Raw genomic sequence first — 117,982 nt, forward strand, 5'->3', positions numbered from 1 at the left:
TTTTTCAAGGCACCACAGAACCTAGCAGTAAAACATTATTCTGGTTTCGGAACGACTTTGATTAGTGATATTAAAAATAATACAACAGTGTGACTATGTCCTCATTACCCAAAATATAATTATCTAGAAACTGACGACAGATATTTTTTGTTTCGGTATTAGACATACTTTCAATCTTTTCGATTATTTCATCATCGTAACCTAGAAGCATTCTTAAGACCCGCCTTATCCTAACAAATATTGAAAAACTGTGAAATAGATTTTTGCCTAGAGTTATTTTGTTTTTAATCAACCGCTTGCTTTTTTTAAGACAGTTTTGCATGGAGAAACCCTTTGAAATTGGTGAAATTTTACATTATCCCTTCATGTTTTTTAGTGTTTGCTTAAGTACCTCATAGGCATGTAACTCTGATGCTAAATAGATTCTATGTTTTACTCTTTCTTCGTAAGTGCTTTCAATTTTTTTTGATGAAAAATTAGCCGCATGATACGTTTGACAACTTTGTCTATTTCCCTAATTGTTGTGATTGTTGTTGACCCGTATATCAAGTCTCCGTATTGTACTATTGGTTGTATGTATGTTCTAAATGCTTTTACCATCTGTGATTCTCTCAAAACATTTCTCAGTTTATAGAAAAAAGAACAATGCGACAAAATTTTTGTGACCACATGCTTTGAGTGCTTTGAGAAACGTAGTTCATTATCTATCGTGATGCCCAGGTATTTGAAACTTTGTTTTTCTTCAATTTTAGTGTTTTTTATGAATGTTCTGGACACAACATTTTTTTATTTTTCTTTACAAAACACACGCTTTTTGTTTTTTCCTTGTTAAGCGTTAGTTTGTTTTTTATGAGCCAATCATTGACGTTATCTAGTGCTTTGTCGTGATCATCGTCAATTTTTGAAGCGGAACTTCTGCTCTTCACATCACTATCATCGGCGTATAAAACAACATTCAATTTTTTTTGGGACAAACTCAAGTCAATCATTTAGATAATAAACAAAAGAGGGCCGAGAATTGAACCCTGTGGCACGCCTAGTTCTGTGAGCTTCAGTTTGAATTTTTTTTCTCCAATTAGTGTATATTGAATTGGATTGGACAAATATGATTTTAAAATGTTGTATATCGGACCACGTAGACCATATCTAACATTTTTGCAGTAGAATGTTGTGATCGACAGTATCAAAAGTTTTCTTCAAGTCTAGAAAGGTGCATTTAATTTTTTCGCTGTTGTCGTGGAGATTTGATCTTATTTCTCTATTGAGGTTGCAATGGAATCAACTGTGCTCTTCCTGTGCCTGAAGCCAAATTATGAATCTGAGAGAATTTCAAAAACGTGTAAGTAGTTTTGAATTCGATCAAGTATAATCCGCTCAAAGATTTTCCCTATAATTGGTAGCAACGAAATGGGCCTGAAATTTGATGGGTCATCTTTATTTTGATTTCTGAAGAACGGTATAACTTTTGCAATTTTCAAATTCTCTGGGTATTGTCCAAGTTCTATGCATCTGTTAAACATTACTTGTAAAGCGCTGTAAAGAGCTCTTAAACAGTCAGAAACTTTTTTAATGGAAAAATAGTTCAAATTACAGCAATTTAGGCTAAATTTGTTTTTACAGTTGTTGATAGCGTACTTTACGTCATTTTCAGAATCCATTTTAGAAACATATTTTGACTCTGGTTTTCTATTGTCAGGGCGCTTCTTTTTATACATATCGATTTTAGAAACATAAGGGTACGTATCGATTTTAGAAACATACTTTGACTCTGGTTTTCTATTGTAGGGGCACTTCTTGTTAAAAGTTCCGCATTTAATTTTTTCCCAATGTTTGAGAAGAACTCGTTAAAGTTTTCTACTTTATTTTGCGAGCAAAAAATTGCAGACGAATCTGAGTTGCCGGTTAAAGAACTATAAAGCTGAGAAAAGTTTTTCTGTTTTTTACCGAAACGGTTTTAAGTAGATTTTGATAAAAAATTTGTTTTTTATATTTGATTGAACGATTTAAGGTTTTTATAAGTTTTTTGAAAATTTTCGTTAATTTGTGGACTTCCAGTTGCATCTGCCAGTTTCTTAAGACTACGTTTTTTTGTCGCTAAGTTTTTAACCTCATTGTCAATCCATTTTTTGTTGTTTTTTCGTTTACGATGTTTTTCAGGGAGGTGACTGTTTAATGCTTCAGTGAGCATTTCGTGAAATTTTTTGAAGGCGTTGTCTATTGGTAAGAGTTCTATACCGCTTTTTTGGACCTCAAATTGATATCTGAGATCCTTTTCGAGTTTCTTTTTTATAATTGGATTATATAGATTATGCCAATTGCGGCTTTTTAGAGCCTTAAGATGCTTTTCTGGACTGCCCTCGAGGTCAAAGGAACCTTCTACCGTGTGATGATCTGTAATACAGGTTGATGTAACTTTTGTTTCTATCAAAAAGTTAGAAAATATTGCGTGAATGAGCGTCCCTCTGCCATTTGATACCCTCGTTGGCTCATTATTGTTTGATATTCTGAGACCGTTTCCGGCTAAAAGGTTTTTTAAACTTTCGGCTTTTTTGCTGTTTATTAAAAAATTAACAATAAAATCCCCACAAAGTACGTGTCTTGTTTCTGGGTCAATCATTAGGCTGTCGAGATATCTCTCAACCGTAAAGAAATTGGCTTCATTAGTGCAATTTGGTGGCATGTAAATACATGAGAACCAGATTTGTTCTTTTATGGTTCTGATGGCGACTGTTAGTAGTTGAACGGAATTCGTTTCTAAATTTTTGACTATCTGACGATTTAGGTTATTTTTTAAGAAGAGTGCTGGAATGTGCAAATTTTAGAATGCCAGATCTCTCCGGTGCCAGATTTTACAATGCCATATTTTGCCATAAACAGTGCCAGGTTCTAAACACGCAAATTTGTGTTTCAAGCAATGTTATGTGACATTTGTTTTTGTTACTTTAAAAGACTGTCTTACATCTCCAAACCCCTCTTAGTTCTCGAATAATGCCATGTTTTCTTATTGACTTCTTAAGAGTCACGCAACCCATACTTTCAACCTTTTGTGGAGAAAATTTATTTTTCCAGAGAAACGCGGAAACTATTCTGTGCCCAAGCTCCCGCTTGTTGGGCTTATAACTTTTACGCCCCCAAGTGAACTTGATAACTTCTTCTCCAAAAAAATCATCACACAGAAATCGAGAAACTGAATAAGACAAACAGACACTGCACTCCGAAATGTGAAAAAAGCATCAATGCACTTCAACGAAAAATAAAGTTCTTGGTATCTTGACAACCGTATCCCAGACCATTGACATTTATGGTGCCGTGTAAGATAATAAAACCAAAATTCGAAAACACAAAATGTACAGGAACATCTTGAGGGATCTTCAATGCCTAAAGTAAGCTTTCAAAAAAGCAAAATTAGTGAGTCCAAATCAAAAACTTCTTGGCAACCATGTCCAGAATCATAAATATCTAAGGTCTTGCACCATGATTGCCACGAAAATTATGGGCTCTATTATCTCTTTGAGGTTTAGAGATTGCATAAAAAATAATTTGTAACAAAACCCACAGTCCCGCCAGTTGGAAATTTGTTTCACTTCATAATTTTGTTTCGGCTTTTTGTCTTCGCAATACTTAATTAATTTTGTGTAGTTTAGCATAAGGCGAGAGTGCATGGATAGCAAGTTCTCCAATTTGTCAGTAAACTGCTCGCTGAAATTCAACTCAACAATCTCTTTCGTTTTTGCGAAAGAAGGATTGTTAAAATGATCCAATTACTCAAAAATGTCAAAATTAAATAACGAAGTAAATCCGTTCTGAAACACGCTCGCCAAAGTATTAAGACCATGAAATGGATTTTGCCAACTAAACGGGCTATATTTGACGCCTCATAATTGAACCAACTTGTATATAGCAAAGGCTCATAGGACTTACACGAAATGAAGTTCAATCAGAATTGAACGAAGTAAGCAATTGGCTGAATTCCATTAAATTGTGTTTAAATATTACGAAAACTGTGCAAATGATCATAGGAAACAGTGCTTCCGGAAATAACTGTGCTCCTAAAAACTGTTCGATTTCTTCTAAGTCTTTGTGCAAAAAATATCTTGTTATACGTTCGGATTGTAAACGGTCTTTTGTTTCACATGTCGATTATGTTAAAAAGAGACTCGGAAAACAGTGAGGGATTATGTCTAAGTTAAGACACTATGTTGATAGAATACAGTATTACAAAAGTAATATAAACCCTATCAACCAATATGTTATTTTGGTTTATGCATGTATATTCTTCTCTATCAAAAATGTATCTTCTTCAGAAAAAAAATAAAATTCATTTATTTTCGGAAGCGTGTGGATGACAGCGAAGATATTTTTGTTTCGAATAAAATTTTTACGGTCTATGAACTGCACGTCTATGAGTTTTTGAAATTTGGTCTAAGGTCTTTAAACCAATTGCATTCTGAAACGTTTTTGATTGACGTATTTTTGTCTTTGAAAAACCCAAAACAACTAGAAGTGATGCTTTCTGCCTTTTGAATGAACCGTTTTGTAAAAGTAAATTTGAATGGTGCTCAGTGAGATTTAGAACTGCTAAGCTGTGCAATGTGCTTGCCAAGCAAACCTTGTTTGAGAGCTTAACAGGAAATACAACAAATGAAATAAGCCTATTTTATCATAAATTAAAAGATTTCTATCTACTCAATAATCAAGAGTTAGTGAATCACTTTTTCAGCTTCTAAGCTGGTAAATTTCCTTACTTTTATCCTGCATGCTAAAAGAGCACCCAGATAGGAATGGTTTTTCTGTGGAAAACAATGACCCCTGTAGCATCAATAGAACACGATATATGGCCGTTTTGTAAAAATTTTGAGTGCAAAATAGCAAAAAAAATTTAGAAATTTTTTTTTTGAAAATTTAGTACACTGTAGTGTAAGAAAACTGTTGACTGGCGATTCTGGCATGATAAAATATTATGGCATCATACTTAACAGAAGAACTAGACTTAACCCATTATCCAAAAAAAAATTTTTTTGAAATTTTTGGATATTTAGATATAATAAGTGGTTCATTTGAAGGGCAGGAAATTGCGCACCGCTCGTCCCGTTGCCTATCCCCTCCGGGTCTCTTAAATTAATATGTTTATATATTGTTTTGTTTATTTTTAACACCGGAAATTAATTCTTTCTTTCTTTCTTAAAGGACTGTGATGAAGATTTTGCTAGGAACAAAAATGACAGTTAAAGAAACATTTATGTTGAGATCTACAACGATTATAAGTGACAAAATGTTTACTTGACCACAAATAGAGCTCCACCAACTTTAACTAACATCCACTTTTCAAACTGTGTCATAGATTTCAGATTATTTTTTCGTCCGGTTTGAATTGAAATGGCGAACACTCTCTTTTCTTCTGCTCTCAGCTAAAAACGACGTGCAACGGCATGAAGAGGCAGAGAAGGTTCTGTTTGGGCTGGTCTTTTGCAGCTGTGTCTCTCTTCCACATCTCGATTACCAGCTCAGCGTCCAAGGTCTTCTTCCCCCCTGTCTAAAATTAAGTTATTCTCTTAGTAGTCATATAACGTTTGACTCCGTGTTATGGTAAAGCAATAGCACATTGATTTACTATAATATGACAGATATTATTTAACCGATGCTGTATATCACACCGAGCAGAGAGAGTGAGGGGGTAGTGTTTGTGAAGGAAGGGGGAGGGAGGGCGAAGGCAGGAGACGGGGGGATCCTAGAAATTTAACAGCGAATTTGACATTATATGATTTAACATAAATTTTCTTTATCTTTATCTTGAAACACGAACGTGCAAATTTTAGAAGGCCAGACCTTTGCGGTGCCAGATTTTAAAATGCCAGATTTTGCTATATAGAGTGCCAGATTTCAAACTTTGTGTTTCAAGCAATGTTACGTGACACTTGCTAATGTCATTTCAAAGATCTGACTTACATCTCGAACCGATTCCCGATTCTCGATTAATGCCGGATTTTCTTAGTGATTTCATAACAGTCACGTAAACTATACTTTCAACCTTTTCTAAGAGTAAATTTATCTTTCTCAGATAAAAGCTTGGTGTGCATATAACTTTTACGCCCCCAAGCAAACGTGATAACTTTTTTGTTTTTCTACATAGTCTACATAGTAGCACGCTTTGGGACAGCACATGATTTTTAAATGGGGGAACAAAAACACTGTGCTGGCAATTAAAAAACACGGGGGCAGGATAGATCCGAAAAGCTGCCCAGAGTAGCAGTCAAATTAGTACATACGATATCCTTGAGGGCGGAGAGATCAAAGTTTGGCAAGGGGTAGCAGTCGTCCAGACTTTTGCTCTGGGCATTGAAGAAGTCGACAGAACATGCATTTTTTTGATCATTGGAGCTGTAGTTGGCAAATACCTCCCCTAGACCACCCAGTTCCTCCTCGGTCGAGTTGGTCATCATCTCGTCAACCTTACTGCGGAGTCCTTCTCCTGGTTTGAGAAGTCCGCAAAGGTCACTCACTATGCTGTGAATTACAAGCAAAAACATAAACAATATCCATAACGTGGCATTAACATTGTCGATTTGACACATTTCGGAGGCTAGAAAATTTACTCGGATTAGTAGGCGCATTCAATCCATTTTTGCAATCAAAAATGGGATCTATTGTGCTTTGCCCCCCACTACAATTTATATGTTATTATATAGCACGTTACTATGTAAAAAATAGCACGTGCGCCCGAGGACGTAAAAAATATAAGCCCACTAAGCTGGGGGGGGGGGCAAACAGAATAGATCCCAAAAATGCTAGAAGTTCACAAATACTTTTTGATGATGATTGAAAGCAAAAATAAAAAGGTTTTGTCATACATTATAATCCTAGGTTTAAGGATGAAGTGATTCGATACTCAACTGATGCTAGTTGCTTTCTTATTGTTTACTTCGTTCAATTTAAGACTTGAAGACGAGATTTGGAGATGTGTCTTTTTGAAATCAAATTTACTGGCACGAATTTGAGCAGGAAATGAAATACGTGAAAAATGAGTAGTTTAATTGTTGATCAAAATTGGAACGTGGGGCCAAAAAATTGTGCTTGTTTGTTCATAGAGCTGTTTTCAAGAGAGTGAGAAATCGAGTTGTGAAAAAACTTTCTGCAAGCGAGTTGAATTTTTTGTTCACGTGCGGCTTTTTCAAAAGATTTTTTTTGTTTTAACTCCTTTTTTCAGTTAGGAGAATTGTTTTGGCCTGTTCTAAAAACTTTACTCTTGGTTGTATGCTCCTTTGAGGTTTCTGTTTTTTTAATATTAGTTTTATGCTAGTTTGGATGGTTCTCTGTCGCTTGGAGGTTTTTTGCTGTTTCAGCTTTTTTGCGGATACTCTGTTTTATTCCAATAACTGGAAATGAAGATTAGCCTGTCAGTCGATGCAAATCTAAAATAACAAATGATTGCTTTTTCATTGGAATAAAATAGTACGCCTGCTGAGAAGGAAAACAGAAAATCGAGAAATGCAGTAATAACTGTCTACTAATTTCTTGCATTTTTTTCAGTTTTTTATCAAAAATAGAGAAATTTGTAAACTTATCGTGAATTGGCTAATGTTATGTGAGCATATCAACGTTTTCAAGTTCATAATAGACAGGCTTTTTTGATTAACAGGTTTTTGTTTTATGTGTGTTCTAGGTAGGCACTGGTCCACTTGAAGGGCGCCTTTGTTGGCATAGACAAATCTAGGCTCAAAAATTTTTGGTCTAAGCTATTTTCTCTTGATCATGTGCACATTTTTAAAGCAATATAAATTTTGATTTTTAAAGAACTATATATATATATATATATAGCTCTGTTGACCTTTCTGGGTGGTTTGTTCTTTGGTTTTTTTGTGGGTTGAGTTGGTATTCTTTGATAACTCACATATGCTGTTTCACAGTTTCATGACAATTTGGATTCTCATATTTTGGACTAATGTTTGCTATTAATTTTTTAAAAATTAGATTTCAAATTTGTTTGGACATTTTTTGCATTCATCATTTCTTGGTTTCACTTGTGTTTAGTTTATTTAGTTGTTTATGAGTCAAGCCAACTATTGAACTGCAATACAACAGAATCTGCAATACAAGAGGTAGGTTAGAAACGAGGGCTTTAGAGTCGACAGCTGTAAACAATTTTCTGGAAAACTTGATCAGAGTGAGTTTTTCTCCATATATTTGGACGATGGTTGAAACAAATTTTCTTATCGAATCCTTGATTGCGGAACTTTCCGATTACGTTATTCTTCTATTGACTTTGGTTTTAATATAAAAGTTAAGCTTGTTCAGATGATCTATTAAAAATTACTTCTTAAGGTACGTTGAGCTATTTCAGTCATCTAGCGAAAATTATAGCTAAATTAGCTGTTTTTCTGGCAATTGTTTGGTTTTATAGCATCCTATGGGAAAAGGAACAACTTGTTATTTTTATTTTGTCCTTTTTTAATTAATTTTTTTGTTCTACTAATAGTGGTAGTACATAATAGTTTGTTTTAAAAATTTGGTTTTCGGACGAAGACGACTCTTAGAGTTGTTTCCTCAATTCTTTCGGCTATGTTTTCTTCTTTCATTTTTTTAAAAATTTTCTTGGCAGAGACAACCCTAGGCGGAAAATTGATTGGTCTAAGCAAGCAGAATTTTTTGAGCATGTACACCTTTTTAAGAGCAGTTTAATATTTTCAACTCAATTTCGAGCAAAGTGGTTTTTCTCAATTGTATTAGTCTGTAATTGTGCGTTAGGAAGCATTTCTGACCACCGGAAGCAAAGGTTGCACTTCTGGATGCAATTTTGAGCTGTTTTTGTCATTTTTGTTATAGTAAGATCACCGCTTACTCTAGCATTGAACTTAAATAAATTAATCGCAATCAACGAATTTCACCGCAAAATTCTGTACAAATTTGCGCAAAATTCTGTACAAATTTGCTTCAGAATTGAGAAATATCTTCGTAAAAGTTTTGACAACGTGTAAGGGTCTCGTTTCTTAATCAGGCTTAGAAAAGAGAAATTTCATTGTTCAATCAATTGAACAACATTTTAGGAACAAATAAAAGAGTGAGTTTACAGTAGATCAACAAAAGTACTTTTAATTCAAAAGAAAGCACGGATGACAGTTTTTCGCTAAAACTGCCAACAAATGGTTCTGCAAAAATATCCAAACATTGTCAAAATTGCAAAACCGTTTACCTGGACACCTGCTCAGCAAATGTCCTGTCATTTTGATTCCCTCTTCTTTATCATTATCTGTTCAATTTTACTTACACTTGAATTTGTTTTTCATTGAAAATTTGTATTTGCTCCTCCTCTACATAAAAGGGGCAAAAAATTACTTCGAGAATTGTCGTCCAATTACTTTGGGAACCAAAATAGTTGCCTTTTGAGAGGCTACTATTCGAATTTTCATCAGAATGTGAGAAACCTTTATCGCAATGAGTTTGGTTTTGTATTCCAGCAATAGACCGATCACCCAAAGAACATGGATATCATTTGCCAAGTCTTCGCAATTAGTGAGAGTAATTGTTCTGGTGGTGCACAGAGTCAAAAACCGAACAGCATTTTCAAGTTTCAATTGAAATCGAAAAAGCAATTCGAAATTCACTGGCAATTGTACTGAGCCTACTGCTGTTCATTGTTTTACAATAATTCAATATTCTATAAATAAGTAAGAAAGATGCTGAGAAGCTGCTGAAGTTTTGCGAGTGATGCGTTGAAATTATGTAAGAAAGGCGCTGAGTCCGCTGAATTTGACATTTTCATTAGTGCTGAAAATATGTAAGAGAAGTGCTGAATCAAATGCTGATTTTATGTAAGAAATGTGCTGAAATGTGCTGAAATGTGCTGAAATATTTTTTTTCCGCAGATTCAGCACCTAGTTTTCAATTTTCAGCGCAATCAGCACAAATCCTACATAATTTCAGCATATTCAGCGGATTTCTTACAAAAGTATCTACTTACAGCTGCTGACCCCTCGACCCGGGAGCAAAAAATGAGATCACCATGGCTGGCTGACTATAAAATTGTAATCCACTATAAAGCTAATAAACACTACTAAATAGCGACAGCGGACGTACCACGTATTATAGTCAAAGTGACTGAATGCCTCGCTCATCCACTTTTTGTCGCCATTCGGGGCAGTTGTCGTTTGTCCAACTATCTTCTCCCCCTCTTCGTCAAATCTAACATAAAAATATCTGCTGTTAGCTCCTTATTTTGTATACCCCGTAGTCCTGCCACCCTGAAGTTCGTAGCCCAGTTATCATAAAATACTAAAGCAAGTTTCGAAGGGCATGAGCAAGGTTTAGAGGGAGGGTTGAGGGGAGAGGGAGCGGAGAGGCGGGAGGGGGTGTAGATGGGGGTGCACATGCTATGGGGGTGTAGAAAGGATGGGGGTGTAGATGCGAGGGGTTGAATATGAGATCTAGAAATATATTCCGGTCCGTTGCCTGATTTATAATTTGATTTGCTGAATCAATTCATTGTTAAAATACTCTCTGCCTTTTTTCAATATATATGGTTGCTAAGTTTTGCATTTTTAGAGTTAAATAATTTGATCCCCACAAACTGGGTTACAGTCGAGAGTATCAACCGTAGAGAACAAAGGACAATCTATAGCAGCTTGTCGTTTAGCCCCGTTTCTTTGGCTTCAGGGATAATTAGAGGTTAAAATCACAATAGAAGCTGAAATACATTTTTGTTCTGACCCTACGAGGGAAGATTTAGACGGCATTTTTTGCAAGATGGTTTTAGTTGATATTTTTCGGGTTTTATAATACTAAAAAAACGGGAAAAATTGAACAGACCGGTGAAGATCTATATTAAATTCTATTGATTTAGACTATGCTGCTGCAGAACACACCCTTCGGGATCTAACAAATCGAAGGATATAACAAATCGAAGGCAGAGATATATGCCTAAGACAAAAGATATAACAAATCGAAGGCAGAGATATATGCCTAAGACTTGTTTGTGCTATAAGTCTCAATTTAAATTTCAGTGGGTGCTGAAAAAAAACAATTCAAATATACAAAGAATAAATAAACACGCTTCCTAATTACCAATAGATAGGACTGAGCTATTTAATACAAATAGTATATCTGTGAGAAAATCTGGCGCGTATGTAATTGCCTTCTCTTTCAAACTACAAGAAAAATTTTTAAGTTTATTGTTTAAGGTACTGACTAGTAAACTTTCTTGTTTAAAATAGAAGTGTTTGTCTTAATAAATTTATGAGAAAAAGTGGGCTGTTGTTTGCAGCCGCAATCAGGAGAAATCAGTTGAGCCCGTAACACTCCGGTGAGAGAAATTACAAAACACACCCAGATCAGTTTGAGCCCTCAGTTTGTAACGAATCACACGTTGACGTTCATATTGGGGTGATTCCTAATTTTCCTATTGGCCGAGGAAGGCGAGATTTATATCGTTTTTTTTATATCTCACGGAATAATTATTGAAACTCAAAAAGAAATCTTAAAACAGCGTGTTTTAGTTATTTCAGAGGCAACCAAAGTCAGTTTTTGGACTCTTAAAAAGCCGCTGCAATTGGTGGGCTTTTAGTCTTTTTAATAGTTTTTTTGGTTCTTCTACCTGAAGCATTCTGTTTCTTCAAAATTGTACATGGGAAAAGTTTCCCCACTGCATCTGTCAGTTGCAAACACCAAGCACATCAAAAAATGATTAATATTGGGTCGCCAGCGGAAATAAACTCGTACTTGTCGTCCTCATACTAGTTAAGGTAATCCAGACCTGAGGTGGGTCAAGTTTGTTATTTGGAAGCGCAAAGTGTTGATACTAAAACATTGTTTGACTCAGTGCACGAAAATTGGGTTTGCTCGAACTGATGGAAGTGGTAATTAACTTATTTAAATGTTCACTCTGTAATCTGGTTTATTAATGCGTTCCTTTCAAGCCGCTCTAATACTACTGAAAAAAATCGTTTATAGTTGAGAATAAAAAAATGTATATAGTTGAACATAAACAATTTGGATCAGCAGGAAAACATTTTAAGCAGTTTAAGTGCAACTAGTTCAGTCAAACTTAATAGTAGTTTTTGTATCGAAATGGGTGAAGCCCAAACATTTTTGCAGCTTGGGTGGGAGAGTTGATGAAGAATTGTCACTAGTTGATGCTGATCGTAATGAGTGTCATGAGAAGAGAATACTTACTGCTGGGTTGATAAAATCATACAAAAGAAATCGCATATGCAGAAAAATTTTGGTTGGCTTGAAAATTGACTGCAAACGGCGATTAGGCTGATTGTGTAGAAAAGCAACAGCAAATGGCGATACGTGGATGCAGCTCATGGAAATGAGATCATGGATCTCAAACTAGTCAAGCATATAAAGGCAGTCTCAAAAGAAGAAGAATTTGCCAATCGTCCGGTGATCTTGAATGGATTTTAAAAAAATTAGTATTGACCGAGAGTCTGTCAACAACGTCAGTTCATGTAATTATCATAAAGGATTCATCAAGGATCTTCTGTCCAATTCAAAGGAGTATGAATCCTTGTCGGTCAAAATCACACGGTCGTTGCGTTTTGGTTGAGCTTGTTTGGTTGAAGTTGTTCTTTATGTCTGTTTTTTGTTCTCTTCAGACTCTTCTTATTTTGTGTACCTTTATTTTCAGCTTATTTACTTTGGAATGCAGCGCTTCGTTCTGTCTTTAGATACTTTTTCAAATTAAAGATAGTTCTTTTACAGAAATTTCAAGCTGTAGGTATTTGATTGAATAAGATTTGCATATGGCTTGAATGCTTTTTTCGCTTGCTTTGTACAAGCTATTTGATAAGACGTTCTGTCGCCTCCAGTGATTGCCCGCTGTTGCATTTTTTACCTTTTCGCTTGTACGTATTTTTTACATTTTCAATTCTTCAAACTTTGGTTGTAATTCTTGCATCTCTGTTTCCCCAACCAACGATTGTTGCTGATATTTCAGATTTTATTCAATTAATTGTTGTTCAGTTTTTGCTGTATTAAAGCCTGCTTTTGAGGGGAATGCCTTCAGGGAGTTTTATGGTGCTCTGAAAAAGACATCCAGATTGCGGTTCCTCCCCACATAAATTTTTGAAGCATCTTTGTCCTCTATTCCCCAACTATTGTTGTCGGAAGCTTGAAAAATGTCAGCATAACCAGCAGTTTATACCTTGGTAGGAGTATTGTAACGCCAGTTTAAAGAATTGCAAAAGAGCAATATTTCTGGGAACTCAAATTGATTGAATTGGGTTTTTGGGATATACATTAACTTGTTATGAATCAGGAGTTCTCTTCAATCAATTTCTGCTCTCTGATTTTTTTGAAGTTAGAACACTAATTTGGTATTGACTTTATCTATAGGGAATTAGATCACCTATATATTGAACTTTTATCATTGTAATTCCATAGGGGGCGAAATGGTTACCGATTTGCCGGTTTCTATTTGCGTGCTAATAGTCAACCGAATCATATTGATTGGTAAGTTTTAGTTGTTCTTCCGTTGCTGTGTGCAATGGTCTGAAGAATTTTGTTTGAACGAAATATTTTTCTTGGCTGTCTTGTGGACGTGAACTTAATTTTTGGTATACTGCTGAGTTTTGATTCTGCCATGTTCATGGTGCGTGGGTTGTTAGAACTCGTTGCAGGTGAAAGATTTCGGGATGATAACATTTTGGATGGTGTGTTTGTTGCTCATATTGCTGCTTTTGCTCGTTAGGCAGGGAACTATTTTCATCGATCAGCCTGTGTCTTAAGTTTTCTACATTAGGGCATTTTTTGATTGCAAACACAACAAGAAAATTGTTATTTAAGATAGAAATATTTTTGTGACATTTTCTTTGTTCACTTCATCCTCTTAATTAGGAAAATTTATAAAATTTCGCTAAAGGCTATTTTATTGGAAGAAGCATTTTAAGATAAAAAAGTTTCGTTTTGCGAAAATCAATATCTTGTCAGTTTTGTTAGAAATGATTTGTTTTTGCTAATTTCAATGTTTTTGATGGCTTAGCCCCAACCACTGTAAAAAAAAACAGTATATAGAAGTGAAGAGGTGTATAAAGTATAGGGATTAAAAAATGGAGTCATAGTTATTTATTTTATTGTGCCTATGAAACATGTGCTTTGGGTGAAAAATTTGATTACTTTGATCAAATTTTCAGGAACTTTTGAGAAAAAATTAAATAACTGCTTTTTCATACTCTTTGGGTTGAATGTAGGTCTACATAAACTGTAGACCACTTTGAAAAAAAAATTACAAGAATTGAGTATTTTGTTAGTTTATTAGTACATAATTTCCTAACGAATTGCTCATTGTTTGTTTCAAAATGCTTTTGCTTTGAAATTGCTAACTACGTTTTTATTTTTTGACATTATTCGCCCATGAATTATTATGTAATGGTAAGGTTATTGCAACAAATACATGAAGAAAGAAAAAAGGAGAGAGGTAATGAAAAATGTTTATTCTGATGCAAGGCGGCAGCCCTGAAAAAAATTTGTTTCTCTCCACTGTCCGGGTGTGTGAGTATTGGGGAGTGCGTCACAATAAGAATGCTGCGAGGACTTATGCACCTGGAGAGACAGATTGATAAGCTCAAGGAAGATTTTTGTGGTGCATTTTGACAGTAGGTTTAAACTAAACTTTTAAAAACTGAACTCTGCAAGAAAGATAGTCAAAAGAAATGCAGAAATGAGGAGACAAGCATTATTAGTTTAAGATTTAAAATAAAATTTGCAAAACTAGAATAGCAAGAAAGATAGTAAAAAAATGCGGAAATTGCAATGCCAAAATTTTAAGTTTCTAAGTGAATTGCGTATTGGGCAGGGACTCTGTTTTTTATCCAAAATTCGGCTGGCTCATAGCTGGTGCTGTTGACAGTTACTGCAAAATCCTTTTGAGTTTTGGTTTGTGTAACTAATTCACATTAAAAAGAACTGCAAGTAGAAAAAGAGTAAAATTATGTTGAATTTTGCAATTTTTTTCTCAAAAATCGTATCCCATATCTTTGAGATCAGATTGAAAACCAGGGAAGCACATAAGACGAGCTATTTCTCTCGGTGAATTTTCTTTACAATTTTTTTTGAAACTGCTGCTTTAATTTTGCCGCAAATACTAATCAGAGCTTGTCATACGAGCGTCGGCTTTTCCAATTAATGTTTTCAATTTGCTCTTATACTACATGAATTATTCGCTCAGTCAAGGTTAGTTGTTCCATAGTTTATGTTCACTTGCTCTTTGAAGGGCAAAAATAGTGATGAAGGCCATTAGTTTAAAAGGGATTGTCACAGCTCATAGAAAAAAGTATCAATGGAACAGAAAGATTACATTATAGATACCGATATCAAGAGTAAAAAATCAATTATTATAGAGGAGCCTATTTCTGGTTTCTTTGAGACGGAAATGGAGAGTTACTACCAGGGAATTTTGTGTGAACAATAGGTAGTTTACGCAAAAAATTTGAAATGTCAATGGGCGGAGTTGAGCAATTTTGTTTTCTTCACAACAATCACACTGGAAAATTGGCAGTTGCTTACAATGTATATGGGCGTGACACAAAAGGAACAATTTGGTTCTTTCCAGTAAAAAAAAACAGTTGTTTGCTGCAAACTGAGGACAATGGGGTGCTCGCGTGCAAAATGAGGTGTCTGGCTTCGGGAATCGTTGTGTAGTTTTACGTTCGGTAGGTCAATTTTTCAATGGGGCATACAGCATGTGGAGCGCTGTCAATGAGAGCGTTGGATAAGGACGAATAAAGGTTCCCCTATTGACAACGGTGTTACTGAAAACATCCATTGAGCGGTTAAGTTGTCTTGGAATAAAAGGCTTGATAACACTAAACTTGAAACAGAAGTCCAATTGATGGTGGTCCTGTTCAATACAATGCTTTCCAAATTTCTGGTTTTCGTATTCAAAAAACTCTTACTCTAATTGATGTATGTAAAACCATTCGACTCACTGATTGTGTACAACCGATCGATGTGTACTGTTTCCGCAAATCTGTTTTTCAAATCAAGCAGCATTTTGCAATTACCAATTTAATAAACACAAAAAAAACCTTGTACGATATTTCGTTTTTGTTTTATCTGTAGAATTTTTTTCGGATCAATCAGAAGAGAAATTGGTTTTATTGCGATCTTTAATTGATCTTTAAAAACTTATATATCCTATACAGCGCAAAATTGATATTATGTTAGTCAATTTCTGTTTAACTTTTTGTTCATGAAACAGTTTCATTTAGAAATTTTTCTCCGAGACTGGTACGTTAAGCGGAAAATAATTAATGTACAATTGACCTTTGAGGACTCACGTATTAATTATAATAAAAAAATTGACAGTAATTTGAATTAAAAGTTAATTCATTTTAAAGTAATTTCATTTGAATTCTCCTATAAGAAACAAATCCTCTTTAAAACAACTTAATTTGGGAAATGTACAATAAGAGGGTGAAATAGAGGTACTATTGACAATGCTTAGTAGATATTGCTGATAGACAGCGGTTTCTTCTCAAAAAACTTTTCAAAATAAGTATTGGTATTCAGGTCGAAATCCAGTTTAAATTCAGCGGTTCCGAATTTGTGTTTAATCGCTCGCTTTTCGTTTTTTCTCCTTGATAATTCCTATTCTTAAAATATTCAATCGTGATCAACGAAGATTTTAACTATGAGCAGTAAATGAGTTTTCAATATATGTTCCTATGCAGTCATACAACCATTCCAGGTTTTATTAATGTCCAATATTTGCTCCACGCCGAAACAATTTAACAGCAAATTAGGGTACAGTTCAGGCATGAAGACCTTCCAGTTTCGTTAAATTACTTGTCGCTTGAGTTTACAAAGGCTCCAGTTGCTCACCGATAAGAAGAATCTTGATACAATAGCAATTTCTGGCCAAAATTCATGTGATTCATTTTTTTGATCTTCAAGGCTGTTTATCTCACAGTATTTTCCTATTTCTGGGACAAAGATATATAGGGTATGTTGTCCCACATAGACATGACCACACAAAGGAGGTTTTTACGCCCGATATTAATGGTGGAATCTTAGCAGTACAAGTTTTTAATTCCTCAAAATATCTAAGCCTTCTTTGTGTTGGCTCTTTAGTCAAATGGTCGCCTTTTCTTTTTTGTGGTACGGGATGCCCTTTGATATCTAAAAGTGCTGTTAGAAATGAAATTTCAGGTTTCTTTGTTGTAGCTATTTTTCAAAGTAAAAATAACCTATTGGATAAAAGAATCAACGCATATCATGTTCTGCTCAATTGGCTCATTTCTATTAAATGACAGCAGTTTTGCACTAAAGTTGGCGAACATTTCGCGCAGAGCCAAAAAAGACGCCGCTAATAGAAAACCGCTCCTGGTGCCTCGACACGCAACATATAGGTGATTTATAATCAACAAACTTTCGCAAAAAGTTTTGCAAGATATGAGTTGCAAGATCTTGCAAGCTGATGCAGAGAAATCTCACGCTAAATGAAATGTTTTAGACAAACAAATTATTCGAATAATATAAATGCAATGAACCAAATAAACACATGTCGGAGATTATAATACTTTTGCCGGAATCTAATATACCTAGTAATATCTGCTACCCAAACAACGTCCAGCCTGTATTCTCTCAGTAAATAACAACAATCGGGAGTTCAAACAAAATATACAGCTAAATGGTTGAAAAATGGAGACTATTTGATAATGTTGTTACAACAATTAGGCTGTGTGGCTGCAATTTTTTTTGTGAACCCGTTCATCCATGTTTTTGACTTAATTATCTAATGAAAAAGTTGATTAGAAGAAATATAAACCAACAGATGTTTGAGTAAAAAAAAATTAACAAAATTGTAAAAATCTAAATGAAAAACGTGATGTCATGAAGCACTAAGAAATTCATAATGCTTGCCAGCTTGTCATTGGAAAGATTAAAAAGCAAAAAAAAAACAAAATAGAAATTTCAGCAAAAACTGGGTATCTAACTTTTAAAAGCACATCGTAGCAAAATCAAAATACCATAAGATAAAACTAAAACTGCACAAATCCACATTTGCCTGACAAAAAAGCACGTGGGAACAATCTAGAATGCGATTAGATAACCAACCGATGAAATAGGAAAAAAATGTGCCAAGTTCAAATATCCTTTTACATTTTGTTAACCAAGTAATTACAAAAGACATAAAAACCATTAGCGTTTAAATTCAATTTCTAGATAGAACAATTTATAGATTACCAAGGGACCTGTTTTTGGTGACACCAAACTATGAGACAGGGACAGGACCTCAAGATAATAATAGAAACATAAAAACAGATAAATTTACAACCAATATACAAAGAAACAAAATATTGAAGCTATTAAATTCATCAGCTATTATCTGAATGTTATTTTTTATTAAAAATTTCAATTCCTCTTTATGGTTTTCTAGTTATTTTATAAATTATAAGTAGTACACTTTCAATTAATTTTCATTTAAAAGTCAAAGTGACCTTTTTAACGCAAATATTTTAAAGGACAACAAAAAGAAACACAAAAAATGATTACTCAAAATGTTTTTAAGAAAATGCATAGTGTACACGATGTAAAATATTGACTAAGCATTAAAAAATATAAACAATGAAACTTAAATCTTCTTAAGCGAATGGGAGATCTCATTGATGGTTTTGAAATCGCTAAAAAATCTTCACGTTGAAAAAACAAAAACTAAAAAGCTTCTTGGAAATTTAGAGAACCAATTAAATCAAAAACATCGAAACCTTTAGCCATCAACCGACTACATTGAACAAAATTATTAACTTATCAATAGACAGTTATTGAGACCCGCACAAATCCGTCTGATTCTTACGATCACAAAAAGAACAACAAATAGAGGAGAAAGGAAAGATGAGAGATAAATGTGTCATTTAAAAAAGTATTCAGTGACAAATTTTGGATATGTTAAGGTTTTTTTGATGTCGGTACCTATGAGGTCTCGCAGTGTTATGACAACGAGACTTCAAGAAGATCAACATATATGAAGTTATATACGAAAATCACTGAATTTTAAAGGCAACCCGTGCTATCAAAGCCATTGATTTCCTTAGCATTCAACGGAAAGTATTAAACACGTTATACGTCAATTGCGAGCCATAAAAACTTTTTATTAATCAGAATTAGTCTTGCGACTGCAAAAAGACAACAAATGCAGGCAAAAACCAAAAATTCCGTAGAAAATTGCAAGAAGAAACTGTCAAAGCAATTAAAACAATAAACTATTAACTGATGATTTTCGTTATTTTAAGTTTGGAGTCTTTTCAATTCCAACATGGACCTTCAGTATTGTTGAAACCTGACAAACTTCAAAAAAGGATTACAAATATAAACAAACATCCAAAAATCAACAAAGTTTTCGAAAACTCGTATCATCAAAGTCATAAAAGCGATAGTTAGAGGATCAAAACCGTTAACCAGACCAATTTTGATGCAATGTTAAGCATATGGGACCTCTCATTAGTAGGACCGAACTACAAATTTACATAAACTAATTTGAAAGGCGGGTAACGTTCAATTTTTTTCGAAAAAAATCTTTAAAGTCTTAACAGCCATTCACGGTGGCATTAACTGCTTCAGCTATACCAACGACGAAACGAAATTTGGCGGTCCTATCGGTCAAATATTCCACACAACCTAGTTTTAGTCTAGATATGGGGTGTTACCTTTCAGGGAACAGCTTAGCCTCGGCATAATTGTGGATAATTCCACAAGGGATTTGTATGTTGATTGTTTTCAATAGCGTGGCAGTGACTCTCAATCTGAGATCCAAAGTATCGGTAGCTTTCATGAAGCCCATGGGGAACTTAGCTGTGCCTTTGATGCACACCTGACCAATGTTGCCATCGTGCACCTGGTTCTTGTCATTTCCCACTGTCAGTTTGGTCAAGTTCAGTTTGACTGAAAAACAATCGTTCTCCAATGAAAATAAACAGGAAAAAAACCGGAGCAGTCGTAAACGCTATGTATAAAATTTTTAATCTTGCGGCGAACGGGCGATTTTGGAAAGTTACAAAGCAAAGCGAGTTCAGTTAAACAATATTTTTTTGGACTTTTATGGTTCATTATGGATCGTTTTATGGTTGGTAGTTGTGTATCTCCAGGGAAAATCCCAATATTGATCCTGTTCCATATGATCCAGTTCCGCTGTAACACTTATATTGCGTGAATTGGAATTGTTTAAACACTTTGAAGAGTTAAATGAATAAGAAGAATTATTCTAACACACTTGTGCATTAATGAATGCCAAAATTCTGCGATTCGAGGAGTTAAGATGATAGAAGTTCTTATATGCATAGCCAGAAGTATAGGTTACGTGACTTTGCTTGAAGTAATTGAGATCTTCTGGCGTTTATCTAGAACTGCGAAAGGGTTCGGGATTTTCAGTTAGAATTTCGAAGTGACTTTGAGCAGAGTTAACCTAGCTTAAAACACAAAACGTGAATGTTTTAAAATGACAAAATTTTATGGAAATCAAACCTCTGGCTAAGTATACAGGAACTTCTGGCATTTTAATTTCAGGTACTGCAGACATTCGTCATTTTAAGACGTTCAAGTTGCGTGTTTTAAGTAATGGTTAAGTGACTCAAGTTGAAGTCACTGAGGATTTCTGGCGTTTATCGAGAACCGTGAAGCGGTTCGAGATATTACGTCAGAGTTTCGAAGTGACTTCTGCAGAGTCACTTAACCATGCTTAAAACACGAAATGCGCACGTTTTAAAATGTTGAAAGTCAACAGAATTCAACTTCTGGCTAAGTAGCGACTTCTGGCATTTTGACTTCTGGCACTGCAAACTTTCGGCATTTTAAAATGTGCACGTGAGTGTTTTAAGCAAGTTTACGTGACTCTACAGAAGTCACTTCGAAACATCTCGAAACGCTGAGCGGTTCTCCATAAACGGCAGAAGTTCTCAGTGACTTCAAGCAAATTCACGTGACCTATACCTCAAGCTGAAAAAGAAACAGGTGTCGGTAATGAAATCAGACGAAATTATGATTTCTTTGTTTAAATCACGAGGTATTGGGGGCCTTTCCCATTATCCCAATATACCCATTACAGCCCCCCCCCCTCGCCTACTGGTCATATAACGTAGAGATTACCCCATTACCGCAAATATACCATAATGGCGGCCGGGGCTATAATTTATGGGGGGACCTATAATCGATAGACCCGATTGATTGTGTTTTGTTGAAGTAATCTAGAACTGCTCCGGGTAATTGAAAGGTCAAAAGGTCGTTCACAGCAACAAAATGTTTACAAAACAAAAGAAAGGGTCACAAAGAGGAAACAAAAAAGGGCGTAAACAATATATTCTCTCACCATTATCTGGAGGCCCACAAGAGGAACAATGCTGTGTATAAGATTTGTTTTTAATGTCAGCAATGCAGTTATCTTTTTTAATACAGTTGCTCCCACAAATCATAACAGCCAGAAGAGCCGCTGCGAAAAATAACTTCATGCTTGGACCCAAATCAAAATTATAACTTATACAGATCTATTTATCTGGTGTGATGACACTAAAACACGTGTTTAAAATTTAGTTTCAACTGAACGAATCAGATGCGAATAATGAAACACCCCAGATTGGGTTTTGTGAGTCTGTCAAGGTCTATTGACCGTCGTATCAGAGGTAAAGATTAATGAGGCGAACAAATGGTTGGCTGTGTTGCTTGTTGTGTGAACAAGAGATAAGAAAATTTGATTAAACAGACATTTGAGAAACAAATTAGAGAACAGAAGGGATCAACAATCTGACTTTCAAAGTTGAATGATTTATCTTTCAACTAGGTTCAATCGTGTACCAAACTCAATGCGCTTGCGGCAATGCCCGCCGTCACTGCCCACGTTGAGGAGTCAGCGCTGGTCTAGAGATTGGTGCAATGTTTATAATAAATACGCAATCCAGTTTCCTATTAAGTGTGGCGAGCTAAAAACTTTTTACAGGTCTAGCTGGAATCTGTTCGTGGTATTGTTGAGCATGGGATTTAAATGGGTCGAGAGAAAGTTTTTTCATGAAGTAACTAGACTCAAGCATGGTCGAGTAAGGGTTTCTTCATAAAATTGCTAGAATTAAGCCTAATTTGCTCATGGGTGGATCAAGACTCTATTCATAATACACAAATGTAAGTCAAATATATTCTTTGGCAATCAAAAATCCATTATAGATAAAATCATAGATTTCGCAAACTTGCTACCTGTTAACTGAAAACTGATAGAATTTGCGTTGCCTCATTACACCTCTATTATTCATAGTTGGGTTTATAGGTTGCGTCGAGTATTTCTGTCAACCAAGTTTTTCAAGAATTTGTTTTGCTTATTGATCTCTTATCACTTGTTCTCATTAATGACAAGTCTCATCGGCTGCTAATGAAGATTTAGTTAATAAAAAAAAGTTTCAGTCCGTAGCTGTTACAGTAATTCTGTTTAAAAAGTATAGAGCAGTATTTTAAAATTTGGCAAGAATCAGCTGTAATTTTTTTAATTTATCATTTAGTCTTATCTCTAACAGTTTTCTTCGGTTACTGATCCGGAATAAATGCATCTAAGGAGTTGCTTGATTTCACAGGAGTCTCCTTTGTCATGATTTCGACACATAAATTCTTTTCAAAACAGTTGATTTTTAATCTGGTTTTTTGTCGTTTTTATTGTGGTCTTATCGTTTGGTCTCAAAAATAACAAATAAATGCGTCATAGTGCGGCATAAATTCGTCATATTCCGAGTTCAGCTTTTAACTATCATTTTCAATCATTGAGTTATCAATTGTTTTCGAAATGTTGAATATTTAAAGAATAGTTGTCCCTTTTTCAGACATAAGTTTTTAGCAAATATAACTGAGAAAAAATTGGTATGCTGTGATTAAGCATTTTAACATGTTATTATATAAATTTCATTACTTTGTTGGTACTGACGTTCAAATTATTCTGATTTAAGCCACTTTCTTTTGTTTTTCTCGCCCGTTTTGCTTTGTGTCATTAATTCCCTCACCTTTTGGTCTGTTGTGTGCTCGTTCTAAGCATTTTGAGAGTCAATGTGTTAAAAGAAAGTTTGATATTATTATTGGTTCTATAAACTCTAGATCTTATATTTTTTGGTATATTGCGTCTTTTTTTAAGATTTTAAGCATATTGCGTAATGAGAACAAGTTTACCTTTGTTTGATGTTAACATAAGTTTATTAATTACCAGAAATAAAGTAAATTAAGTTCTTTCAATTTTATCTCAGGACTTGTCTTCAGGTTTTCTATTGCGAGGACACTGATTCAGTGGGGCAAAACATGATACTAACAGAAATGAGACAATGATAATAACAAAAATGATAATAACAGAAATGAGACAATGAACGTATTTTTCACAAATTTACACATAAGTGCTAGAGTTGCTGTTTGTAGCACCGCCCTGCAGACCTCCAATATATTGATTGATGTTGACTGCCCCTTTTTAGCAAAATTCTACCTGACCAGGCTTTTTGGGACAAAAATTAGCAGCAAACAGCTCCAAGAATAAAAGTATCTGATTTCTCTCCCTCTCTTTCTTTCTTTCTCTCTCTCTCTCTCTCTCTCTCCCTCTCTCTCTCTCTCTCTCTCTCTTTCTCTCTCTCTCTCTCTCTCCCTCTCTCTCTCTCTCTCTCTCTCTCTCTCTCCTCTCCCTCTCTCCCTCCCTCCCTCTCTCTCTCTCTCTCTCTCTCTCTCTCTCTCTCGCTATCTCTCTCTCTCTCTCTCTCTCTCTCTCTCTCTCCTAAACAGAAAAAGTTAAGATCACTTATTTTGATTCTCCACCCTAGGTTGAAGTTATAAAGTTATTTAAAATATTGTTAATATAAGGAGCAATTTCTGTATAAGTTCTTCGTGACAATTTAAAAAACTTGTGCTCAATCTGATATTCATCTGTTAATACTAGTCAAATTGCCGATGGCGGCTTTGGAACAGTCTAAGGAAACAGCGCTGATTTCGATGCCACTGTTACATACTAATGAATGTGCTTCCGGCAGCGAGAATGTTGCTTTGCTATTAAAAAAAAGAAAAACAAGAATTCTTTGAAATTATGTCACAATAATCGGAAAGTGGTCTACTGCAGATAACATTTTATGAAGCTGCTAACTGAAATTTAATATGAGAAGCAGAATGAAATGATTTTTGGCATCAAAAAATTAAATATTCGGACACATTCAAATGATTTCGAAAATTTAATTAACCTGCTAATAGTGGCCAACATAAGCAAGAAAACAATATCAAACGGAGGTTTGGTAAAAAGTAAAAAAAACATTTGGCCAAAATCATTAATTTTTTGTCTATGGAAGGAAAACCTAGGCAATGATGCTGATGTATCTTTCGCAATAAAAGTGACCATGGTGAGGTCACTTTCACAATAAATAAACATTGACCATGATGAGGTCCAAGACAGATAGATATTGACCAGACACGCTTGGGTCGCGGACAGGTGTTACAAATGGACAATACTGAAATATGGATATTGACCAAATCGAGCAGACTTTGATCAACAATGGCCAGACTGACTTTCCCTTGACCATCGGCCAAAATACGGGAAATAGCCAGATCGAACAGTTCAATATCAGGGTGTTGGCCACCAAACAGACCGACGAGATCATAGCAGAGCATTGACCAGATAACCCGACAAAATTATTATCGGCAGATCGATAGATGGAACATTCTTTTGGGTAATTTGTAAATTGATTTTTAAATTAAGCGTATGGCCCTCGAATTCAGGGTCCACATTTTTAATCCTAGTGTCGGCCAGTGAGGCAAAGTGTGGGCAAAATATCGGCAATCTACTGTTTCTGTCTTTGTTTCAGTACATTAGCTGACGCATGGATAAAATTTAAATAATGTTGATTAAGACAGGAGATATAGTTCCAATGAAGCGAAAAGAATTATTAGTCCCTATGAAATGAAATAAGGTTTTTTTTCATAAAGTTTTTTTCAATTTTTTTTTCAAATAGGAGGCTCGGTAATGTGACACATAAAGTTCAGACCTCTGTAGTCCTAATTTTTGTCTTAATTTCTCATTACCAACTAATTGAAGCGTTAGGAATCTTTCAAACCATTAAAGAGTAGTTTTCCTTTTTAAATTTACGAGTGATGGATTTTAAAAGAATGGCAGACATGTAATATCAGTGACAATAGCAGCTGAGAAAATAGCATTATCAAAAATTGAACTGATCAAAACATTTTATTTGCAATTTCTCATTGAAAGGCATTTTATCAAGGGAACACCTTTTTTCCGCAAAAAATTAGTTGCTAAGCAAAATCAAGTCATCAAAAATTTTTATTCCTCTCTTTTCCTCAACTTGGAGTGTTATCAGATCATCGTAAAAAAAGTCGAGAAAGACAATGAATTTACCAAAAAAATAGCAGAACATTTCCTGAAACACAACTCACGTAATTAATTAAATTAAAGACCTGGTTCTCAGCCTCCTTAGAAGAATATTATTTGATATTTGAAGACTATTTGATAGAAAGATAACAACAAGGAGGCTTGGTAGTTTGCGTTCACACATAATGTTCCGACGCCATTATCCACAATGTTGGCTTAATTGTCGAGAAAATGAGGAAGAAAGGAGATAGATGAGGAGGAGATAGAAAACTTTCAAAAATTCAAACATTGTTCGAAAGTAATTGAAGTATGAATAAAAAGACTGCGTCCAAATCAAATCACTCAATAAAGTAAAAATTTCACTTTAGAGTTGGGATGAGAGCTGCCATTATTAGGACTAGGAGACAACACAAACGATAAAATAGTCAAAATAGAGTCAAAAGAGCGTTAAAAAACAAAACCAAACAAGTTAATCTGTACTTCACAGGTCAAAATATGGGACCAGTCCTTGATGAGACTCGGTAATAGGTAAACAAAAAATCAAAAACGGCAAAGGTAAAAATTACATTTTTATTGTCATAAACCAAAAAAATTCAAATAATGAAAAATATTACATATCAACTGAAATCTTTAAAAAAAGCTTAGCTTCATCCATACCTCCGTATGAAGACATTGAGATCCGTCATTATCCAGAATATATCGTATGTCTACAACAACAAACAACAATTACAGACGCAAAAGAAAAAATTCAATGAAAAATTGCAAGGAATATGTGTCAGAGACGTTGAAACTATTCCCATTTTGTGAAAACTCGTATTATCAAAAAACCGTTTTTTCAAACGTAAAACTGCAATGAATATGAAAATTTTAAGACAGTGGAAAACTCATGCTCCCTATCTTTGCTGACTTTACGCTAAAAATTGACAAAAAGAAGAAAGAGTGACAATGCTCAATAAAGCTTTAATTTTTTTGAAAAGTTAGAACGATCAAAAATTTTCGACTAAAAAACAAGCCAGGTCATCGAAACTCCTTAAGAAGCTAATAGAAATTTTCAGTTTTAAGCGTTGATTTGGATTGTTTTGTTGCTTAGTAAAAATAAAAATGCAAAAAATGCAAAAAATTTTTAGAAAGCACAGCAAATGATTACAATCCGAATTATTTTTGGACTGTAGAAAACAACGATCAGACCAAAACAGGGATTCCTATTGATGTTCCTTCATTCAGAATCGTAATATTACCAAATATTATGGACGAGGACACTTTGACAAAACATAATATATGAGAAATAAGTGATGGATTTTAGATAATTATCGATTCAAAATAGCAAAAAACGCTTGCAAAATTTTAAATCAAGAACACTCGCCAAAGGAGCGCAAATAAAACTAGCCTTCTCTGGAGTCAACAAAGATTCTTTCGAAACGAAAGAATTTTTCGTTTCTGACGGTCTGAAAATTTAGCAAATTCTTGCTAAAGAATTGGATGAAACAGTTCTATAACTTGCTTCTGTTGCTAGAGAAGCTGCAAAATCGACAACACTATTGCCAACAATTTTAATATAATTTTCCGACAAAATTGGCAACAAAAATTGCGTAAAATTGCTTAAAATGTGAACAAAAATTACGATAATCGGTCAAATGTTCACAAAACTTAAAACTTCGATAATACCGCGGAAAAACACGAAATTCAAAGTATTTATTATGGAAATAAAAAAGTATACAAAGTATATATTAGTATCATAGTAATTTGATTGTTCTCGAACGAACTTTGAAGAAATTTTTATAACCGTGTTGGTCTTTTCATACGCAAAATTTTGGCATGACCAATTTTGCGCTTTTGTTTCATATCATTTTGTGACTTTTCAATTGACTTTTTCAATCTTCACTTCTTCATTTTTAGTGATTCCATTTCAATTGCTCTTATTTCTGATTTGAGTATGCTATTATAAAAATAATTGGTAGCTGTTGCTTAACAAAATTGATGCAGCCAACTGGTTGAGATGACTGCTAACCTTGTGGTAACCCCTAAATTATGTTGACACCCATTGTTTTTGAAGAGCAGTTCGCCCGATGTTTGTCGGTTTTTGTTTACAGTCTTCGTTTGTCGGGTTTTCAAATGATTGCATTCACAGTACTCTACAATGAATACATCGATCGGCCGAAAATCACTGAACCAAAAACGACCATTTGAGTAGATATTTCCTGCTCACTAAAAAGATTCTGAAAAACAAACCAAAATGCTCGAAACTCCGCATTACACAACCGTCTCAAAACTATCTGTTTTAGCACTCTGTTCAGAAAATTAGTGATTCTTGAGCCACAATATGTTAAATGAGCATTCGAAGTACTGCATTTCAGAAGCTAAGTAGACTGAATATAACCCAAAAAAATGCAACTGAGACAAACAAAATTTTGTAACGACTCGTCGGTAAAAAGATTGATTGATAGAACAACAAAATTAAATTACAGAAAATGGCTGGGACAAATCAAAACGTCAAAAAACTTTAAGGAAAAGGAATAGTGTCAAAGTTGTTAAAGCGATAAGAAAAAATAAACAATTAAACAAAATCACTTATGTTTTATTAAAGAGCTAACGACGCTTTCCGTAAAAGTGACTATGTGAAAAAACAACAAGAACATCTTATGTGGGTGCATAGTGAGTGCATAGTGCATAATGATAGAAAAGGAAAACAATAAACAACTGTAAAAAAGTAAATTTGAGTATGTGTATTTATTCATCAGCAAAAATTATTTGTTTTTCATTGGTTTTTTGTCATTGGAAAATAAATTTTCTATTAGTCGGACGTCGGACCACCTTCATTAGATTATAAAAACAATAGACCAGATCTGCAATTACAATCCAGAAAAAAATAAACAATGCTATGGAATGCTGACAATTACAAGAAAAAAAAGAAAATCTGAAGATATAGGAAAAATATAGAAAAAAAAGGAATGGCATCTTTCTTCAAAAGCTATTGGCAATAATTCCATACAAAATAAAGTGGTGTTAACATCAAATTTTATAGCAGCAGATAAAGAACAAAAAAAAGCGGTTTTGTATTGCTGATTCCATTTGGAAGCAAACTTGATTACCTGGATAACATTTACCACCACCCGACACCAGCCAAAACAACCAAATTTTTTTCTGTTAGTGGGTTGATGAGCTTCTTATGAGGAAAACTTAATTACTGGAAACATGTCAAGAAAATGAATGCAAGAACAAAATAAAATTTAAAGTATCATAGAAAGTCAAAAGAACTATCAATTCAATGCTAAATCCTATAAACTTTTCTTTCAATAAAAAGTAAGAGATCCGTTAATAATATTGCTGAATTGCAAGCCAACAGGGAGGACAAAAATACTCATGAGCACAATCACTGTCTACAAAAAAATGAAGACAAGAAAAATGTCAGCTTTCAGCAAAAATTTTTGAAAGTTCTAATGTTTGTTTTGCAAAACTCAACGGTCCTGCATTTAAAGACGCCTACGGATATGAAAATAAAAAAAACAAAAACAAGCTCATAATTTTGTCAATTTTTACACATAAATAGTGTGCGATCAAAACCACAAGACTTAAAAAACTTATCATATTAGCTTGGGTCTAATTGGAATGTCAAGGTTGCAGGTCAATACTGAGACCCAGGAGCCCACAAAAGTAGAAAATGAGAGCCAGCTAAAATTTCAGAATTTTTTGATAAATGAAAGACCATAATGTTGACAAAAAATCATTAGCGGTCCATTTACTGATTCCTAAAATAGCATGTTTGCACGTTCAGAGGCGTCAAGGAAAAAGTGACGGAAAAACAGCTTATAATGAAGTCAAATTGCCGCATATAAAATGAATCGAAAAAGTTGCTCCAAAAACCAATTGAAATCTTTAGCGCTTTGAAGAACTTATCTTTGAATTGTTTATTATTGTAGCGTGACTAAAACTTACTGTATTCAGGTATCTCCTTTTTCAGCCTGAAAAGTTTCAACCTGAAAAGTCCCGAAACACAATCAATCCAACAATATAGTTAATCTTGACCAGCAGATACAATACCTGGTTCATTAAAAATAGAGCATTATATCAATTAAATGTTGATTTGCGCAATATTTAGAAAAAAGCTGGCACAAAAGTTCCAGGAACAAATTCCAGAACAAAAATTTTTTCGAAAAATAAATAAATATAGCCCTCATTTTTTGTTTTTTACAACTGTTTCGTCAAAACTGAATGGAGTTTTTAAGAAAAAGTACAAAAAATGTGGCCAAAATGTGAAAATTAGTCTAAAAGAAGCAATTAAATATCAACTTCAGCTGAGATATTCTGCACTTGAATGATTTTCTAATTTATTTACCTCGTTGCGCATATGGTTCCTCGGTCCCTCTAAGTGGTGTCAGAACACAATTGAAATTTTGTAAAGAACAAAATTGTCTGGCAATGGCAAACTAACTAGATGCATTGCTTTTTAGCCAAGGACATAAATCTTTAGATCTGAAGTTTTCACGCAACTCTCAAGGGTGAAATTGGCCGAATTTCAATATTTAGTCGGACATGCTGTGTTAAGGACTTGTTTTTTGTGTCACAAAAAGCCAGACTCAGTCAGCAACAGAAATCGTTGCTGCATTTTTTGTAAATATGTTAAAATTTTTGCTACACGATTTTAAGGGCGTTCCCCAAAAGTTCTTGGATGTCAGTAATCTACAAACAGTTCAATTTAATTAAGAAAAAATTGAAGATGCAAACAGATTGCCTTTATAATAGATAAGTGTTATCCTGCATACCCAATTTCTCAGGTAAGACCAACAGGTACAACATGAGTCTGCGTGCAACATTTGAAGAACTTGAAACAGAAAAATAAAAACAAGAGAGACGTTTTCCTTGGCAACAATCAGCATAAAAAGTTCAAAAAAGCTCCACAACTAACTCGTGAAAACAAATTTGTTTGTTGACGAGAAAAAAATTATCCCAATATCGTATGTTGGAGTTGACTAAAGGTAAATGTAGATAGAATCCCTCTAACCCATACGGCTACAGTAGCACCAATGGACTTGTGAAAAAGGCATAAGGGCCAGAGAAAACTCAGAAGTCATCGAAAACGATACGAACCCATAAAACTAGACACAGGGTAATTTTCCCATCTTTTGTTTAAAAAAAGGAAGCGTCAAGCTTAGTTAAAACCATGAGTACACTACTCCAAGAACTCAAGTTAGTCAAAAACTGAATTGAACAAAAAAGGAAAGAACAACAACAAACATTGGTCAAGGATTAAGCTGACTTTGAAAAAAAAAATTTGATGTCAACAAATTTAACACCCACAAAGATATTAGCTTATTGGTTCACGAAAACGGTGGATTTTCCGAAACAAAGTGAAACTAAAGCAAAAAAATCGAACAAGCATGCACCGAATAGTGTGTTTTTCAGCAGTTTTCCTAACAGCATCCTGCTAAAAAATATGTTGCCAGGTCAACCTCTTTGTCGATAGTTTCCAAGGCATCGGTTTTAGAAAATTTTTTTCTTTCGTATTTGAAAAAAAAAACGAAATTATTCCCATCTTTAAAGATCGAGATAGAATAGGTTTAAAACAGCAAAGATCTATAAACCTATTCTGCAATACTTTTGAAGCTTTTGAAATTTTATTTGTTGAGCTGCATAACATAGCAAAAACGACTCAGCATAAAATGCTACATGGTTTTTGAATACACACGTTATTGGTAACTTTGAAGTTGTTGTTACTGGATAATCTGTACAACAATTTTGTTGGTGGCGAAATTCAGATTAGAGTACTTATTATGTATTCAAAAAAGGGGGCCATCGATAGTACCTCACATGATCTTCTTTTGCAGAAATTTGAAGAACTAAGGGTTTGCAATCATTTCTTCAGCTTACAGCAACAAAAGGGAAGCGAAGACAAACTTTAGGTGAATGATTGCAAGCCAGAAATTGGTGAAGTAATAAGTGGGATATATCAAAGTTCTAGGTCGGCAGCAGTTTTTTTTTCGCTATTTTTGCTAAAGATTTGCCCACCCAAGTCTTTATATGTGTCCTTTGCGTTAAAGCGAATAACTTTAAATTTGTTGCAATGAACAGAGAGAAAATGCAGCACGTCAGACCTAATTGAGAACGGGTTCGGGGATGTCAACGAAAATCAACCGAAATGCTCTTGCAAACAAAAAAGGCACACAAATCAAAATTAAAGTTTCGAAGCCAAATTTTATAGAACTAATACTAGCCAAAGATCCAGGCATAAAAATTGGTCCAAGACGAGGAATGAATATAAAACATGGAACAACTGCGAACCAAAGTGTACGTTTTTCAGCAGGTTTTTGAAAATCAAATTGCTAAAAATTAATCATAAATAAAATGTGACAATTTGAGATCATCAAAAAACATGCTCACATCTGCAAAAAAACAGAAATGAATCGAAAGAACAAAAAAACATATGCTCGAAAAAGACAGGTACCCAATAATATCCCAGTTTTGTCAAAGTTGGTCGGTAGTTTTGAAAATTGCACTATCAAAAAGTTTTTTTCTCTCATATGGGAAAAGAATAGAGGTTGTGCCTATCTTGAAGATATACGAAGAACAGATGTAAGATAGCAAAGACGTTTAAGCCTACTCTGCAATGTATGAAACGTTTTTGAAACTGTTCTTGATGAACTGTATGGTATAGAAAAACGAAGCTGCTCCACGCTCAGCATGGTTTTTTAAGACACCGGTCAGTGGTGTTTGCAATAAATTTCTAATTTGCCATTAACAAAATGAAGCAAAGACAAGATATGAATCAATGATTGGAAGCAAAAAAACTATTCAATTGACAAGTGTTAAACTCAAAGTTCTATTTTATTCTCAATTTTTTCATGTTTATTAACGTTTTTGCCATGCAATTTTTTTAAAGTGAAATTTTTGATAGGCTCAAGACTTTTATTAGCAAAAACATCCCCTCAAAATGCTTACCCATGTCTCAGAACAAGCGTGTAACAGAAATCAAATTTCATGTCCAGGACAAGGCCAAACCCACGGAATATCTTCACAGACGCGGAAGCCAATAGTCAAACGCACGTCCTAACGTCATTCTTTGACACTCCGTTATTGCAATGCGCTCGACAATTGTATTCGCTACCAAACTGGGAGAGCGGACATAACATCCAGTAGCCGGTACATTACGAAACAGAGAACACCGCTTCTCTGACCGCATGCGCTCTTCTTGAAGATGAGCATCAAGCACATTCTCATCTCACCCAAGAACGCATAACGCACGATCAAAAAACCGCACGTCTGAATTAAATTTGACCATGTAAGAAGTATCTTCTTGAAAACCTTCGAACCGGGCAATGCCATGTAATTAAAATGAGTTCGGAAAAGGAGCCTCGAACTGGCTCAGAGATCTACGGCTTAAACGTTATGGTTTAACGAAGCTAACGAAGCCAAAACTTAGAGACGGGCTTTTTGCATTGGACATAACATCGAGTCCACAGACACGCCCTTTAATTTCATCACAGACATGTCCATTAATTGCGCCTCTAAGAGCATATGAAATCACCCTATCACATGCTCTCAACTGTGCAAAGGGTGGGCATACACGCATGAGACACAAAGAGATCCGAGACACCTTTGCTGAGATCATGCATGATGTTAGCTATGATGTCGAGTTTGAGCCGAATTTTTAGTTGCTTCAAGGCGAATCCTTTATACATAAAATTATTAGAACCAAGAAAAACGCGCGATTAGACATTAAAGCAGATGGTCTATGGGGTTTCAAGTTCAACCGTTATTTCTTCGACGTGAAAATCTTTAAGCAACTCGCAAAGTCATGCCCAAAAAACTTTTAGAAACGTACAAATTTTTTTTGAAGTGTCTCAAATACGAGCAGCGAACACTTGGCTTCGAGAAGAGTAACGTCGTTCCGCTCGTATTCCTGCATGGGCGCGCTCGACCATCCGCAACGCGCACTATAATTTAACTAGCTAGAAAAATTGCAAAAAAAAATAGACGAAATATACTCGGACGCAATAACTTACTTAAGCACGAGAATAATTTTTGCTCTCCTGTGCAGCGCTATCATATGCTTCAGAGTGTGCCGTGGTTCCAAATGGCCTACGAACAATGATAATTCATGCAGTGCCATAGTGCGGGAGGGGAGAGTAGATTCTTGGCGAATTAGCTTATATAGAAAATTATTTCTCATGATGCATCCCTTAGAAGTTATAGTGCCTTGTCTTTAAAATTATATGCGATGCAGTGATGTCTAACGAACAGTGAAATATGCAGCACGTCAAACAAATTTGAGAATTAGTGATTGAACAATAGCATAAATTTAAACCGAAATACCTCTTGTCCATCAAAAATGCAGGCAACCCCAACATAGTTTTGCTCGACAGTTTTACAGTATTGAAGCGTACGTAAGATCCTAAGCATAACAACGATGCCCAAGTTGAACTGAAAACCTTGTGATGGAAAATGTGCTTTAAATGCTTAAAAGTTTTTTATTTTTTAAAGATAATATCATCGGTGTCTACAAAACTGAATGCAGAAAAACGGATGTGAGAGGGTTCAATTCATCCTTAAAAAACCTGTGGTTAGTCTGGATGGCAACTATACATCTGGAGAAATCACGGAAAATACTGGAAAATGGACAAATTCAAGTTTAATTACTCCTTGAGGGCCAGAAAGTTTTGACTTTTCGTCCTCGAAAACGGAATAATCAGCTAACGCGGGGAGGGAGTTAACGGCTCTTAGAGCGTTAAGCAATACTAGTCTCTAGCGGTTTACCAAAGTCAATCAAAACTTTTAGTTTTGGGAAGGGCGATTTTTATTCAGAAAAGTTTGAACCCCTCAGCCCCCCCCCCCCCCCCCCGACCTGGGCTTACCCCAACGATCACCACGTCCAGCTCTCAACCACCTGTCGATTTGGACCCCAAATTTTCTTGACCCCCACAAATCCATCCCTTAGAAACATCTGGCTACTACCAATCCAACCACCCGCCGGTTGTTTGGGAGCAAATCGCCGGATGTTAGTTGCTTATATTATAGCCCGGTTAATTTGAAAAAATTAGTTCCGTTGTAATCCGTATATTAGAGCAGTTGTAGGGCGGCGTTAGTTTGCGGCTAATTTGGAAAATGTAAAACCTTTCAAGCCCTTTCTCATTGGGATGTTCTTACTAAATGTTGCGCTTTTAAATACTGCCATTTCCTGTATTATGCGGAGAAATAACGATGGTATAAGTATTGAATATCCATTTTTACCTCTTTTCCCGTTATTCACGAAATACGTAATTCTGATAACCACCTGATCCAGACGCTACACCGTGATCAAAGCAAAATTGACTACTCAATAGCGGCATAATTTATAATATTCTGCGGGACATAAATTTTCATTGATTGTATCAGGAAAATTTAAACTCAGGATGACGAAGAGCGCGATCCGAGCCAGCTCTGATTAGACCAAATAGGGTCGATTATGGGGGTAGTCTGCGAACCCTCCACAGTCTGGTAGGACTGCGTACGGTATGGAAAATCTGATCAGGGCCCCATTTAGAGTCTATATGGTCTTATCAGCGCACTACCTACGGCCTGGGTAGTCTCCTCATAGCGTGGTCTAGTGTTTGGTTGGTTTTGAGGTGATCTGGACAGTATGAACAGAGATTTTTTAAGTCAACGGCAGAGAGTCGGGAAAGTCTGCTCAGAGCCAAGAGGTCGAACAGAGAAAACGGTCAGTCCCCTGGAAAAGATAAACCCCAGTTTACCGAAACTCGGTCAAAAACATTCGTATCAAAATAGATCACTTCATTTAATTGCAATATCTCATTTAATATTCTCTGCCCTTTTCCTTCTAAGTGTACGAAAAATTATGAGAACATCTCAGGAGAATTCAATGGCGTCTAAAAGTAGCTTAACTTTGCTCAGATAATGAAAACTCCTGAGAAATAAGAAATTAAATCTCACTCGCGTTAATAAAAAGAATTTGCCCACTTTCAATTTTGTCTCCAACAAAACTAAAATGGGATTAAGTTGTTCAATGCAACTAATTTCGTTTACAAAAGTTCCAGCGCATGAAGAAACAAAAAGTATTTCATATACCCGAGGAATTTTCAATTAAGTTATAAACTTTCGAAAACAGTGGAAGAATCTTACGTCTAAATAATTGTTTAATAGCCGCAAAGCGATAGCTGGGGCTATTATTGATTGGCCTTCTCCTAAGAAAAATAGGTTTTAATAATCTAAATCGAGTTTATCAATTTTATCTGCCATGTGGTCTTCTTCAATCCAATTTTCTGCTTGACCGGGTTTTTGCTTTTGAATTTTCGTCTGGCGAAGCCGGGAGAGCATTAAATTTTCTAAGAGCTTTTCGGCATAGTAGTCTAATTATCTACGTATACGATTGACGGAAGCAATTTAAGAGACGTAAATTCATGGTGTCAAATGTGGTTCTGAGATATCGACCCCCTCCTGCTCAAACCCCCACTTAACTTACTTCCCCCAGTCAACATTCCACACGTAACCCCGCATACTTGCTCTCCCAACCCATCCTCCCTCATGCTCCCCCTATTGTGCTCTTCTGTCTTACCACCATCAATCCTCTCAATTAGGCCTCCCTAAACCGCAGCCGTTAGGAAGTAAACGGTTCGTCAGTTTGAAAGCAATTCCCACGACGTAAGTCTTTTTGCAGTTTAAAAAAAAATCAGTAATTTTTTCGATGTTTTTTCGATTTGATTTTTTGTTTTGAAATTTATTTCACCTAATGTAATGCAGCAGAGGAGAATTTGGTGGAATGCCTTACAAGAATTCTGACTGATTAGTACTTGCGAATGTTTTTGGGGCTTCAGTTTTGGATGAAAATTGTTGCCTCATAGTACTATTGTGTTTTTCGTTTTTCATGATTTATTTAACTTTTGCAATACTTTGAACTGATTTGTCTTTGATGTCTCCAATGCGAGATAAGTATATCTGTTATTTGTCTCAATTGCTGTGACTCCAAAAGAGAAATTTGTGTTTTCTCTAGTCCTAAATGTCGTTATATGTTTTTGAAAAATTCTGTTGTTTGAAGAATATTTTGTGCCCGATGCTTTCTCGATAAGTCATTTGGATCGCAAAGTTTACTGCGGAGTTTTCTTCTGTTCAGGACTAGTATCATTAGTTTTTTATGATTTTTTTCAGCTCTTTTTGAGCTCATGGAAAGTAGACGGTCCTGAGATCTGCGGCCATTTTTCAACGCTAAAAAAATGTTTTACGTAATTTGAAATATTGTGTTATCAAGATACAAGTAAGTTTTTCAGGAGAAAATATGGCTTAGATTTAATTGCTCTCAAACGAAGTTTGTAGCAATTAAATTAGTCCTGTCGGTCTTTTTTATACGATTTTTTGCTTGACCGCTTTTTCGTCTGACCCATTTGACTTCGTCCTCAACAATGGTATAAACAGGTAGCGCCCAGCTGGGATCAAGTGCTTATAGAGCATTTGAGCTCTGTTTCAACTCACTGTTTTGACCCGCCCACTGTTGACCCCCCCCCCACTATTTCCCCACCGCGCTGTTGCCTCTGCAGCCAACTGTTGCTCGACTAGCCTCTCCCCCATCAGCCCACCGGTGGCTAGCTGCTGACCATCAACCGCTCGCTAAAAACACGCAAATTTCTAATTTTCACAAATTTTTCGAGCTTATTGAAAATATTTGAATTTTGTTGTGTTCTCTCAGCCCTAGGTGGCTAGGAACCAGCTCTAGGTTTTGTTAATAAGTAACTGCATTGTTTCTAGTGGTAATGGAAAAGTTTCAACTTTTTAACATCATGAATTTTAGCTTTCTGGACAAAACGTGCATTTTTTTCAATTTTTTTGACATCTATTTTTCATTATTCAAGTCTTTCAAGACCCAGGGGCCATAAAACCTCCTGCAGTTGTTAATCAGTTTCTGAAGAACTTTTGTTTGCCATTGAATAGTTTTTAACTTTTTAATACCACAAATTGTAGCAATTTTTTTTATAGAACTTGCATTTTTTTTTCAAAATTTAAAAAAAATATTTTGTTTTTTAGATTTCTCCAACCTCAAGAGTCAAGAAACCTCCTCTTGGGTTGGACAATATCTTTCTATATAGTTTTTAGTTGTAATGGAATGTTTTTCTAGATTTTAACATCGCGAATTCATTTTTTTTCGTACATTTGTTGTCATTTTTCTGGTTTTTTGGCCTCAGGGGTCCGAAAACCTCAATTAGGGTTTGATATTGAGTTACTTGAAAATTTTTCTTGCCACGATTTGTTTTCAAGTTTTTATTATCACAAATTTTTACAAAATTTGCAATTTTTTCGAGTTCGAATTTTTTGTTTTCATCATGTTTCCCTCAGCTCAAGATTCTTACTGACCAACGAAACTTTTTAAGTCTTGCAGATGGGTTACCTGTCAAGAGGCAAAACAAATGTTTTGAACATTTTTTCACCGCGAAATCTGGACTTTTTTAAAATATTTTGCTAATCAGTTTTTCTATTTGGTTTAATTACTAACAACGCTAGAAAACTAGAAGATGCAGATTCAAATCCCATCATGGAAAAAATTCCTAGCTCTCTCTCTCTCTCTCTCTGCGTGTTTTTCGATTGAGATTTTTGTTCTCTTTCTCGTTCACACTCTATCTCTTTTTCTCTCTCTCTCTCTCTCCTCAACTCTTGTTTATGCTGCACTTCAGCTGCTGTTATGTGGCGTGACATCATCATCTATTATCCTTATTAACTCTGAATTATAGACGAAAGGTTTTTAGCATCAATTACCTAACTGGTACTTTTTAGAAAATCATTGTTAATTGCTCTCAAATGCAGTTTGTAGCAAATATATTTCTGCTGTTTGTCTTTTTCTATGCAATTTTTCGCTTGACCGATTTTCGGTCTGACCCATTTGACTTTTCGTCCTCAGAAACAGGATAAAGAGGTAGAGCCAAGTACGCATTAAGTTCTCTTAGCCGCCCTTGCGGTGCACCACCCGCTGCGCTCACATCACGCCCCTTCTGTTAATCTAAAACTAGCCTCAGTAAACCGTGGCCTGTTACTGACAAAGCCAACTGCTCGCCGGTTGTTTGAGAGCAATTCACCGGACGCTAGTCGGTTGTTTTAATTTTTTTTTTAATTTTGCGGCTTTTTATCGTGTTACTGAATAATCTAACTGTTTTCATAATATTTTATTACAATGTCGATGCTCAAATCTTTCTCGTGACGGCAGTGTAATTTTTACATTTTTTAATCAAATCTGGAACCGTAAAAAAGGTAAGTTTAAAGACAAAAATTATTAGTTTCGCTTGCAAGAACGGGTTTTTTCTAATAATTTTTTCAGCTCGGGTCACTTCCGTTTTTTTTCGTCAGCACATTTTTTTAAACGTAGTATGGCGTAAGAATCAATTCACTTCTGCCTTTTGTTCATTCGGTCATGCAATTTCAACTGAATTGCGTGCGTGACGTAACTTACCTCATTCTGAAATTGACTCCTCATTCTCCAATTGATTTTCGCGTGCTTTGATTCAGGGAGATAACGCCAACTGAGTGGATCTCAATCTAATTGAAAGTTATTTAAGAGCTCCTAAAAGAAGACACAACAAGTTAAACAGATTCTTAAACAATATACAACATCTATGCATTCACTAAAAAATTTTTGTGTGTTTTTCCTTTTTTTTTTGAGACTGCAGATCTACAAAGCTATTGCGGCTATTTTCTGGCAATCTGCCAGCTATGTTTATAATTTTGTACGTGCTACCATGTTATGTTTTTGTTATGTAGGTATGTTTAGGTAGTTAGATTTGCGATGATGAGTTGGCATTTTCTCTTACCAGGTAATGCAGTTTTGTAATCAATCAATTTTTGGAAAAAAAAACAAATATTTGTTGGTTAGCCATTCAACTGGAGTTCTCTTTGGAACAATATTTATTAAATCTTCAGTTTCTATTGTTTATTTTATAATGCCAGAATAGGCTATTTGAAATGAGGTTTTGCTGCTGAAGTAGAGTTTTTTGATCATTTGCCTGAGCATTATTTTAGTAACACATGATTACATCACTATCGAATTAATCTTTCCTCTCTCCCTCTCAATTTGAATTGAACAAGCTGAAGTGAACTGAGGATATCTTTGTCGAATAGAAGGTTATTTGATGTTCATGTTAACTTTTATGTTCATGTCTAATAGGAAAGCGAGAAAACATTGTTTTTTTTTAAATCGTGAAATCCTGATTTGGATGATAGTAATTTGCTTCAAAGTAAGTCATCTGAGTTACCTGACTGTCCACCATGTGATTGCCATTCTGGATGCGAATAGTTTACGTTCCTCGACGATGGGGGTGTGGTGTCTGTCGACACGGGACAGTCCCAATTCGGACTACTTGTCGTTTATCTTCACTTTGTATGATACCAATTCTTGCATGATTCACATTCAATGCCTTTGTTTGTTGATGATACGTTGCGTTGGCAAAGTGGGCGCTCTTTCCCTTTCAAACGTTTGCTTCCCCAAGTTAACAAGTATCACTGAAAGAGTTGCACGCATCGCCAAGCCATCTTTTTTGTAAATACCTTTTAGCGTATACAACATTTTTAAAGTTCAATTGAAAGCAACACGCATTGTTCTGGGAGAAATCTCGGGATGTTACTCACTTTTATACAGTTTTTGCAAAGGCTATCAATTGCTTCATTGACTGGACACATTCGTGTACAAAATTAACAATCAAAGCGATTACAAGTACTTCAAATATATTCGTAGTATCCTAAATCAAGAACCAGGAGCTCTCCATCCCGTCAGATCTTAAAATATATATGCAAGTATTCATTCGCGTAAATGCAAATCTACTTGTTGCAATTTCAATAGCTGATTAATTGTCCTCGGGGAAATACAGCTCTCCGGATTAATGAATCGGGCTGTTTCGTTAGATACTCGGTAAACTATTTATCTCAGACATTTTACTAAGTTGTTTTTGAGGTTCAGATTCAAATCCTATGAAAATTGTAGCCCAATAAGAAAGTGTAAATTTGAATTATTCAGTGAATTTTTAGATTGGGTGATGTCTCATCGAAAGTTTGAGGCTCCCCGTCATGGACATCTTGGTTTCTTGCCGAGAAAGCGTTGTAAAAGAGGAAGAGGCAAAATAAAAGCTTTCCCCAAAGATGATGTCTCCAAGAAACCGCATCTCACAGGCTTTCTTGGCTTCAAGGCCGGAATGACCCATGTTATCCGAGAAGTAGAAAAACCTGGATCGAAGTTGCATAATAAAGAAACCTCTGAACCTGTCACTGTAGTTGAGACACCACCAATGACTGTTGTCGGGTGCGTTGGGTACGTCAAAACTCCCGCTGGATTAAAGCAATTGAAAACAATTTGGGCGAAGCATGTCAATGATGGATTTAAGAAAAGAATTGTACGAAACTGGTTCAAGTCCAAGAAAACTAGTGCATTCTCGAAAATTGGTGCAAGATATGGATCAGAGAAAGAACTGGAAAAAATGAAAGAATTAATGAAAAAATACTGTACTTCTATCAGAGCTATCTGTCATACTCAAATGGTTGTGAACAGTAAAAAGCGGATCAGATCGGTTCAGACTAAAAAGGACCCAATTATGGAGTTCCAAGTCAATGGTGGCACTATTGCTGAGAAGATTGATTTCGTCGTTAGCAAGTTTGAGCAAGACGTAAGAATCAAGGATGTCTTCAGTATGGAAGAAATGATTGACGTTATTTGCATCACCAAGGGTAAAGGTTTCAAAGGTGTGACGTCAAGATGGCATACGAAGAAGCTTCCGAGAAAGACTCATAAAGGTTTGCGAAAAGTTGCATGTATTGGAGCTTGGCATCCTGCTAGGATTCAGTACTCTGTGGCACGAGCAGGTCAGAAGGGGTATCATCACCGAACTGAAGTGAATAAGAAGGTCTATAGAGTTGGTGACAAGGACGAGATGGAGAAATCGGGTATCACTGAGTCTGATATCACCAACAAAACAATCAACCCGATGGGAGGCTGGCCGTTGTATGGATTTGTCAAGAATGACTTTGTCATGATCAGAGGTTAGAGATGATAGGTTACTGCAATCAAAGTTTGCTGGATTTATTTGGGTACGTGGTTCACATTGAGTAGATTTTCAGAGATTTACAGCGATATTAACTGTGTCATCATTCATACAAACCAGAATTAAGCAAAACAAATTTATTCGAACAATTGGGGACAACTATCCATGGCTGATGCTCTGCCGCGCAAACGCCGGACAGGTTTTCGCGTGTAAACCAATTGATTTATCGGCGAATATTAAGACATAGCAAGTATTAGTTTTATTTATCGTCCACATATAGCAAATTAAGTACATTTGAAACATCTCCTTGTAAAATCTACCTGGATTTAACTACAAATTGTTAATGGGCACAAATTATAACCCCAACAGAATTGGTTGGTAAGTATGTGTGTGTTAAGTTTTAGGTTATCTAAAGTGGCTATAGAGTTGAATTGAAGTGTGCCTCGCTCAAGATTTTCTACTTCACCAATGCCGCGTTTATCGCACCAACCTGCCTTGAAATTGGGGTAAAGCAGGAACGCCAGCCGGACTTTCTGTAGGAATTTTTGTCTGATTGATATCGTTTGCGGAAAGATCAAAAAGTGTCATTATAGAGCCCTCAAAAACAATTGGTATTTACACGACGCGCATGTCCACTATTGTGTGCTCAATATGCATCGCACCAGAAAATGGCGCCTATAAATTGGAAATAGGGGATTTCATTCAATTTTCTCGAGACATCTGTGAAATAATTGCGGAAGCAACAAATCTTGATAGCAGGTGATATGAACGTTTCTATAAACGAACTGGCCACAAATGACATCTCTCGATGAATACGAAAACTGAGCTTGACATAATCTTAGCTAAAATCCTTATGCAGTCACTGAATGTATAATTAACTCTGTTTTTTGGATTACAGTCTTGGAAATAAATCATCTTCTGACCACAAGCCAATATCAATTTCATTTAATGAAACGAAAAGAGATACATGGAAAAGATTACCACTAAAAAGGGTCAATCGCTATACCCAGAAATTCATTGGTAAAGCTGAACTTATAGCCTAAATAAAATATTAATAACGGAAATGCGAATGCAATCAAGTGGCACCATTGTTCAAAGAAGGAAAAAAGCGGATGTGGCTTGCTATCGGCCAATTAGTATTTTGTGCTGCGTCTAAAAAGTCATCGAGAAAGCAATTTTTTGGCGAACCCTTATAATATGGCCGACAGAACACATCAAGATCAATTTGGTTTCATATCAAAGATCGGCAAGCTTTTTCTGGATTCAATTTATGCAAACTATGATGACGAAAATGTTAAAAAGCTTACCGTTTTGAACACTGATTTTGCACGAAATTGTTGCTGCGTTCCTTGATGTAGTAAGAGTTTCATTATCTATTCTCGAAAAAGACGACAGTTTGTAAAAATCGGTTTTGAAAATTGGTCTAGATTTTGCCATTAATACGGCGTGGCTCGATAATTCGATATCAACTATATCTTATAACAAGGAGGTTCGGTAATGTGCGATCGCACATAAGGTTCCGACCCCGCTCATCCACAATTTTGGCATAATTATCTACGAAATGAGGAACAGATAGATAACCCCAAAAATGCAAGTATTCAAAAAAAAAAAAATTGGTGTATGAACGAAAAGATAGCCTCCAAAGCAAATAACTCAGTGGAGTAAAAAAAAATGATGCATTAGATTGTTGAAATATGCCAATATTAAGAAAGCGAGTCAAGACGAACAGCAAAATCAAACAACAAAGATTAATTACATCAAAAAAATTGTCCGTTTTAAAAAACAAAACTTAATAACAAAGTCATAATAGCGTCAGATAAAACTAAAACTAAACAAAATAACTTGTAATTCACCATAAAAGATATTGGACCATTCCATAATAAGGCTTGGCAACAATTAGACACTAAAGATCAAAAACAGTAAATTTGAAAAATTCGCTTATTTTTGAAACTAATTAATTTCAAAGCAATGAAAACCATTAGAAATCAACCTAGATATGCCATAGGTTTGCGATTGCCAGTGTTTCTAAAGATGGGAAGTCAGAACTGTCGGTATTCAATTTTTAATTGGTTACAAAAAGAACAACAAATAGAGAAAACAAAAATTCAATTAAAACTTGCGAGAAAAACGCTTTCGAAGCCGTAAAGCCATACTTTAGCCCTCAAAATATGTTCGAATGCACCTTTTTCGAACACCGATAATGTATTATGTAACCTCTCATTAATGAAACCAGGTAACAAGTAGACAAAAAAGAAAAGGCAAAATTAAGTAATACTTGTTTTTTTCCGAAAAAAATTTATTTCCAAAGACATGAAAGCCATTAATTTAAAATTGAAATAATTAAATAGGTTCGTTCATTCTCCCAAAGGAAGCCCCTGAGACGTGCAGTTATCCAGAATTTATCTTACGTCTAAAAAAATAACGTAAATTATGACAAAAATCAAATATTAATTGTGAAAAAAACACGTGTCGAAGCCAGTAAAGTCATAACGATTTCTTGAAAAACATTCGATTTTGTGACACCAATCTCTTTGACACCGTTCCTTGACAACAATATTGTCATATTTGACCTGTAATTAACAAGACTGGGTAACAAACAGACAATAAAAGGAACAAAATTGCAAAGCTAAAAAGCGTTTTTTTTATTTTGGAGAACAATTATTTTCAAAGTCATGAAAGCCATCAGCTATCTGAATATCAGAATATCGGCCCATCTTTTCTTCCATTAAAAGCAAACGAAACCGAGTTATTGTACAGGAAATTTTATACGACTAAAAAGACAAAGTAAAAACTACAGTTAATGACAAAATTGAAAAGTTCTATTAAAGTCTTCGAGAAAGTATTGTCGAAGCCGTTAAAACCAGAGTCTCTATCCCTAAAGATTTTAAAATTGTCGATTTTGCCCTATATTCAACGCCAATAATGTGATATATGAACTGTCAAAAACGTGATAATTTGACAAAACTAGAAAACGTGAAAAATGGCCAAGTACCTGAAAATAAAGAAAGTTCATTAAGCCATTATTTATTCAGTTAAAACGTCCAGAAGGTTTTAAGTAATAAACTAGATACAGTAATTTGGAGTTAATTAGGAAGCGGATTGGACCTATCATTTGTAAGCTTTGGTTTGAAATATTCTGTCATTTAAATAATATATAAAAAAGATCGAATTTTCATAAAAAGGACCGACTGATTACAATCCGAATTATCTTTGGAATGTAACATTCCAAGTTTGGTTCAAAACTAGCTCTGCTAATGTTGTTTGTCAATTAAGAACACTTAATTTTCCGAATGTTATAGATATAGATATTTTGTTAGTTAAAAATCAAAAATAAATACTGCGTTTTTGGTAAGTAAAGTTAGCAAAAAACGGCAAAGTTTTAATTACGGAGGACCTGCAACGGAAGTTGAAGTAGAAAAAGCCCCTTTTGAGTCTACAAAGATTGTGTTAGTGGTGTTTGGGTGTGTACTTCCTGCAAATTTAACCAACGCGGACTAAAACTTATCTCGTGCTGTTTTTGATGAAAAAGTTTGAATTTTGACAAAAAAAATAAACTAAAAATAACCGACAGTAAAAAATAAAATCAACTTTACTTGTTTGAAAAAAAATAACAAATTTTAGCAAATTTAGCGAAATTTAATAAAAAAAATTCAGGAAAATGTGAATAAAATCAACGGAATTCATTCAATTTTCTCAAAAGTTCAAACCTCGATGACTCCCTGTAAAAAAACAAAAATTAAAAAAAAATAAAAAACCCTTTGATTATATAGTTCCCCTCCGCCCCCTCAAGAGGGGTCGGAACAAATAGATGATCTATCGAATTCAGATTCAAATTGTGATAGTTATGGATTTGCGGACAATTTTGAACTCAGCAATCAATGGAAACTTGCTAAACCATGCTGCATAACATCTAGACGCTTGATGAGAAAAATCAATGCAATTGAATACCAGCAAATGCAAATTTCTTAATATGAGAGTAGTTATGAGCAAATTTTAATGAAATCCAATTCATAACCACCAGTGCTCTGAAAGATGTTGATTGGGTCGTAATTTCCAAACCTAATTGGACCGTCCAAAATGCCGACACGAACAGAGGCAAACCATCTATTAGTCACATATGCAGATGATATCTCTTTACTCGCCACCGGTCCGAAAGTTTAACTTACCCATGACATTAACGAACGCCTGGCAAATGTGCAATGCTGGCTGGATGTACACAATTTGCAGTTCAACGACAAGTCAACATACACCCTCTTCACCGCTTGGACCAAGGAGATTAATCAAGAACTATACATAGAAATGAATAACATAAAAATCCCCTTAGAGAAGAACCCAAAATTTCTTGGCGTCATGTTAGATCCAACTCTTTTCTTTGCTTAACGTTCCAAAGCCATCTGTGCAGAAGTGTAATAAAAAACAACGACATTCGCTGACTAGCAGGCACAGATTGGGGATGCAGTAAAAAAACGTTACTATGCTCATATAAAACCTTGAGCAGATCGGTCCTTAATTATGCAGCACCGGTATGGATACCGAGTCTCATTACCTCACGATGGAATGACCTCAAGTAAAGCAAAATTCCGCTCTTCGTACTGTAACTGGTTGCGTGCTAATGGCATCCATAGACCATCTACATCATGAAGCTAGTATAATGAAAGTCAGAGAACATAATGATAAGCACACAATACTTAGCTTGCGCATACAACGTAAAGAGACCAGATCACTTTTCATCAAAACCGTCAAAGAGCCCTAAAACCATCAAAAATACCTTGCGTTTTAAGTTTGGAGATATCGAAAGGTTATGAGAAACAATATCAAGCACCAAAGAAATAAAAGAAACAATACACAAAGTAGCCACTGAAAACTAAGTTTAGCTAAATCTGACCTATGGACTCTCGGGGTCGAAAACGCAGAGATCAGTTGCAAAGGGACTGAACTCCTCCGATCAACTAGAAGAACACTAGCACAGCTCAGGTGCTGACATAGCACACTACTGAACAGCTTCAACAGTAGCATAAACGAAATCGAAAACAAATGCGAACTTTGCAACGGTACGCCCCACGACACAACTCACCTTTTCAACTGCGCGAGTAACCCGACCCAATTAGAAGCAATTGATCTATGGCTAAAACCGGTAGAGTTCGCGGCATTTCTGGGCCTTGATCAATGAGGAGAGTGCGTGGGAGCTACAACAAACCATGCTGCATAACATCTAGACGCTTGATGAGAAAAATCAATGCAATTGAATACCAGCAAATGCAAATTTCTTAATATGAGAGTAGTTATGAGCAAATTTTAATGAAATCCAATTCATAACCACCAGTGCTCTGAAAGATGTTGATTGGGTCGTAATTTCCAAACCTAATTGGACCGTCCAAAATGCCGACACGAACAGAGGCAAACCATCTATTAGTCACATATGCAGATGATATCTCTTTACTCGCCACCGGTCCGAAAGTTGAACTTACCCATGACATTAACGAACGCCTGGCAAATGTGCAATGCTGGCTGGATGTACACAATTTGCAGTTCAACGACAAGTCAACATACACCCTCTTCACCGCTTGGACCAAGGAGATTAATCAAGAACTATACATAGAAATGAATAACATAAAAATCCTCTTAGAGAAGAACCCAAAAATTCTTGGCGTCATGTTAGATCCAACTCTTTCCTTTGCTTAACGTTCCAAAGCCATCTGTGCAGAAGTGTAATAAAAAACAACGACATTCGCTGACTAGCAGGCACAGATTGGGGATGCAGTAAGAAAAAAACGTTACTATGCTCATATAAAACCTTGAGCAGATCGGTCCTTAATTATGCAGCACCGGTATGGATACCGAGTCTCATTACCTCACGATGGAATGACCTCAAGTAAAGCAAAATTCCGCTCTTCGTACTGTAACTGGTTGCGTGCTAATGGCATCCATAGACCATCTACATCATGAAGCTAGTATAATGAAAGTCAGAGAACATAATGATAAGCACACAATACTTAGCTTGCGCATACAACGTAAAGAGACCAGATCACTTTTCATCAAAACCGTCAAAGAGCCCTAAAACCATCAAAAATACCTTGCGTTTTAAGTTTGGAGATATCGAAAGGTTATGAGAAACAACATCAAGCACCAAAGAAATAAAAGAAACAATACACAAAGTAGCCACTGAAAGCTAAGTTTAGCTAAATCTGACCTATGGCCACTCGGGGTCGAAAACGCAGAGGTCAGTTGCAAAGGGACTAAACTCCTCCGGTCAACTAGAAGAACACTAGTACAGCTCAGGTGCTGACATAGCACACTACTGAACAGCTTCAACAGTAGCATAAACAACGAAATCGAAAACAAATGCGAACTATGCAACGGTACGCCCCAGGACACAACTCACCTTTTCAACTGCCCGAGTAACCCGACCCAATTAGAAACAACTGATCTATGGCTGAAACCAGTTGAGGTCGCGGCATTTCTGGGACTTGATCAATGAGGAGAGTGCGTGGGAGCTACAACAACCGATGAGGACAAAAGAACGCGATTTTCTTTTTAATCATAAAAGCTACACAGTTTGTTCATTGATAGACAAACTGCATTTTATACAGGGTGCATTGTACCATGCTTAACATGCTTTTCTCAGTCCTGGCTACCTAACAGATAAATTTTGGTCAAATTTAATAGAGTTCAAAGTAAGAAACGGATTAAGATTAATGGATTAGTTTTTGATATCAGCCATTTTCAACTATTAACGCTGAATTTATCACTTCTCAGCCTATAAGTTGATATGTACGACTTACTACTATATCTAGCAGTAATCAATTCCCAAAACGACGCTCCCGTAAATTTCAGTTGCTCGAGTGATATCAGGACTAGACACTTCAGTCAACCAATATCTGAGAAAGACATAACAAAACTTCTCTTCAATATAGTCACATGCAAAGTGCATATGAACACAAGTAAAATGCAAGTTTTTTTTAATAAGAGAATAATTCTCAGCAAATATGAGATTGATTGTCAGCAAAGGAGATACAAAAAAAATTGCTTTGAATTTTGATAGATGGGAGTATAGACCCTTTTAGACACCAAACAGCTTGAAGCAACCTTCAGATGAACGTCTTGCTATATAGTTTTTTCAAGTACCGAAACTACCAAAATTTATTGATTATCAACTTGGGTTTTAACTGATAGCCAACAAATGAATTGATCAGAATTAAAAGTGGTTATGCTTTTTCTGAAAATTTTCACAAGTTTAATTTGGATATACCGTGCATGGTCGAAGAGCCATGCAAAGATTATTTATGTTTTGCTTTGATTTACAATTTGGTTAGGGCAGTGAAGCTCTTCGTTTAAAAAAAATTCGACAAGACAAGATGTTCAAACCTTTGAGGCATTGTAGTTTAATTTTGAAGAGTTGAAATGACTTCGAAAATGCATTGGTTCAAAGCAACCAACGCACGGGGGTAGTACAATCCGCGAAAGCTCAGAAATGTTAAAAGTTATGGAAGCCTCAAAATTTCGAGAAAGTGAAAATATGCAAACCATATTTCAAGAGCTTTTTAATGATACCATTTTTGTCTCACCGAAAAGATGTCGATCGGCAAAAATTGACGTAACATAAAAATGAGTCGGGCTGGCATAATTTTTTTGTACTCCAAATAAACAAACAAGTTTGGAGGGTTAAAAATAGCGTGTTTATTTTTCCGAATTCTGTGGACTCTGTTGAAAATGGACCAGGTGTTTGATTTGATCATGAATTAGTCTAAATACAGCTAATATAATTGAGAAGTAATAGCTATTGATTAAGGTTAAGTCCAATTTAGGAACCTGTGGTGGCGCCCGACGACGACTGCTCACTCTTAGAAAAAGCCTCCGCTCTCATGTTGCTTCGAGATCCGCTCTGGAGAAGGTGAACCTGAAGTTGATTGATACGACGAGCAAGAAAGGCAAAGGTCGCTTCCAGACCACGGAAGAGAAGAAAGCGTATTTTGGACCCACCAAGAGAGAGAAAACGGTTGTTGTTTCTGCTGGTGGTGGTGACAAAAGTGCTTAATGGTTTTAGACTGATTGGTGCTTTTTTGATAGAGTTTGAGTTATATAGCAATTCACTCTTGATAAAGCTGATTAAATTCGCCATTCATTGTTAGGCTGTGATAGGTTGAGTGAAATATTGGCCCGAGGAGTTTGTACACTGCGTTGTTTATGCTCAGTGGTTGTTTTATTTCAGATGGCATGATATTTTGCTCGACGTTGTAATGATTGCATGAAGAAAACGCCCAGGAAAACTAAGGATGCCTGGTAAGTTTAAATTCCTTTGTGCAGGAATCGAACGACTTCTCCATGATTGACTATAATTAAGCGAAAAGTAGCATAACTAATCACGAAGCTGTAATCTAATAATTTGGTGAACAATATGTCCTATATATAGCGTCTGATCAATTGCTGGGTTCGGTATTTTTCAGGATGCTGTCAGTGTGCAAAGCCCCGCTACAAGCGGCTGGTCGACAACATCTACCCCAAAGATCCAGCGGTAAATTCTATAGAACTAGTTCGAGGCTCTAATTAATGTATTAAAGCGATGGCGAGGCTATTATTGGTCTCATCTTGGTTGTTTTTACAATCCGAATTGAGGCTCTGATTTTCTTTGAAGATATGCTTACACAATTTTCGATTTTTTGATGTCAATAAGTTCAAATTGTAATAGTGATTTTAGTCACATCGGAGTAAAAATAAGAGCGAAAAGGAGGCCAGTTTAAAGCTTGATTTTTTTTCACATAAATTTTAAATGTCAGTGATTCGTGATTAATTGCTCTCAAACGAAGTTTGAAGCAATTATTGTAATCGTGTTTGTTTTTTAGGCAAAATTTTTGCATGACAACCGATTTAACTTTCTGAGTGAGTTTTGCGCCCTTGACTTTCGTTTTGCGTGATTTAAAATTCTCTCTCATTCGCAATTTTAGGCAGCTGAATTCAAGTGGCGGCAGTTCACTACTAAAATTCAAATGAAAAGTGCGCCAAAATTGGTGTAAATTTTTTCACTTCAAATTTTATCTAGGTTAGAGCTCCCGTTATTCGTTTGAGAGCAATTCCCCCAACGTTAGTCGGTTGTTTTCAAAGGTCGTTTTGTCTCAGCAATTAGTTTTGATATAGTTTAAATATAGGTCCTATGGGCTTTCTAATGAGGAATATACAAACCAAGTTTTCGAGTTGATAGCTTATGGTCTTTGACTTCTATATAATTTCACGACTTATTGGTCTATTGGGGGTTTTGCCAGTGTTTTTGTTACTTTTGTGTTATCACTTAGTCTCAATAGCGACAGCCTCCATTGGTCTTCTCGTTAGACATAAAGAAACCTATTTAATATTTGCAGTTGATAGTTTATCAGTTTTATGCTGTATTCTCGTAGTATTAGCAAATTTTTGAGTTCTTCTTGTCCATTAAGGGCAAGTCCCTTTGGATTTTTGTTAAAACAATAGGTAAAACTATTTGATGGTTACCGTTTAAGATTTAAAATTTTGACACTGTGTTTTTCGTAATTTAATAACAAGATATTAAGTTTTGCCCGCTTTTGTTGTTAATTTTGTCGTCTTGGCATTTAATACCTTTATTGAAAGCTCTCATTAGATTTTTTTCAATCCGGCGAAAGTGAACCTTTTTAATGTATTTAATTAAGTTTTTAACCAATTCGGCACTGTTTATAAACACATTTTTTTAGTTTGCACTTTTTTGTTCTTTTTGTTTTGTCTCTTAATCTCATATATAACGAATTTCGCCAGCCCTCTATAGCCAGAAAGGTTGATCCATTTGAGTTTTTAGTTTGCAGCCGATAGTTTTCTTGCTCAGACACCATTTTTTCCCCAAGCCGCTGTGATTTTTAACATAATTCGTTTGTTGATGTTTTTGTGACTCTGTCACTTAGTGTCATATCACAGAATTTTTTGTGCTTTTTACATAATACTATGTGCTTAAGGATTCCAGAATATAGTTACGTGTTTTATTGACCATGACGTCATAAAATTGCGAGAAAAACATTCTTTTTAATGCTTTGATGTTTTCTTTTGTGTCTGTTGGGTCATGTGCTTGACCATGAAAGACTGATTTTTTCCCGGTTATTAATTTTTTGGAGAACTTGTCCGGTTTTGTTTTCTAATTCGTCGTCTTCCATATCTTTGTTACGACCATTCATCAAACGCCAACAACTCTATGCGAGTGTTCTAGGTAACTTCTATTGCTCTGCAACTGAATTTGTTAATAGCCACTGTAATTTCTAAGTTGAGTGATGAAACGGTGTTTGAACAAAAGTTCGGTTTCTCGCTAGTGGTTTTTTTTGTTTACATGCAGCCGGCAATTTAACTTTGATTTTACTGTTTTTCGATTTTTTAGGGCGGATTTTTTTTCCAAATGGTTTTCCCAATCCAATCATAGTTCTTTCTAGGCCTAGTTTTTTGTTTGAACCAATCCAATTTTCTCTTTCTCGCTAGTATTTTTTGTTCACATGCGGCATTAATTTTTCTGGATATGGTTTTCCCAATTAACCTCATAGTCTATTCTAGGTCTAGTTTTTATCATGAAAATTTTTGAAATGTACGTCAGGACTTGTCCTGCTATGTTTTTTTAATTGGCTTTAGCTTTTGATCACGTTTACCGTATTACATAAGTCAAAATTTTCACGCTTCAGTTCTGACTCACTTCACTCACTGTTTCAACTGATAGGATTCTTAATTCTTTCAAGCATCGAATTGCGCAATGTAGTGAATAAGGTCAATGTCAAAAGAGCAAAATCAAAAGAAACGATAAACCGATAAAGCCCGGTCATTAAGTCATATTACATTAGGTTATCAAAGTTCATTATAGCGATTGCTATCTGATATTAGTATTAACCTTAATACCCTTCAGTTTAAAAGCTGAAGTAAGTATAGGTTTAGAATCTAACTCAAACTGCACACTTAATTAGAACAATTTTTGAAACTTGTGTCAATTTCTATCTCTTCTTTTTTCTTTTTCTGTTTCAATCCCGATGTGCGTCTAGCGCGTCAACGGCGGCAGTTTTCCGGCAATCTGCCGGCTATGGTTTTTCTTTTGAACTGAATATCCGTACTTAAAATAGCTCACAAGTTGACAGTTGCATCCGTTGATGTTCCTGTGTAAGCATCTATCTAGGATGGATTTAGGAATGAGAGCGACTTTCTCTTTTTTCCAAGAAGCATTTTTCCAGAAGAAGAATTTTTCCAAGAAGCATGCCTTGAGCCAACAAGAGCTTTGCTCAGTTGTTTGTTCAATTTATACCACGCAGTAGCCTACAGTTTTTGAACAACTGTTGAAACAGTTGAAAATTTTTATAAGAAACAATTCCCGTTAAGCTTAATGCAGATTTTTGAACCCATATGAATTAAAAGTGTTCTTTGCGCATTTTTAGTATTTGTTAGATCGCTGAGGGCTTATTTTTAAACTTTATTCAGGTTTCTTTACAAGTTTTGTATAACACAGTACCTAAGTCAAACCGATATTTGATCCCTGTTATGCTTCAATTTGCGATTCCGTTGGTTTAGGATGGCTTGGTGCATGCAAATATGGGGAAACTGCAGTACTACGCGCTGCAGAGCTCGCCCAACAAGTTGGACAAAATTGGACAGTACATCCTTGTTAAAGTGGAGAGGGACTTGCAGAGAGGAGAAAGACGCGAGATGTCAGTAATAAATTTATCAGGGCTCAATGAAATTGTTTTAATCTTGTTTTTTTTTGTTAATATCGTATTTCGCAACAGCGAAGTGCGTGAAAAGCTAAAGTAAAGTACGATAATTTGGAACGCATGCACTGAAGACTAAATTGATTTGAAATAGAAAAAACTATATTTAAATTTGTTCTAAATGTGTATGGTTTTATGAAATTTGCTGCCGATAACTTTGCAAATTGTATTTGTATAACGTGAATAATTTTTTCCCAACCTAGTCTTGTTTGTCTAGGTACATCTTTGTGTCAATGGATGCGCTGGACCAACTGTTGAATGCATGCCACTCTAGGGCTCTCAACCTGTTCGTGTCATCCTTCATGAGTATCATAGAACTCCTTCTGGAAGACGGATCAGTTCCTCTCAAATCACGCGCAACCAAATCGGTAAGTTGCAAATATCTTCGTTTTTTCGATAAAAATGACTCTCCGAGAAATGATTAATGCAATTTTTCTGGAAAAATATAATTGCACAAGTAATATGATTACAATACAAAGCATGGCTAGTTGGAGTTACTGATTTTGAAGTGCGCATTGGTTTATGGCAACCTCGATATAAATTTGACATGACCCTCGTCGACTTCGAGAAGGAAAATTTCGATGGTTTGCATTGGCTTCTCCAGGAAGTTTTGTATCTACATGACGTCTTATCGAAGTGAAAAGTAGTGATGCTTGTTTTGGGTTTTAAGGAAAACTTAAAATATCTTAAGTAAAGTTGACTATTGTGGCAAAATTTTGATGGATGGTTACGATCTCAAAAAAATAACTCATTTTAAAATATTTTTTGCCAAACATTCGACTTTTAATTGAATCATGATAATTGAAATAACGTGAGTTACAAATCAAACAAAACGTAATTAGTTTCTGAAAAAAGCTGAGGTTGGGTTTATTTTTCTGTCAAAATCCAATTATACATTTTTTAGATCCTCAAGTCTTTTGTATCTTTGAACTCGTTTGTCTGTCATCAGTTGTCATGTTTTTCTTTATATTCATTCTGAAATAATTATCGATCTCAATATAAATGGGTACGACAATAGATATGCAAAACAAAACTTATACGCATTTTAAAAACAAACATTTGTTGAGATTGCAAGGACGCTGTTAAACCAAATGGTTTGGTTCCAAGCGCCGATCAGAAGAGATGAGCGATATTTTTGTGATCTTCGTATCGCATAGTGATATGGAGGTAAAATTCAACTAGAAATTCAAATTGCAAGTTTTGCTGAAGAGATCTTCATTCTTTCAATCTGTATTCTTCATGATTTTATTAACTCTTGATAACCATGTTTGTCGGAAACAAAATTTGGTGCCTGAAAGTTTAATGTTTGATGTATTGTAAACTAGTGATTAAACAGGCATTTCTGAACCGTTTTAATGCCCTCTAGCAAAAATTTCTGGTATAAAACCTTGACTACTGTTGGCTAATTTTGATGCAGTTTAATGTGAACTTCCAAGTGTATTTGAGATCTTTGACTTGTTACTGGAAGAAGGAAGCTTGAATTGTCTTTCGATTTTTCCTGGTGCTTATACTGTTAAAGAATTTTTTTCAACCATCCTCCCACCAATATTAGCAAAGAAAATCATTGTTGACTTTGAAAAACAGCGTTTGTCTTCAGGAGTTTCACGTTCTAATTTGTTCTGATTAAATCAGTTTAATTTAGTTTTAGCCACATTCCTGACTAATCTGCATTTTTCTGTGTACAAACATTGAACGTTCACATTGTTTGGATTCCGCAATGGAATTTTTCGTAGATATTTGTTAATAGCTGCAACTGATTACCAATTACCGGAATATCAATCCAACCTTTCCTATTGCCATTTCTTGAAAATAAAATTAACGGTAAATTTTCGTTCTCAAGCTCAAAGCTTAATCTCATTTTTTGATTGAAGTTTTGTAGAGGGAGTTGCACACTGAACTATTGACCAAACTAAGCTAGTGATAAAACTGAAAGTTGTGATAGCCAATTGTTGTATAACTAGTGCACAAGCGTTGAGTTCTGAGCAATGCAAACATTTAGTTCGGAAATAGTTCCAGCTGAAAATTGTGGATATTTTGGAATTTTAGTTTATCCAATTCTGTAACATCCAACAGGACAGTCCAACACAGCAGAGGTATGGCTTCTTCATTGAAATATTCTCTACCCTCAGCCACACTGACCCCAAGGGACCAGATCACAAGCCAGTCGAGTAAGTGTCGTCATCTCTTTGTTCCAATCCAATTATTATATCCAAGTCTTCTTATGCGTTGATAACACTCTGGGAGGTTGATTAAGGTGTACGAGTCTAGGCAACTCAATAGGTCACGGTTGTAGATGTAATATTTCGAAATCTTTCTTTGATCATGGTTCATAACTCATAAATTTGTGGTCTTTTTATGACTGCCTCTTAGAGCGGATATTGGTATAAATTTTTGAGTTTTCGCTATTTGAAAATTTGTGTATCGCTATGGATGTAATATTGGCACAAATTTATAAATATAATTATTACAACGAAGTTCTGGCAATGAGAAATGGTATTGTGTAAAAAAGGCAGTTATGAAATATAGACAGTATAACAGCTATTGCATCTTTCAAGTAGGTAATTGATTGGAAGATTATGCAAACTTTTTTTATTAAATACGAAAATTCTGTATACGTTGAATTAGTTGAATAAAGAGATTTGATCTGAAATATTGGGACGTGTTACAGAGAGCTTTACTTGTAAGTATTGATAACCAAGTACTGTGACAGACTACCATCCACCCCTTCAACATTCTAGAATGAAAATAGCCTTCAACGTAAACAACCGTTAATCTGTTTTTGCCTGCTGCTTAAGATAACCGATCGCTAGAACCCACCCACAAAACCCACCCCACAGTGTATAATAACTTGGACAATGCTGCCTGCATATTACTGTATTTTTTGTTAAGATTACTATAATCAGTTGTGAAATTAGTTGATTTAATATCGCTTTGTGTTCTGAAAGCTTTATGTACAATGTATGTATGTTAGTCGCCACCTGTTGATGTGATGATGATATCAGTAAATATCTTTGAATGCCTTTATGCCTGATTATCAGAACCACTTTACGTTTCACACGGAACCAATCTGACCATTGGCGGAATTGGATGCAGCACGGTTATTATCTAAAACACCAATAAGTCACAAAAACTGCTTTGGAATGGCATTAAACTTGCATGAGCTACTACTCGCTTTGACAGTTGTTTCAGTGGAAGTAGATTTTTGTATATTGTATGCTTCATTTCAGCCACAAAGAGTAAGTCTGTATTATTAGTCTCTGAGTCTAGGATACTTTAGTTATCATAAATCACGTCCAGCTTTAGTTATATCACTTCGATAAACCAAAATTCACTTATAGTAGAATCTGGTGAAAAGTAGTCTGGATTATCTATTGTGTTTAATAAGACTATTGTATGAACTGGCTGCATTCTGTCTAGTATAATTACCTCCACTGGTTGCAGGATCTATCGTTTACAGAGGTGATCTGTCTTGTTGGCGCTTGAAAAGCAGTATATAAAAAGCACGGGACATCATTCTCGCAAATTTTATGTGCAATATGCAGTATTTTTGAAATATTTTTTTCCTCTTTTCATTCAAAACATAACATTTCTGCAGTCTGCAGCTTAGACAACTTGATCAGAATGTAAAAAGTTAGTTTTGTGAATAATAGCCACACAGCGATAACTGGAGCTATTATTGGCTTTCTCTTGGTTTTTTTTACAATTCAAAGAATTTGAGCCACACAGCGATAACTGGAGCTATTATTGGCTTTCTCTTGGTTTTTTTACAATTCAAAGAATTTGAATTGTATTGGGGCGCTGTCTTTTGTTATTTAAAAGATCTGTTCTTACATTTTCATGATTTTTGAAATCAAATTGAAGCGATGATTTTGGTCACGCCGAAACAGGAAGTGAGTGGTTTTGCGGCGTGAAATTTTATTCTAATTTTTGAAGTAAGAAAACGGTGTATGAACAAAAATCGCTTTCTCGCCGGTTGTTTTTCAGTCACATGTGGCGTTTTCGCTTTGATTCTTACTGTTTTTATGGGATTTTTAAAATCGTTTATCCAGTTAAGTCTTAGTCCATTTTAGGTTTAATTTTTTGTTCTGTCAATGAATATTCAAGGAATATAATTTTTTTGGTCAGCACTTGTCCTAATATGTTTTTTTTTATTTCGTTGTCAAGATTTTTGTAACCACCATATGACGTTACAGCTATTTCAAATCTGCTTTTTATTCATTCGTTCATGCAATATCATCTCAATTGCGTGCGTGTTGTCATTTTTCACTCTTACTGGAGCGAGGTTTTTGTCTAATTGCTCTTGAACGAAGTTAATAGCAAATATTGTAAGCGTGTCTCTTTTTTTATGCAAGTTTTTCGCTCGACAATTTTTCGTTTTTCTTCTAGAACATTCTTTGACTTCTCAAGTGACTTTTTCACGCTTTTGTTCTTCATTTTTGAGTGATCTCTATTGATCCGAAGTAAAGCGTGTTGCTAATATAAAATCGGTTGCAGAATAGAAGAGGTAAGTGACTCGTAGCGCAGTGGTTAGTGCCTTTGGTTGTGGATCGGAGGTCAGTGGTTCGAAGCCCGGCGGGGGAAGGTTTTTTGCACCCATAAAGAAAAATTGATCTAGGCTACAGCCCCTTAATTAAATTGCCTCGCCTGTCATTCAAGAGCAATTCTTCCGACCTTTGTCGGTTTATGTTTATTCGAATGAGTTCAATCGCTAGTTTTTGGTAACACTCTCGAAAATGACTTCCTGTTTCTGAAATTGACCTTTCTAAACTTTAATTCAAAGAGATAAGGTCAGGTGAATGTGTGTCACTCTAATTGAAGGTTATTTGAGAGCACCTAATAGAAGCAGAAACAAGTTAAACAGATTCTTAATCGATATACAACACCTCAGCATTCACTAAGACTTTTTTCGGCTCTTTTTACTATCTTTTTGAGACTGCAGATCTACGAAGCTATTGCGTCTATTTTCTGGCAATCTGACATCTATTAGTTTTGTAATCAGTCATGTTTTGCAAGAACAATTTTTTGTTTGTTAACAATGCAACAGGACTTCTGTGGAACAATATTTAAAAAGTCTTTTGTTTCTATTAATTTATTTTTTTGATGTCAGAAGAGGCAGTTTGGGCTGAGGTTTTGTTGCTGAAGTAGAGTTTTTTGTTCATTTGCCTGAGCATTATTTTGGTCACACATGATTACATCGCTATCAAAATGATCTTTCCTCTCTCTCTCTCTCTCCCTCTCAATTTGAGTTGAAGAACCTGAAGTGAATTGAGGATATCTTATTCGAATAGAAGGTTATTTGATGGCATTTTAATTATTTTCAGACAGCACAACAATTTGTATAAAAATTTTCAAAGTTTTTATTTGTATTTTGAGTCTTCGTATGTGAAGCTATCGCACCTTTCTGGATATCTAGCTATTTCTTAATAATTTTATGTTAAAACAAAATCAGAAAACACTTAAAAATTTGTAGATAAACGTTTTCCGCTGTGGGCAGGGAAATTCATTTGGCCCAGTGCCCACTTGAAAATTTTGCGGTCGTCGTCCATTTCATAGACTAATTAGGACAAAATTGAAGTAATGAAGGCTCTATAACTGCCCGCTGGATAGCTAAGATGTCTATTAATAAGAAATGAAGTCTAAAAAAATTGTTTTGGTCAAAATCTGAAATCAATTTTATTTCAGTTTTTACTGTTTTTTTCCAGGAAACTAGTTTTTTTGAAAACATCAAATCTTCCCAGCTTCCCAGAAAAGAGAAAAAATTCAAATGTATAGTTTTTTTCGCTTATAGCTAATTTTCATGCAGCAGCTTTCAACTGATACCGCTCATGTACTTTACTTGAAAAATAGTTGCTTTTCCTCAATAAATATGCTCGCAGTTGTTACTAGCCGTACAAGTTGGCGAGGTGCCAAATTGACAGAATTGAAGGACAATATAATTAGTGACTTATTGCCTATCAGCCATTCGGCGTACAAATTGGGTATTTAATACCCGGACATCGATAGCTGGGGCTATTATGGGCCTTTGCTTGGTTTTTTTACAATTCAAAGAATTTGAATTGTATTGGGGCGCTGTCTTTTTTTAAGATCTGTTCATAGCGAAAAAGCGAGTGGTTTTGCGGCGTGAAAATTTTTTCTTCTAATTTTAAAGTAATGTGAGAAAATGGTGTTTGAACAAAAATTCGCTGTCTCGCTAGTGGTTTTTTTGTTCACATGCGGCAATTTCACTTTGAAATTTTTTGTTTTTTCAATTTTTTTGGATTGGATTTTTTCTAAATGGTTTTCCCAATCCATTCATAGTCCCTTCTAGGTCTAGTTTTCTGTTTAGTCAATGAAAATTTTTTGAATTGTGCGTCAGGACTTGTCCTGCTATGTTTTTTCATTCTCGTGATTAAGTTTTTAGTCATACGTGACTTATCTCACTCTAAAAATGACTTCCTGACATTGAAATTGACTTTTATTTACTTTAATTCAAAGATTTAAGGTCAAGTGAATGTGTGTCACTCTAAATTAAGATTATTTGAAAGCAGCTAATAGAGGCAGCAATAACTTATACACATTCTTAATCAAAATTTAACATCTGAGCCTTCAATGAAAAGCCTAATTTGTTTTTGGACTGTCTTTTTGTTTTTTTAGACTGCATATCTACGAAGCTATTGCGGCTATTTTCTGGCAATCTACCAGCTATATTTAAAAATAGTAGATTTTTTTTACGTAAATCACAACTTTTAGAAATTTTTATCTAATGTACGTCTGAAGTACGTAATCACAAAACTCGCCAAATCACCATTTAGTTCTAATTGAACCACTTCTCGTGGAATACTACGACAGTCTGAGTGGCTGTTTATTGTCAAATAATGTATCTTCGGCTGATCATTTCGGGAGGTCAAAATTGATAGAGCACAAAATAGGCAGCATGGAAATCCCTTCGCTGATTACATGAGATCAGAACAAAAACTGTGATCGAGGTACACACTAGCACATCACGGTCAGCTCGTCTTATGTCTTGTTTTGGTCTTCCAGTATTTTTATCAGGTTATAGTGGTCGTTTATGATTATAACCACCAAGTAGATTATTATGATTATTAATAGCCGCCCTCATCTTCTCAGCCGGCTATTATAGCGCTCCTATTTTTACAATTCAACGATTTTTTAATTCAAAGAATTTGAATTGTTTTGGGGCGCTGTCTTTTTACAACTCGAAGACGAGTATTGGAGAAGTCCTTGTTTTAAATCAATTTTATTGGAGTGATTTTTGAAGCGGGAAATGAAACGCGTTAAAAAATTTGGATAGAAGCTTGTTACTTAAGAAATATTCAGATACCAATTGACTAAAGTTTTCTTGGTATAACTCATTTTTTAAGGAAAATTGACGGAAAAATTGAGAAATTTTAAAACCATTTTTCTTATTTTTTTAAGCTTTTTTTTAATCTTAGACAAGTTTCTTAGCCTATTATGACTTGCCCATTGTTTTGCGAGCTTTTCATTGCTCTAATTGCAAAGGAAGTTTATTTGGCTTTATGTTTCCTTGTGCTATAAAAAAACAAGTTAAAAAAACTTAAGTTTTTATAGTTTTTTTATCAATTTGTTTTTGAATGCCGTTTCTATTCTTCCTTAATTTTTATGGCATTTGTGGAGGTTCAGGGTTCACAATAGTTGTTCAGTTGTTTAGTCATAAGAATGGGCAATTTTCTCCTTCGAGTCATTTCCGGAATTCGTCCAACTATGTTTTTTTTTAAGATCTGTTCACACATTTTCATGATTTTTGACGTCAAATTGCAGTAGTGATTTTGGTCACGCCGAAACAGGAAATGGAGCGAGAAAGCGAGTTGTTTTGCAGCGTGAATTTTTTTCGCTCTAATTTTAAATTAGAGTGAGAAACCGGTGTTTGAACAAAAATTCGGTTTCTCGGTAGTGGGTTTTTTGTTCACATGCGGCAATTTCACTCTGATTTTTACTGTTTTTCGATTTTTTGGATCGGAGTTTTTTCTAAATGGTTTTCCCAATCCATTCACAGCTAATTCTAGGCCTAGTTTTTTGTTTGAATTAAATTTTCATTTCTCGCTTGTAGTAGTTTTTTTGTTCACATGCGGCATTTTCCGGGTATGTTTGATCTTTTTTGGCACAGATTTGTGTAAGTTTCGATTCAATGAACTGAGTGTATATACGTTTTGAATATTATTATTAAACTGAACAAACTTTGAGTCACTATAGATTTTCCGATGTCACGAATGCTAGTTCCAATTTTAGATCCGATTTGGTATTGATATATTGAAATCTGTGTAAATCAATATCTAGAATTGGTAAATTACATTTTTATGGCGTAGAGTTAAATTGTACTGCCAAGACTCTACTATACTTCCTTGCAAACCAGAAAAAATTGGACAAAGATATGTGATTTGTATTGACAGGCTAATGAATTCGAAAATGAAATGGCTGAATAAAAAGCAGCTGCTATATATCAAATGATCTCACAACTGATAGAATTGCATAAGAATAGGTCTGATCAGTTTTAAATTGTGCTCAACAGGAGTCGAGTGGCAGGACTCCAGGGTTTGCAAGGTATAGTGCGCAAGACGGCAGACGAGGACGTGGCCAGGTTCTACTTGTATGACAAGACCAACTTGAGCAAGATTCTTCCAGCTGTGTTGATGAACATCGAGAAGGGGGAGTGGGAGGCTGCTAACAAAGACAGAGATGGAACGAGTGCAGCTGTCACGGGAGGTGGAGGGGGAGGAGGAGGTGCTACGTTAGTGTCCTAATCTGTTCACTCCATTATAGCCAAATGGTTTAATTGTGAGCGCTGGAGTGAATGAACAACGTGATTATATGGCCTTAAAAGTCTAAATTTCATCTGTGTCCATTAAACTTTTCAGTGCTATGTCGCTCGACTGAATCGATTTCTTTTCGATGAGCTTTTTTTAAACGTAAATCACTTGGATTTCACTTGCTCGCAATCGATATTTGGAATGAGTCGCGCAATGCGTCTATTGATAGCAGTTTATTTATACCTGAAGACAATCTATGTGAAACAACGGCAAGTTTATTAAGTTAAACTTAAAAGATATAACGTATTAAATATTTTTTGTACGTTGCCAATGTATATACTTTTTATATACTTTTTACGTTGCCAATGTATATATAAGTTAGCCTTTAAAAGTCAAAAGTATCTTTATGTTGTTTAATACCTGAGAGAGCACTGATTATAAGCCTTCTCTTGGCTTTTTACACTCGAGAGGGTATAGATTTTATTGGTGTGCTGACTTTTTTCTAAGGTCTGTCTGTTGACTTTTTTCGGCTTTTTGATGGCAGTGAGAATCTAAAGCAGACTGGTGGATTTATTCACACTGGAGTAGTAAATGGAGCGAAAAAGCGAGTGGACTCGGAATTCGGCTTTTCAAATTACCTTTAAATTGCAGTGAGAATTTGTTGTTTCAACAAATGTTTTGTTTTTGAGCGGGATTTTATCATGTACTACGATTTGACAGCTGTTTTCAGTGTTTTTTTCCCGTTGCTTATAAAATGGTACACTTATTAATAGCCGCACAGCGATAGCTGGGCTATTATTGGCCTTCTCTTGGTTTTTTTTAGTTCGTCGTCGCGATTTTTGTTACGACCATATGGGGTCACAACCACTTCAAATCTGCTTTTTGTTCATTCGTTCATGCAATTTCAACTGATGTGCGTGCGTGACGTCATTTTTCTCTCTTTGTGGAGAGAGTTTTTTTGTTCATTTGCGTGATTAAAGTTTCGGTCACACTTGACATACCTCACTCACAAAAATGACTTCCTCACTTTGAAGTTGACTTTTGTTTACTTTAATTCAAAGAGATAAAGTCAAATGGGTGTTTGTCACTTTAAATGAGGGTTATTAGAGAGCAGCTAATAGAGGCAGCAAAAACTTATACAGATTTTTAATCAAAATATAACATATCAACCTTCAATGAAAAGACGAATTTTTTTGGTCTGTCTTTTTTACTGTTTTTTGAGACTCAGATCTACGAAGCTATTGCGGCTATTTTCTGGCAATCTGCCAGCTATGTTGTTCAAATTGTTCCTATATGCAATTAACTGAATCTCTCAATGGGTAGCTAATGCGTTCTTTTATTTTGACACGATTCGTTGTCATAAATTGTTGTTCAATTTTGATGGTCATTGTTCCTAGTATGTCTGTTTTCTTGTTTTTTAGTCTCATCACTCACAGGTTTAACCGGCTGCTAACAAGGAATATCTGATTCAAATTATTAATTTAAGTTCATTGCTAATGGTTTCTGTTCTCTATCAATTGTGCGAATTTTTGAGTTTTGGCTTTTTTTGGTCCGGTCGGTTGCTTGCTAATGAGGCATAAGTGAATCTGAGTATTGACACGAGTCGATAACAGTGGATTTTATGTCCCTAAAACTACTTGTTCCCAAAAAATATTGTGAATTTTTGAGTTTTGCCCGTTTTTGTTGCTTTTCTAGTGGTCTTGTCGCTTTGTCTCAATGAATGCTCTCATTGGTCATCTAGTGGCATTTTTTGGCAAATTAATGGGTTCCAGTATTTATCTATTAAATTTCTTACATGGAAACCATTTGCTTTTGAAGGTTTTAAGTGAATTTTTGAATCTTGCCTTTATTGGGGAATCTTTGTCCTTTTAATTAATCTTGCCTTTTTTATTTCTGAAGTGCTAGGGTATGCTGTGATTACGGTTTTGTTTAATTAGTTATGTGTTTGTTCTTGACGCGAAGCCACAATTTTTCGAAAAGATTGTGATCTCTCCAAAATTTGTATGTACTTTTTTTCAATAGCCTTCAGCGATAGATTGTCAAGATTTTTGTTACAAACATATGACGTAACAATCACTTCAGATCTGCTTTTTGTTCATTCGTTCGTGCAATTTCAACTGAATTTCGTTCATGGTGGCATTTTTCGCTCTTTTTGGAGCGATTTCTTGTTCATTAGCGTGATTAAGTTGTTGATCACGCGTGACTTACCTCACTCTAAAAAATGACCCCATGACTCTGAAACTGACTTTTCTTTACTTTAAATCAAAGAGATACGATCAATTGAGTACGCGTCACTCTAATTGGAGGTGGTTTGAGAGCAGCTAATAGAAGCAGTAATAACTTTTTTTTGTTTATTTTTAATATCTTTTTTAGACTGCAGGGCTACAAGGCTGTTGTGGCTTTTCTGGCAATCTACCAGCTATGTTTTTACTTTTTTTCGTTTGATTTCGTCAAGTCTATGGCATGGCGTACGATTTTTAGGGTTGAGTAGTGTCAATTTTTATTAAGTATTGTAATTATTGTTTGTTTTTACGGTACTTGATGTTTCCCATTTTTTACTAACTAGCGCTTCCAGCTTTGTGGATTCATATTATTTGCACCCCCATCCGCAGAAGCACGTGATAAATTTCCAGAGAAAGAATTACTATGTTTTGACGCGTGCTGTGTAACTGGAGATGCCTTACTGGGGCGCAAACGAGAAAGATTTCACTAGTTTTTTGAATAGTATTTTTTTCTGTTTTAGGGTTTCTTGCTTTTTGCGTTTTTAGGGTTGTGTACTTTGTTGACTATCGAAGTTTGGTGTTGCGGTGGAAGTTTTTATGTTTTCGAGTTTGTTCATTTCTTTTGACTGCAAGTAAGACTTGTCCTGCAATGTTTTTGTATCGTCAAGGGTTTTGTTTCTGACGATATGACGTCACGATCATTTCAAATCTACTATAGCGATCGTTTGATCATTTGGTATATATATTAAGTTTTCCCTCACACGTGACTGACCTCACACTCAAAAGGGACTTTGCTCACTTTCAAAATTACTCTATTTCAGTGTCAATTGAACGTTTTTTGCGAGCAGCCAATGGGAAGCAACAAAAAGTTGTAAGATTCTTGATCAAAATGTCGAAATAAATTCTCATCAATTAATAAAAAGAAGAGAACCTTCTCTTTTTTGTGGTCTGTTTGTGTGAACTTTTCGAGACTGTAGATCTATCAAGCTATAGCAGCAATTTTTGGGCATCATTAAGATATAGTTTCAACTCTTTGACTTGAACTATTGCATGGATTAAATTTTGATATTTTTGTGCCATGATATTGGTTAATCCTGTTCCAATTTGGAATCTATGGTTAAATCTGCTTCGATGATCTCGTTTTTCTGATTGCTTTTACTTTAAGCTTTAATTACTCGTTTCACTAAAAAGCAAAAGAAATAATCTGTATTGCTCAAATTAATTATAATATTTAATAACCACTAACTCCAGCTCGCAGTCTGTATAGTCGACTACTATCTAGTGGTTGCTTTAATAGCTGTAATTAGTAATTAACGGTGAGACTCGGATCTCCAGTTTGTTTAGTTTGTTATTGCTCTCGGACGAATTATAATCGTGTTGATGGAAGTTTTTTCACCGTTTTTCTGGAATGAAGCCCCCTTTTGAAGCTCCCTTTCCCAGTTGGCACCGGCTGTCCCTAATCTTTAGATCTTCAAAAGCTATCCTTTCTTTTGTGGTTCTAGAACAGTTCCTCCCACGGCTGTTTTTAAACGACCTAATATAGCTACGGTCTGCATTTTTCATGGTTTTGAATGTTTTGATGGTTTGTGACTCAATGGTCTTTTTTGTTTGCGCTCAAAAGATGTTTTTTTTTTGCTATACTTGTGAACTTAAAGGTATGTTTTTTTTTTGCTTTATGCACCTTAAATTCATTTGGTGACAGTTTATAGGGATCTTTTGCGGGCGAGATTTTTGTTGGTTTTTGATGTATATGTATTGGTAATTGATGTTTATGTATTGGCCAACGTAAACACAAAAATTTAAACTGACTTTCGATTTTTTGAATTTTGTTCACTTTTTGAAGTTTCCTACCTTTAGGGATAAAGCTTTTTAAAAAAAAGTTTTGCGTGATTTGAAGAGTAGATACGTTGAGAGCAAATACAGTTTTGAGGAAATTTTTGAGAACTCTAGCCTCAAAATAATTTTTCCATTTTTCAACTTTTTGCGTTTATGCCTGTTTTCTTTTTTATGTCCAGATAGTTTTCTACAATATATTGCATGAAATTTAGGCAAGTTTCATTCTTCGCTAATTCTGTTTCAAGCGTTTTCAATATACGTTTCTCCTCAAAGCAATCTAAATTGAACAGTGTCAATATTGTTGAACAAAATCAAGTAGCGAAACGGGCTAAACCGGTAAAGCCCAGCTTTAGCTGCACCGTGTATGAACTTTGTTCCAATGAGTCTTAATTACAAGGTGTAATATTTTTTGCTAGGGATGCCAATCCCTGCATCCTAGCATTAAGAAACAGGAGTCTGTCTTGCAAGAAATCCAACCAAAATAAAAATCACTTAATTTTTATTAAAAAAACGTCAATTCTGTGTTCTTTGAATCCCAATCAATGGCGACTGTTTTTCGCTTATGTACCGTATATTCTCATCAGCGATTAATTGCTCTCGAACAATGTTGGAAGCAAATATTTTAAACGTATTGGTGTTTTTATACTAATTTTTCGCTTGACCGATTTGACTTTTCGGGTGACTTTTGCGCCCTTGACTTTTTCGTTTTGTGTGATTTAAAATTCTCTCTGATTCACAATTTTACACAGGTGAACTCAAGTAGCGGCAGTTGACTACTAAAAGTCAAATGAAAAGTGCGCCAAAATTGGTGCTTTTTTCACTCCAAAATTTTCAGTGACCTTAGTGGTATAATAACCTCTATTGACGTCATTTGAAGCCCCCATAGTAGTTTTAGTTAACCCCTCCCCGACTGAAGCAGGCTGCAATAGGTTAGAGCTCCCACTAGTCGTTCGAGAGCAATTCTTGCGAAGTTAGTCGGTTATGCTTGCATTGGCTATCTATAATTTTCGACTCAAAACTCGACGGCAATATTTGAGTTTCCCTTTTCAAAAGGTTTTCATTATTTTGCATTTTTACTTCCAACTGACTTTACCTAATATTTCATTGGCGTTGATAATGGAGAAAATGAATAGCTAAAAAATCGTCCTAAGTTTTTCAGACTCGTGTATAGGGAAACTTGGTGATTAAGCCAAGACGTGGTGATTAAGCCATATTAGTTAATGCTCGTGGAGGAGCCTAGTTGGTTTTATTTTTAATCAGATCTTTTGTAATTCAGACCTCGAACTGCGTCGGTTCACCAGCGAGAATCAAGCGTTGGAGGCGATGAAAAGAGTCGTCTTTTTGACGAATCAGACAGTGGCAGTGAATCTACTCCCCAAGTTCTTGCAGAGCGATGCTTTCGCGACTTATTTCAGAGGGTCAAGTTCGGCAGCACCCAACTGTCCCAGATATTTTACCCAATGCTGAACTACTTGGACGAGAACGGGTGGGAGAATCGGCGATTTGTGGCCAAGTGTATAACACTCGTCATGACTTCAATTAGTGTACGTTGACTTGAATTGGCTCTTCTCAGATGGGAGCATTGTAATAAATTGTTCTCAAGTATGTATATAAAACAATTAATTGATATAACTAATTTACATACACACTTGAAAGGACATCAAAAGGCTTTTACGCCTAGTGGGGTGATGCCTTTGGGAAGCAGTGTATTTTTGCTCGAGAAATTAACAACAAAAAGTAGAGTTATAGTGTTTTTATCGTACAATATTTTAGTGAAGAACTGTTATGGAGGATCCCATAAACCATAACTTTTGTCTATGTACTATAGTGACACAAAAGAACTGAGTCAATCTTCGAGATTCTTAATCCCGAGTCCGCCAACCATATATTTCTAGATTCATGGTGAGCTGAAACTTGCATCGCTTTCTCGCATCGTAAAATGCAAGTTACTGGACAGAATATAATTTTGGTGATATAGTTTGTATTTTTCTTGAATTGGTAAGATGCAATGGATTAAACAGTCATTGTGTTCAGCCTCAGTATGCGTTTGACGCTATTACCCTTTGGCTCAATCACATATCGGACAAGAAGAACGAGAGGGCCATAGAGTTCCCCAAAATTGAGATTGTTCAACAGCTTAAGGAATCTGTCAATATTGCCGCCTCTCAGACATTCGGAACGTCCATTTACGAGGTAAATCTTACTTGCAGTAACTTTTAGTAAATTTTAGAACAACCATTATGTGTCGCTCTAGAGGTGCGTTCAGTTTTTGAGCATGACGTACCATTATTTTCTGACTCATACAGCAATCTTGGAATTATAGGATTCGCTAACAGATTAATTTTTAAGGTTATTGACAAATTGGTTCAGTACCTGAAACTTTCCATCGAAAGTGAGGTAAAGCTGAAGCGTCAGTCTACGAAAGATCTTGCAGCTGGTACAATTTTGCCAGCATCTCTTGATCAGCAGGAAGGTCCTGGAACAATAGCTTCGGAACAGCAGTACCAAGAGGCGTTAATTGACGTCATGGGCAGTATAACGGTTAATGTTGCTGATTACCAGAAGCTGGAAATAATCAAGTTCCTGTTTGAGAAATGTCCCGGGCGACCATCTGCCAGTCAGGTCGCAGGAGTGAATACAGCGCCTGGTACACCATATCGGTACGTATAATGCAATTTTGCTTTCAATTCGCCATCAAGACATCTATAGGTTTCGTGTCGTGAAAGTGAAATCGGTAGTTTGAGGACAGATAATTTTCTAATCGACATTTTAAGTTGTTTCATTTAAATATTTTTACCCTTTCGTTCTCAGTGTTAGTAACTTTTTGGAGTATCGGTATTCTAGCCGAGGCATATATTTTCACGACTTGAACTTTGATCTCTTTCTTTTTAATAGCCGCCCTCATCTTCTCAGCCGGCTCTTATAGCGCTCCTATTTTTTTTACTTCGTCAAACTTTTTTCGCTTTACCATTTTGCCGCTTTTTCAGCATTTTGCGTGAAATCTTTTTGACTTCTCTAGGCTAGTTTCTCTCTTCTCTCATTCTGCTAAAAGTGAATTTGAACATCAGTTGCTCAGCAAAGTAATTCAAAATGAACAGAGTCAGAATAAAAAACTGAAGTCAGAAATAGAAACGGGATAAACCCATAAAGCCCAATTTTAGATGCCCGCTATTTGAACTTCGTTCCTATAAGTCTCAATTACCATCTCTTATGCTTATTGGTATTGATAGTAGCCCCTGTAGCCTCTCTCTATGAAACAAGTATGTTCAACTACGAAATGCCATCAAAATAATCGGACTTAAAAAATGTTTTTGTACAAAAATCTTTTTTTTTCAGTATCTTCTATTCTTTCAATCCCAATCATGCTTATTGGAATCAACGGCGGCTATTTTCCGGCAATCTGCCGGGTATGTTTGTCTTTTTTCGACTCGAAGAGAAATATTGGTATTCTACATGACTTGAATGTTCCTGTTTGGACTTTTGATATTTGCGTACAATCGGTGGTAACGTGTAAGACAGCCGAAGTACAAAGAGCCGATTTGAAAACATCCGATTTTGTTAAGAATGAATTGACTTCTCTGATTAAACTTTAATCATTAACTAATTGCTCGAAAAGTTAAATCTCATAATTTATCAATACTATTAAATAAAACTGAGGACAATATTTGGTTACATGACAATTTACCCAATGCCATTTTACCCTACGCCATTTTAACCAATACGAACTTACCCAATGGTCTTTGATGTTTTCGTTCAATTATCCGATTACAAATTAGCAGTCGCTATTACAAGGATGACTTAAAATATTTGTAGACAATATAATCCCATGGGTTGTGATAGTTTCACATCAAGTCCTACGGGACATTTAATTATATAGTCGGCTAAATTGCGGTTCTGGTAAATTTAGCAATAGGGTAAATTAGGTAAGTTGGCATTGGGTAAAATGGAATTGGGTAAATTGTCCTGACACTACAATATTTACTATATTCTAATTCTAACGAGACATTCCCTTGCTTTAGCGGCTGAAAGTGACTTGAGATGAAATTTTCCTAACCAAATTTTGATTAGGGTAATATCTCATCGGCCAATTATCTTTAATATTATAATAAAACTAGTATAATTATAATCAATACACAATACAAAATTTGTTGCAGACTATTGAAAACTGGAGATTAAGGGGGAGGGCAAATTGTAATTTGATACAAGATTATTGAACAAGTCGAATCTTTTAAATTTAGTTCAAGTTTCGCTAATTATATCTTTCGGCTCTAAAAAAGAAGTTCATGTATTGATTTTTTATTCCACTTTTTAATGTGAACTTTAAAAGCGGCGCCCTCGCTTTTAATAAGGCTTGTACCCACGCTTTTAATAATGCACTGAAGTGCCCTCCTTATGCCTAACTACCGCTCAATGAATACAACATTGCAATTTGTCGGTGATATGGTGAAACGTGAAGAAGATGCTATTTTACGAAACGTGAATCCTCGAATAATGGGATGGTCTGAACTAAGTTTTTCGTTTTTACAGTCTATTGTCTTCATTAAAAAGACTAACGAGGTGTTTGTGGTGAGCATAGAAAACAAAGCAAGGCGGCTCGGTAATGTGCGATCGCACATAAGATTTCGACCCCGCTCATTTACAATTTTGGCATAATTGTCTACCAAATGAGGAACAGATAGAAAAACACAAAAAATTCAAGTATTTTTCAAAAAAAAACTGGTGCATGAACGAAAAGATAGCCTCCAAAGCAAATAACTCAGTGGAGTAAAAAATGATGCATTAGATTGATGAGATATGCCGATAAGAAAGCGAGCGAAGACGAACGGCAAAATCAAACAACAACAACAAACATTAATTGCATCAAAAAATTTATGTCCGTTTTAAAAAACAAAACTTAATAACAAAGTCAAAATAGCGTCAGATAAAACTGAAAATCAACCAAATAACTTGTAATTCACCAGAAAAAAATGATTATTCACCAGTTCGTAATAAAGCTTGGTAACAATTAGACAAAAAAGAACAAAAAATTTAAAGTTAGAAAATTCGCTGAATTTAAAAAAGAAACAATTAATTTCAAAGTAATGAAAACCATTAGGAATCAACTAAAATATCCCATAGGTTTACAATTACCAATGCTTCTGAAGTGAATTAAGAACTCTTGGTATTCACTATAGAAGTGAATTAAGAACTCTTGGTATTCAATTTTTTATGCAGTTACAAAAAGAATAACAAATAGACAACAAACTAAAAATCAATTAAAACTGGCCAGAAAATGCTTTGGAAGCCGTAAAGCCTTACTTTGGCCCCCAAAATATGTTCGATTGCATATTCTTCGAACACTGATACTGTATTATCTGGCCGCTCATTAATGAAAATAAGCAACAATTAGACAAAAAAGAAAAAATGCAAAATTATGTAAAACTTGTTTTCTTTCGAAAAAAATTTATTTCCAAAGACATGAAAGCCATTAATTACAAAATGAAAAAGTTGAAAAGTTTCGTTTATTCTTCCAAAGGAAGCCCTCGAGACCTGCAATTAACCATAACTTGTCTTACGTCTACAAAAAGAACGTCAAATATGACAAAAATCAAAAATTAATTTACTTTTTTTTGTGAAAAACCCGTGTCGAAGCCAGTAATTTCATAACAATTCTTTAAAAACATTAGTTTTTTTGACACCAATCCCTTTTGACACTTTCCCTTGACAAAAATAATGTCATCTTTAACTTTTAATTAACGAGACCAGGTAACAACAGACAATAAAAGGAAAAAAATTGCGAAGTTGAAATATTTTTTTTTTTCATTTTGGAAAACAATTGTTTTCAAAGTCATAAAAGCCATTATATATCTTCTAATATCAGAACGTCGGCTCTTCTACTCTTCCAGGAAAAGCCAATCAAACCGGGTCATTGTACAGGAAATTGAATACGACTAAAAAGGCAAAGTAAAAACGACAGTTAAAGACAAAATTGAAAAATTCAATTAAAATTTTCGAGAAAGTATTGTCGAAGCGGTAAAGAACCACAATCGATATCTTTAAGAATTTAAATATTATCAATTGTGCGTTATTTTGAACGCGAAAAATGTGATATATGAACTGACAATAACGTGATAATTTGACAAAATTAGAAAACATAAAAATTGGGCATATACCTAAAAATTAAAAAAAAATTTGTGAAATCTAGTAGTATCAAGTTATAAAAAACGACTGATGACAATCCGAATTATTTTTGGATTGTAACAGTCCAAGATTGGTACAGAACTAGTCCTGCTAGTGTTGATTGTCCATTAGAAATATTTATTTTTTAGAATATCATCGATATAGATATTTTGTATGTTAAAAAATCAAAAGGAAATGTTTCGTTTTTGATAATCAACGAATAAAGTTAGCAAAAACGGCAAAGTTTTATTCACAGAGCACTCTCAACGGAATTTGAAGTGGAATTAGACCCATTTTCAGTCTACAGAGATTGTGTTAGTGGTATTTGGGTGTGCACTTCCTGCAAATTTAATCAGAGTGGACGAAAGAAACTTATTTCGTGCTGTTTTTGATGAAAAAGTCTGAATTTTGTGAAATTTTTAGCCGGAATTTGAGACAAAAAAATTCAATGAAAATAGCTGACAATGTGTTTTGTCTTTAAACGTAAAATCAACAACATTTTCATGAAAATTTTTTTATTAAATTTTATCAAAATTGGCGAAATTTTAGTCAAAAATTCCGATAAAAGGTGAATGAAATCAACGGAATTCACTATTTTCTCGAAAGTTTAGACCTCGATCTCTCCCTGTCAAAAAAGAAAATCAAAAAAATCTTTTTAATTCTATATTCTACGCTGGACAAGCTTTCTAATGATACCAGTCTCAACTCTCTACGATGAATATATCGATCGGCAAAAATTGACTGAACAAAAAAAAACCCAGTTGAGTATATAGTTCCCCCCCTCAAGAAGGGTCGGAACGATAAAGGGTTTGTTTAAGGACAAAGTAAGAAAATTCGTTTTGAGAAAATTTCAAAATGATATTTGCTGAAAAGATACAAAAAAACTGCTTGAGACCGGATTTAACAAAATTGAGTTATTTTTGAATGATTGGTCTGCTATATTTTTAGATTTTTGAAGACTTATAATGCATCAAGGGATAAATTGTAACGACCTCAGTGTTTACCCCTTACTGTCTATGATTAGTTAATTTTTATTGTTCTCGAACGAAGTTTGAAGCAGTTATTTTAAACTTGTTGGTCTTTTTATGCAAAGTTTTTGCTTGAGTTTATTTGCGCTTTTGTTCTAGAACATTTTGTGACTTCTCAAGTGACTCTTCACGCTTTATTCATTTTTGAATGATCTCAATTGCTCGCGTTGTTTGTTGCCAATATGAAACCGATTTTGTGCGGTTATTGATCAAAGTCGTTATGGCTGAATGGTTAAGATTTTAGACTGCTATCCTGGTGGTGGGTTCGAACCCCTGAGAGTTCGGAGTTTTGCACCCATAAGAAATATGTAAGCTATGCCCCTAAATTAAATTGACCATTGGCTATCGTCCGAGATTAATTTATCCGACGTTAGTCGTTTTGTTTTAATTTGAAATTGAGGGTAGAATTTGAAATCACAAATTTTTTGAATAGCACTATTTTGTCTTTGGTGACAGTGTTCGTTTTATTTGCTCTCGGGCGATGTTTGAAGCAATATTGTCTTTTTCTGCTAATTTTTTGCTTATCCGTTTTGATTTTCCGAGTGAATGTAACGTCCTCGACGTTTTGCGTGATCTAAATTGCAATGTGTATTCTAATATCATAAGAAAAGCACACGGAAGGGGTTTTGATTTTAGAGTAGTAGACAGGAAAGCTTTTGTTGAAGTCAATTGATAACACCTCTGCTAATTTAATATCAAACTTCTGAATTCGCATTTGACTGTTGTGCGCCTCAAGTTGAAAAATCTTATCAAAGATGCACCGAACAGACCGCGATTAATTTTTTGGTTGACGAATCACATGCTTGTCAATTTGCGCGATGTAAACGTTGAACATCATTCCTCTAAGGTAGTTAAATTATTGTATATGTATATTCAAACACTTTTTGCGGGAGTTAGAACTTTGTGTATATGTTCTTTCTCTCATTTTAGACAGAACAAGTCCTCTGGCGCAGTTCCGTCGCACTCATCATCAGAGGACACTCAAGCTGCAGTTTTATCAGAGACAGAGAGGAGGATGCAGAACTACCTGCTCAAGTGCATAGAGAGTGTCGCTCTACTATACACGACTGTCAACTACTCAGATACATTCAAAACTGGTATCATCACTCCACTCATACAGGTATTTTACTAATTTGATTCCGAATTGAAGGAATTAGCGCGCCGTGTACTTTTAAACGTCCGAATATGGTTGGCAACTTCGAAATTTGCTCTTTGCAATATTTAGTTACATTGGGAGAAGTCTGACCAGATTAAACCTCTTAAAATGGCGTTATTTTTGAACTGACATTTGGACAAGATTGAGCCTATTAAACTAGTCGAAATGACGTTGTCAATACCCATAGAAAATACCTCAAACTCACGATATTATACTGTTTTATTTTGTTTGCGAGATGCGCATAAATAGATGGAGATCATAATTGGGAATATGCAATGTTTACAGCATGTCGAAACATATTCTGCCGAAATTTGATTTGATTGTTTTAATTTAGTTGAGTGTAAGTCATGACCACGATGTTCGAATTCTTGCCTTGGGAATAACACAGCGATTGTTGGACAGACATGAGAACAGAGAAATACTGGTAAAAATGGACCTGCTTCCTCCAGACTTTGAGAACATTCGTAGCAAGGGCTTCCGATCTCCCAAAAACAGATCTGATCAGAACTTCATGAATGGAACCGGCCACTCGTTCTTTCACGCCATATACTGCAACTGCTTCAGTGAAGGCAACACGCGTGAAAACTATGACGCCATCTATTGCACGCTAGCACTGTTAATTGTAGAAGTCGGCTATGACGAAAACATGTTACTTGAGGTATTCAAATTACTGTTGGCAATTCAGGAAGAAATTAAAGACAGACTGAAGTTGAAAGGATCCTTAACAACGTTACAAGAGGAACAAGCAAAATATCATAACGATGTGCAACCAAACATGTTATCTGACGACCAAGTGATGTTTTTAAACGCATTCGTGGCGTGTATTTTCAACCTCATTGGCAAGTTGTTTGCCTTCACATACAAACATTTGGACGAATATGTGACAGGTGTGCTCTATCATATGTCAGTGCACAGTAAGCCCCTCATGGAAGCTCAAACTGCTGCAAAATTGAAGTGAGTACTGAATGAAGATCATTGATGCAATAAATCATAATCATTCCCACCATTTGATTTTAATGTTACTCTCGCAACGTTCAAACGTGCTGCTCTCAATCTGCGCAAGTTATTTGACAGGATTTAACTCAATGGCCAGTCAACTTAGTTCGTGTACTATAAAATGTTTAGGTGAAATTGTCGGGCAAGGTTTTAGTATTTACATAACAAGAAGTGACACTTACATCTACAGCCTATCAAATAAGCGTTTTTGAATCCAACAAACAATTGATCCTTTTTTCAGAACTTCAATCGTTTTCAGATCTCACCTGTCGTTTGCCAGCAGAACGCGCCACGTGGGTATAATAGCAAAAACTGACATTTTTGAGAGCTCATTATAGTTTTTATAAAGTAGTTATGGTGGAGTGAATTTCTAGGTTAATTTTCCAACGCTCCATGAAATAGAACTTGGTACTTTATGAGAGCCTGGCTTTTTGGTTTTTTCTGATGTCAATTCTGGCCGTGATATAAGTGGTGGAATGACATAAAAATGGGATCATTGAAAAACTCGAAAAACATAATTGATCCTTAAGGAGACTTTTTGTTTCTCCGGGAAAATTGGCTGAAGTGTTTAGAATTCGTTCATTTTTTTCGGATTTTCATGTTTGAAAAGCTTTAAGACAGGTGGCGTATGCAACAAATTAAATCAATATCTGATACTTTATTAATAGCTGCCCTCATCTTCTCAGCCGGCTATTATAGCGGCCCTATTTTTTGCGACTCGACGAGGAGTAATTGTGGTCTTTAATAGGAGACTTCCATTTTTTAGAGGATGTGTTTTAGAGGAAGCCAAATGCCGTACGTGAAAAGAACTGTTTAGAGCAATATGATGATTAAAAGTAAAAATTAAGAGAGAATTTAGAGTGGTTTATTCAAGCATCATTATTATGAGAGAGAGAGAGATGTGAAAAAATTTTGCGCTTAGCGAGCGATGTTTTTTTGATCACGTACGGCTTCTCAGAGCGGTTTTTAGTTTTAACTCTACTTTTTCAGTGATAGGTATTTTCAATTATCTAAGCTAGTAATTTTATGTTTGAGATCGTTTTCGAACTTTTGAAGCAAAAATTAGTCATGCAATTTTGAGCTATTTTGCAATTTTGTCCTGCTGGACGCTTTTTCAACAATTTTTGTAATCTCCTTAATTTTTCGTATCATTTTGGGGGTTTTATGGCTGACCTCTGTTCTTCTAGTGGTACTGATAATCTTTCGACTTGATTTATTTTATTTTTGAGGTATGTTTGTTAAAGGTATGTTTCAGCCAATTTTGGCATTTTCGTCATTTTTTTAAGTTCTTTGGCCTATATATTTAATCTTTCTTGAACTTTGTTAGGTAGTACTGCCTAGAATTGATACTTCCTTGTTATACAGGGCAGTTTTAGCTCAAATAAATTATCAGATTAGTATTTTGGTAGGTTTTTGTGATTTTTAAATCAATTTTTAGTATGTCTTTGAAACGAATTTGGTGGGTGAGTGATTGATCTGAAGAGTTCCTAAAAAGTTTTCAGACAAAGTGCTGGGGAGTAACGTGTTAGCATTTTGTAGGGATTTTTGTAAAATTCTTTTTATTTTTCTTCCATTCCCTCAGTTTCCTCCCTAAATACTATTTTTTCTTTAATCAGTTGTAGTCGACTATAGAATGATTCTTTATCGCTTTTTCTATTGCCAAATTTTTGTTCGGAGTTTCATGTTTTGAAGACAGTTCTTCAGATATTTTTATCAGTTTTTGTTATCAGATTTGGTCTTTCTATTATTAGTTTTACTGTTTTTTTTTTCAAAAGGATGAGTGTAATATAGTAAATTTTTTTTCTTAGCGAGTATTTAGCTTGGGTCTAAGTAAATTTATACTTCAATTCGGTTCCAGAGTCTTCTGGTCGATAAACTTTTTCAAGTCATAGCTTGTTTAACATTTGCGTGAATTGTTTTTGACTTCTGTATACTAGTGTTTTTGTTCGCTCATTCTGATCAAAGTGGCTTTGACTGAAAGTTATTCAGTAAAGCAATCTGACGTGAACGGTGTTATGAAAACGAAATCAAGAATGGAAACAGAGATAAACCCGTAAAGTCCATTTTTAGATAGAAATGCTAAAGAAATTCGAATTTTTCGAATTGCTTAATTGAAGTTTTTATCATTTATTTATTTGGGTACTTTTGGTCTTTTTTGCGATTTTCCGCTTGATGGTCTTTTATTTAGAGTGGATGAATTGTTGAAGCTGAAAGAAACGCAGTATTTGTGCATTTCTATCAGAGTTCAACCTTTATCTTAGGGTTGTGCAATCAAGCTACTGAAAAGGAATAATTTATGGTGTAAAGGGGCAAATTTGATATGCTTGGGCCCGGGTCAAACACTGCTCTCGGTTCTTAACAATAAATGTCAAGCATTTAAGAATTGTGGCAAAATATAGTTTTTAAGAGCCGCAAAGCGATAGCTGCGGCTTTTTTCGGCCTTCTCGTGGTTTTTACGACTCAGAGTTGTATTGGTTTTCCCCGAGGTTTTTTTAATGGAAGTATTATTCGTTCAGGCGGCGTTTTGTCTTAAAAGCAAAGTGAGTGGGATTGCTGTGTGAACTAATTGCAGCTGATCGAGACACGATTGTTGTTCATACTCTGCTTTGAATGAAGTTTTGACTATCAAAAGTTTATGGACTGAATAGTGCGTTTAGAAAACCGGTTTCGGTCCATTTTGCTGCGTTTGGCTGATTTGTTTTTGGTTAGGTTTATCTATATACTTTTTGTATCGTAGGATCCTGCAGGATTATGTGACCTTCTACTGATGATTTTACAGTGTTTTGAGGGCCAAATAATGTTCAAATGGTCTTAATTTTCTCATTTTTAAGGCAATTTTTGGCTTTTCTGGTAATTTTTTTGTTTGCTTTACGTGGTTTTTCAGGTAAGCTGTGTTTTTGAATAGTCGCCGTCAGCCTCTCAAAAGGCTATTATTTGGGCGCTCTCCCTTTTTTTCAATTCGCTTTACCTTTATATCACGTTTTTCGTTTTACATAAGTCACGACTTTCACGCTTGACTTGACTTACCTCACTCACTGTTTCAACTGAATGAATTTTTTTCACGTATTGAATTACGCAATGTAGTGAATACGGCCAATGTCGAAAGATCAAAATCAAAAGAAACGGGATAAATCGATAAAGCCCGGTCATTAAGTCATTAGGTTATCAAAGTTCATTAGAGCCATTGCCAGCTGATATTAGTATTAAGCTTAATACCTTTCAGTTTAGAAGCTGAAGTCGGTATAGGTTTAGAATCTAACTGAAACTGCACACTGAATTTGAACAATTTTTGAAACTTAGGAAAAATTTTGTCGGTTTCTATCTCTTCTTTATTTTTCTGTTTCAATCCCGATGCGCGTCTAGCGCGTCAGCGGCGGCTGTTTTCCGGCAATTTGCCGGCTATGTTTTTAAATATAACAATAATCCAGTTTAGCTATTTTTTTCAGCTATTTTTGGCTATTTCAGGTTTGAATCACTAGAATAAGCCTCTCCGTCACGGATTTGAAATTCGTTTTTTTTGGTATTTAAATTGTTTTCTGACTGTGAATGTTTGAGGTCCAATTAAAAGTTGTTTCATAATTTTAACGTTCAACGTTTTTCGATGTGAAATAATAAAAGTTTTGTGGCTCTTTTTTCATAATTTTAAATTGGTTTAATAGCCACCGTCAGCCTCCGTTTCAACTGAATGGATTTTCATTTCTTTCACTCATTGAATTACGCAATGTACTGAATACGGTCAATGTAAAAAGAGCAAAATTAGAAGAAACTGGATAAAGCGATAAAGCCTGATCAATAAATCATTGTACTTGGTTCATCAAATTTCATTAGAGCCATTGCTAGCTGACAATAATATTATTAAGATTAATGACTTTCATTTTAGAAGCTGAGTTAAGTATAAGTTTATAATCTAACGAGCTACATGCCAAATCAGATCACTTTTTCACACCTTGAAAAGTTCTCGTCAATTTCATTGCTGCTCTTAATTTGGTTGCGCGTAAATTGGTGGCCATAGTTGGTGGTAATTGATAATTGTTGGCCATATATTTTTTAGCTTTTTGCTCTGGCGTTAAAAATTTGGATATTTCTGCTTTTCTTTTAATTTATTTCACTTTTTGTTCGTTTATGAATGTTTTTAAAATTCCGTTCTAAGTTTGCTAGAAGTTAAATAGCTAAATTGTTAATTTTTGGAAAATTTTCTTGGAGACAGGTTTTCTTGGACCTAGTAATTTTTTTCAATTCAGTTCAAGTTCTCAGATTATTTTAAGCCTTACGTTTTCTTATCGACTGTTTCGGGGCTGTAGTGTGAATCGTGGTATTTTAGTTTTTCAAGACTGATTTTATGGAAGCAATTTTTTGTGTGGTATGCTTTTTCAGGGTTGCAAAACTTCTTGGTTTCACTATCATTTCGTTTTCTTTCCAAATGGTTTTTTTTTGTCGTTTTACCTATTGTCTCGAGGACTATGCATTCGGTAATTTTTTTGTTTCAATCATGTCAATGCTGAAATTTTCTGTTACACGCCTGTTCGTTATACACTATTTGTCGTTATGAATTAATATAACTAATCATGATAGGCCAGGGAAGTTAGATTTTGATGAAAACTAGGTTTTGACTTCAATAGCGTTTACTACTGCGCAACTAAATCATGAGAAATTAAATTGGTGTTCAATTTTTGGGTGTCTTCCCAAAAGTCTGATGATTTGTTAGGTTGTTCAGAATGGCCGACGCTTTGAGCCCTTTCAGGATTTTGTTCCGGTTATGTTATTTATATCTTCAAGGTTTTGGTTTCGACGAATGACGTCACGATCAGTTGAAATCTGCTTTTGCTTCTAAGCAATTTCGAATGAATTGCATGCGGGGCTTATTTTTATAGCTGCGAAGCTGAGCGGAGCTATATTGCGGTGCTCTTGGTTTTTTTCGTCATCTGCCGTTCTTTTTCGCTTTACATTTGTTCACACAATAAAGCTGAAAAAGTTCAATTTTCTGAATGAATTCATCCTCTCACTAACGGCATATGCCCAAGTGACGTCGTTTCTCACTCTCTCTAGGAAAAGTTTTCAGATCATTTGCATGATTAGATTTTGGTCGTACGTGACCTACCTCACTCAATAAAATGACTTTGACATTTTAAAACTTAAATTTAATTTGAATTAGTGTAAGGTCAAAGGAACTTATGTCTAATTTAATTTTTGATAGCCGCACAGCGATAGCTGGGGCTGTTACTGGCCTTCTCTTGGTTTTTTTACAATTCAAAGAATTTGAATTGTATTGTGGCGCTGTCTTTTTTTTAAGATCTGTTCACATTTTCATGATTTTTGAAGTGAAATTGTAGTAGTGATTTTGGTCACAACGAAACAGGAAGTGGAGCAAAACAGCGAGTGGTTTTGCGGCGTGAATTTTTTCGCTCTAATTTTAAAGAGTGAGAAAACGGTGTTTGAACGAAAAATCGCTTTCTCGCTAGGTTTTTTTGTTCACATGCGGCAATTTCACTTTGATATTTACTGTTTTTTTTTCGATTTTTTGGATAAGATTTTTTTCTAAATGGTTGTCCTAATCCATTCATAGTTCATTCTAGTTCTAGTTTTTTGTCTGAACTAAATTTCAATTTCTCGCTAGTGTTTTTTGTTCACATGCAGCATTTTGACATTGATTTTCTGTTTTTTTAAAAATATTTTTATAGAGTTTTTTAAAAATTGTTTTCCTAATTCACTCGTAGTCGGTTTTAGGTCCAATTTTTCTTTTAGTCAATGAAAATTCTATGAATTGTACGTCAGGACTTTTTCTGCTGTTTTTTTGTTTCCTCGTCTGACGCTCTTTTTTCGTTTTACATTTGTTCACACCTCAAAGCTGAAAAGTCATTTTCTGAATGACTTCTTGCTCTCACTAACTAATTTTGTGCGCGTGATGTCATTTCTCACTCTCTCTAGCAAAAATTTTCTTCTGTGATTAGATTTTGATCATAAGTGACTTACCTCACTCAATAAAAATGACTTCTGCACTTTAAAATTTCAGTTTATTTTGAATCAGTTTAAGGTCAAAGGAATTCATATGTGTAATAAGGGTCCCTAATGAAAAGACTTTTGCGCAATGAATTATAACAAGTTTTATTAATTTGTCGTTCAGTTTTTTACATAGCTGTTTGAGCGGCGTCGATAACTTTTTCAACTTATATCTGTATCTGTTTCTATCTCTGTCTTACGGCACGCAAGTCTATCCTTTCGCAGCTATTCCGGCAATCTGTCGGCTATGTTTACTCTTAGAGGACTTCCTCACTTTCAAAATGATTTTTCTCAAGAGATAAGGTCAACTGATTGTGTCACTCGAATTGATGGTTATTTGGAAGCAGCTAATAGAAGCAAGAAGTTATAGAGATTCTTAATCAAAACATAGCGCTGCAACAATCAATGAACAGAAGAGAAATTTCTCTTCGGTCTGCTTTTGGCATCTTTTTGAGATTGTAGATGTGCGAAGCTATCGCGGCTATTTTCTGGCAATCTTCCAGCTATGTTACGAGATGCTGATCAAAATTCGGTACGAAATTTTACCACAGTATGGTTTTTCGTAGTATTAATAATCTCGTTGATCAATCAAGTTTTGAATACGGAAAGTGGCGTCTTTAGATTCTTTTAAGAACCAGAATATTCTGTGCGTGTGGGATAAATGGTGGTACAAAAAGCAGTGAACTTTGTTTGAACATAAAACGGTCATGTGTTCAGCTTCTTTTGCAGTTTATAATCGCAAACGTTTTCTTGAGGTAGGCTAAAATCTCAAACTGTTCGAGAATTTATCTAACAAACTGTGCTTTGAGTGCGCGTTTTCTATTGTAAAATTGTGAAGTGATGTTTTTAATCTGTTAGAACAAGTAGTTTAGGCACTTCAGGAAATGGGAATATATTGTTTTCTCATAATATGTTTACGTAATATCTCACAGTACATCGTATAATCTTTGAAGTAATATTTCTCGGTCATTTTCGAAGGCTTCTGTTACAGCTATCTGCTCAGTTATCGTCTGGCCTGTCATAACGCTCCGGACAACAGGTGAATTATGACATTTCATGGCATCTATCCCAGAGCTTATCGTTCGTTTCATAAGCCATTATTGCTTAATTGCTTGCGGTAGTCAATCGCCAAATTTTAGATGCTTTTCAAGCTTTGTGGGTTTATTAGCAGAAGTGTGTATTTTTCAGAATTGATCATTAAGGAGCTAGCCATGTGTATCCTAATTGATGTTACCAAAATCGCAAATGTTCCATTATCTAATTGTCCTTTTATCCGTTATGAAGTGTAGACAGTGTAGAAGTGATTCGCAAGAGTCGGATAACATCAATGAAGCTCTTCCACACAGTTCGGAAGACATGTTGATATGCTTAACGAAACTGCTCTCATCTTTAATAAATTTTAAAAACGGGGCTAAAACTACCTACTGAAACCATTCTGATCTCTTTCATTTCGCCATTAACCAAATTCAGAAATTTTGGCGACTGTTTAGGACTCTAGCCAAGAAAACCGAAGGTGCTATGGACCAGCAACTCTCCAGATCAAAGACAAGTCTGAATGAGTTCGGATTCCAAGAGGCGGATCTGGAGTCATCATTGAACAAGGACGGCTTCAGTGCTAACTTCACCAAATTTGTACCCAAGAATAAAGGTAGGATTTTAAGCCAGCTTTTTGTTAATGCTCCACAGGCAGTTGTGATTTGTTTTCAGCGTCGCGAAAATTGCTTATCGATTTTCCAGTAGAAATCTGTTTCCCTTTCCTGCTTGGCCTCCCTAGCATTTGTTTTGTTTCCCTAAGACCTTTCAATGAATCGAAAGTGTTTTTGAATTAATAATGATTTGTAGTGCGGTGAAGAGATGAAAGTCTTCACATTTTATGTAAATCAAGGGGTAAAATAGCCAATAGGGGGGGGGGGGGGGTGGTGGGTGCTGGCAGAAAAGAAACAGCTCCTGAAGTTCATGGATAGCATGCAACGCTTGGTAATTTCATTGCGTCGTTTCCTTGATACCAAACATGGGCTTATTGGATGTTTAACTATATCTAGTTTTTATCTTCCTAACAAAAACAAGTCCGCTAGAAATAGTGTATTTGTTGAGCGTTTCATTTCTAATGGAAAATATATTATGGTAGCATACTTTTTTTCAGATTTGTAGTTTTCGTAAATCTATGCAATGACGACACGTGATGTAACAATTAGTTCAGACGTTCCCACTGAATTACTGCTTGACCTGCATTCCAAATTTTTACTCAAGTATGGAGAAAATGAAGATGATTTTGAGTTTGCAGTGACTGATTTTCTCAGAATTAGTGGTGTGTATTGGTGTGTCACGGCAATGGACATTATGGGACAGCTGGACGCTATGAAAAAAGACGAGATAATTAAGTTTGTAATGGAATGTTATGACGAAAGTTCGGGGGGTTTTAGACCTTGCACAGGTCACGATCCGAATTTGCTCTACACGTTGAGTGCCGTTCAAATATTGACAACTTTTGATAGCCTGAATAGAGTCAACGCGAATAAAATTGTTAGTTACGTTAAAAGTTTGTATCAAAGTGATGGAAGTTTTTTCGGTGATAAGTGGGGAGAAGTTGACACTCGGTTTTCATTTGGAGCAGCAGCAATTTTGTTCCTACTTAAAAGAATGGATGAAATCGATTGGAAGCCAGCTACCGATTTTGTTCTTCAATGTATGAATTTCGACGGAGGGTTTGGAACCAGACCGGATTCTGAAAGTCATTCGGGTCAGATTTACTGCTGTGTGGGTTTTTTGACTTTGACAGGAGGTCTGCATCATGTAGAAGTCGATAACTTGTCTTGGTGGCTCGCAGAACGACAGTTGCCTCAGTCAGGGGGTCTCAATGGGCGCCCGGAGAAGCTACCAGACGTTTGCTATTCCTGGTGGGTTATCGCGAGTTTGGCGATGTTGAAGCGCGTTCACTGGATTGACGCGAAGAAGTTAACTGGTTTTATTCTGGCTTCTCAAGATTCTGAAACTGGTGGTATTTCGGACAGACCTGGTGATATGTCGGATCCATTTCACACGTTGTTTGGACTTGCCGGAATGTCCCTCATAGGGGCTGAGAACAATTTAAAGAAAGTGAACCCTTGCCTTTGTATGACAGAAGATGTCCTTAGAAGGCATGATCTGAATATTAAGTATTTACCCTTTTGATCTCATCTGCATAGTCATTCGTCACAACATAGTTGTAAAGACGTTGTTTCAGCCTCCTAGCCCCCTCCCCCTCTTTGAGCAGTTGGGTTAAAAAGCGGTGTATGCTTTTCAAACTTCAGCGGTGTATGCTTTAAACTTGAAGTCGAATTCACAATATCAGAAACGGATTTACATCCGAGGCGAAACAGCATAGATTCAAATTCGTTTTTTAAATCAATGTAAAATATTGTCTGAATCTGTATATTGTATTAAATTATACGAAAATTAAATCATTGTTCTCAACATTTTTTCTGCAGTAAATGATAATTGAATGTGTACGAGAAAGCAGGGATAGAGTACAACAGATAGAAAGGAAAAGTTTCCATGAACATTTTTTAAATCAATTTGTGCCTTGAACATTACACCTCAAAGCTTTTTGTTGATTCAATATAAACAGAACTGTTTCAGTGGACCTGCTGAGGCGGAACAGTCTGGATTCTGGAGTGAACAACCCGGGAGTAGGTGGTACAACTCACAGGAGCAGTATTGTAGCCACTGATCTCAATCTAGACTTGGATTCTGACTACGGATCAGCACATTCTGTGAACAGAGCTGGGACTATGGACACTAGTGATGTATTGGACATACAGAAGATTAAAGTCATACTGAGTGAGTATTTTTTATACAATGTATTCAATGCAGTCTTTCAACGTAGAGCATCGGATAACGGAGTAAAATCTATCTTCGCTTGACGTCACTCAGTTAATTGCAGTTTTTTTTTCAATGAACTTCATCACAATCCCAAAGTTTTTAATTGCTCTCAAACGAAGTATGTGGCAACTACTTGGGTCCTGTTGATGCTTACGACTCGAAGAGGAGTATTGGCGTGATACATGCTTTTGATTGCTCTCGAACAAACTTTGAACCAATTATTGTAAATGCGTGTCTTTTTAATTTATGCAAAATTTTTTCTTGACAGCTTTGACTTTTTAGTCGGAATAAAACTTTCTTTCGCTCGCTTTATCGATTTAACTTTCGTTCTTAAAAATAGGATAAATTTGTGAAATCCGAGAGCATTAAGTCTCACAGCAGCTCTATTTAGGCTTCACTAAGCTCTAAGTGCACGGTTCAGAGAAGCTGCTGACGAGCGCTTGAGAAGACAGATTTTCATGGTTTAAAGTGCAATCTATGACCGTCCCCCTCCATTTAATCCACCATACCAGCTTTTATCTTCAACTGGAGGCTAGCTCGCGTGTGCTTAAGCTAGCTACAACCAAAGCCAAACCTTCGCTTGTCGTTCGAGGGCAATTAGTCCGGCTGTTCCAAAGCTGAAGCATATCCGTTCTTCAATTGAATTTTGACTTATCATAGATTCTTCGATTGGGCTTTAAAATTTAAAGTACTTTGTTTGCTTCTAACACTTATAGTACTTACATTCAGGGTGAAAATGTTATCATAAGAAGTTTAGCTGAGTGAGCAGTGCTTCTGGCGAGGGATCGGGAGGTTCATAGTTTGAATCACGGTGTGGTCAACTGTTTTTGCACCCATAAAGAAAAATTGATCTAGGCTACAGCCCCTGCATTGAATTGCCTCGTCTGTTGTTCAAGAGCAATTCTTCCGACATTAGTCGGTTTATGTTTTATAGCTGCGAAGCTGTAAGCTGAGTGTATTTATATTGCGATATTTGTGCTTTTTACAGTTGAACTAATTTGAATTGTATTGGGCGCTGTCTTTTTTTTAAATATCTGTTCACACATTTTCATGATTTTTGAAGTCAAATTGAAGTTATGACATTGGTCACGCCGAAACAGGAAGTGGAGCGAAAAAGCAAGTGGCTTTGCGGCGTGAATTTCCAACGCTATTTTAAAAGTGTGAGAAAGTGATGTTTGAACAAAAATTTGCTTTCTCGCTAGTGGTTTTTTTGTACACATGCAGAATTTTTAAATTGATTTTTATCGTTTTATCGATTTTTTATTAATAGCCGCACAGCGATAGCTGGGGCTATTATTGGCTTTCTCTTGGTTTTTACAATTCAAAGAATTTGAATTGTATTGGGGCGCTGTCTTTTTTTTTTAAGATCTGTTCACACATTTTCATGATTTTTGAAGTCAAATTGGAGTGGTGATTTTGGTCACGCCGAAACAGGAAATGGAGCGAAAAAGCGAGTGGTTTTGCGGCGTGAATTTTTTTTGCTCTAATTTTAAAGTAGAGTGAGAAAACGATGTTTGAACAAAAATTCGGTTTCTCGGTAGTGGTTTTTTGTTCACATGCGGCAATTTCACTCTGATTTTTACTGTTTTTTCGATTTTTTGAATCGGATTTTTTTAAATTGGTTTTCCCAATCCATTCAGAGCTCATTCTAGGCCTAGCTTTTTGTTTGAATTAAATTTTCATTTCTCGCTAGTGGTTTTTTTGTTCACATGCGGCATTTTGACATTGATTTTCTGTTTATTTCTTATTTTTTTGTTCTGATTTTTTTTAAAATGGTTTTTTCAATTCAATTATAGTCCATTCTAGGTCTAGTTTTTCTGTTTAGTCAATGAAAGTTCTTTGAATTGTACGTCAGGACTTGTCCTGCTATGTTTTTTTATTTCGTCGTCATGATTTTTGTTACGACCATATGACGTCACAGCCACTTTTTGTTCATTCGTTCATGCAATTTCAGTTGAATTGCATATGTGACGTCATTTTTCGCTCGCAGCAATAACTTATACAGATTTTTAATCAAAATATAACAGATCAGCCTTCAATGAAAAGACGATTTTTTTGGTCTGTCTTTTTTACTGTTTTTTTTAGACTGCCGATCTACGAATCTATTGCGGCTATTATCTGGCAATCTGCCAGCTATGTTCTGATTTTTTATCTAAATGGTTTTTCCAATCCATTGATGGTCCATTTTTTGCTCATTTTTGTTAAGTGAATGAAATCTTTGAATTGTAGGTCAAGTCTTGTCCTGCTATGTTTTTTAGTTCGTCGTCGTTCTATTTTTGTTTTACATTTAATCACCCCGCAAAGCTGAAAGTCATTTTTTCTGAATTACTTCTTCCTCTCAATAACTGCATTTGCGCGCGTGACGTCATTTCTCACTATTAAAGGTTTTGCAGCCAGTTACGTAATTAGGTTTTGATCATATGTGACTTACCTCAATTGAATGACTTTTGCAATTAAAAGATTAATTTGAATTAAAGGTTAAATGAACTCATATATGCAGTAAAGGCCCCTAATTAAAAAAAGCTTTCGCGGAGTGAATTTCACTAAGCCTTATTAATTTATCGCTGAATGTTTTTACATAATTTTTTGAACGGCGTCGATAAATTTTTCAACGTATATCTCGCAGCTATTCTGGCAATCTGCCGGCTATGTTTTAAGCTCGCTTGACTCTTCGTTTATACCCTGTCTATGCTTAAGCTTGATAAAACCAAAGCCGAAAAACAAAGACGGTTGTTTTGTTTTGCGTCCGACAGTTGTCGGTTTGTAATTATATTAAATTAAGTATCTGTGAGCCTTTTAGCTAAGATTTTCGGACAAGTGATTTTTTTCATTATTACAGCTATTTTGGAGAAATAGGCTCCAGCTGTATGAGGCAATTAGTTTGCGTTTTCAGCTGAAGGTATAAGTTGGGAAGAGAAGGCAGAGGAGGACAGACAGAGGAGACAGTTCATTCAGGACTTCAAAGAGAGACCAATCAGGGAGATTGCCGAGGAAATGTGTAGAGAGGTAAACTAAACAAAAGCTCAAGCCTCATGCTATGCTTCAACGTATACTGCTAAATAATAGTTAGCTGCATATTGGGGGAATTTTCAGGAAAATACAACCTCCCTATTATATCTAGTAATTATGGGTGTTTAAGTTGTTTTCCAATAAAATATAGTTGTTAAAAGATATTAAATTCTCGTTAGTTATTAGAAGCACTAGAACAATTAAGGAAAATGTTGTGAATTTGACGATCTAGATCTAAGTTTGTTTGCAAACACTCAACTAAACGTGTAACCTATTAGTCAAAGTGCGAGTTGACTTTATCGAGTGCTTTGTAATAACAACTATAAATTCTCCAGAAAAGCTCCTACCAGAAAATATTACTCACGATTACGTTGTTTCCAGAGCAAAGAGACGTACATGAAGCGTAAGAGGATCTTGGACATGATAGAGGACTATGGTAAGAAGAAACATACTTCCAATTTCCCACCTGAGCTCATGGCACAAGCAGAATCCACCAACGTCAGGTTCAGCCAGGATGCAGATCAAGTCGACACTCCCTCCGCTCCCAGAGCAGAACGATTCGCAGTTAGCTCAGCTGAGGACATTCAATTTCCACCAGGGTTCCTTATATGATCATGGTTGCTTCACATCAATGCTATCTTTCGGCCTCTCGTAAATAATATATGTCTACAATTGGTAATCAACGCGTGGTTCCATTTAATAAATAGACGTGCAGTTGATCCGTGAAGGGCTAGATGAACAATGCGAAGGCCTAGATAATAGAGTCAGCCAATTTTTTAAAACCATTCCTTGTTTGGTAAGGAGCAGTTCTCTCAAATCATAGTCTTGTCATGAACCAAGAATCATTGTTACTTTTATGCAATCAGCATGCTTCTAATGTGAAAACTGTTGGAACATTTAAAATGAATAGGTTTGCAAATTATCAAAGGTGCTATGCGACTCATCACTGGGGTTTTATTTTTTACCACAGATACGGAATTGCACGAAGTCTTAATTTCTTGGGTTAAAAGGTATTTCTAGTAATTGTTAAGAAATCCTAGTTATATTACAATTATTATTGAGCAACTGGATTCAAGATTCGAACTTTAGAATTGAACATATTTTGCAAATACGTATTTTGCAAATCGTATTTTCATCGAGTTCCTCTGGTTCCTTGTTTTCCGATGATAAATCGTCAATATATCTTAATAACTGCTCGTCACTGTCCTCTGATGTGCCTTCTCTGTCAATAAAAATGTCTTCGGCGGTTGTTTTGTTGAGCTGTTTAGACCAACTGAGCCTTCGTTACCCCTTCCGAAACCTTGCCAATAAAACTTGTCCATCGGCGTTCCCATTATTTCCAAATGGATTTCGCGTTAAGTCGTAGTGCGAATAAACGCGAAATCCATTTGGAAATAGTGGGGACGCCGATGGACAGGTTTTATTCGCAAGGTTTCGGAAGGGGTAACGAAGGTTCATTTGGTGTAAACAGCTCAACAAAACAACCGCCGAAGACATTTTAATAGTCAGAAGGTGTCATCGCCAATCAAAATGAAAAGTCTCTTCAATGTGCTTCAAAATTGAACGCTCTATTGTTTTGCTTTGAGCTAAACAAATACTTTGAATCCACCTAATTTCCCTCGACAATTGTCTTTCTCGGCTCGTAAAGCAGAGGTATTTGGTCTGCTTTGATCTTCAAATAAAGTGTGTAAAACTTTCTGGTTTTGTGTATATCGGTCTGGAGAACGCTATTTTCACCAATGTACGTGAAATCTTCCCAAGCAAGTGCTAACAAAGGTCCAGGTCGCATGATGAGTCTGCCTTGGAGGACAAAGAAGTTGAGCTCCTGTTGTATGTCAACGTTGATGTCAAATTGTCCATCAGATGACTCAAGCCAAGCTTGTGTTGAGGTCGTACAAGATCAATGGACGGCACTCGGGGTCGTAATTCTTTAGCAGTGGTGCAATAATTTTTTATTGCTGCAGATGAGAAAACTTGCCTCACGCTTTTCATAGCCGCCAACATTGTCGAATTTTACCCCTTCTGAAACCTTGCCATTAAAACTTGTTCGTCGGCGTTCCCACTATTTCCGAATGGATTTAGCGTTAAATCGCACTAGGTTGGGGTCATCGTCAATAATTATGAAAAACGTCTCTTGGATGTGCTTAGAAATTGAACGCTTTATTGTTTTCCTTTGAGGTAAACAAATAATTTCAATCCACTTAATTTTTACTGACAAATGTCTTTCCCAGATTGTAAAGCGGGGGTTTTTGGTCTACTTTGATCTTCAAATAAAGCGTGTAAAATTTTCCGGTTTTGTGTATATCGGTCTGGAGAACGCTTTTTTCACCAATGTGCTTGACATCTACCCAAGTAAGTGCTTACAAAGGTCCAGGTCACACGTTGAGTCTGCCTTGGAGGACAAAGAAATTGAGCTCCTGTTGCTGCTTGTATTTCAACTTTGATGTCAAATTGTCCTTCAGATGACTCAGCCATGCTTGTGTCGAGGTCGTACAAGATCAATGGACGGCATTCGGGGTACTAGTTGTTTAGCAGTGGTGCGATAATTTTTTGTTGCTGCAGTTGAGAAAATTTGCCTCACGCTTTTGATAGCTGCCAACATTTTCCAGGTTTCGCTCTCCAACTTTGAGAAGCCGGCTGAGTACAGGAAACACTAATCGACAAAATTGTTGAAACTAGCTAGGTAGTTCAGCATAGCTTGCGACTTCAAGCCAGGGTCTACAGCTTCAAGGACGCTTGCAACAATTGGTGGGGTTATCTGAGACTCTTTTGTTTCGCCGTAAAAGAGGGCAGTCAATTGAATAAGGGATGCTCTTTCCTAACTGCAATAATCGTTACCAACAAACTTTGCTAATTGTTTTTGATGTTCGTAAACCTCTTAGGAATTTCAACATCGCTTGTCCTTTCAATCACTGAGGTATCTAACTTTGCTCTATGATCGTCTCGAAGTGGTTTAAAACAGGAAATTATATAACTCATCTGAAATACATTTTAATTTTTTGTCAAACATTGTCAGACCGTTGACTCAACTTCAAATTATTTACTGGAGTTACTTCGTTTTTTGAGGGTCTCACTGCATTGAATCACCGTACCATGGCTTCCTTGTTAGAAGGGTAAGGCGTCTCGAAAATCCTCTCAGAATTTGGACATGGCTTTTCTGGCGACTCGAACTCAGACACATCAGATTCTTTATCAGATACAACTTTTTCAGTTTCTTCGAATTCCTCTGGTTCCTTGTTATCGATGATAAATCGCCAATATAGCTTAATAACTGCTCGTCACTGTCCTCTGATGTGCCTTCTCTGTCAATAAAAATGTCTTCGGCGGTTGTTTTGTTGAGCTGTTTAGACCAACTGAGCCTTCGTTACCCCTTCCGAAACCTTGCCAATAAAACTTGTCCATCGGCGTTCCCACTACTTCCGAATAGGGTTCGCGTTAAATCGCACTAGGTTGGGTCATCGCAAATCAAAATTAAAAACGTCTCTTAGATTTGCTTAGAAATTGAACGCTCTTTTGTTTTGCTTTGAGCTAAACAAATAATTTGAATCAACTTTCACTGACAAATGTCTCTCATCTTGTGAAGCAGAGGTTTTTGGTCTGCTTTGATCTTCAATTAGACTGTATAAAACTTTCCAGGTTTCTGTCTATCGGTCTCGAGAAAGCTATTTTCCTCAATGTGCTCGAAATCTTACCAAGTAAGTGCTAACAAAGGTCCAGTTCGCACGTTAAGTCTGCCTTGGAGGACAAAGAAGTAGATCTCCTAGTGCTGCCTATATGTCAACGTTGATGTCAAATTGTCCTTTAGATGACTCAATCCAAGTTTGTGTCAAGGTCGTACAAGTTCAATGGACGGCACTCGGGGTAGTAATTCTTTGGCAGTGGCGCGATATTTTTTTATTGCTGCAGTTGAGAGAACTTGCCTCACGCTTTTGCTAGCCGCCATTATTGTCCAAATTTCCGTCTTTGAGGAGAAGCCGCATGAGTACAGGAAACACTAATCGACAAAATTGTTAAAACTAGCTAAGTAGTTCAGCATAGCCTGCGACTTCAAGCCAGGGTCTACAGCTTCAAGGACGCTTGCAACAATTGGTGGGGTTATCTGAGACTCTTTTGTTTCGCCGTAAAAGAGGGCAGTCAATTGAATAAGGGATGCTCTTTCCTAACTGCAATAATCGTTACCAACAAACTTTGCTAATTGTTTTTGATGTTCGTAAACCTCTTAGGAATTTCAACATCGCTTGTCCTTTCAATCACTGAGGTTTCTAACTTTGCTCTATGATCGTCTCGAAGTGGTTTAAAACAGGAAATTATATAACTCATCTGAAATACATTTTAATTTTTTGTCAAACATTGTCAGACCGTTGACTCAACTTCAAATTATTTACTGGATTTACTTCGTTTTTTGAGGGTCTCACTGCATTGAATCACCGTACCATGGCTTCCTTGTTAGAAGGGTAAGGCGTCTCGAAAATCCTCTCAGAATTTGGACATGGCTTTTCTGGCGACTCGAACTCAGACACATCAGATTCTTTATCAGATACAACTTTTTCAGTTTCTTCGAATTCCTCTGGTTCCTTGTTATCGATGATAAATCGCCAATATAGCTTAATAATAGCTCGTCATAGTCCTCTTATGTGCCTTCTCGGACTATAAAAATATCTTCGGTGGTTGTTTTTTATGAATTGTTTAGACCAAACGAGTTTGAACAAACGTTTTTGTTACCCCTTCCGAAACCTTGCCAATAAAACTTGTCCATCGGCGTTCCCACTACTTCCGAATAGGGTTCGCGTTAAATCGCACTAGGTTGGTCATCGCAAATCAAAATTAAAAACGTCTCTTAGATTTGCTTAGAAATTGAACGCTCTTTTGTTTTGCTTTGAGCTAAACAAATAATTTGAATCAACTTTCACTGACAAATGTCTCTCAGCTTGTGAAGCAGAGGTATTTGGTCTGCTTTGATCTTCAATTAAACTGTATAAAACTTTCTGGTTTTCTGTCTATCGGTCTCGAGAAAGTTATTTTCCTCAATGTACTTGACATCTTACCAAGTAAATGCTAACAAAGGTCCAGTTCGCACGTTAAGTCTTCCTTGGAGGACAAAGAAGTAGATCTCTTAGTGCTGCCTTTATGTCAACGTTGATGTCAAATTGTCCTTAGATGACTCAATGCAAGTTTGTGTCGAGGTCTTACAAGATCAATGGACGGCACTCGGGGTAGTAATTCTTTAGCAGTGGCGTGATATTTTTTTATTGCTGCAGTTGAGAAAACTTGCCTCACGCTTTTGCTAGCCGCCATTATTGTCAAAATTTCCGTCTCAATCTTTGAGAAGCTGCCTGAGTAAAGGAAACACTAATCCACAAAATTGTTGAAACTAGCTAGGTAGTTCAGCATAGCTTGCGACTTCAACTTCAAGCCAGGGGGTGCGGCTTCAGGGAAGCTTGCAACAATTGGTGGGGTTATCTGAGACTCTCTTGTTTCGCCGTACAGGAGGGCATTCAATTGAATAAGGGATGCTCTTTCCTCACTGCAATAATCGTTACCAACAAATTTGCTAATTGTTTTTGATGTTCGTAAACCTCTTAGGAATTTCAACATCGTTTGTCCTTTCAATCACTGAGAATTCTAACTTTGCTCTATGATCGTCTCGAAGTGGTTTAAAACAGGAAATTATATAACTCATCTGAAATACATTTTAATTTTTTGTCAAACATTGTCAGACCGTTGACTCAACTTCAAATTATTTACTGGAGTTAATTCGTTTTTTGGGGGTCTCACTGCATTGAATCACCATGCCATGGGTCCCTTGGTGGAAGGGAAAGGCGTCTCGGAAGCCCTCTCAGAATTTGGACATTGCTTTTCTGGCGACTCGAACTCAGACACATCAGAGTCTTTATCAGATACTACTTTTTCAGTTTCTTCAGGTTCCTCAGGTTCCTTGATTTCGGATAATAAATCGTCAATATATCTTAATAATAGCTCGTCACAGTCCTCTTCTCTGCCTGCTCGGACTAAAAAATTATCTTCGGTGGTTGTTTGTTATGAACTGTTTAGACCAAACGAGTTTGAACAAACGTTTTTGTTACCCCTTCCGAAACCTTGCCAATAAAACTTGTTCGTCGGCGTTCCCTCTATTTCCGAATGGCGTTCGCGTTAAATCGCACTAGGTTGTGTCATCGTCAATCAAAATGAAAAACGTCTCTTGGATTTGCTTACAAATTGAACGCTCTTCTTTTATTTTGCTTTGAGCTAAACAAATAATTTGAATCAACTTCATTTTCACTGACAAATGTCTCCTTAGCTTGTGAAGCAGTTGTATTTGGTCTGCTTTGATCTTCAAATGAAATGTGAAAAACTTACCGATTTTTTTCTATCGGTCACGAGAAAGCTATTTTCCTCAATGTAATTGACATCTTACCAAGTAAGTGCTAACAAAGGTCCAGTTTGCACGTTAAGTCTGCCTTGGAGGACAAAGAAGTAGATCTCCTAGTGCTGCCTTTATGTCCTCGTTGATGTCAAATTGTCCTTTAGATGACTCAATCCAAGTTTGTGTCGAGGTCGTACAAGATCAATGGACGGCACTCAGGGTAGTAATTCCTTAGCAGTGGCGCGATATTTTTTTGCTGCAGTTGAGAAAACTTGCCTCACGCTTTTGATAGCCGCCATTATTGTCCAAATTTTCCTCTCCATCTTAGGAGAAGCCGCCTGAGCACAGGAAACACTAATCGACAAAATTGTTGAAACTAGCTAGGTAGTTCAGCATAGCTTGCGACTTCAAGAAAGGGTCTGCGGCTTCAACGAAGCTTGCAACAATTGGTGGGGTTTTCTGAGACTCTTTTTGTTTTACCGTACAAGGGGGCAGTCAATTGAATAAGGGATGCTCTTTCCTCGTTACCAACTGCAATAATCGTTACCAACAAACTTTGCTAATTGTTTTTGATGTTCGTAAACCTCTTAGGAATTTCAACATCGCTTGTCCTTTCAATCACTGAGGTTTCTAACTTTGCTCTATGATCGTCTCGAAGTGGTTTAAAACAGGAAATTATATAACTCATCTGAAATACATTTTAATTTTTTGTCAAACATTGTCAGACCGTTGACTCTACTTCAAATTATTTACTGGAGTTACTTCGTTTTTTGAGGGTCTCACTGCATTGAATCACCGTACCATGGCTTCCTTGTTAGAAGGGTAAGGCGTCTCGAAAATCCTCTCAGAATTTGGACATGGCTTTTCTGGCGACTCGAACTCAGACACATCAGATTCTTTATCAGATACAACTTTTTCAGTTTCTTCGAATTCCTCTGGTTCCTTGTTATCGATGATAAATCGCCAATATAGCTTAATAATAGCTCGTCATTGTCCTCTTATGTGCCTTCTCGGACTATAAAAATATCTTTGGTGGGTGTTTTTTATGAATTGTTTAGACCAAACGAGTTTGAACAAACGTTTTTGTTACCCCTTCCGAAACCTTGCCAATAAAACTTGTCCATCGGCGTTCCCACTATTTCCGAATAGGGTTCGCGTTAAATCGCACTAGGTTGGGTCATCGCCAATCAAAATGAAAAACGTCTCTTAGATTTGCTTTTGAACGCTCTTTTGTTTTGCTTTGAGCTAAACAAATAATTTGAATCAACTTTCACTGACAAATGTCTCTCAGCTTGTGAAGCAGAGGTATTTGGTCTGCTTTGGTCTTCAATTAAACTGTATAAAACTTTCCGGTTTTCTGTCTATCGGTCTCGAGAAAGCTATTTTCCTCAATGTACTTGACATCTAACCAAGTAAGTACTAACAGAGGTCCAGGTCGCACGTTGAGTCTGCCTTGGAGGACAAAGAAGCTGAGCTCCTGTTGCTGCTTGTATGTCAACGTTGATGTCAAATTGTCCTTCAGATGAATCATGTCAAGCTTGTGTTGAGTTCGTACCAGATCAATTGACGGCACTCGGGCTTGTAATTCTTTGGCAGTGGTGCAATAATTTTTTTTGCTACAACTGAAAGACGTGCCTCACGCTTTTGATAGCCGCGAACGTTGTCGATTGTTCCCTCTCCATCTTTGAGGAGATGCCGTTTGAGTACAGGATAAAGCAATCGACAAAGTTGCTGAAACTAGCTAAAGTTCAGCATAGCTTGAGGCTTCAAGCCAGGTTCTGTGGCTTCAAGCAAGCTTACAATTGAAATTTTGTTTCGCCTTACAGGAGTGCCATCAATTGAATAAGGGATGCTCTTTCCTCACTGCAGTAGTCGTTACCAACAGACTTTAATTGTATTTGATGTTCCGTAAACCTCCGAGCAAAGATTGCTTGTCCTTTCAGTCACTGAGGATTCTTACTTTGCTCTATGATCGTCTCGAAGTGAGTTAAAACAGGCAAATTATATAACTCATTGAAATATATTGTAATTTATTGTCAAACATTGTCAGACCATTGACTCAACTTCAAATTATTTACTGGAGTTACTTCGTTTTTTGAGCGTCTCGCTGCATTGAATCAACGTACCATGGGTTCCTTGGTAGAAGGCAAAGGCGTCTCGATAGCCCTCTCAGAATTTGGAGATTGCTTTTCTGGCGACTCGAACTCAGACACATCAGAGTATTTATCAGATACTACTTTTTCAGTTTCTTCTAATTCCTCGGTTTCCTTGTTTTCCGATGATAAATCGTCAACATGTTTTAATAACAGCTCATCACGGTCCTCTGATGTGCCTTCTGACTCTTAAAAATCTCGTTTGCAAGATGTCACTGATTTTTCGGGGATATCGTTTTTTCGGGATATCGGATTTGAAATCGTATTTGCGGACTTTCCCAAAACTGTAATAGAAAGAACAATTTGACATTGGACAGAAAAACAGCAAATATTTTGTACACAATGTGAGTTTTCCAGGTGGTCTCCGAATTATTGGTGGTAAATCGTGGTAACGTGCTTTCCAGGCTAACTGACCATCCTCGACAAGAAAATCACCCCTCATGCGAAGTTCTCGAAAAGTTAGCAAGTGAAAAATTTAGTGCTTTGCATTTAGAGTTGGCGTCGAACTGTTGTTAAAAATTGTCTTGATTGCGATGTAGAATTTTTTTACTGCTATACCAATGGACCATAAAATTTGTATCTGAGGAGGTGCTGGGTCACATATGCCATTAAACGGGCTGGTAGACAGTGAGGAGAAATTGTTAAGTTATTTTTGAAAAGTGAGTTCACCGTTTTTCTATCCTTTTTTCTCTAAATTACGCACTGCTAATTTATTTTTGCTTTTAGATGTCCTGATTTTGATATATCTCGATATGAATCTTCTACTTTGGATATTGTGGATCCCTATTATAACTGTGTATGCGCCTGTCTCGCCTTTATTACCAGAAACCGGGCACAATCTGGCAAATTAGATGTTATGTTTGCTTAGTTACGTACAGGAGAAAATAAGCATCCATTCGACACTGCCGGCAAAGTTCCACTTACACGAGCTACCGATGATGAGTTACCGAATTTGTAAACCTTACAGGTCTTAGGTTATTGGCCCGCCAATTTCGAGCTAACATCTACGTACACTAGGATCTGGGCCTCTTATTTGGGACTCAAAAAGACTCAGATGTTTAAATGCTGGGGCTTGTTTTTGAAGTTTGATGTTTTGGTGGAAGTACATTACTGTCTAATTGTTCACAAATTTGAGCTTCAAAAAACAGAGGTAATTAATTGACTTATTTTTCAATCCATATAGATAGTACTTAAGAATAAGTTAGTTTTGTCCCCGCCATGTTCTCCTTGCTCTGTCGCATTGCGGCCAGAGCCTTTGTCATCTTTGGGTTCTCCGACTGAATTTTCTCCAAATCAATTTTGCCTTTAGGGGCCATTTTGGCGACCGCTTTGCCTTCACTCTTTTTTGATTGTCGCATTTTTCCTCTTGCTGCTTCTTGCTTTTCAGCTCAGTTTTAATAGGTCACTGAACCGAAGATGTTCACGACTTAAGAAGGAAAAAGCGGAAAACGAGGGTGTGCAGAATAGAAACAGCAATAAATTATACAGATTCTTAATCGAAATTTAACACATCAGCCCTAAATGAAATAAATAAGTTTCTTTTTCGGTCGGTCTTTTTAGCTTCTTTCAACTACAGATGTATGAAGCTATTGCGGCTATTTTCTGGCAATTTACCAGCTATGTTGTGATGTCCCTTAAAATTTCGTTCATTATAAACCTTTTTGAACATGTTATTTTTATATAGAACTTTCTTAATGTAAACAAACAAGCCTCACCTCAATTGTTTGCTAATATTACTCTTAACTTTTGGAACTAATAATTGTACCACACGGAGCTATTGTTATTCTACAAATCAGTAACAGATTATTAATTGAGTTAATCGTTTTTGAACTTACTCGTTTGAAAATAAGTTGTCAGCCCATCATCCGTTGAATCGACCGCTCAAAGCTAAAATCTAAAGAGAACAATTACAGTGCATGCACATACAAAATCAATCGAGTTAAAATATTGTTAAAATATCATGCAATAAAATTCAATAAACGTGCGAAAAAACCTTTTGAAATCACCGCACACCACATGGTGACAGAAAGGACGACAACAACAGCAACAACAGCTCCTGGATCAACTTCTGGACAGCAGCTCCTGAAAAAGAAGATCACGGCAACATCTGGAATTCTAATCAGCGCCTAGAGGAACTAACCTACTACCTAACCAACAAGCAAGAAAACGAAAGGCACAGCATTCGCAGTTCAGTTTCGAGAAGCAGTTCTCCAAGGGTTCGTTAAAAGCACATTGTTTCTGCTGTAAATTTTAAATGTTTCAAATTTGATGAAACGCTCAATTACTTTAGATTGCTATCAATTATTTGAAATCATTTAAAAGTGTAGTCATTTATGACTGGGGCGAGATAACTGATAGATTGATTTGAGATCTTAAATTATCCTATAACATCATTATCTCATAAAATCATCAAATTGATCTAGAAAAGAACAGAAAATCGAGTGCAGCTTCGAGAAAAGTCTTTGAGTCTTAAGTTCCAATAGTAACTTCAAAAAAACACTTTATTCAGTTTCAGATAAAGTAACCTAGAGACGAAGAAGTCAGAGCTTGAAATTAAAGTAGAATTTAGATATGGCGCATCCTAATATAACACTTAAACCATTCGGAGGCAGTGAAAAAGAAAATTTTAAAGAATTTGAGAGATTAAGAGGAGTCATAGCTGTGACAGGAATTCCGAATGCTCAGCAAGCAAACTTTCTAGCTGTCCACATTAATAATGATGCGCTTAGATTTTTTGATACCTCATTAGATGATGCAACTAGAGCAGACTTTGAACTTAGTCTTACAGCGCTGAGAAATCATTTTTGTAATCCTAATCTAGATCCAAAAAAAGATTCGCCAGGAAATTTCTTAGTAGTATTAAGGGGAATGGCAATATAAGCATATCCAGACCCAGTAGCAGCTCCAGTACCTCCAGCAGACCCAGCACTGCCGGCTGCAGATGAAGCCGCAAGGATAGCAGCTGCAAATGCAGCGAATGCCCAAAATTTACTATTTGCACAGACTGAAAGAGCAAATTACATTAAGCGTTACTTCACAAAAAGTATGCCAGGATGGTTGAGAGCGAAATTGCTTGAACAACCTGAAAACAGTACAGTCGACGACTTGTGTCTGGTAGCGCGTAAACAGTTAACAATACAGAACCTTTGCAAAACAGATGACTACGCTGAAGGTGCGTTCAGTGAAATGAGTCAAACAGTAACTGAAAATTTGGTAGATGCTCTTACAAAGTTAACGCAGACACAACTCACAATGGAGAATAAAATTAACGAGCTGTCCAAACAATTTGTTGAACGAACGCAACAGAACAGCCAGCAGTCAACTTCAACCCAAAATAATAACTATCGAGGAAATAGTAGAGGTCGAGGTTGGCGTGGAAGAGGTAACTTTCGCGGTAATAACAGTTATCGAGGTAGAAACAATTACCGAGGCTATAGCAGAGGTCGTGAGAACCCAAATTTTGCATACCAAAATTTCCCACAGAATACGCAAAGCGTTCCAGAAGCAGTTGTCCAGCAACCTCAAACACAAGACCAAGTAACAGTCCAAGTGTCATCACCTGTACCTCAAGATCATATTGAGACTACTCAGTATGCAAACGTCTTCTGTTATAAGTGCGGTTACCCAAATCATTTGGCTAACCAATACGCATTAGGTAATAGAGGAAGAGGTAGAGGTGGAAGTTTTCCATTTCAGAGAGCCCCAAAAAACTAAATAAGCCACAAGTTCCACAAAAGTCCAATCTGCATGAAGCTCAATATAAAAATCAAAAATCACTGCATGTAAATTACTTTGAAACAGATAGCGATCAGACTTCTGAACAATCGGAAGAATCTGAAACTAGCACAGATTCAGAAAATGAATTCTGTGCAGGATTACCCTTAGAAGGTGACCTTTTGTCCTATGTTCATCTAAATTTTGATAAAAAAGTAAAAAGAAAAGCATTAGTTGATACAGGTGCTTGTGCTAACGCAATTCCACAGATACTCTTGGATGAGTTACAAAAATTGAACGCCAAAATTGAGTTTAGAGAGCCAGCGTTTAGAAATGTTAAATTAGCATCAGGAAAACCAGTACCAGTTACACAATCTAGAATAAAATTTTATATCGCAAATCATGAGTTCACAGACGATTTTATGGTTCTGCCAACCATGAATTCAGTCATAATTGGCAATCCAATCTTCAAGAAAAATTTTATTTGGATTTGCCCGTCTAACAATTTGCTTAAACTACCAGACATGACTGTTCAGTTAAATGAAATTCGACCAAAAAATCAAAAACCAATGATGCTGAAAAAACTGAAGGATGTTCCACTTTTTCTGAGCAAAATAATTCCTCCATATTCACATCAAATATTAGAATGTTCACTCAGTGAAAACTCCGAAAGTTTTAAGGAATGTAGTGGAGTAGTACTTCCTAACCAAGAGTTTGAGAATTCAGCAGAAGTAGCCATGACTTCATCCTTGAGCACGATTGATGAAAAGGGTAAAGTTTTGGTTTCAGCAGTGAATATAACAGATCATTACATTCATGTCAAAGCAAATACTCATGTAGCTTATTTTGAAATTTTGAGCGAGGTCCAAGCGAGTCGCCTTATCAACATCGATCCGCAATTAATCGCCTTAGCAAAAATGCGAGACCCAAACGATCTCGAAAATGGCATTAATCAGTTTGTACAAATGGATTGTAAAAAGGATGGTCAAAAACCATTTCCTGAATATGAAAAGTTTTGGTTTCCGACCCCGGAAACTTGTCAATATCCTGAGTCATTGCCACCACTTCAACGTGACATCTACGAGCAGATCAAACAGTTCAAAAATCTTGAGAAATTTGACCCCAAAATTGATAAATGTCATCGGCAAACATTCCTACAAAAGTTCAAATGGGACAATTCAATATTGACAGATAGTCAAAGGTCAGAAGTTGAGGAACTCTTGGTGGAATTTTCCAAAATATTTGCCAAACAGATTTGATGTGGGTTATAATACCGAATTAAAGATTAAACTAACACCTGAACACGATCTTCCTGTTTATGTTCAAAGTCCAATAACACCAATACATTTGCGAGATGAGTTGATTGTTGAATTAGCCTTAATGCACTATTACAATTTGATCACTACACTTCCACATTCCAAATATAGCAGCCCCGTGTTTGCACAGCGCAAATCATCCGGACTTTTGAGAATAATGATTGATCTAAGGCGTATCAATCATCTGCTAAGGATTGACTATATAAATAGTAACTTTCCAATCTCAAACATGAGTGATGCCTCAAATCATTTTGCCGGAAAGAAATTTCTAAACAAACGCAAGCGTACCATTGTGTACAAATGGCTGATGATCTTTCGATCCAGTTGTTGGCATTTAATTTTGCATCACGCACCTATGCTTAAAAATGCCTAGCGCAAGGATTGAGTAAGTCCGTGACAGGATTTAGTTCCTTTATAAGGCACTATTTAGACCAATGCTTAGCTGCTAATATTTGCACACAGTATATGGACGATATTGGAAGTGGCGTAGAAACCTTTGAAGAGTTAATTCCAAATCTGCGACAGATTTTTGAATGTGTTAGAAAATCAGGACTTAAACTCTCACCTGGCAAATGTGAATTTGGTGTCCAAAAAATAACGTTCTTGGGAAAAGTCATTACTCCAGCAGGCATTCAGCCAGAGCGCGAAAGAATCAAAAAATTCTTGAACAAACTGACGATGCCAAGAACCGTTAAACAAGTGAAGCGACTTGTTGGATTTTTACAGTTTTGGAGAGACTTTATTCCCAACTTGAGCGAAAAACTCTTACCTTTTTATATGCTTTTGAGAAAAAATGTTGAACATTATATCACAGAAGAACAAGAAAAAGCATAAGAAATTTCGAAGGAGGACCTGCAAAAAGCAACTGACTTAACTCTTAGATTAGCAAAACCAGGACTTCAGTATATTTTACTTTGTGACGCTAGTTACTACGGCGCAGGCTTTGTTCTGATGATAGAAGATTATGTCAAAGATCAGAAAAACAAAGAAAGGAAAACTTATGCACCAGTAGCATTCGGCACAAAGCTTTTCAACGAGGCCCAACTGAAGTATTCAATTTATAACAAAGAATTTCTCGGACTATACTTCGCTCTAGAACACTTTTCACACTTTATTTGGGGTACAGAAAAATCTGTGATTGTCTTAACCGACAATAAGAGTCTAACATCATTTTTTCAGTCAAAAGCAATACCACCTTCGCTGTGGAATTTCTTAGACCGTCTACTTTTATTTAATCTCGTAATTGCACACATTCCAGGCAAAGCAAACTATGCTGCAGTTTTTTTGTCACGTGTTCAGACGGATCCTGATCAAGTAATTGAACTGAAAATATCAGACCGCATCCCAGTTCAAGAAATTGAGGTCGAAACTTTAGCAAAAACGCCTGATGTTGCATTAAGTTCATTGGAAAATTTTGACAGTCTTTTCAGTTCCAAGGTTCAGAACCAAATAAACGAGAGTATAATAGATCAACTTAAACAAACAGGTGTAACGGAAAACATTTTAGCTCAAATAAGAGAACAAATCAAGTGAGAGAAGAGAAAAATCAAGTGATGATGACATCTCAGGCTATGTCAGGTTAATCTACAACACAAGTGAAACAAATGCTATACTCATGCACGATTACAGAGATTACCTGAGCGATCTTTCAGAAAAACTTGAGCCACTAAATTTAGCAGCTGAACAAGCTAAAGATGAGGTCATTAAACGCGTACTCATGTGGAAACGCGAAGACAAAATTGAAGACCTAACCTATGCATCATCTCAATTAAAAAAATATAGTAAACAATTTTACCGGTTAGATGTTGTAGATGAAACATTGTTTAGACAATTTTTTGATCATAATGGAAAAGTCGATCGTTTACAGTACTGCTTACCAAGGCATTTGTGGAAGGAAGTTCTGTATCGCTTACATAATTCAAGAGTAGCAGGCCATGTTGGCATTGTGAGAACAGTAAAAGAATTTAGGCAGAGATTCTACTTTCCAGGCTTCACAGAATACCTAATTCAGATGATTAAAAATTGTCTTACATGTATTCAACAAAAAGCGATAGCAAACAAGGCCCTGAGAGCATTTTTACAGCCAGTTTCCTCTTTGCAATCATTTCCAGGCGATATGATGCAAATAGATTTTGTAGGACCATTCCAATCATCTACATATAAGTATGTTCTCACAGGAATTGATGTGTTTTCTAAGTACTTGTTTGCAGTTCCCTTGACATGCGTCAATGCACAAAAGCTTGCACAAGCGCTGACATCAAAATTTTTTGAGCATTCATACATTCCACATACACTCGTCACTGACTTAGGAACCAACTTGGTTGCCGAACTTATGCATGAACTCGCTAAGCTGCTAGAGATTAGGATCAGGCATGCAACACTAAAACACGCACAAAGTGTAGGAGTAGTAGAGAGAGCACATAGCGCTTTGAAAAGAATTTAAACTGAACACGAACGAACAGTAGTCCAATTGGCACTTATGTGTGCCTCTCGCTACTTACATTCACAACACGTCATACTACTCGTCAATTGAATGTTCTCCAACGGCAATATTTCATGGAAAAGAGCCACTCAAACCACTTGACGTAAGGTTCAACAAGTCTATTAGAAAACTTGACCCGACGTCTGACTTTGTGATAGAGATGCAAGATGCAATGCAACAGAAGTTTGCTGAAACAAAGTCAAAGCTAATTCATGCTTACCATCAGTATCGAAACTATTACGACACAAAAGCTGAGGCAAAACCGTTAGAATTACATTCATTTTGTCTCCTTCTCAACCCAAAATTGATGAATCAAAGTGATTTTGGAAGTAAGTCTATGCACGTTTGGTTACCACTTTACAGAGTAGAGAACGTTTTAACAAATTCAAACTACATTATTCGAAAAGTAGGAACCAATTTCACTCAGTGCATACACAGAATTAGACTGAGGTCGTACGAACCTCCAGAGGATTTGCCAAACGTTGACCCAGAACGATTTTTTCCAGATCCTGTTTTAGAAAAGTATAGGCAAGAACCTGAATTATTTGATGAAGAGCTCCCAAAACTCCTGGAGCACACGTTTATGACGGATGTACTAGAACAGCAAGAGCAAGAAGAACAGCAAAATTTATCAGTTACAACGTCATTCAGCTACGATATACCTCCTGCTCCAGCTGTACCAGTAGCACCACCAGCAATAGTGCCAATTCAGGAACCGGTACCTCTTGTACTCAATCCAGAACCTCCAGACCCAGTTCAGGAACAATTTTTTCCCGAGCCAATCGACCTACATGACCAACCAGAAAACCCAGACGTTGATGTTCACGGTTTTGGAAATAACAATGAAGAAATGATAGTCTTCAACGATGCAGAAGCAGACAATCAGGTGCCTAATCCACCAGTTAATCAAGAGGATGATAACCCGTTCGCTGATTTCCCTGAACCATTTCAAGAGCCAATGACTCCAAGGAGAGGGACTAGAGAAAACCCTCGAGTAAATCAACCAATGCCCGAAATTCAAAGAAATCAACAAAGAGGTAGTGATTCGGAAACTCCAGAAACTCCGTTACCCCCTTCTAGACTACAAAAACGTGTAAGATTTCCTCCAGAGGCCGATACGCAACCACAATCAGTAGTTAGACCGAAAAGAAAGGGCTATACTTCGATTGAAGTACCAATGGTTGATGGCAGATTCGTGCTTCCTCACGCAACTTTTACTCGACAAGAAAAACACGACGCAATCACAACATCAAGTAGAGATTCAACTCGCCGATTAGCATATCAGCAAGGACCATCAAGAGCAACAAAACATGATATTAAGCGAAGTTAAGAAAAAAAGAAAGCGAGTGAGTCGCCAACTACGAGCACTTCAGTCCAAGAAAGAGACTAGATTTACAAAATCACCAAAGGAACCATCTCCTTTGTTACAATTAGTACCAGGCTCAAAGCGCAGAGCAAGACTAAACAAAGAAAAAGCAGAAAAAAACAAATCAGGTGACATGAAATCAATGTTTGAACCTAATTTCAATTTGCTCTATACTACAAGTGACATTGAAAAGTCAAAAAATTCAATAGTACAAGCAGTTTCATTGGATCCACCTCTTGCAAATCTTGAAAAATTGAACATCGTAGTACCAACGAGCACTGTACTAGTAGAAACCTTGACCGAAGGCTCGCTTATTTCAGTTCACGACAAAAAAGAGCAGAGATTTGTTTACAAATTGGTTTCAAAAAAATCTAAGCTCGACAGACCGTCATATTCATGTCTCAAGACTTGCTTAAGAGAGCTCAAAAAACAAGTTTTAGACCAAAATATTGAGTCACTAGCTTTCCCCCAACTAGAATGTTCATCAGAGGGATTAGAATGGCCGCAAGTCTGTAAGCTTATTGTTGAGACATTCAAAAACTCTAAAATAAACATCTATTTACATGTCCAAAAACATTGAATAACACAACTAAACTCTAGTTACCTGCGAGGAGTTAGTTGAACCATCCTACTGTCTTTCCCTACCGGTGTATTATTCATTGTAGCGTCAGTGTCCCTAGTTTGACAACGAAAACAAAAACAAGAGTACTTTATGTGCAATTCAAGTTTGCAAGCAAGAAAAAACCTTTGAAAAAATAATAACAGAAAAGGTTTTTCAGTCCTCCCTGATGCATTTTACTCTTGTTGCTTCTGACAAACTAATAAATAGCCTAAATTATGTTTCTACTCAAACTTAGAAGAAGAAATAGTTAATTTTTTGCAAATTTCTCAAAAATCACGATTTTTGACCAAATTTTTCTGTGAAAAAATGATTTTTAGATCCTAAAAGGGGGGTTGACACGCTCACAGTAACAATACCAATCGATTTAGACCACTCTTGTTCAGTGGTTTTGACCATTTTTTCGAAGTGCTGGCGTACGGTGGAAACCCGTTTTCTGCAAAAAATTTAGGCAAAAATCTTTCACAAGTTCTTTCTAACACTCTTTTGTGGCCTTGCAGACTCATCATTGATTAGCAAAAACGTTTATAGCAACAATACATTATCAATTTAATTCACAATACATAGATAAAGACGAAAAAATGAGATTCAATCCTGAGATGACCTGAATATGCAGTTTGTGAGATATTTCATGAGTTTTAAATGAGTTCTAGTCCTTACTGAGTCTTAGTTTCTTTTCGCAACGCGGACCAATTTCCCCGTTAACGAAAGAAGCGTCGAATTCCGCTTCATTGCTGACAAAAAATTGTTTTTAACTCTTGAAATCGTACAAAAAAATAATGAAAACTTTTTGTACCTAAGAAACGGTATTTCAGTAAGGGGATTACAATGATACCCCGAATTTCCATTCACAGTCTGGTGTTCCATGTAAAGAAGCAGGGCTGAACCTCGGTTCTGCGAATTTTCAGAGCAGTAATACCGAACCCAGCAACACTCTGACTCATTTTCATAACGGAAATAAACGCAAATGTCAATTTGCAGCTGATAAGCTAGTCCCAGATACTAAAAGAACAGAGGCATTGCGTGAATAGGAGCATTGAAAATCACTAGACGAGAAAAAGTAGTAGATTTTTTACCCAGTAATCTCCGACAGCGTCAGAAGAATATCTGTTCTTGACAATTTCGAAGATAGACGGCTTATAGCTCAGTTGCTCCTTACAAAGCGAAAAGAAAGCAGGTTCCAACATTTTGTTGCCGCAAGCAACACGCAGACGCTGACAGGTGGAATTTTTTCTTTTTCCGACTAGAAAACAACCGTCAAAAATAAGATCGGAATTCAGGACAGATAATCTAAATATCGAATGAAATTTCAATTGATCAATTAACCTGATTTTTTGTCTGTAAGCAGGTAATAAACACTAGAGAACAAGCATTGTCCGTATTGTTTAGAAACTGATTTGGGAGTGCCAGGAGTCCCGAGTAAGCATAAATCAGTTACACTTTCGCTCAAAGGTTCTTTCGGACAACTGATTTTGAGCATTTCGCAAAGATGTTTCTGCACGACGAACTTAAGGCTCTGAAGAAAAAATCGATCGTTCACATGCTTCGTAGGCAAAAACGTTTATAGCAACAATACATTATCAATTTAATTCACAATACATAGATAAAGACGAAAAAATGAGATTCAATCCTGAGATGACCTGAATATGCAGTTTGTGAGATATTTCATGAGTTTTAAATGAGTTCTAGTCCTTACTGAGTCTTAGTTTCTTTTCGCAACGCGGACCAATTTCCCCGTTAACGAAAGAAGCGTCGAATTCCGCTTCATTGCTGACAAAAAATTGTTTTTAACTCTTGAAATCGTACAAAAAAATAATGAAAACTTTTTGTACCTAAGAAACGGTATTTCAGTAAGGGGATTACAATGATACCCCGAATTTCCATTCACAGTCTGGTGTTCCATGTAAAGAAGCAGGGCTGAACCTCGGTTCTGCGAATTTTCAGAGCAGTAATACCGAACCCAGCAACACTCTGACTCATTTTCATAACGGAAATAAACGCAAATGTCAATTTGCAGCTGATAAGCTAGTCCCAGATACTAAAAGAACAGAGGCATTGCGTGAATAGGAGCATTGAAAATCACTAGACGAGAAAAAGTAGTAGATTTTTTACCCAGTAATCTCCGACAGCGTCAGAAGAATATCTGTTCTTGACAATTTCGAAGATAGACGGCTTATAGCTCAGTTGCTCCTTACAAAGCGAAAAGAAAGCAGGTTCCAACATTTTGTTGCCGCAAGCAACACGCAGACGCTGACAGGTGGAATTTTTTCTTTTTCCGACTAGAAAACAACCGTCAAAAATAAGATCGGAATTCAGGACAGATAATCTAAATATCGAATGAAATTTCAATTGATCAATTAACCTGATTTTTTGTCTGTAAGCAGGTAATAAACACTAGAGAACAAGCATTGTCCGTATTGTTTAGAAACTGATTTGGGAGTGCCAGGAGTCCCGAGTAAGCATAAATCAGTTACACTTTCGCTCAAAGGTTCTTTCGGACAACTGATTTTGAGCATTTCGCAAAGATGTTTCTGCACGACGAACTTAAGGCTCTGAAGAAAAAATCGATCGTTCACATGCTTCGTAGGCAAAAACGTTTATAGCAACAATACATTATCAATTTAATTCACAATACATAGATAAAGACGAAAAAATGAGATTCAATCCTGAGATGACCTGAATATGCAGTTTGTGAGATATTTCATGAGTTTTAAATGAGTTCTAGTCCTTACTGAGTCTTAGTTTCTTTTCGCAACGCGGACCAATTTCCCCGTTAACGAAAGAAGCGTCGAATTCCGCTTCATTGCTGACAAAAAAATTGTTTTTAACTCTTGAAATCGTACAAAAAAATAATGAAAATTTTTTGTACCTAAGAAACGGTATTTCAGTAAGGGGATTACAATGATACCCCGAAATTACATTCACAGTTTGGTGTTCCATGTAAAGAAGCAGGGCTGAACCTCGGTTCTGCGAATTTTCAGAGCAGTAATACCGAACCCAGCAACACTGACTCATTTTCATAACGGAAATAAACGCAAATGTCAATATGCAGCTGATAAGCTAGTCCCAGATACTAAAAGAACAGAGGCATTGCGTGAATAGGGGCATTGAAAATCACTAGACGAGAAAAAGTAGTATAGATTTTTTACCCAGTAATCTCCGACAGCGTCAGAAGAATATCTGTTCTTGACAATTTCGAAGATAGACGGCACATAGCTCAGTTGCTCCTTACAAAGCGAAAAGAAAGCAGGTTCCAACATTTTGTTGCCGCAAGCAACACGCAGACGCTGACAGGTGGAATTTTTTCTTTTCCGACTAGAAAACAACCGTCAAAAATAAGATCGGAATTCAGGACAGATAATCTAAATATCGAATGAAATTTCAATTGATCAATTAACCTGATTTTTTGTCTGTAAGCAGGTAATAAACACTAGAGAACAAGCATTGTCCGTATTGTTTAGAAACTGATTTGGGAGTGCCAGGAGTCCCGAGTAAGCATAAATCAGTTACACTTTCGCTCAAAGGTTCTTTCGGACAACTGATTTTAAGCATTTCGCAAAGATGTTTCTGCACGACGAACTTAAGGCTCTGAACAAAAAATCGATCGTTCACATGCTTCGTTGCAAAACAATGAGGACAAGAGCGAAGAAACCTGTCAAAAAAATTGTAATTAGTTTAGCTTCATTAGAGTTGCAAATTTTCAACGATCATATATAAAAGTACTTACTCCTCTACAACACGATTATTTCCACCCAAGAATTTTGGCATTCCAAAACCAGCTTTTGTTAACGCAGTTACAAGAGCACTAGCTTTCCGAATATATTTGCCGCTTTTGCTATAGTGCGCTTTAGACATGAACTCATCCACATCTTTGAGTGATGGAACTATTCCTTTTGAGCAATGAGTTAGAGACTCATTCTTCAGAGCAAACTTTTGAAAGCGTTTTCTGTAGAGCTCTCTTTCCTGACAATCTTTAAACTCTGAATACCGAGGAAAATCGTCGTTTTCAATAAAATACACGATAGCTGAGAATAGAACTCTTTCCATATTAAGCTGAAAAACAGACCGCAAATTAATTAAAGCAAACATTAATTTAAGGAACACAGACAACTTATTCCTATTTGACGCAGCAGGCAACACGCCCGCTGAATTCAGCATTTATCCTTATTAGACGCAGCGCAGCAGGCAATACGCCCGCTGAATTCCGCGTTTATCCTTATTTGATGCAAAAGATACCACGTCCGCCACCACATTTCTTGGTTAGAATCTAGTTAAGGCACAGAATTAATTAACTAGATTCGTGTAAGAAGGATTAATTTAACACATCAACTTTCAATTAACAAATTTTCCCATTTAAATAAAGTCAAATCCAAATTACTTTCTCAATTACAACAAGTTAAAGTAAACCGCTTAACAGTAAGAGAGAGAGCACTAGCCCAGCTAAAACCTTAAGTACAAAAATTTGGTCAATTATTCAATGTCTAAACTGTTAAGTCAACTACAAGTCAATTAGCACAGTGCTTCAAACATCTACTAATTCGAAATCTTGAGGTACTGGTACATCTATTTCGCTTTCCAAATAGTGCCTGAATTTATAAAGGGTGTACCAAAAGCAGCACACTGTCCACTGGCAGCAACAAATTGCCGTCATGGCAAAAACAATTGCAACCCAGTTAACTCCATTGTTATCTGGTGTTGGGCAAACAGAGGGAGATAATGAACTCCAAATCTGAATTCCGTCAAGCAGAACGTAGCTGCCATTTGCACATGTGCTCCCGCCATTTAACATCAATACAGGTCATGACAGCAGATACAAGGGTGATAGCAAGAACAAATTTGAACATTTTTCAACTGAAATCAATTTTAAAGTCAATTCTCATTTCACAATCGGTTCACCTCATTCAGTTAAACAACTATGAACTCAATCACTCTACTCACAAAAAGACGGGAAGTTGAATTTTATCTGAAATAGGAAAGATTGAAATTAATTGTGCAAACTACAAAGTTAAGTGTTTAGATGAGGCTTGTTGTCTTATTCATCCTACTCACAACCATCCACCTATCATTCTCGGAAGACTACCATCAGAAATTTGATGATGTTCTTCGCAAGGGAATCATGTTCAATGAAGAATCTAGAATTCTACTTGCCGAAAAGTTTATCCCAGTACAGTTTCTAGTTCCTTTTCCGAAGTACAACTTTAGTTTGAAAACAGAGCTCACTGAATTACTTAAGAACCTCGACAAGTTTTAAGACCAACTCCTCCAGTTACAATGTTGATTGGATCCTGAACAAGATACAGAAGGAAGTGCTAAAATCAAAATCAGACATTGACATGCTAAGAAATGAAACTGCTACGTTTCTACAAAACGATTAAGAAGTAATGCAGTCAAGACAAAGAAGAGGTGCACATGTGGGAGCTCTAGCTATGGCAGGGATTGGACTGTTTGGATCAGGTTTAATGATGGGAGGACCAGCAGGTTGTGGGTTAACAGGAATATTCGGATCATGTCAAGACCAAGCAAAAACAAATGCTGCAAATATTGAGCATTTAAGCACAATTACAACCACTATTGTTGACTATGTAGCCAAAATGCAAACAACTAATGACGAAAAATTTTTTGTTGTCAGTAATGAACTCGCAGAAATTGAAGAAGCCCAGCAGCAAATGACAGAAACGCAAAATAACAATTGGAAAATCATTGAAGAACAATTTCAAGCAATTAACACCAATTTCCACGTGCTTCGAGATTGTACCCAAATGCTTTTTTCCAACCAGCAACTTAATTTCAATTTTGACACCACCGCTTCATTACTCTCGCCTCTATATTCTGAAAAGCTACAGGTCCGCAGTTTACACCTATAGAATGAACATCCTAAACGCTATTCCGACATGGTTGCAGCAACATCTTCCAATGTCCCTTGTACCAAAATCGTCACTCTTAGCTATTTTGAAATCTGTAGCAAGCGAGTTGGTAACAACTGGTAGCAGATTTTCGTTGGCTGTTCCTCCAATTTCGGACTTGCTCTCATATTATGATGCTAAACTTCTGAGAGATGTTCTAACGGTACGAGAAGGGTTAATTTTAACCCTCGCTATACCTCTAGCTTCTCGTCAGACTGTTTTTTCGACGTATAGTGCCAAAGTAGTCCCAATGCCCCAGACGGAACCCCGCATGGCTGTAAGATGGGTTGTTGAAAACCCATATCTAGCAATTTCGGAGGACCAGATGGAATCAATGACTCTATCCCAGCATCAATTCGACAGTTGTCTTGGCTCATCTAGGTATAGAATTTGTCAAGAGCCGCTCGCGTCTCAACCGAATAATCCTTCATGCCTTGCAACTTTGTTCTTAAGCTCGTCTCTGAAGGCTGCAGAGACTTGTGATACGGAAGTGTTCTATCTTCCAACTCAAGTTCAAGCAGAAAACCTTGGGTATGGTATCTGGCTGATAACATCAGCTTCAGATGCATACGAGATGAGAGAGTATAGTCTAGAATCAAAGCACAAGTCCTGGAATCGTTTAATTGCAGGATGTAAGATCTGCATAATAACGGTGGAATGTGACTTGCAAGTTTTCATCGGCGACAATATAAAGATACGATCGGACTTGGAAGCGTGCGACAAGGTTCCTGCAAAAATTATTGATGTTCAGTTACCGGACCCACTAGAGCACTTGAAGCAGGCAGTACCTGATGTGGAAGACCTTCCTTATTTCGAGTCTTGAGTAGTAGCCGGAGTCGATCTCTTCAGAAAATTGAGAGCTGAGCTAATAAGAAGTCCCAAAGTAAAAACAAGTCAAGATCTGATTGAAATTGCGAAACCATTTACTGTTGATATGAGCTTACTAAAACCAACTCTGAAAAGTCAACTGAATGAATATGTTCCGATCAAGTTATCATTTTCACTGACAACCATTTCTTCTTTCTGAATTTATTGTTACACATCTTTTTCATATGGGCATATCACAAGTTCACTTTTATTCGTAAACATATGCCAAAATTTCTGAGAAAGAATGAATACAGTCCCATACAAGTCAAACCAATAATAGTGATTGATAGTGACGCTAATGACAATGTCTTTGATGCCATTTCTCAAAATTTCTGTGCTACCCCCCAATTTTATCAATTTGATGGAGAGAAATTGACTCTATTAGAACCTGAAAAAACTAAGGACAACCTGAGGAAAACACCTTCTCATAGTAAACAATCAGTCACATCACTCAAGTCTGCTAGATCTTTGAATCAATCAAAATCAATTGTTGACATCCAACTGGACACTAAAGCCTGATTGATGAAATAAGTTTGTAAAAATAATGTTGTTCTACTTCTTGTGCTGAACCCAACTTGTCGATCCAGACGATGTACATTGACGTCATAACATACTGACGAGACAACTTAAACCCAACTTATCCTACGATTCGCCAACGAGTACTTCCAAATTCATTAATATTTATTTGCTCTACGTGTATCTGCATCATCAAGAGTCTTTTGATGACTTGGACATTTTCAACTCATCACTGGACTGGAACTATTGTGGCCGAACAGATAAAACTCAAAATTTTAAAAGACATCAATTAATGATGGACTCCAATTATTTGTGAGCCCGGAAGTTCTTGAAAGGACTGGAGTGTGAGCTCCCTTAAAGTTTCGTTCATTATAAACCTTTTTGAACATGTTATATTTATAAAGAACTTTCTTAATGTAAACAAACAAGCCTCACTTCAATTGTTTGCTAATATTACTCTAACTTTTGGAACTAATAATTGTACCACACGGAGCTATTGTTATTCTACAAATCAGTAACAGATTATTAATTGAGTAAATCGTTTTTGAACTTACTAGTTTGAAAATAAGTTGTCAGCCCATCATCCGTTGAATCGACCGCTCAAAGCTAAAATCTAAAGAGAACAATTACAGTGCATGCACATACAAAATCAATCGAGTTAAAATAGTGTTAAAATATCATGCAATAACATTCAATAAACGTGCGAAAAAACCTTTTGAAATCACCGCACACCGCATATGTTTTGATTTTCGCATTTTTCCTCTTCTTGCTTTTCAGCTCGGTTTTAGTAGGTAAATAAAACGAAGTTGGTAACGGCTCAAAAGGAGAAGCAGGGCAGAAAGAGGGGTTGCAGAATCGCTTCCGGGGGATAGCTGCTGCATCTGACCTCCCATGTACGGCAAAAAAAAAACATTTTAGAGACCGCTTGTTTTGTCCTTGTTCTAGCCATGTTTGTTTACTGTCATGCAGCTCAAATTAAATAAACACCGAGTCTCATTTATCTCATCAGTCGAGTTTCACATTTTCAATATACTCAGTTTTGTTTGCTCTATTTTCGTTTTGTCCGATTCAGCACTTAAGTGATTTTTTCTGCGTTTTTTTAAATAAGACTTGGGTGGGGGGGCTAATTGTTTGTTTTTATCAAAGTGCTTAAATGTGTTTAACTCCGCCGTGGTGTATTTTAAATGGATTTTCCTAATTATGAGCTTTCTAACCAGCATGTTAAAGAATTGTGATCCCTGTGATAGTTAAAGTGAGAGGAGGAGCTGTGAAGCCGCCTTTATTTGGTCTTGGCCTTGTTGATTTTTCCATAGTTGGTTAGGTACGAAAAGAGCCTGCTTCTGGCTAGATATTTGATGGTACTGTACAGTTTTTTTTACTGAGTGGAAATGAAAGAGAGGTTAAGGAAGGAAAGGGAATGTGGCGTGCTGCTAGCAGGACTTTGAAAACATTCTGAAACACAAAATTTCTCGCGGATTGTTTTCCTTTGGATCTGATCATCATTATTTTAAAATCGTTTTGTTTCCTGTTTCAGTTATCATCCTATACTTTGTTCCTCTGCTCTCAGTATTAAGGCTATAGATTTATTTAAGCGATATGATAATTAGGAAAAATAGGATATCAGAGTCATGGAATATTCTAAAACGCATATCAGGCTCAAAAAAGGTGCAATTCCTTAATTAAGTTTCCTACTGATTGTAATATGGTAGAACGTGTGATATACTTGATAATGACCTTAATCGTTGACGAGTCTCACATTTATGCTATATGCTCTCTCAAACTTCCTTCTTGTAAATATACGAATCCTGTGATGATACTTTTTGAAATGTCTGCCCTGAAGTATGTACTGGTTTACATAATCTCATATTTTTCTACATGCCAAATGACACCAACATTTTGTTACTTGAGCGTTGGAACTGTTTGTTGGTGTTGAATATTTTAGATTTAGTGTTGCGCACGTTTAATACCGATGCTCTGTATATTTCTTCCTGTTTCTTTAAACCCATTATGATTTTATGGCTGTAAATTATATTAGTAAAATTATAGTATTCTGATTGAAATTAAAAATTCAACATTGGTCGCCGAGTATTGAAAGGTAACTGAAGAAAAGAAGAACCGATACTAGAGGCTTCTAACCATAGGATCCAAATAGTTCTGTCGATTCACTGCGTTGATTCTGTACTTCTTATCTTGTAATTTATCTTCTGGATTGAATTGGCGTGGACGTGGTTAAGCCAAGACTGAAACGCTCTCTGGAGCATACGGCGCTCTGTCGATTGATTTGCGTGAATTTTTTGACGCATTATTTGTGTTAATGTACACAGGAGAAAAAACTTTTGGTCATGGAGAAAAAGATTCATAAATGCTATTCGATATGGGAAATGGGTAGAGTTTCTCAAATGAAACATGTGTTTTGAGAATGAACTAAACTGAGGAATTGAGTCTCATAAGAGGATTTATATTGTTAATTGCTCTCAAGCGAAGTCTGTAGCAATTATATTAGTCTTGTTGGCCCTCTTTTCTGCGATTTTTTGCACTACCAACTTTTCGCCTGACCATTTTGACTGTTTGTTCTCGAAAACAAAATAACAGGCAAAGCCCAGGTGATATTAAGCTCTCGTAGAGATTTAAGGCTCGATAGTCTCTAAATATGACCTTCACCGAAACTGTTTAAGATATATAAATTCATGGTGAGAATGGCGGTTCTTTTAGTTTTAGCGGTCCGTATAGGCGGTTCTCTTATATCTAGAACTGCCGATGGGAATATTTTTGAATCTTACTGGAATCATATTTTAAATTTAGCACCGTTTTGCCACCAAAGTTTCCAAAAAGTGCAGTTGATCTGTAATTCTTTCTCATAAATCAGTTTTATTTTTTTTTTCAGGATCTTAGATAGAATGCAGAATCAAGTTGTTTAAGACGAAATACTATTCCTTTTAAGTTAAATATGTTTAAACTTGTTTAACTTCGCTGCACTGTGTTTGTTTTAAATGGATTGTCCCCATTATGAGCTTTCTAATCAGCATACACGCAATTGCCTCTCAGAATAATCCCGCTTTGATGCTCGCTACAAACTCAATCGCTTCTTCTGTTGAGCTCTCCTGTAAAGAAGCAGTTTCGCAATTCCCGTTGTGCGAATCCAATTTTACTGCAAACTACTGCAAACTAAATACTATAAACAGAACAAGTAAAAAGCTACGTGTTTTTCCCTGTTTTATAATCAGTTTTAAGGGAACAACTAATCTTGAAAAGATTTTTTTGCCTCACTAATTGTAATTTTCAATGACAATCTAATGACAATTTGAAATCAATTTAATGACAAGTTGTAATTTAGGGTTTGTTCGGAGGATATTTTTCTAGGTTATATTTCTATGAGCATTGCTGATCTATGTCACTACGATTTTAATATAACTTTAAGCTATTCCACTTTAAGAGATAAATTATGTAAGAGATATAAATTCAAGGTGTGAATGGCGGTTCTTTTAGTTTCAGGGGTTCTTATGGGCGGTTTTCTTATATAGAGAACTGCCGATAGGAGTCTTATTGATCATATTTTAAATTTAGCACCGTTTTGCCGTCGAGATTCGCAAATGGTGCAGTTGATCTCTAATTTTTCCTCATAATTCAGTTTAATTTTTTTCAGGATCTTAGATAGAAGGCAGACTAAAGTTGTTCAAGACGAAATACTATTCCTTTCAAGTTAAATACAAGCTGACGATCACAACATTTAAACGTGGAGAAGCCTGAAAACCGTTTTATAAATGCCACAGCCAACTCACGCAGTGTTTCATAGGTACAATTTCTTTTGGCCATAGCTGCCCTTTATGGAAGTTATCAAAGTTTAGTTGTAGTGTGGGCTGATCTTTTTAGTAGCAGAATTCGAACCGTTTTCAGTGGCCGTAAATAGATAGCAGGCCTATTAAGGGTCTCCTCGTTGTTTTTTTACGAACCAAAGGTGGGTATCGGTTTTTAATTGTTCTCTTTCGAAGGTTTAAGCAATTATTGTTATCGTGTCTTTCCTTTGATGCAAAATTTTTGCCTGATCTTTTTGACTTGAGCGGTCTTTCGCTCGCTTGAGCGATTTATGTTGAGCTCTTAATTTTCGCCAAATTTGACTCTTCTCACATGTGTTTATAAGAAATTTTAGAGCAGTTGTGGCGCTATTAGACATTGCTTAGACTTTAAGCAGATACTTTGCGCTTTTTTATTTTGGTTTTGGTATCTCTAACATGGTATCTCTAACTTTGTTATTTTTGGTCTTTGAACTTGGTATCTCTAAGGGCAACGACTATGAAGAGCCAGATGGCTCATTCGTTGTCCCTACCGATTGTTTGTTTGACATATTTGTATTGAACTTATCATAAAATGCTGTTATTTCAACAATTGGTTAAATAAAACAATTTAACCAATTGTTGCGGTTAACTGGTTTACTTTACTTTACAGCGATCTTTTCTGTTACAGTTAGATTTTCGTCTTGTTTTTGTGAGCTTTTGAGTTTTCTGTTGTCGATTTTATTTAGGCCCATCTTTTAGGCCCATGTTTGAATAATTTTCAATCTTTCGCTGCCGTCAGAAACTCAGAGATATTATTCAGGCGCTCTTTTTCTTTAAGTGTGCTGCTGTTTTG

The 117,982-nt window shown here is 36.0% G+C and overlaps 4 protein-coding genes across 4 annotated transcripts; 3 read left to right on the forward strand and 1 right to left on the reverse strand.

Moving 5' to 3' along the window:
• Positions 1 to 5,225: 5,225 nt before the first annotated feature.
• On the reverse strand, positions 5,226 to 21,607 carry LOC142336893 (uncharacterized). Its single transcript, XM_075385863.1, has 5 exons — positions 21,296 to 21,607; positions 19,641 to 19,875; positions 10,072 to 10,176; positions 6,267 to 6,504; positions 5,226 to 5,533 (listed from the first exon to the last, which is right to left on the reverse strand). The coding sequence occupies exons 1-5, from the start codon at positions 21,432 to 21,434 to the stop codon at positions 5,405 to 5,407; spliced, it is 846 nt and encodes a 281-aa protein (XP_075241978.1). The 5' UTR covers positions 21,435 to 21,607; the 3' UTR covers positions 5,226 to 5,404.
• Positions 21,608 to 40,255: 18,648 nt separating this feature from the next.
• Positions 40,256 to 49,409, forward strand: LOC142335989 (uncharacterized). Its single transcript, XM_075384428.1, has 2 exons — positions 40,256 to 41,296; positions 49,104 to 49,409. The coding sequence occupies exons 1-2, from the start codon at positions 40,300 to 40,302 to the stop codon at positions 49,331 to 49,333; spliced, it is 1,227 nt and encodes a 408-aa protein (XP_075240543.1). The 5' UTR covers positions 40,256 to 40,299; the 3' UTR covers positions 49,334 to 49,409.
• Positions 49,410 to 49,486: 77 nt separating this feature from the next.
• LOC142335988 (protein EFR3 homolog A-like) lies at positions 49,487 to 89,036 on the forward strand. The gene is made up of 15 exons (XM_075384427.1): positions 49,487 to 49,578; positions 49,743 to 49,810; positions 52,831 to 52,967; positions 53,245 to 53,395; positions 55,074 to 55,195; positions 61,555 to 61,773; positions 67,127 to 67,394; positions 67,885 to 68,043; positions 68,200 to 68,510; positions 73,968 to 74,157; positions 74,528 to 75,147; positions 82,677 to 82,834; positions 84,805 to 85,005; positions 87,941 to 88,053; positions 88,438 to 89,036. The coding sequence occupies exons 1-15, from the start codon at positions 49,572 to 49,574 to the stop codon at positions 88,666 to 88,668; spliced, it is 2,955 nt and encodes a 984-aa protein (XP_075240542.1). The 5' UTR covers positions 49,487 to 49,571; the 3' UTR covers positions 88,669 to 89,036.
• LOC142336894 (geranylgeranyl transferase type-2 subunit beta-like) lies at positions 83,196 to 84,471 on the forward strand. Its single transcript, XM_075385864.1, has one exon. It carries the CDS (start codon positions 83,356 to 83,358, stop codon positions 84,355 to 84,357), a length of 1,002 nt encoding a protein of 333 aa, XP_075241979.1. The 5' UTR covers positions 83,196 to 83,355; the 3' UTR covers positions 84,358 to 84,471.
• Positions 89,037 to 117,982: the final 28,946 nt, after the last annotated feature.

Source organism: Convolutriloba macropyga, chromosome 3, assembly GCF_964194025.1.
Source record: "Convolutriloba macropyga chromosome 3, txConMacr16.3, whole genome shotgun sequence".
Classification (NCBI taxonomy): domain Eukaryota; kingdom Metazoa; phylum Xenacoelomorpha; order Acoela; family Convolutidae; genus Convolutriloba; species Convolutriloba macropyga.

Coding starts and splice junctions, on each gene's coding strand:
- LOC142335988 (XM_075384427.1), top strand. Junction 49,811..52,830: donor TCTACCCCAAAGATCCAGCG/GTAAATTCTATA, acceptor CCGTTGGTTTAG/GATGGCTTGGTGCATGCAAA. Junction 74,158..74,527: donor TCATCACTCCACTCATACAG/GTATTTTACTAA, acceptor GTTTTAATTTAG/TTGAGTGTAAGTCATGACCA.
- LOC142335989 (XM_075384428.1), top strand. CDS start 40,300: ATGTCTCATCGAAAGTTTGAGGCTCCCCGTCATGGACATCTTGGTTTC. Junction 41,297..49,103: donor TGACTTTGTCATGATCAGAG/GTTAGAGATGAT, acceptor AGTCCAATTTAG/GAACCTGTGGTGGCGCCCGA.
- LOC142336894 (XM_075385864.1), top strand. CDS start 83,356: ATGACGACACGTGATGTAACAATTAGTTCAGACGTTCCCACTGAATTA.
- LOC142336893 (XM_075385863.1), bottom strand. CDS start 21,434: ATGAAGTTATTTTTCGCAGCGGCTCTTCTGGCTGTTATGATTTGTGGG. Junction 19,876..21,295: donor TTGTGGGCCTCCAGATAATG/GTGAGAGAATAT, acceptor ATTGTTTTTCAG/TCAAACTGAACTTGACCAAA. Junction 5,534..6,266: donor TCTCCGCCCTCAAGGATATC/GTATGTACTAAT, acceptor ACTTAATTTTAG/ACAGGGGGGAAGAAGACCTT.